A 124,994-nucleotide genomic window follows, 5' to 3' on the forward strand; every position below is an offset into this window, starting at 1 on the left:
ACACTTTTTGGCAAGCCCCTTCAGCCCCCTCGGACCCTACATTGAAAACCACTGAGATAAAGTACATCATCATGCCCATCATGGAACTTTATTTGGAAAGCAAAGACCAGAAGTCATACTTTCTTTGTTTCTACTAACTTGATGCTGCTCATTTATTGGGCACTGCAGGCGGCTCTAGGACCTCGCGGAGCGTTTCATTGAAGCACATGGTCCCCACTCATAAGACAACACTTCTCTCCAGTAATTGCCCTGGAATTGATGTCATTCCAGTGGGCGACCAAGACAGCAGCAGCTTGTGTATTTGTCAATGTATTCATCGCTCTCTCTTCGTTTCCCTGTGTATTTCTCACTTTTTACGCAAAGGCAGCTTTCGACTTGGACATCTCTGAATGGAGGGAGTGCGCGGAGTTGAATCAGCTGTCCTCGGGATTTCCTAAAGCTCCGCTCATATACTTGATCATATTTCAGGAAGTCGTTTTATTTTTTGGGGTGTGTGTGTGTGGGGGGGTGGGGGGCCCCTTGCACATCAGCTGTTGTCGGACTGTGATTGTATGATGTTTGAGCTGCAGTGAAACAGTTGGCTAGTGCGTCCACGCTTCAGCCGGGCATCATGAACCCAGGGAGCCGGAGTCTGAAGTTTGTTATTTTGACAGCACTTCAGGCTTTATCTGTGTCCATATCCCTGTGTGACAATGTGCTCTCCACATCTGTTGAAGGTAAGAGGTGAACACGAGGTCAATATGTCAAATGGCTTATAGCGTTTCCTCTAATGTTAAGGATGCATGTGCACAAGATAGACTGGATAGATGACAAACGTAAGATAATGAATTCCTTTTTACGTGGAAACAAAGAAAAAGCTTGTCATTTTAATGTAACCTGTATGCATCTGTCATTATGCATTGTGCTCTGTGTCTATTCTATTTTATTCTGTTCCTCACATTAATCTGGCTGTTTTTTGGGACATGATGTTTGATGAAAGCTTTTGTCAGTTACACCAGAATTAAACATCTGTAACAAGTGTTTGGGCTCAATGAAACAACTCTAGTGTAAACAGGCTTCTTCATTATAGTAATGCCTTTTGCACATTATCTCCAATAGATCTGTGTGAATAGCAGAACATCAAATTTCAGCTTGCAGTCCAGCCAGTATGTACCTCAGAGGAGGGAGACTCTGTATAATTGATGATGTTGAAACTCTCTTTGGTAATCAGTGGTAGCACTTGAGGCATTTCGCTGTGCTTTAAGCAGACTTACTTTACAGTTTTTTTTAAGGCACTTCAGACATACTTCCAGTTTTTCTATAATGGATGAATCCCAGGGTTACTTTAGTGGCAAACATCAAACAAAAGTCACATTGTTAGTTTGAACTTCAGCAGTCAAATGGGTTTTTTTTTAAACCTGCATATTGTTCTGCGTTTATTATGTTAATAACATCCCAGCTAGAAAAATGAAAAAGAGCTGCTTCTCAGCTCTGGGGAAATGTTCAAATATAATTTCAGAATGTGTTTATTTCTATATTTGTGTATGTGTTTGTGTGTTTGTGTGTGTGTGTGTGTGTGTGTGTGTGTGTGCTGAGATTGCAACCCTTTGGGCTATGGCTCATGACATTTCAGTCACCAGTGCTCCACGCCCTAGGTGAGATTAAACAAGAATACAGTGCACAGTATTCGAAACTGTGGTGAGTGGAGAAGCTGTGTTGGCGTCTATACAGAAAACTTTTACATCTAAACACCCTGCCAGTCATGACACTCGCTGTGGAATCCTGGGAATTAATTACCAGCAAGGGCAAATGTGTAAAACTGGGATTGAAGCACAAGGAAGTTGTTCATTTATTCATCAACAGTTCAAGTTGGCCTTGATGCATCTTTCCCATGGGTTCAACTTCAGACTCTTCAGAAGTCATCACCAGTTCAATTTTGTGTGTGGCTGTGAAAGCTTGAACATATATTTACCTGCTTAAGGGTGATTTGGACTGTGTGAACTACATAAATGGAGGGAGCAGTGTTAATAAGTGCTTGTTAACAGCCACAAGAGACACGGTTGAATTTAGTTGGCAAAAATGAATAAATGCTGTGAAATGCAGTGTTGTGCCTGAATTTGTTTTGAAATCATTCATTGACAGAAAGTTTGTATCCGTCTGCTCAAATGTGACAGTTTTTCTTTGTTTTATATAATTTCTAATTGAATATTTGAACATTTCATGTTATATGGACTGTTAAAATGGACAGCCTTGGGCTATCAGAGCTTGTGAGTGGCATTGTTCACATTTTTTGGACCATTTATAGACAAAATGATTGTTCTATTAATGAAAATAATTAGTTGCAGCCTTACTTCATGTTAGGAGAATAATGAGTGGTAGTCATTAGTGCTCCCTTTTATGAGCCTCTACTCTCTCTCCAGACTGTGCACTTTTGTGACTGCTGTCATTGATCCAAGGCTGCTAAGAAAAGATGGAGCAGTTCAGCTTCATGCAGCGTCATGTTTGCATACATATTTCATGACACTGTCCCTTGACCTTTCTTGACCATTTTCCTGTCCCTGTTTAACTTATGCATATATCTGTCCTATCCGGGAATCATTTGTGACTTATTTCTTCCAATGGTCACAAGTTGTGGCAGCCACAGTGTTTACTAGTGTGCTGTACCGCTTCAGCCAACATGACTCTATCTGCCTTGAGCGCTGCATGCAGCTTGGATTCTGCACGATTCAGACAAATGAAAGTTGAGCTGAGAATATATTTTTGGACTGTAGTAAAACATTCCTTTAGCAAACAGTGTCCTCCCCCAGAGCAATATTATCACCATGATGTGACCCATCTCAAGTCAGAGGCATTTAGTATCTTTTCAGTAAGGATAGATTCAGATCTTCCAGATGAGTTGTTCAGGATATTTGAGACCCAGGAGGCTGGTAAGAAGAGCTGGCTGATGTGTGGTTGTGCATCAAGACAGATTGATCAACCAGTTGCTTTTCCACTGTGGGGATATTAATAGAGGAGGGGGAAAATAGCTGGACTGTGCTCAAGCGGCCTGACCCTACATGTGTTGCATTAGTTTCTTCGAAGCTGCTTTGGACTCATTTGACCCCCCCCCCCCAACAAAAGTTTAACGCACCAGCGGAAACTCGATGCTGGCTCTGGACTTTCTCATTGGACTTTCACACCCAGACAGGTCAGAGTTGAGCTCAGCACGCCTCTCCCTGTGCGTCTTCTCGCACGTCTGTTCAGAGGGCCCAGTTGGCTTAGATATCTCTAGTCAGTGTCAAATGTATCTGGGTAAGTTGTTCCACCCCATCAGTGTTTCACAAAAAAAATCATGGGCAGGTTCCAAGCTTTTTGCAGTGCTTTTAAGTGAATCATAATGTAAGTTTTTATTGTATTTTTTTCCTGCTACATTGAAACAATCACTTTACACTTAAAAAATAAAAGTGTTATACCATGACATTTAGTTAGATTTTAAAAATGTCAGTCCTTTCTTGGTCATTCAGGTGAAGAAGACCCCCACAACAAGATGAAAAGCACAGTCATAATTATCACATTTTAAAGTTATAATGGCTAAAATCTTAGTAAACAATTACCTTTGTACAAATTTAGCAGACACTGCAATATTAGCCTTCATTTGGAATTCCTTTTCTGGCCACCTGACAAAGTCCAATATTTATTCTCTTTGTGACTCCTTTCAGTCTTGTAAGCAGCCTACATTTGACTTTGCTCAAAGGTAACTAAATTTTGTCTGTCTGCCATTTGGTTCTGGGAAAGTTGAATGCAGCAGGTTCATCAGAGTGTCTTTGCTGAAAACAGCTGCAATGGTTACTGGAAATGGGGTTGATGAGAGCTGTGAGACTGAACCATACAGTTAATGTGGCATAAAATCCAAAGAATGAACTAACAGTGAGTAAAAAGCTCTGTAGAGCGCAAGAGAACTGCAGAGTTGGGTAATAGTTCTGTGTAACACTTTCTATATAATATGCGAAACGTAATATATTGATTTACTTTGTCAGGAGAATTAGAATAAGTCAACTTCAGTCAACGTCATTTCTGTGTGTCCACTTGATGAATGTAAGTCTTCTTCTACCACTGGTGTGATCTCCACCAACTCACAAGGGATATTTTTGGCTCTTTAGTCTCTAAGTGTCCAACTTTGTCCGCTTTATTAGCTTTTGTCTGAAACCTGTTGCTGAAAACAATGCTGATTAGAGTGGTGGGACAGACCACCAAGAAGTACGGTTGCTGTAAAGCCAAAACAATGAGCTAAAGGATGCTAAAACACTTCATAGAGCATAGGGGAACTGCACAGTTAGGTGGTACTGTAACCATAGGGTTATGGGTTCATGCAGTGAAATGCAGTAATTCACATTAACATGAAGTCAAGTTAATTTTATTTATACAGTGCCAAATCACAACAAATGTTCTCTCATGACACTTTTCTTAGAGAGCAGATCAACACCCTACTCTGTAATTTACAGAGACCTAACATTTCCCATGAGCCAGGCTCTAGGTGGGCGGCCATCTGCCTTGACCGGGTGGGTTAAAAGAGAAAAGAAGGGTGGGAGGCGAGAGAGAAAGAAAGCTAAAGAGAGAGAGAGAGATAGAGATACAACAACTCACTTATCCAGACAATTATATGTTGGTGTGTAGTTTCAGGTAACACACTTGTGGCACAGTGACAGTGATTATTGGATTAGGTTCCCACTTTCTCTCAAAGGCTTTACAGATACACTCAATACACTCTTACACTGAGTAAACAATTTCCATTTACAAAGAGAATGTGTCAATGATTCATCTGCCTCTATATATCTATTGCAGAGACGCTGGACTATCGATGTACGTGTAATTTTATTTGCTTCCAGATTTAACGGGTATATTCTCAATGACTACTCTATTATTGTAACATAATTTGCATGTTTTGGTGGGGCTGTTAAGAAGAGCAAGAAGAAAGGTCTTATTACAGAGAATCTACTCTAATGATAGCCAATCTGGGCAGTCACTTGAGTCATTGACTAGGCCCCTTTTCCACCACATTATAATGTTTATAAAGTGAGCTGCCCAATAGTAAGCTTTGAAGTGTGGCAAGCTGAGACCTCCCTCGTCTTTTGGCTTAATTAGGTGGGGGTTTTTTTGGTGATTTGTACAGTTTTGAGGCTCCATAGGAAGGGCAAAAGATAAAGTCTAGCTGTGTAGAATGAGAAAGAGGGATGAAAGATAGGATGACATGGAAAAGGTAGAGAAATTATGGAAAAACTAAAGTAACCATGTAGACTTTTTGAAAGGAGTAGTCTGCGGGAATTGTTACGTCCAAGAACGTCTTTGATTGAGACCCAGTTTGATACATTTATAAAATATCTTTGCAGGTATCATGTTGTGTCACAAATCTGTTGCAATAGTCACATCATCAGTGTTACTTTATTATTCTTGTTTGCAACTGGAATATCACATCAGCATCCTTTATATCATGCTGCCACAGATATATTTCTGCAGCTTTCGGTAGACAGACAGTTATAACAGTAAAGTGTATGTGGCGTTTTTAGACTTTAAATTCATGAGATAAAGTGTAGTTACAAAGGGAAACTTTCCTCAAGTTTAGATTTTAGATTCCACATGAAGGTGCAGTCAGACTTCCACTGAGATTTAAACCACTGAATAATATGTCTTAGTGCTGCATAATCCATCTTCCACTGTGGCATACAGTGTCCGCCCAGATTTCACCACTGCTTTCTATAACAAGAAGGGATGAGCTGCAGGATGTTTCGTCACAGACAGATGTGTTAACAGGAAAAAGACAGGTCACCTCCTACCTGGGTGAGTTTCTAACAAATTGGTGCAAACTAAGTTGTTCTGCTGCTGCCATGTTTCACTGGCAGACTTTTGATGTATTTTTAAATACAAGCAGCACATGAAATATCTAGATAGACCAAAGTTTGAGATAGAACTTTGAACAATCCAAGAGTGTTAAAAGCTAGGACTAGTTGTTTTCAGGCTTTCAAATACAATATTCAGAAAACCCCAAACAGATATATTTAATTTACAATGATAGAAAGAAAAAGAACTCCTCACATTTGCAAAACTACAGAAAGCAAATGATGAATGACTTAAATGTCTGATATCAAAATGTCCAAATAATTTTTCCATCATTGTCAGACTTACTGTATGAGAGCTATTTCAGTTTCGTCAATTAATGCAAGTTTTTGTTGTTCTAAATCCATGAGCTGTGTGACCTTTCAAGACACTGCCTCCACTGAGGTAATGACATGGTTGCCACGGCATACTGTACGATAACTTGTGGATCCATGATGATGTAGCCACCCCCTTTTCTCTGTCTGTCTTCTGCTGTGGCTTGAGGTTTTGTTTTTTTCTTTTTTGTGTGTGCTTTGAATGTCTGCCAGACATGTGCTTCCCATGACAGAGAGGGGTACCAGGGCGCTGTAAATGAAATCCATCATAGGGACCATATTAAAAGGCTTTCACACAGCACTGCTCCAGAAGCTCTCTGACTTTGACCTTTGATGCTAAGGCACACAGTCTCCATACCAGACAGCAAGCACTGTGCTCTCAGCAAGGGGGCCTAACAGTGTCACCCGCCAGGGGCGTAATAGCACCGGTTTCTCGGACAACATTAACCGCCTGCTGAGCCAAGGGGAATTTTTGCTGCAGGACCATCTATTTCCCATAGAGTAATTATGTGCTGACATCCAGCTAGTGTGACAGTAAATGAGTTCAGTATACAAGGTGGGGGTAGAGAGACAGACAGAATGAGAGGGAGAGAGGGAACACAAAGAGCTATTTACCAGTAGAGGGAGCCCAGTGTTAAACGGCTCGATTATGACCTTAAATATACTCTTAAAAAAAAGTCATCCAGCTATAAATCCAGCCATTAACAACTCTCATTGCTGTGACTTTTGACACACTGCTACTTTATTAGATTTGATTTAAGGAGACCTTCTTTCCATTTTGTGTGCACTCCTATTACCATGATGTCACCTACAGGTTTTCTATGTTTCCTAGTGCAACCCTGAGGGTGTTGACATAATGTCCCCCAACTGGGTCAGATGTTTAGTATGGAGTCAAGCCAAGATTACCAGGCACTTTTCACCTTTGCTCTGTAATCCCCATGAACCCTGCATTGTGGTTTAGGTAACAGATTAAAGGGAGCATGATGAAGATTTATCGATTAGGTGATCGACCAAAACATTAGGTTGTGCTTCTCAGATAACTTATTGCCTTTTCTGGTTTGTATCATGTAAAGTTGCAAGTAACAATGTCGGGGAATAGTGATGAACGCTTGTCATAAGTTTCCACAGCCTAAGGTTGTGTCTTTAAATTGCTTGTCCAAGGAAGAAAAAAGAGAAGTAGTAGAAAATTCTCACATTTCTGACGATTGAACCAGCAAGTGTTTAGCATTTTTTCGCAACAAATAATTACAAGATTAGCAAAAGAGTTGATGACTAATTGACTAACTGCTTTGCCATTAATATTGTGAATTTAATAGGTTCCTGAATTTGGTCAAACCAGGATTTTGAATACATCACATGGGGCTCTCTTAACTTGAGATCAGCATTTTTCACATTTTTTTTTAATAGAATGAAGGATTAATCAATTAATTAACAAAATGATTGATAGATCAGTCAATGATGACAATAAGGATTCATCATAATCGTAGAGAGAATAATGAAGGAGAGAAAGAGATAAGGGAAGTCGCTGAAGTTCATCGCTTTTGTCTCCAAGGTCATTGATGAAAGAGTGTCTTTCTCACAGCGTATCATTCATCATTCTGTTCCCAATCACCATTCTGTTTAAATTATCATAATCTACTCACCCTGATTGGGGATGAATTGAGTTCGTGATATGCCTGTCAATCACCCATTATTAAATGAACAATAGCCATGAACATTAACCAAGTTTTCCACTGATGTCAGAACCAACTTTTGGCTCAGAAACTTTGCTGGATTGAGTTCCCAATCCAGTCAGCAGTCTGATTAAAGGCATCCACTAAATATGGATTTAAAAAAACATAATACACGCCCTTGATGCAGAAAAAGTGATGTGTTGTGATCATTTTATTAGATTTGCTCTATCAACAACACAGTTCCATATGGGACTTTGGAAAAACGAACTTTTTTTTATACTTGTTTCTGTCTTTGTTGTCTCAGCTTTGAAACAGGCCAATTTAAACTCATCACTATGCTCTAATTAATTCCACATGCTCTCATTTTAAGCCCGTTTCCTTCTTGAGGTTTGAGTAGTAACTAAACATTGTCCACCCTTGTCAAACAATGCTGGAATCATCTCAAGTTTGTCCCCCTCTGCATTTATTGTTGTACCATTCAGGGGATTTTGAATGTCAAAAAATCTCCTTCAAGCTGCCAAAGGCGATGTTTTTCATTTTCAATCTGGTGTATTTTCAAGATTGCAGAGAATTACTGTCAAAGTGACTTTGGAGTGTGTCCTTGTGTGCCTTTCCACCAGTCATCAGACAGCGGTGACTGTGATTAGGAGTGCTCTTTAGTGATGTGTGCATGTACTGTATGTGTAGTCTATATCCCATCTCAGTGAGGACCTGTGCACATGTGGGGGGGCATGGCCTCATCAAGAGAGCAGATGAAAAGAACAGCATGCCATTTGTGTTGGAAAAGCAAAGATTGTTATGAATACATTATTGCATGGATGCCTGTCAAGGGGTGTGTTGCGGTTGGTTGCAAGAAAGCAGGCTCTGGGGTTTAATAAAGCCGAACAGTTGTTGATTTGTTTTGGTGGAACAGAGAGGGGGGGGGGGGTCTGTAGCTGTAAAAGGACATTAAGAAAGGATATCCTGAGAGCCCAGAAGCATTTGGGAAGGTCATATTTTCTCTGGGACCAGCAGCTCATAGGTTGGTGGAATGAATTAATCTGAGAGTGCTGATAAAACCAGCAAAATGATTTTCTGGAAAATACCATGAGGAACTCTAAATTGCCCCAATACACACTGATTTAGTGAGTTGCAGGTAAAAACTGGGCTAAATTTGGTTAATACTATGCTTCATTCACTAAATCACATGTTGGCCACTTTTAACCTCAATATCGAGCTATCTTTTGACCGTGACTTTCAATAAGATTTTTTATCATGCAGTGTGCCACAGACATTCATGCTCCCTTCTTGGATGATTGTAATCACTTTGATCATCCTCTTCATCGTCTTGCTCATCAGGTCAAAGTTTCAGTCCATCCAATAGTTTTAGTTTTGATTACTTGCTATTTACATTCCCACCAACATCTCTACATTATGCTTTGTGCTAATCGCCAAATGTTAGCATGCTAACAAACTAAACTAACACAGTAAACATTATGCCTTCTTAGCATCAACATATGAACACTGTGTGCAAGTTAGCCTTTAGCTCAAAGCACTGCTGTGCCTCAGGACAGTCTCAGAGAGCCTCAAGCATGACTCTAGACTCTCATACATACATCTAGCCTAAAATATTCAGGTAAAACAGTCAAAAATGAGTGTTTTTTGACCTGCTCATTGTCCACACACATATAAAACATATGATAAAGGCCAACAAGTAGACTTTATTTTAAGGGGTCACAAGCCAAAAAGGCAGCCACCGACCTAGACCACTAACCTTTCATCTTATGACCCTTTATGACCAACCAACCCCGGTTAATCATCACAAGATGCATATATCTGTTAGCTGTGAAGAGTTCAGCCAAATATGTTCCTTTTTCAGCAATCAGTTAAAGTCCTGAATATGTCAAACTTTCCAAAATTTACTAAGAAGAAAGCAAATATTTTAAGAAAGGCAGAAAAACTAAACATCAGTGTGTTTTTTCATGCTCTTTCCTATCTTGTAAGTTACCTCAACAGTTCAGATTTATCTTGTGATCCCTTGGGAAGACCCAGTACCCAGACAGGGAACCATTGACCTAGTTCTAACAAATAGTTTCAATCAAATTAAGTCCAGTTTAGATTACTAAATGCCATTCACCTGGTAAATCACCTCTTTAATACTTTGCGTGACCATGCTGTGCCACTATTCATATACAACCAACAAGTGTGTAAAACAGCACAACAGTGATTGTAGAGTACATACCGGTAATCAATTTTCATTTTTTCTTAACAAGGCTGCTAAGGAAAGCCAAATTTATTACTATTCACTGATAGTTCTATAACACATTTCACTCACCCGCAAACGAACAAACACACATGGTCACATTTCCACATACACAGACATACAATCCCCCCACCTAACATTTACTTTATTGAGGCAATATAAATGGCACAAGCTCCCCTTGTGTACACTGGAGCATAAAGGGAGCTGATCATGGCCAGAACTCAGCTTTATTAAGACCTCTGTTTACACTCTCCTTTATTGAACATATAAATAAGGCTTTGGGTTCTGGTGCCACTTTTACCGCTCCCTTAATGCTTCTGGTGGCTCTTATAACATTCTGGCTAACAAAAGCCACTTACACGCTCCAACTTTACCAAATGTCTCGCTCCCAAGCACGTGGAAAAGAAATGAGCCTGCAGACTATTTCCACTAATATAATGCCATTTATAAGCAGGAATTAAACCTCATAGCACACCACATTAACAAAATGGTTATTCACTTTGAGACTTTGATGTCAGGGAACCAAAAGCTGTATGGTTGTGAACCTTCAAAGTTGATGTGGAGCCAGTGGAGAAAAGGCAATGGCCGTTCCATCTGTGTGTGTTAGCCTCATAAATTGGCTAACCACAATGTGGACTTGACCTTTTTCTGTCAAAACTTCTCTCTGTTTTCCCCCTGATCTGTTGTGTTCATCCATCTGTACTTTTCTCAGAGGTTGTCATGTGTTCCCTTACTCAGCATGCCCACCTCCCCCAGACGGTGTGGTTTTGTGGGACTAATGAGGGTAGGATGCTTCTCCCGCTGTTGTGTGTGTGATGCCGTCACGTCCTTGCCGGAGCCTGCTTCTCATCATCAGCCTGGAGCTGGATGAGGACTGCTGAGCTGGTCACCTTTGGCTTTCTGCTATCAGCTGGAGCGGCTCAGTGATGAACTCCAGAATGGTAGTTTCCTCAGAGGAGAACCAGAACAAAGCTCAGCTGGGGAGCTCTGTGCTTGACCTGGGTTATTAATGCAGGATAATAAGCAGACTCAGCAATTTAGCTGGGTGAGTCATGCGTACAGAGACAGAAGGGATGTGAACCATGCAGGAAGAACCTTGAATCTGCTGTTAATAATAATCCATGACGAGTGTGTCCTAGTGCAGTGTGTTTTGTGTTTTGGAAGTGTTTGAAATGTGGTTCAAAATTAAGAAGGAACAAAGTTTCAAGTTGAAAACGAACCATAAATTATGCTAACAACTTCTGACATCATGCTCAAACTAAATCTGTTTCCCTGCTGTTTAGAAACATTCAATGGAGCATCAGTGGAAGGAAAAAAAAACAAAAACAAAACAAAAACAAGCAAACATTTCATTTCGGATGTTTGCACAGAAACAAATGGTGCTAACAACCCCCGCTGTTTTAGTAAGAGACCGGAGCTCCAAACAGCTTCCCCACTGTGGGAAGCTGATTACTGTAGGAGCCCTGTTAGCAAGGTCCTTCGGTGGCAGAGCGTTCTGACTCCCTGTCTATTCACAATGTACTTTTTTAGAGAGATTTCAGTTTCTGTCTCAGTTATAAGTGGAAGTTTTGCTTGGGACAGTGGCTGTTTTTTTCCGCCACTTCATCTCCTGGCGGTATGCTTGGGGATGTCAGTATTGGATTTGGGGATGAATATATTCTTAAATGACTGGCAACACAGCAGAGCTCCGAGAATTGTAGCCATTGGGAGGCTCAGTTAACACCATGTCAGAACAGTGAAGAGAAGATAAAAGCATGCTGGGAACAATACCCCAAAGCTACGTCTAATCCCTGCACTGCATCCTGGACACTAGCCCTATGTTTGGAGTTATCACAGCGGCAGCAGCAGCACCAAGCCCAGCTCCTCTTTGCTCAAAACTCTCAGTTCCTGAAGAAGTGTGGAGGTTTATGCAGCTTGAGTGGCAGAGGGGGTGGTTACAGTTTCGCCACAGGCTAACAGTTCTCATTGCTTGATGTCTGAGCGTGCTGTTTAGTGCTTTTGTATTCATGTCTTTATGGCAGGACACATGCTCTACCCTACTGACAGCCTATAAAAGAGAGGTGAGCATATGTTTAGGAATGGGCGAAGATGTATTGGAGACAGCATTTTTGACAGCCCATATTGTTACAGTAATTGTTAGTTATTATAAACCAAACATTCAGAGAGTGTTATTTGTCTGCTGTGACACAGTAAAGCTGTCAAATATAAATACTGTGATTTTTGTTTAAATGATACTTTATATTACAAGGCAGATGTACTGACAGGTCATGCTCTGATGTTGTTAATAAGCATCAGGCTCAGGTGTCTAATAGCAGGGAGGAATTCATTATCAGTGTTTGCTTGTATAAAATTGGTTTCGAAAATGTTCTCATTGTTTGTGTCCACAAAGATGGACATTGTCTTGTTTTGCAGATGCTGAGTGAATTTAGAATAAAGGAGAAACACTTTGAAGTTTTCTCTGTATTCTCACATGGCATTTATGCTTTCTTTCAAAGGGAATCTTTTCAGCACCACTGTTCAACACAGACCAAGAGCAAAACAGAAACACTATGGGACTACAGTACCTCTTCAGCTCGTCGGACAAGACTGGAAACCAATCGGCCAACTCAAATCCCAGGTGAAGAATTATATTTGATAAAAAGTACATATTTTTGCCTCTTCTACTGGCGTGACCTTAAGATGGCAATGTCAGATGGTCTGGTCACCCAGTCATTCTTTCCATTCTGTTTGTTACTGCTGGCAAGTTTGCCATTCATTTTGATTTTGACATTCATGGTCCCCTGAACGTAATTTCATACTATATTTGTGAGCCCGTATGTTTTAGTGCCACTACAATGCTTGCTTTATATTTTAGTTTCATGTGCTGGCCTCTGGCACCACCACAACTTTTTAAAATGACTACTTGTTCAAATGAAATAGCAAAATCTAGTGGGCAGGTACTGTTAATATCGGACACACCATTCTGCTCTCCAGAGGATAGACACTTTTTCATCTCATAATCTCACAGGTCAAACATTGCAATTTTAGCCATAACAAAAGCAAAATGGCCTGTTTCATTTTGTGTTGGGTGATGAATATTGCAGCCTGTAAGTTTGATCTTTGGTTTGGCCAGTAGATCTTAATTCTTCTAAAATCAGTGTTTAAGTGTTAAATCTAAATATTTTAATTTGGATGAAATCTAGACTACATTAAACAGTTTAAACTGAGATCAAGTCTGTTCACTAGCAAGAAATACAGCTGTGTGAATTGCAGCTGATTGTAGATTCTGAATTTTGGTGACTTTACCAGTCTACAGAGTGTATTCTCATATCCCACAATTACTTTAGGTTATTAAGTAACATTAATAATGTATTATATTAGAGTTCTAAATTGGAATTTAAATCTAATACAGTTGGTGGTAGAAATCTTGGATCACCAAATGACCTCCAATCTGGATTAAATTACATTTTTGCAGCACTAGCAGCTGAGTGTTAATGTATTCATTAATGCATTAATGTAATAAATCCTGGTCACATGCCAGAACCAAGAGTCAGCTAAGTTAAAGTATGCAGGACCACACAGAGAGAGGCATGAACAGCAGTCATTGCCTCTTTGTGTTTGGTTCAGTACATTTCAAGCACAGACAGCTGTACAATATCTGCATTTTAGAAAGGAAGCAAACATTACATGGCCCGCTGGAATATTAATGAAATGTTTGAAATCTGGGATCCTTGGCTTGGTTTGGTGTTATGATCCCAGACTTTATAAAAACATATATACATGGCTTCCAGGCAGACTTAAAAACACAGCTTTCAGGTTGTGCTGTTGAGGTAATTCATGTGTGAATTAATTTGTTCGGGCTTAACCAAACAGACAAGGTGCCACAAGGTTCCTTTTTGATGTTTTTAGCCATAAAACAAAAGAAAGTCTTAGATCAGCAATTTTAAAAAATGCTCAAAATGAAGGTAAAAGTAAATGCTAATTTGAATGTATTTCACTACGGTGGCCGAGACCCGCCATAGCTGCAAATAAAAGTAAAGCTGCAAACAAAAACAAACGCTGCTGCAAATAAAAAGAAACACTGCTGCATATAAAAGAAACGCTGCAAATAAAAAGACACACCGCAGCAAACAAAAAAAACGCTGCAAATGAAAACAAACGCCGCTGCAAATAAAAGAAACACCGCAGCAAACAAAAAAACGGAAGTGGATTACCGGGGACTGTTTTTGCCGAAACACCGGAAGAAGAAACAACAACAGGAGTACGAATTGGAAAACGAACTAGAAAGTAAGTGAAAATGGTAGTGTTTGAGGGTGACTTGTCTGTTTCAGCCAACATGGGGATGAGGATCGGAACTGCAGACACTTAAAACACGCTGTTCCGCCTACGGGACGGGTCGTAGGTTGGGAGGTAGCCACAAGTCCTTCTGAATGTTTTAAACACCAACCCTTAAACATATTTATTCATGCCGTACATTGTTAGAAAGCATAGGTTGCCCTGATTCATTCAAGACCACTCACGAATTATATTGGTTGCTCACAGCCGTAATAGTATTAGCGATTGGCTCGGCTAGCCACTCAGCTAAAGTAAAAACAGCTATAATCTCTACATACCTTCAAAGTCTTCCCTTTATCCACAACGATCATCTTGTGACTCAGGACTTTCTGTACAGCTCGCCAAGTATCCATTCTTGTGAAATATGAAATCCGTTTCCATAACATCGAAATACTTTCCTCAATATGTCCATGTATTTAGTCCAACACGTAACGTAATAACACAAATAACAAACCATATACGGTCCCTTTTACGTCTTTTCCTGACCTACACGTACAAGCAACAACAACAACGACAGTAATAAGCTGCCGGAACTATGTAGCCGTCAGTTGTTTCCACTCTCGTTAGTGGTCTCCCCGTGTTAGCCGAAGCTAACAATACAACAAGTTCGTTTTCCAATTCGTAGTCCTGTTGTTGTTGTTTCTTCTTCCGGTGTTTCGGAAAAAACAGTCCCCGGTAATCCACTTCCGTTGTGTCTTTTTTTATTTGCATCGTTTTTTTATTATATGCTGCGGTGTTTTTTTTTTGTTTGCTGTGGTGTTTCTTTTATTTGCAGCGGCGTTTGTTTTTATTTGCAGCGTTTTTTTTGTTTGCTGCGGTGTGTCTTTTTATTTGCAGCGTTTCTTTTATATGCAGCAGTGTTTCTTTTTATTTGCAGCAGCGTTTGTTTTTGTTTGCAGCGTTACTTTTATTTGCAGCTATGGCGGGTCTCGGCCACCGTATTTCTCCCTTATATTTTCCCCCAAAAATGCACTGTATATCTATATTTCCCTGAAGTTATAATGACAGTTAGCATAAACATTATGCAGTGTGAGGGAGCTCAAAGCTGAGAAAGCTGTAGAGAAAGTAAGAGGAAGTTCAGTCCCACATGGCTTGTGCAATGATACAGCCTAAAACCTTAAGTGTTCTGCTTCCATATCCTCTTATGATCCACTAGACATTTTTCTCTACAGGGGTGATGGATGACTTAACCCAGAGCCGCGCTCTTTGCCACAGTTGACCCACATTGAACTACGCGTGTAAAATATGTGTGTGTGTGTGTGTGTGTGTGTGTGTGTGGCTACCCCGTGATATGGAGACACATTGTGAGACACAGGATTTTGTTATGTTTATGCGCCTGAGTGAGAGCCCAGCACACGAGAAGGAAAGAGGTTATGTGTTGACATGTGGATGAGTGCGTGTAGGTTTGTGCAAACATGCAGCCACGTTTGTCGCGCAGCACGACCGGCAGAAGTGATGTACGACTCAGTGCCAGTTCATCTGACTCTAACAGAGACACACAGTCTCTCTCAGTGTTGTAACTCAGGGGTGCAAAGATTCATGGCTTTCTGCAGGATTGATGTCAAATGGAATAGAAACATAAAGCTAATCCTCTGAGCTCTTGTTCTAAGATACAAAGTAGCTTCATACGGATTTCCGACTGCTCTCATCAATTGAAAACAGTCGTCTCATGTTTTCTCACAGCTCTGGGTGGCTCAGTCAAAATGTCTTCAGGATTGAAATAAAGGTTTTTAAGAGCTGTTTGCTGTTTTTCATTTTATTGCCACATACAGCATCAACTTGATTTATTTTCTGAAATTTAAACCTTACTAACAAATGCTACAACACTCTGAGCCATCTTTCCTCAATCAAAATCCTGTCCTCCACACTCCAGAACTAATCTTCACATGTCATCTAATCTCTTCTCCTGTCTGTTGTCTCCTCAGAGTCACCCTGCATCACTGAAGCTCCTGATTGAAGCGGAAGGTGAGCAGCTGCTCTTGGCTCTGGAGAAAAATGAGTAAGTGCTCACTCCATTCATATTTGGCCTTAGATCGGAACTGAGTGCTTTCTCAGTACAAATGGGTGACATATGCGATGCCCAGGGGCTACAACTGGGGCTTTAGCCAAGTTGTGTGTCACACATAACAGCCAGGGACAGGGAGGGAGGAAGGGAAGTCTATCTGTCTTGCTCTGCTAGCGCGGGCATGGCAGTGCTCTCTTTGCTTTGGTCTTTTTCGAGTGCTGAAACAAAGACTTGAAAGACAGAAATTCCTGAATACATCAGCCAGACATTGATGAAAACCGACATCTTCCTCCTTCTTCTCCCCCTATCTTTTCATTTGATCTGTTGGCATAACACAGGGGAGAAAGAGGATTTGTTTGAACGCAGCACTCACCCTGCGCTCCGTGTATTAAGATACTGTCAACACAGTGTCAGTCAGGGGACTGTCAAGGAGGGGTAACATCATTTGAAAGAGATCACGGTATCGGAATGGGTACGGTTTGACAGAGACGTAGCTCTGGATCTTTCAGAGGAATATTTGTCATCTTTGCATTTTTACACAAGGGCTGACTGAATGTGGCCTCGGTCTCAGACAGCCTCCAAGTTGTGTGTGTGTGTCGCTGAGAAGAATGGGACGTGATTGATGGAGCAATATGTTTTCCATCCACCTCTTCTGCCACACATGAGCAACCAGGAACAAGCAGAGCTGTCTGTGTAATAGAGAGAATGAGATAGAGGGAAGCAAAGGGAGAGAGAGAGCGGATGGGTTTTTATGCCAGAGACAGCCATGAATCTCACTTGTTTTCCAGACTTAATATATGTAAATTCCACCTGCAGACTGTGGGACAAAGCTTTCAACACCAGCGACCGCAATTTTATGGCTTACCTACTTTGAAAATATTTTGATGGGAAATCACACTCAGTCTCTCTGTTGAATAACATTCCTGCTTTGCACAGGTGGGGATTTTGCAAAGCTGACTTGCAGATTGTCAAATTTTCACCGGCCCCTTTTATAGCAGGGAATTACATTCTCTTACAGTAAAAACATTTCATTTCAAAATGGGAACTTAAGTTTTCCCCCGTGATCAGCTGCAGTGGAAAAACACCTTACATTCCCATGCACCAACCACATGATTCTCATCCAGCATGGCTGTCATCGTTGTCCAATAGCATTAAATGTAAAGTCCACAGTTGAGCTCAAACCCAGAGCCAAGAGGAACAAACAGAATAGATGGAGAGGTGCAATCTAGATCTTTCTAATGAGCTTGAGCATGATGGAAAGACTTTACTCAAACAAACCTCTGTGTGCTACAAATACCAATCTGTCAGAATTTACTCTCAACATTTGAGGCAGGTCTGGAGAACAAGACCTAGTTACCGGAAAGGGGTGAATTTTCATCTCGTGTAGATTCTCACACAGTTCTGTGCTAAGTCGAAATATGATTTCAGAAATTCAGAATAAATGCCACGCATGTTTGACAAGACAAATCACAAATAGGATATGAATGTGAAGAGGCTGTGTATTGTTGAGTGAGTGCAGATCATTGTACCCAGAGCCAGACCTGAACCTGCTGTGCTGACATTAACTGAAGGTTCTTGTGTGAGGTTGCTGGCAGACTGACTGTGCAACGCTGATGAAGTCCAGTTGTTCAAACAAAACCGGCATCTGTAGTGGAAGAAAAAATATGGACCAGAGTGAAATGATTTGAATTAAACCCTCGGATTTATTTTGTTTTCTCAAACCTCTGTTAATAAATATCCCTGGCAACAAAACACAAGTGACATGTTCCTTCTTGGGAGGGGGCTGGATGGGTAGATGGCCAAATAATTGGGGTTGGGTGGATGTCTGGATAGTTAAAAGTGGACTTTGCTGCAGGGTAGCACTGTTCCCCAACTTCTTCCAATTGTGACTCAGGACAGTTTCTTGTCATGGTGTTTACTGTTGCCATGTTGATGTTTCAAGTGATCATTTTAACCCAAACCACGATCTTTACCTAAATATGATGAAGTGTTTTTAACCTAATTTTGCAACAGATTGATCTACATTTGATCTAGTTGAAAGCCCAGTCCCTCACTATACAGACACCAAAGGGTGCCTTGTGAGTCTGCATGAGGCGCCAGTGAAGCATTACAAAGTATTTGATGACCTGGTTTGCACATGATGCCCTAAGTCTAATAAGCAGTAGAGGCATCACAAAATTTCCACATCACAATATAGCTTATTTATAACAGCTTGAAATTATTGCATTTTTATACCTCAGTGCCAACAACAGCAATGGCATTATGTTAACATTATGTTAACAGCTTTCCAGCTGTTAACATAATGTTAACATAATGTTTTTGGTTTGTCCTTCTGTCTATCCATCTGTACCATTTTCATGAACGCAATATCTCAGGAATGCCCTGAGTGAATTTCTTTGAATTTCCATAAATTCAGCACGAATGTCCACTCAAGGATGAATGGATTACATTTTGATGGTCAAATGTTATGGTCACTGCAACCCCAGGTCCATCCCATTCTTCCATGAATGTGATATCTTATTAACACCTGGAGGAAATATCTTCAAATGTGGCACAAACTTCCACTTGAACTCTAGGATTAACTGATTAGATTTTGGTGGTCAAAGGTCAATGTCACTGTGACCTCATGTCTGTCCCATTCTTGTGGAAACAATATCTCAGGAACGCCTGGAAGGAATTTGGCACAAACATCCACTTGGCAACAGTTTTATGACTTATTCTGGCCACTTTTGTATTACTATTTGGCCCAACCCCTCATTTATTCCTAAGAGGCTTTTCACATCAATCAACCTATCAGTTTTGCAGTTTTTGCCCTGGTGCCAGGAGTGGAGGAACAGCATCCTAATCTGTTCTGAAACTGACACAGTATATAGATGTGCTAGCTGGGCTCTGTCAGTCTGTTGTGCTTGTTAGTTTGTTATGGAGGGCATATAAAGGGGTTTGCCATTTCCAGACAGAGACTTTCAAATTGGGTTGTTGATACCACATCATAAACATACAGCCTCAGGGGCCTCTGTGAGTCTCAGTATTCTGGGCTGCCTTGAAGGATACTGACATCTGTGCCACAGCGAATTCTTCCTGTACATTTGCCTGCTTATACAGAGTTAATGTGGCCAGGCCGCACCTCACCCTTTGGTGTCTGTGGCCTTGTCTGCTTTTTTGGTCTGCAACTGAGGCATAGTGAGTACAGATTCCTCATGACCTTATTGGCATGGGTCATCCAGGTATTACATACTGTTTCTGGTGATCAGGAAGAAGGAATTAGAACAACAGCTACAAATCTAACTAAGTTTCTATGAATTCTGGATGACCGCCAGAGTTCATTGTCATTTCTGTAGGACACGACTGCTGGGTGCCAGGCCCCTTTATCAAGTTGCTTGTGCCCAAGTCACGTGACTTTGCTGGTATTATGTCCTAAACTCCTGTGCATGCATACGAAGCATATCCAGGTATTACATACTGTCTTTGGCAGTCATGCAGAAGTTACAGAACTTAAGTTACATTTGTAACTCAAGTCTATTGTATTCCTCTATGGCATCCTCTCAGTAACAGTTAAACAGAAAAACAATATCTGAAAAGATGTATGCAGTTTTGGGTGTCAGAAAACTGCTGCTATAACATGTTTGCTACTCTGATGGTGAACTGTGTGGTGACGGTGGCACGGGTGACATTTGGAAAGCCGGTAACACAGCAGAAGCTCTCCTTGATGTTCAATGTCAGTGTTTGGTGTGTCTCCTCCTTGGCATGAAGGAATGTGGAAGCAGGAGACAGAGGCTTCAAATACTCCTAAGGGCACACTTGAAGCAGTCTGGTTGTCAGGATGGAAAGGGTGGAGGCTGCCTGGAGCACCATGTCAATCATGTGAACAGATGCTCCAAGTTATGGTTCAAAGATGGTTGCCTGAAAGATCAAGACCATCTTTATGTGGAAATGCTGCCATTTTTATGAACCCACGTATTACTGCCTCTCCATATTTCAAAATTGCTAGTAAAAAGTCTGCTTAGTTCTGGACTATTATCCAATGGCTTTAGATTACAATTTTTAGAGTATGAAATCAGATCATAATTTTTGTGTGACCCATCAATTAAATGTATTTGTAAAAAAATATTATCTTTTTGTGTGGATAAAGACAAGCATCTACAGGTAATCATGCAGGACATATCTGTTGTTGTTATCATCATCAATCAGTTGGGGAAAAGAACATGTGCTATAGACAGTGCCTTGCCTTTAGCTGCCAATAATTTTGTAAGCAATGTATTTTTAATCATTAGCAACTGTAATCCTCTGTGGTTAGAGCTGGAGAAGCATTTATGAAGGAAAACCAACAATGGAGAAACCCCTGAAGTGCATGATGATATTACAACACTTCTTTAATGAGTAGTCTGATTACAATGCTCAAAGCCAAAAATAGAAACCTTCCGTGTCAGGAGGTGTTGTCAAGGATTACAAAATCTGAGCAAAATGAAGTCTGTTCCAGTTCTATACTTTCTCTCAACATACCATAAACATTTGTCATATGAAACTGCCTGATTAAACCATATGTCATGTAATACATTCTCCTGACATAGTAAATTCAAGATTTTACCCAGGAAACTGATTAACAGAGGTAGCAAATGTTCCCTTAGAAATAAAATTACCTACAGTACAGATTAAATAGAAGTTTGCCCATCAGTGCAGTGTGTGTTCTACAACATGTGCACAATGTTCTTGATGTGATGTTGCAAAATGTTGTTATTAATTACTGGAAGGAAAATGTAGAGCACGGTCTTCTGCTGCGCTTGTCTGAGATCCCTGGTGGCATCTCATTTTCTGTGATCAATTTAGTGACTAGATGTGAGTCTAAACAGTGGCTCATTTGCTTTGTGAAAAAGCACCTCTGTCCCTTGTTACCTGAAGGTTAAGGTCCTTTATTATCATGTTGATGTTAGACGATGAACCCAATTGCTCCAAATGAGCAGACTGTGTGTGTGTGTGTGTGTGTGTGTGTGTGTGTGTGTGTATATGTATGGGTGAATGAGAGGCTTTGTAAAAGGCTTTGTCCTTTTCAGGTTGAAAATTCCTGTATAAATACAATCCATTTGCATTTTTAAAAGCATATTGTTTTTGGCATCTTTTTGATGTTAGTGGAGGTATTTTTATCAGTTTCCTGCTCACAATGGAGGAGGAAAAAACCTTAATGCTTGTGCACATCAAGACAATAGGGACATTTATTGAGCTTTGACCATTCGGTATTGAACCACTAGTGGCCAAACAGTTCTAGCAACTCTTGCTGCTTTGTAGCTCAGAATGTGAGGCCTCAAGATGAGTCCCAAGCTGAGCAGGCAGCATGCTCTCCATCCGTGTTTTCCTTTCTTATAGACTGCAGTATCACTGAAGGGAGGCCTGGAGCTCGTCAACTGGGTGGAGGTCGTTCTTGGTTGCCTGCTCTTGGGGTTTCTCTCTGCTCATCATGTTGTTTAATCATAAGTATAAGGGGCCTCAAGGATTGGCCATTGATCTTTCAATGTGTTTTGTACTGTAAGAAAAACAGACACAAAGGAGAGCACATAGACAGACTTTAATCTGGTTTATTCCCTGGACAGAGGGCAGGAAGAAGATATGTTTCCTAAGTGACAGGCCTGGCTGCAAACTTCTTCTATCTCTCTGGTGTTTGGTGGAACGATAAAATTCAACTTGGACCGGATCCAGACACAATTTGTCCCAGTTTGTGTATTGGGTTTTAGGGATGTTATTTTACTCCATATCTCAGGCTGGACTGCTGCCGGCCTGTGACCTGTTGCTTCTCTCAGTGAAGACGTCCTCGTGTCTCATTGAAAACATGAGCAGGAAGCAGCCTCTCCTGGGAAACTGAGCAAACAGAAGTCTAAAGACGCAAATAACCACTCCTTTCTGGAAAAAGAGACATCTCTGTGACCTCCTTTGTAGAGTTATTGTCCTCGGATGCTGAGCCACACACAGATTGTTTAAGTAACGTCAAAACCTAGACATCCATGTGTGTGTGTGTCAAATCCTTCCTTTTAACATGAAACTAGGAGTGAGGGATGTATCAAATCTTCCCTCTAGTCATTAAGTCAGAAATCAAACAAGATGAGAAGTCTGTTTTCTCATTATGACTTCTGTGCTTGCTGAAGCTGAGCAGTTTAAAATGTGTTTATCACAGATTGTAATGTCTGTAATAACCACTTTGTACTTTTCACATCATGCAGAGATTTAACACAATCTTTCCTCGACTTTTTTCGAATGAACAGTTTGGATGTTTGACCAATTGAAATCACATTTAGATGGCGAGTTGCAATTTTCCATTTCAGATATTTCTTAGGTTAAAACCAAAATCTAATACATAACATGCCAACCATATAAAGTACTGACCTATACAGACTTTTAAATCTTAATGTCAAACTTTCAACACTTTTATATAAATTGTGAAAGTAGTTTTATCACATAATTGAAACCTGATAACTGCTATTCCTCCAGTCTAGACTCCAATTCTCTAATCATTAAATTGATAAAAAATAAAGCTTCCACTTCATTAAATACTCGGTTCCCATAGCTACCTGCTAACCCATCATACCTACATCTTCACATTGTAGAGCTGGAGAAGAAGGATGTGGATAAAGATGATCCCAGAATTACAAGGGACGGAGGATAGGAAGAAGTTTAAAAATGTTAAGGAAGGGAAGGAGAATGAAAGATAAATGTAATAATTTGAGGTGTCCATCCACTTGAGACATGTATGTGCTCTTCCTGCCATGCCTCTGTGTAATCACTGTGGAGATGAAATCTAATTACAGCCTTGCTCCTGATTATCTTATCTGCAGCTGACTGGTCACATCTGTATCCCCTGTCAGTACATAATCAGCTTGTCCTCTGACCTATTAGCCAAGTATTCCCAGAGAAAGAGACAGACAGGTAGATAGTGGGTGAATCAGTACAGTATACGGTACCCTATAGCGAAAATTGTAATTGTGCTGGAGGTAGAATCAGCTCAGTCCAGACAGTGAACAGATACAGTACACTTGCATGAACACACAGAATATGTGGATATGCGGATCTGTTCTTGCACCGATGCTCATTTATCCTCTGCAGACAAACACATACACATAAACCTTCTTTCATCAGCAAAATTCAAACACACCTACACACACACACACACACACACACACACACACACACACACACACACACACACACACACATTACGCACCATGTTCTAAAATTCATTCAGAACCACCAAACCTTATTTCCCAGTGAAGGATGCACTGAGGTTAACTCTAGCCTTTGTACCTTTCTTGTTACCCTCGCGGCTGCAAGGCCATGATATACTGTGATTCATTAGTTTCAAAGACAAGCTTGTCTCTGTCCAGACCCTGCGCCTTTTAAGTACTTCCTTCAAAAGAGAATTTTTTGGAAGGAGCTTCCCTCTTTTGAATTACCTTCTCAGAAGCTCCAATTATTTTCAAGCTTAGAGCAGTAATTAATAAGGTGAACTCGCCCCTCCATATTCCTAATTAATCAGAAGGCACCTGGTAACACTGGGAACCTCTTAGAATGCTGTGTACTCTCTGTCAGGATTGAGTGCTCAGGCGTGGTGTCCTTTTTAAAGTTGTGTTTTGTGTCTTATACATGTTTTTTTTTTTTTTTTACTGATCTTGAGACCTTCCATCCCAAGTTTACTTCAAAGGCCAGAGTCCAAAAAAGAGCTCAACCAGTTCACTTCATGTCACTTGTCTCTCATCTCTCTCTCTCTCTCTCTCTCTCTCTCTCTCTCTCTCTCTCTCTCTCACACTTCCCGTTCTTCTCATTCAGCATTTTCAAATCAATAATAACAAATTACATTTAATTAATAGTTTAATTTAGCGTTCATTCTTATGTCATGAACGAAGTGGCATTTTATGACGCGAGAGGTCGTTTTGCGCAATGTCGTCAATTCGCCTGGTGTGTCACAAACCGCAAAGGAAACCTTGGTGGTGTAATGTACAAAAATTATGAAAATGAAGACTGACTATAAGTTTAGAGGGACATTTTGTGCAGCGATAGTGCCCCCCCCCCCACCTCCTCTCTGAGCCTTTTTCCAGACAGACTGCAGGGGTCTCAGGACTCCAGCTGGTAGATCTATTCCTCAGCTTCCCTCCCTAAACCACAAAGTACACAGCCAACTGAAACCTACTGTAAGCAGCAGTTTCTCTCTGGGGGATGAGCCATCACTCACCTTCACCAGTGAGCTTATGGTCCTGCTGATAAAGATGCCCTATTTCTTTGATAGAGTTTCTTACTTTAGCTGCATCAACTTCACGTTTTTTTTTTCACACGCAACACAATTAAACAGTTAAAATTGAAAGTGTAAAATTTAAAACCTGTTTCACACGTTTTCTATTCAGGCAGCTGGGGGTCAGTCCCTTGCTCCCAGACACCTTGATAGCTGATGAGGAAGCAGAAATGTGTTTTATTTCCACACTTAGAATTCAAACCTGCTTGTTTAACCATTAGGCAGCCATTGGCCCATCAGAGGACATATAAGATGAGATTTACTGGGTGCTATTTTTGTGTCTTGGGAGACATGATAGCCAGACAGCCGTCGTCCTGTTGTGAGTCATCTTTTAAGAGCCATTTCTTGCATTATTATGAACCTGGTGTTGCGTTAATGTAACAATTCAAAGCCTGAACAATAACCTATTTTTTGTCCCTGTAAATGCCAGTCTGCCATTTTAGGATAATATTGCATTAAAAGTTATGAACGGATTCTGAAAGAAGACGAGGCCACGTTGTTTCATTTTCAGACCTTTACGTAACTTCTGTCGAATGTTTAATGGAGTATAATGTTAGGCTTTATCTGCAAGAACATTTATTGTGAGAAATTTTCAACATATTCCAGACAGCTGATAAAGTGTAAGCACGTATTATTTCTTTTATTTCCAACTCTCCATCCATCTTCTGAATGTATTTAGAAAGATTATTTTCCTTGAATATGAGAATGACCTCATTTTTTTTTTATCCATGCAAGTCTGCTCTCGACTCAACCGTAGCTCAATCAGATATATAAGCAGTATTCTGATTATATTCCCATTGCTGAAAATCATACAAAGTTAACGCTGAAATGACTTCAAAAAAATACTATTATGAATACAACAGTACAGAGAGAACAATGGAAAGCACCTCTCGTCCTCTGTTGGTTTGTTGCAATAACATTAAATTGTGTGAACACTGCATAGTCTCTTGAACATTTAAGGACTGGTCTCTTTTAATTTCACTGGTATGCTTCTTCATATTAACTGCTTTCCTTTCATAGTATTTAGGTTTTGAAATGAAACAGATAACTCAACTGTGCTGACTTCCCCTATATCCCCAAAATGCACGCAGTAATGTCATAGTCCTTCTATATGGACATGGGGGAAATAAGCAAAGAAAATAAAACCACCTCCAGGGCATCATGCTGAAATGCAGCTATAAGAGCAAAAATATTCACCATGTCTTATACTAGATATTTTTCGCCTATAAGGAATGACACATTTTATACTTAAACAGAAGTTTAAGAGAGAATAATTTGAATATGAATTGCCAGAAATGCCTCATTACAACCATTACCACACAGCAATTTGGCTTTATCTGAGATTTGTGATGATTATGGAGCATAAAAGTGAGTTTTGTCAGTTGAGGCCCTCTATCTCTATCTTATATTGTGTGCTCTTTCCCTCAGATTGTCAGTCTTTCCATCTGTTTCTCTGGCTCACGTTTTCTCCCTTTCACCCATTTAAGCAAACACTGTCAATAAATTCAAGAGAAATCTCATTTTCTCAAGGCTTTGGGGTGCCAAAGGGAATAAACAAAAGCAGCCAAAGTTTTTGACCTCTGTGGCTGCTGACCATAAAGATAATCAGCCTAGTCTCACAGTCCTGGCTTCTATCCACTCCTCCTCTGACAGACAGACAAATAGAGTTGCCAGAGATAGTGTGAGTTAATGTCAGCTAGGAGGGAATGCTTGCTCTACTTGTCCTCCATCCTGTTCTCTGTGTTCTCACAGTCCACTGACCTTCCTATGACCAGCACTCCCTGCGTGTGGGGTCACTGACTGAGCAAAGAAGCCACGCGTGGTCATCAGTCAGACGGTCAGATTTGGACTGATGGAAGCCCGTCTCTTTCAGCTGATCTAGGAGGTTTTTTTTCTCCTCCTTCTGTCGCCCTCACACAGAGCAGTGTCCTTGTGAAAAATGAATGCTGGATGGAAAGCAAAAACAGCATCCGCTCCAATTGACTAGCACAGCAAAAAAACCTCCAGCAGCAGTTTCCCCTTCTTGCCCTAAAAGGTAGCATCACTGCTGATGATGCTCTCCAATGGTGAATTCATCCCCTATTTTTCCTTTTGTTTTCCTGCTTTCGACTCCTTTAAAACTTCAAATCCACACGAGACTCAATGGGAAACCTGTGTAGGAGTTAGAGTTCAGATGCCTCTTTCATCGCTAAATTTAGCTTAGTGATAAAAGGAAATGGTGCAGAGAAAGTCAGAGACCTGGAGCACAGAGTCTTCCCGTGTCTCCATGTCATGCAGAAAGCAGATGCGTTTGGTTTCCCATCCTACTCATCATTGAGGTTATGAGTCTGAGGCCCTGCAGTGCTGAGAGATGGACACATAGGGAGTAGACGGAGGCAAGGGAAGTATGTGTGATGACTGGAGTTGAGGTTTCTGGTGTTTTTGCTTTGTCAGATGAGGTGTGAAAGCAGTCCCCCTCCTCTTGTGTCTACCTGCCTCCACGTCTCTCCCTCCTCACTTATTTTCTTGCCGTCAGCAACTTCTAATAACTCCCTATCGGGGTATGGAACATGGCAGGGTCTCCTTTGGTTGGCCTCCGTACTCCTCTCACTCACTCTCACCTAATCCCTCTAACGCTGGGGACAGGAGTGAGCTGCCAACAACAATAGGAGCTGCCAGGGTTTGATAAAGAGGCTGTGGAGTGCTTCAGGGTGCAGGCACCCCATGGAATTGAGGCCTGAGTCCATGACACACTTTGCTTTAAAATTTGGTGACACATGAGCTGAGAGAAAAACAACAAAGCATATTTATTCTAAATTAGCAGACCCAGTTGCCTGATGGCCTAACACAGTCATCACTGAGGACAATGAGGACATATCCTCTGTATTTTTCAGAAAAAGTGGGGGTTTTAGCAATCTGGAGGGATTTGATGTTTAGGGAAATATTCTTATCCACATTCTTGCCAAGAATAGATGAAAAGATTGATACGACTCTCATGTGTCAGTTCAATATGGAGCTAGAGCCAGCAGTCTGCAGTTGTGTCATTAACGTCATGGTTGCCAGGCAAACAGAAGAGACCACTGTGGAAATCAGTGTGGCCAGCCAAGAAATGATTCTGCACATAACACCATGTAAAACCACAACATATAATTTTTACACTTTACACTTCAAACAAAAAAGATATAACATGTTAATTAACTAGCCTTTTTACATGCTGGCAGGCTGATTTTGTTATGTTCAGAGAGAGTCAGGCTACATGTTTCAATTCTGTTTGCTAAGCTAAGCTAATTAGCAACTGCTGGCTCGAGCTTTATATTAAACCGATAGATATGAAAGTGTTATCAGTCTTGTAATTTAATCATTGATGAAAAACAAATAAGCATATTAACAATTCCTTTACCAGTCCAGTAATGTGTCATGATACGCATTTGATACTGAAGGCTGATTTCTGTTTGTATTAATGGAATTAAATATTTAATCCGAATAAAAACTGCACAGCAAACACTTACATTTTGGTAAATAACATTCACTGAAAATAGTTGAAAGGAAAATATGAAGAAACCGAAAATGAAAACATTTTAGAGGGTTTTTGTTTTGGTGTCTGGTCAAGGGGTAAAGGGGATTTGTGAGGTTGTGCATTTAGACAGAATTCTACAATCCTGGCTATAGCCCTTGCCTGGCTATTGGTTTTGTTCGAAATAGAGATGAAAATGAATGCATTGATGGTGTACATTGGTGCGATTTGACCATGCTCACCTTGTTGTAATGCTTGATAGGTCAGTGATGCAGTAAAATGAATGGGCTCCAGCTGCGTGCTCCATCTGCATGCTCTGATGTATGATGTGATGGTTACAAACAATCTCTTAAAGAAAGCCAATAATGTTCCTCTTCCTGGGTGCATCAGCTGAACATGAGGACCGATATTCCAGGGATCAATGGACCACGGATGATCGATGAGTAACCAGCGCGCTATTGGGAAATCAGTTACTAACCTTAGATGCTATGATGTCAGGAGCTGATTCAAAGAAACGTGATATAACACAGTCTTTAGTCAGCATTTACTGCAGAAATCAGTTCTAGTGAATGCTGGTAGTGATTTGAGAATGCTCGGTTTGTTGCTGAATAAATTGGACTTTGAATTCCTTGTCGTAGCACAGAAAACACCTGCTACAAACGTATGTGCATTCTAACCTTGCATGTTTCACTAAAGGTTAATTTCTGTTTAAATAATTGAGTTGTTTTTGTTCCGTCTCCTCCAACTCTGGTCTTGTAGCCCTCCTCTCTGAGTGTTTTCTGCACATTCTCAGCTGTCAATCATCTCCTGGGTCACAGTGTCACGGTGCAAAACCAAACCCACCTAATACATCAAAATCAGACTTTTGCTAGGAAGAGGGATGATATCTTCCTCAGTGATACAATCAGAGGAGTGAAAGACATTAAGGGAGGGAGAGTAAATTTGTATTCAGTTCTTAATTGTTTGATTTCCCTGGAGGCATGCAAGGCGGGGGAGAAGGGCAGGGCAAAAAGAGGGGGGAGAGCGAATAAGTACAGACAGGTTTAATTAATTGAAATGCTGCTTTTTTGTGTGCACGTTTACCTTGTGAAAAGAATGATAGGCTTGATTGTTTGAAGTTCCCAAGTCGCTCATTAGTTCAAGCACTAGGTTGCAATGAATATAGATGCATGAGCTTTGGGCCTTGGGCCAGTTCTTTGCAAAGCATTTGAATTAATGGGAAAGCTCAAAGCTGTTGCATTAGCATGACCCGTTCTGAAAATGACTTTGCATTCACCCCTTCTTCAGTCCCTCCTCCCATTCTCAGCCTTAACCCACATAATGATTAAAAAAAGATGTAGAAAAACAGACAGAGAACTTGTGATGCAATTAATTGTTTTGAAGCTGCACGTAAAGATTATTATTTCCTCTTGGAATTTATCCACAGAAGGGAATATAAATCTAGTCAATTTCCATCTGTGGGCTTTTAATATTCCCTGATTTTGCTACAGGCTTGTTGCATGAATATCAAAATGTGTCTAAAAGGGTTGGTTTTCTCATTTGCCTCTATCTTGCCATGCAGATAGTTTTATTTGCTCAGGGTTTGAGGTATCCATCTTTTGGCCCCAACTTTAGTGAAATGGAGGTAAGTTAGACTTTTTTTTTTGTGGTTCCCACAGTATTGTAATAATGTATTTAAATGTGGCATCTCTTTCCTGACACAGTATCCTTGTTACTCTGGATAACCCACAGACCTCACTGTCAGCAGATTTTATGACTGTGTTTGGTAGAAACTGGAACTGCTGCAAATCTGGTAAACCAACACTTTATATTTTGTTTTGGAGATTGCTAAATACTCCAGGATATAATGCCTTCTTGACTTTCCTGCACTGAGGGGTCGAATAAGTCTGAGTGGAAATAAGGCAGGGAGTGTTGTGATTTGCTGATGGTGTTGAAAGAAAAGAATGTGTTGCATGATATACTATAAGCTGTGAGCTCCTGTGTGTGGAACACAAACACAAACAGCACAGGCAGCTATTCCTACATATGTACAAGCACACACACACGCGTGTACATGCACACACACACACACAGACACTCATAAATCATGCTGAGCTACCAGCACATGTAGTCATTCCTACACACAAGCAGGGGCACACTCTCTACTTCTATTACTCCCACACCCCTTCACATAGACGTACAACCAGGGCTTGTCCTCAGGGAGATGAAGAGGCAGAGCAGAGGCACGCTCTCTGCCACAGAGGAACAGAAGCCCCCAAGGCAGATAGGAGTAGAAAGCAGGATGAAGGATCTCCCCTCCAGTGATCCACAGCAACAAAGGCGATTTGAGAAACTGCTGCTTTGGCACTCGGAATAATTAGTTTCAGATAACAATGTCACTGGGCCATGCCATGAAAAAAGAAAGGGAAAAAAACCTAGCCACCTCGGACAAACTGCCAAGATTTGTCTGTTTTATATGTTTTCCTTCAATTTAATTATGATCACTTGCTTAATTACAAGCATAAGGAATGCTTAAGCTTCATATTCCACTTGACCTGAAGTGAAGCATTTTAGAGCTCCCACTGTGCTGATCAACTGTCTTTGATTAGTCACATGTGATTACTTCTCCCCGGCCCTTGGGGATCGGTGATATCATGAGCAATAAAATGACTATAAATGTCTTTTTAGAAGAAGTAAGAGCGACTTGCCCTGCTGTAACCCATGATTGAATGAGTGATTATGGTTTGTAGGGCGATGGTTGTCATAGACACCATTTGTCCCACTTGGTGTGTACATGCATGCCTGGGTGACAGACTCTATGGTGTAAGCGAAACACACGAGAGCCAGATGTGATGTTACATGTCGACAAATGACAACAGGCGACGAGACAAAGGAGGGAGCTGACAATTATTTGTAAAAGGCGGCAGTCTACTTTCTGAGTCAAAGTTTTTCTTTTAGTTATCCTGTGTTGAAACAGTTTGAAGTTATGCTTTTGTGATTCTTACAAAAGAAGCCATGCCTAGAAATGAGTTGTAAAATCAGCCCAACCAATAAAACGTCAAACAAACATGACTTTTTATCATTTTAATAAGGTTTCATTGTGCTTGTCAGACTGGAATGATTGGAGTATGTGTCACTCCACACTGAATTGTGGTGCAGTTAGAGACAAAGTATTCCCATAATGTGGTGAGGCAGCAGCACATGTGCCAAATGTGACACAGGATGCAAAACAAGTCCTTATACCTAACTGTAAATTTATATGCGCCTTGCAAAAACCCAAGTGACCTATGAGCGGTTCCTGATCTGCTCGCTTTGTGACTAAGTTTTGGGTAATGTCATGGCAACTGAAACTGCTTTATTAAGATTAGAGAAAGATCATGCTCATGCAACATTCATTCCAACCTCCTGCCTATGAGCCTTTGCAGTGGTATCAGTATCACACCACTTTCACCTTTTTATCCTTAGGGAAAAGTCATTACTCTCTCAACCATTAGAGCTTGCTTGATGGGGGTCTTTTTGAGCACTTGAACAAAATGACCAACACACTAACAGCACCTCTGAGTTTTTTTTCTATTTTTTGGTCCACTGATCATGTTGTCTTGTTTGATGTGCAAACTCAGTCTTTTTAGCTGCAGTGTTGTGGAAGTGAACATGACTTGCTTCTTCAATGAGATGTGTTTTCTTATTTCTAAATAGTTTTGGTTATTGGACCATCTTCTCTGTTTTTTGCACTCTAAACAAAATGAGAACATTTAAGAAACAAAATCTATTTTTTAATAGTTATTGAAAGACTTGTGTCTAACTCACTTTAGTCTGCATCATTATTTTTACACTTTATCAAAGATTAGTGTTGCATTTCGGCCCTAATTTCAATTATCTTATCCATTGTTGGGGTGGTATTCATCATCCCGTCTCTATAATTGGGATCCTGTGGATTCATCCATCACGCAGACATTGCACAGAGATGACACTTTATTGATTTCACGGGGCATGCCTGGGCTTAACCGCATCAATCTCGAGGTGACTGTCACTGCAAAAATTGCGTGCCGCTGCTGCAAATGGCTACTCTGTTTGACCATCTCACTGACCAATTAACCACTGTCAGATCACACAGGTGTAAAGAATCATAATGAGGCTGATACGATGGGTTGAATGTGGGATAAAGGCTGATTTGCTTTCTATGTGTAAAATAAACTTGAGATGCTTTCATTTTTGCACTTTCAATACAACTGGCTGTCTTGATACAAGCTATAAAAACATTTTTTTGTGTTTTTGCCTTGATGTCTTTGCTGCTGGACTGAGTATCGGTCCTTGAGCCAGGGGCGCCACTGAGCTACATGTTAGCTCCCAACTGAACATGGCAGCTTATTTAAATGAAGTCAAAACCATCTGCCTTGACTTTTTTTTCTGCTCTTTTTTTCCCCCCTTCCTCCCTCCTCCTTGAGCTGAAATCATTGGCTGGCATGCTCTAGCGGCTCTGTTCATGACATGCTTCGTGAAAGACTGGGAGTTGCATTGAGATCAGGGTAAGCAGGGGGAATTCTGCTTCTCTGCTCTACTTGGCACTGGCCTGCAACACTACCTGATGTCAGACAGATCACAGCCAGGAAGACTGGCCCTCTTCCCTCGCTGCTGGAAAAAATGTTTCTAAGACAGAGACAAGGTTTTTTTGGCCTGGGGGGGTTTGCACTATTGCAGGGTTGTCAGGCACATGATCCCACTTTCTCCCCGCTTTTTCCAAGTGAAGCTGGGTTCTTGCCACTTGCCACATAAAAGCAGGGGGACATTATTACTACCACATTGCCTCACAAGTCTCTCCATTGAAATGTAATGTACTAATTGGAGCTCCTAGATTAGGTTTTACAAGAAACTTATTTCTTTGATGATGATTTCATCTGCGCTAAATGTTTATATTTACATCTGTTCTGAATAACTTTCCATTATGGAACAGGGCTTACAAGCACTAGAGAGCTACTTGCTCTCCAGAGCCCTCATGCCTAGCTTCTCATTTATCATAGTTAACTCTAGAAATTGTCCAGAAGTCCCTGATTAGGTTGTCTGAGTTTAATGAGACATATCGGAGTCTCTGACTGGGAAATCACTGCACATTGATCCAACTTGTTTTCCAACAATGGTAATGAAGACAATGCTGTCAATGTACTGGTCATAGCAAGTCAATTAAGATTGTGTTCTCCAAAAAAGGAAGTTAATCTTCTCTTTAAAGTTCTCCTATTACTGTCACAGAATGTGCAAGGTCTTAATTTTTTTTTCTCGATTATACTTACAGCCTGGTTCAACACCTAATCAAGAGAGGAGGGAGATTCACACAGAGCTTGAAGTTGAAAACCCATTTCTGACCACTGACTTAAACACAGTCTACTTTATATTCTATGATGCCCACTAGCTCTACTATCCTGTAGTGTTCCCCATTGCTCCAACTCCATCTTTAAGCCACCTGACAACAGTTTTGCAGGGATTCATTTTCTTTCTCACAATAAGATTTCCGTTTCTCTTTTTGGCCTGCAGTCACATAATCAATTCAGTGCTTTGTGTTTCCTCCAAGAATTGATCAAAAGTGTCCCAAGCAGTTTGAACTCTCCTCTCTCCCATTGAGAATGTGTTTTTATGACCTATGCGTGACTTCGGCTTAGCTCGCCTTATGTCTGTATGCGCTGACGTCTGGTTATTGCCATAATCACATCACAATCTGTGGTGACATGCACAATCCTGTACCATAATCAATAGAAAACCGATGTTGGTTTGCATATAAAAAGCTGAGAAATATTTTCTGCAGCATGATTGCCATGAAGGATGTTTGACATTGTGGGATTTCCTTTCAAGGTCATGTCAGCCCTCACCTTCAAATCTTCTGCTGTTGATTTACTGGACACTAACACCAGTTCATCAAGCCTTTTACAATTAATATATCTCACACACCTCTCCATTTACTCGTCTCACATACATACAGAATAAACACTAACAATTGAGACCACATGTAAAAGAACAATGGAATTTAGTGATTTGATGAAGACATTAACTTTCCAAGTTAAGCAGGGCTGTATTTTCTCAATAAGACCATTGATGACAGAGAATATGTTTGAATGGTTAGCTGTGACATTTATTTATTTATAGCATGAGTCCCTCTGTTATTTCCTGTACAAAGGCAGAAAGAGAGCCCGATGATGTTGAACAGAGATATAACAGAAAAAATATGATAATTTAATGCAAAATGAACACAAGTGGCATTTAGTCTTTGGCATTCAGGATTAGCTTGAAGTGACTTCATTGTCTTTCTGTCTTCCTTGTCAAATCTACTGACAGGAAAATCTAGCTCTTTCCATCACATAATACATTTTCTTTCAAAAAGCTATTTTGTCTCAGACAGCATGACAAGATGTAAACAGAACAGTAATTGTTGGTATTGTACCTGTCTAATTGAGAAGTTATCAAATGTTTTTTCCATCAGAGTTTCTTAGAAAGAGTTCATGCAGCAGTAGCACAAATTTCAGCAATATCGCTTCGTCGTTGTCTCACACTTGCAGTTATTCTTGCTGTCAGGCTGCTTACTCTTGGGATAGGTTCTGGGGCATTAACAGCCGGAACGTGGCATCTTCTTGGTGACTCATGATGCATCTCCCCGATGCAGACAGTCAGACAGAGCTCTGCTGGAGGCCCGTCTCGTGGGTAATGCATTTTAAATGGGGGGCGTGAACCCCTGTCCCCTCTCTTTCCCCATGCCTCATTAACTTTCCACTGATTGATAAACAGTGGCCATGTGGGGTGGTTAGCTTGTGGAATTAGGCACACATTATATTTAGCTCATAGTTCATCACACAGCAAGAGGAGATGCACCCTTAAGTTTTATAAAAGATTAATAAACAATGTTTTATCAGCTGAGTGACTTGCAGTGAGAGCTTTTCTGTGCATATGTGTATCTACACTATGTTGCAAATGGTGATTCTCTGTACATGTTTATTGTGTGTGTGTGTGTGTGTGTGTGTATGTGTGTGCATGTATGGTGCACTTTGCATTATGCAAGCTCATATCTGGTGGTTTATGGATTTCCTTCCTTCCAGGCAGTCAGTAGTTTTATTCAATTCAGTGAACTTAATCTCAGTCCATTTCCACTCCGGGTTTGTTTGTTTGAGTTCAAGCCTGAGTTTGTACTTGAGTCCCCCCCAACTCTGTAGTGACCATTTGCATAATGCTTTACTCAAAGTGTTAGCCACCATCTTGGCAGGCATTATGAAGTACTGTATGCTATGAAGCTCCTAACTAGTTACCTATTCTGCAGGTTTAAATTGAACACATTTATATCTATATCTATGGAGTGTTGACTTTTATGTTGTAGAAACACACCCCAATATCTCTGACTAAATTGAACCTTAGCTTACTTGTGCTAATGTTAGCTAGCGAAATTGTTTTAATGGGGCATGTAATGTAATAAAACAACACTAAATTCAAGGATGCTCTGACACTTGAGGGAGTCGACTGAAATGAATAGAAACTGAGTGCTACCTTGAAAGTAGGAAATGTGTCTGGTGGCATACTAATGTCTTGTTGTAATGCAACAAGCTTTGATCAGATACCCTGCAGGGACTGAATGTACACCAGTTTAATTCCTGCAACAACTCTTAAGCTAGACACTAAACCCCAGTGCTCAGCCATTGAAAGTCACACAAAAAAAACTAAATGTAACATGTGCATGACACATGGGTGTATGCAACATTTTCTTTCATACCCACACACTCCAGAGCAGACACATATACACACACACTCACTCAGCACTCTCAACTGTCTGTTGTGGGCAGATGTTGAGGTTGTGTGTCCGACTGAGAGCACAGACCTAATTAAGACTGAAGAAACACATCATTTTATTTGGCTCTCTCTAGTCTTTGGCCTTGCTTTGATCCAATGATTATTACCAGCTCTTTGGCTCTGTAGAGGAGTAGAGGGCGGGGAAGCATTGTGTCTCACGCTGACAGCTCCCAAACAAAATAAGCCCCATCCCCGGGTTGTTACAGCTGACACTCCCAGCTGGGTTGTCAGCGGTGAGGTCAGTAAGAGAATCCAGCTGCCTGCTGAGGTTTGTTCCTCTGCTGTGGATTAGCACCAACCAACCATCTGCTGGTGTCCTGTTGTGTTCATTAGTATCGCTTTACAGTATGTACATAGACACATAAGCCACAGACACTCTCATCCTCACAAAACATGTACATAAATACACATGCTCATGTTGTCATAATCAACCCAGGAGGGGGTCCGCATTGCTTTTTTTGGATTTCAGCTCATTTGGTGATCTCTCTCTGCTTCTCATCCTCCAGCTGAGTGTCCTTCCCTTTGCCAGAGAGAGGATGGATCCTCAATAACCTTTGCGGGTGACAAGAGGGGCAGCCAGCGTTGTAGTGGGGCTGTGACAGTATCGTTTGCAGCGGCGGAGTGAGGCCTTGAAATCCACCGGGAATTTTTTATGTCCCAATTGGTTTCCAATTTAACTGGTTTCCTTACCGAACAGCTCCAGCTGTGTTGCGCTTCCATCAGCAGATTCGTCACAAATTCACAAATATACACAGCATATTACTGGAGATTTTTAAGTTGCAGTTATATAGCGCTCACTTCCAGAAAAATATTCGCTGCAGTAGACGTGAACTGCAACTTGGAAATCGGCAGAAAAAAAATTTGCCATTGCAAACTGTTCATTCATTTTCCCAGCAGGCCGTGCTCCACATTATAAGAACAAACAAAGAAAATAATATATTGCAGTTATAATTTTTGAATATGCTACCATGGAAGTTGTAGAATACTGAAATAGAAATTGATTTAAGTTGCAAAATTGGAAGTGATAAGAAAGAACTGGACCACAACAATGACCATGACTGAGAAATGCACAGCAAGAAAGCGTTATAAATACACCATGGATTATACTTGCCTGAAATGTAAATTGTGTAGTTTTCTCAGTCTCTCATGTCAATGGTGTCACTGGAGCGGTATCTGCGTACATTGCATGACTGAATATTGACCAGCTCATGACAGTGACAGCCAGAGTTCATAGTGTCGCCATCTGGCCTACCGGGAACTGTCCCATCTCTCCCGATGATCGTTTGTGTTTGTAACCATAGTGATTGGAGAGCATAGCTCAGTGATTGTGTGATTTAGAGTACAGTACTCAATCAGAAATCACTTAATCACCAGGAAAGGCTACAGGAGGCTCTAAAAGGTTTGTAGTTAGTTAGTAACAGTGGACACAATCACAGCACAAAAGGAAATGCATCTAAAGGTCCATTGAAACTTTTCAAACTACTCCTCCTTCTGCTGTTCAACTGTGTGTTTAGCATTTTCCAAACTTTTCTGAACACATTCCAAACCAGTAGTGTTTTGAAATATCTTCCTCACAGCTTTGAAGGGCCCTGGAAGAAGTGAATTTAGTGTTTTTAGTGTAAGTTTGTCATTGAGAAAGTTGAAAATACATGTCCTTCAGCACCCACAAACAACTGTCATCAGATTATTTGATATGGCTACAAGGCTAATTGTTTTCCATAAAATGGAAACAGCACACTATTGCTTTAATTGGTGACACATTAGTAGCTCATTGTTGCTGTTTCTTGATCCTTTATCATTTTTCTCTACGGTGTTTAAAAATTTGCTCAAAAAAACACATTTTTACACACCATGAAGTTAGCACAATAAACTGTACATAAAGATAGATTAAAAGAAGCTGCCTTACTGGGCATTCTTGGGTCATTGTTAGCTAGTAGCTACTTTAGCTAAACTGTGCTAATATTGCAGGTATCATAAATAAATAACATTAAACTTACCAAAATGTTGCAACTTTAGGCACTTTTTGAATTGGAGTCAATTGGAGCCAGCATCTAGTGATCCTCCGTGGTATTGCACTTGAAAGTACTGTTGCGCTAGCTTCAGTTTTAAGCTGTGGTTGTTGTTGCTTGGTTAGCACCCACTGGCTAATATCACGTTGACGGATAGTACAGGAGGCCACTGCTTCATTGTAAAAGCCTTACAGCGGTTGAAAAAGCTTTGATTGCAAAGCAGTAATGACAAAACAGTGTTTGCTGTGATGGAGATAAGTGATTATTTGGTCAAGATAAGGTTTAGGTGCCTTATTACCAAGGTATTGTGGTAATCTTCACAGTCTCACATGGTATCGACCCCTGAATGTATTCTGTACTTTCACCAGTTCTTACAGAAGGAGGAAAAAAGCCTGCAGCAAAGATTTGCCGTGTTGATTTATTGTGCTCTCTAGACATACACTGTAAATGGATCACTCGGTAACCTCAGAGAGTCATTTTATAGAGTTATCGATTCCCATCTGTAACTTAAAATGATTTCTTCATAGTTTTCCTGTCAACACAATCTCACTATTGCCATTTTTATCAGATTATATTATCATGTCCATCTGCTTATTATTTTCTACAAGCTAATTACTGTTCTACTATATCACAGGGAAATGAGAATGGATTGATATTGAATTCTTGTTCATGTCTGTATGTGGTGTGAAAGCAGTTTAATTGATTACGTAACAGCAGCCCCTTTTTTTAAATCTATTTTCTTTCTTGATGCCTACAGCTGTTCAGTTCAATTTATGCTCTCCTAAAGCAGGGTTAAGTTTTAAATCACATCAAGCTGTTTATGGTCCGTGCAGGTCTGGCAGTGGTGGAACAGCTTAAGACACTGTGATTGATTTTTTTTTGGATGGAGCCCCTTAGGGTCACTTCTGAGTGTTTGTTGTCTTTGTTTATCCTTTCTAGGGGGCTGTTTGCAAGTAACTATACAGAAACCCATTACCTGGAAGACGGCAGCGCGGTCACAGGCTCTCACAACTTCACGGTAGGTTTTTTTTTAACAACTTTGTCTTTTTGTTTATTATCATTAAAGCGGACTCAATAAATCTCAATGATCTCTATTATCATCTACCCAGCAGCTCTTTTGATTGTTTTATATATATAATTAAAAAAATTCAAACATTTACATGGGGTGGTTTATTTTAGTCACTATTATACTGACAATGTAGAAATGTACGGAGAGGTGGAGTATTACATACAACAAAGGTCTTCTGCCAGATTCAAAGCATGAACGTTGCAGGTATGCATCTTAAGCATTAGGCCACCAGGGCGCCCAGTTGCTGGCCTTTTTCAACACCAACCTCTTTGTCTCATCAGGTTCTGCTCCTACTAAGGTTAGTGATGACGTAAATAAAAATGATGCCGTAATTAGACGCACTTTTAAAACCACCTGGAATTGAGCAGTCTTGCGTATAAAAAAGCGTGCGTAGGTGAGTGGGCCTATTTTCGTTCTCTACTCCGTGCGCTAACAGATTCATATTTGATGAAACAAAAGGTGGACAGAGGTCAGTCAATAGACTTAGTTTTATGGAACGGCTCAAGTCTTTTATAATTGATAAGCTTAAAAACATCCCCAAAAAATTTGTTAAGCAGGTCTACAACTAACAAAAACTAAGTGCACCTTAGAACTCACACTGACTGAAATATTCAACACCTAAAGACGTTAGCTCAAGCATTAGTTCAATGCCACTTTGACTATACTGCCACCTCTTGGCTTAATAATACACTACAGTGCATCAAAAATAAACTCCACACTGCCCAAAACCACTAACCCTAACCTTAACCCTAATCCTAACCCTAACCCGAACACATCTTATTTCAGCGTATTTTCAACAATTTAATTGGCTTCCAGTTGACAAAACAGCCATACAAATCAATTTGGGACTTTTCCATATTGAGGTGTCCGAATGTCTGTCTGATTATTTTAATTGCTTCAGAGACAATTACAGCTATGCAACAAGAGGCAGCATGACAGATTTTATTCATTTTAGACCCAAGATTTCAATCAGCAAAAATATCTTTTTTATACACATTAAATGTAATTGTGAATGGAATTTAAGCCAGCAATGAAAGAATGGCTAGCAAATTGTATATCGTAATAGGGACTGTAATGTTATTAAATAAATATTGTATTTGCACCTGTCAGTCTTGCAGGCTAAGTAGGCATTGATATTTTATACTTCATACTCTCTAAATATATCATTTCTTTGTGGTTTGTGAGTCAATTATGTCATGAGTTTTATTTACTGAATTGTATTTTTTCTGGGTCTGAGTTTCATTTTCCAGTTTCCTTAATTTCTCATGTTCATTAAGCTCAGCTCAGTTTGGTTTTCCCCAGGAAAACATTGTTCTGCTTTAAAATAGGGTAATTTTGAGAATTTCTTAAATGATTCCATAAATATCCAATTGTAAAAGGATATTTATTCTTATGTTCAGAAATAGCATGACTGTGATGAATTTGTATGATGTAGCCGGCCCACTTAGAACAGTTTCAATGCCTCGAGAGCTTCCACCTGTTTGCCTGATTTATGGGATTTGATCATCCATCATTTAGAAAGCAATTACTCATGTAATTTCTGTGCAGATAACCAGAAAGCATAATAATAGACAGCTTGTGAGGTCGGTGTAGAAAACGCCTGGCCTACTTATAGCTAAAATTCACAAAAGGGGAGATTAATGTAATTCAATAATGTTCAACCCACACAGTAAGATGAACAATGTTTTCCATTTGAGACGGCTGTGAGAGTATAGCTGGACCATCACTGTCTGGCCTCAGCCAACATATCAAAATTGCTGCAATTCCAGAGCATGAAGACAATGAAGGAGTTGTATGGGTCAGCTCAGGGTGGGCTCTGAAGCAGTGAGAGTCCACAGCTTAGCTAGCTAGGTATGGCATGAATGGATGGATAAATTAGTGAAGGTCAGCAAATTGTGATTTTTAAAAATTACTGATTAATCTGTCAATGTTTGAGAATAAGAAAAAATCGTCCAAAATATTCAATAAATGTTTGCGATTTTTACAATGTGTTTCTTTCAAAAGACTTTTGATTTTTTTTTTCTTTCTTTCTGTCAATTATTAAAGCTTTTCAGCACTAGATGGATGAACCAGTGATGGGCATATGTGTGATTTTACTGACAGTAACCCACTGTACCTGCATAGAGTCTTACCAACTTGAGAACAGGACACCCTTCATAATCTGTCCCTGCTCTCATTCCTCTCCCATGACTACAGCCAGTTGCTTCATGGGAGGGTCTTTTTACTGGAAACAACCAGATCTTGTGAGACTGATCCGTAGTTAATTTATTTGTCCTGCCGGCAGGGAGGAGACTGATATAGTGATCTGGGCAAGGGATAGAGGGTTCAGTTGTGTGTCAAAGGCAAGGTACTGCTGTGAGCGACTTTAGCGTGAGTCAGCCCTCCTTCAGTTCCCTCTGCCTGTTTTATGTCCTCTCCCTTTTTCACTAAATCCAATCCCAGTCCACATATAATAAAACAAAAAGCACCATGTGCTGTAACAAAAGCCCTCTATTGGGAATATGAATCACTAGCATGGATATTAAAGAGTTAACTTGGGATAATAAATGCATAGTTATGATATACAATGTAATGTTCACACCCGAGGTTGCCTCCCACAATAATCTGGGTATTAGTTATTAATCTTCCTGATTTCAGATATGAATGCATAAGCACTTTCCTTCCTCATTTCATTCTGCAGAATACTTAGAAACAAAAAATCTATTCATATCCCTTATATCAATGCATCACAGTCATGATCTCATCAAAGAAACATGAGGTGATAGCATTAACTCAGTGCACTAAATCCAGCCCTGCTCCTCCCCACTACACTGAAATTTCATATTTCATCTAATGGGTTGTCCTGTCTTTGCACTTTTTTACTTTGCTATAATGGATTGTTCGCTTTCAGACACCTAAAGGTAGAGATATGGAAAGTGGCCAAATAGGTGGAGGCTTTCAAGGCTTTGGGTTCACACATCCAAATGTCCTCTGAATAAGATATTGTGTTGTGGGGGATAAGGTTAGGGACAGATAACCATTTCAACCCTGTCTCCCAGAAATTACGTTTTTGTAAATGCTTAACCGAATACATTTTGGAGTAGTATATAAAACTATTTTGGAGGAGACGTAGTTGCTATTATAGATCTGGTTCCAAGTTGGTGATGTAGCACTGACTTCCAGTAAAATACCCGAATCTCTTATCAAATATTTTATTTACTCTTATTAGCAAGCAGCAAAGAACAGATCACTTAAGTAGTTATTTAGCTGAATAGCATATATGCAAACTCTCTGGTGAAACTAATGTTGACGTTCTTTGAATATTTACTTTTTTGTTTTTTTCCTCATAACGGTCTTAATTTATTTATATTTATTCATCTAAGGACAGCAGAACAACCTATAAACACAATACTGTCATATTATCATCATAAAACGTGCTAGCAAACAACTAATTAGACATTCAGCAGACAAGCAGGAACAACATTAGCATTCATGTGGATCCATTTTATTTATTCACTCTTTTTTTTATTGTGATTTGTTCTTCAGCAGCTAATTGCTAGCCGTTTGTCTTTTAACCAATTGGTACTGGGTAGGTAGTGTACTGTTTGCTGACAACAGCTGCCTTCTGGGGCTGGAAACTATGCTGATGAGAGCATGAGACTGAATCTAACAGTAAAGTTGCAGGCTATAAAACCAAATCAATGAGCTGAAAGATGCTAAAATGCTCTAGGAAGGGAACTTTTGTTGGTTGATAATGCTCTGTGGGTTTGTCACCACGAGAAACACCACTCACATTACAAGTAAACATTTGATCAATTTTTAATATAGAAATATTGACAAATGCAGCTTTAGATATTAACTTATTTATAACTTGCCTTTCAGAATTGTTGAAGGCTACTAGATTCAGATATTAAGATGCCGTTTGAAATAGCTCATCAGTAGTGAGAAATTGTTAATTGGATTATCATATTTTTATAGCAGAATTACTGTATGACATGCTGTGATGCAAGACTAAGTAAGGATCCCTATAAATACCAGTAACCAACTGAACATCGCAAAATCAGCAAGCATTGGACGTTAGACACCTTGAGGGACATTTCAATTTACTTCCTGCGCTTTATATTAAGCGTCAGTGAAAGTGGACTGGAAAACTCACATTTCCTTGTTTTCCAGAACAGGGTGGCAGAGGGGCCGTCGGTCAGACCTCACCTGAGCAAGTCAGTGCAATTGTAGCAGAGAGACTGTTTTCACAATAAACCAGACACTTCCTCCCCACCCTCTTGCTGCCAGGCCTGGTTCAATAAACATGGTTTAATTCACTTTCTGTACTTGCTGCTGCAGCTTGACAGGTGGTCCATGAAACCGGGTACCTGGGAACACAGCGGCAAGCAAAGATTGTGCAGGGAAATGTGAAACTGCACACATTTCAGCCATCATTAGCCTTTGGTGATGAGTGGGAATGTCTTCTGCTAACCCTGCAAAAGACTATTCCCCCTGAGTTAATTTGCTTAAATTTCAAAGTTATCCGCTAGGACTGGTGTTGTTGAACTGTGGTTAAACCTGACATGTTTTTTTTAATACTGGTTCCACTCTTCCTGTCTTGTATTTTAAATCTCTTTGTCTGTGCTCCCTCAGGCAAACTGCTACTACCACGGTGTGGTGGAGGGTCATGCCAACTCAGATGTCAGCCTCAGTACCTGTGCTGGGATTAAGTAAGTGTGTTAGAATGTGTTTCATTTTTATCTCAACAATGCCTCTGGTCTAATGTCTTAGTGATATACTACAGAAACAGCTAGGTAGCCTATAGCCCAAAGGCTATGGGTTGTTTATCAAACAACTCTCCCCACATTCATGGTTTAGGAGACTGACTGAGCTGTTTTTAAGTTTCTTGGAAGTTAAAGTAAAATCTTGTGTCTACCAAGTTTCTAGTCAGGTCTCAAGCCCTTAAGTCCAGTTTTAAACCAACGTTTGAACATCTTCAAAGCTGCGTTGATAGAGTTTTATTTATATATATCTATATATAGATATATATTCATATGTGTGTATGTAGGAACTGACACAAATTCTTTCAAGGCCTATAGGCCTAATGATTACATATTCACTGTGTGTGGCCATGGTCCAGGATTTTAACAAGTGAGCATGAGACTTCAAGGTTGTTGCTCTTAGGTCTCAAATGAGTCAAATTTCACAGCAGTGAAGTCCAATTCATTTTGCCTCATTGTCTGCATTGCTGAAAAGAAGTCTCATAGGGCAAGAAACAGGAGCAGTCTGACAATCGCAAAGGTTTCAAACAAGCCCAAGCAACAAATTATTTGGCAGAGAGAATTAAGGTAGACAGTAAAAATCCTGACTAGACTATCTATTATAAACATCCAAAACACTTTGCAGTCCAATTTCTAGTTAAAGTTTCACCACTCAGAGTATCTAGCACAAATTAATTGCTTTAGATAATCTTGGCTAAACTGTTGCCTTTTTTACCTCCCAAATCAATTACTTTGTTGGCACAATGTTATCTAAATCATTGAAATGACTGACAAAACAACACAAATCATGCAGGTTATGCTAAACTGTAATTAACCTTTAAAGGGAAACCTAAGACCCAGACCCTTTTTCAACCTAGACCCTTTTTTCCCATAATTTCATATTTAGGTGACTAACTGGGACAACAATATTTGAAACTGGTTCAGTATTGACTGAGAGCGCTTCAGCCAGCAGTAGAGAAACAGTCTGCAAAATGTTGAAATCAGCAAAATATTCAGTCATGAGTCATGATAGAGATGTAGAGAGGCATGACAGGAGGAGTTTTTTGTGTTGGACTACAGAAAACGTTGCTCATCTAAAAGAGTCATTACTAAAGATTTAGCTCAACAAACTGAGCCCATCAGTGGCAAAAACAAGGACTTTTAGTGTGCTATTGCCCCGAAAGATTACATTGTAGCCTGTTTTGCCACTGGCTGTAGTGCTCTCGCTCAATATTGGACCCATTTTTAAAATTGTTGTTCCAATTAGTCACCTTAACGCTATATGATGGGAAAATGGGGTCCTGGTTGAAAAGTACTGAAGTTTCCCTTTAAGTCTGACTTGAGTCCAAGTCATAAGTCTCAGGCCTGAGGAATGGTGTGTCAACTGAACTCAGTAAATAATACATTTCACTTTACCAGTAAACTGAGTTGACACTCTGTATATACTGTTGAAATACAGTAAAGTTGACATATTATGAGGCTTTAGACAAGTGAGGAGTTTCAGTATTGGAAACGCTCTGTTTGCAAATGTCAAACAGGAGTAATGATTGCAGTAATATCACTGGACGCCGTCAGGAATGTTTTCTAAAACCAGCCAAACGTCTACACCCTATGTGGAATGATCCGCCTGATTGTGAAGCCCTTGCTATTGACCTTGGTCTTTATATTTATTTATTTATTTATTTATTTCAGTTTTTCTGCAACCTGTCTGCTTAAAGACAGATGTAGAGACATTTTTTGACAGGGAGATACACACTGCTTGGCCTGTTCACCGAGACAAATTGTCTCGGTTTGGGTTGGCAGTGCTCAGGCTTTTGGGGGATTTAGTATGAGTTCATGTGGTTGTGAATATTGTGCAAGGTTTGTGAGAATCTCACAGTTTATCTAGACTCAATGCATTAGGATGTCATTTTAAATCACAGAATAAAAAATGAGAAAAGTGAAGAAAGGGGAAACACAGACCACATCAGTGGAAACATTGAGAGGCACTATTACTAAGCATTGCAAATTCAAGTGGTAGCCATAATTGTTACACAGCATGATGATAACTGATAAGTGCACTCACCACTAATGATATAATCTTCTCTGGTAATATTAGGTTGTTGCACATAATTCAGGACCACTTTCATTTCAGCCAAATCAGAAGTTACGATACGATACGAAACAATACGATACGATACGATACGATACGATACGATACGATACGATACGATACGATACGATACGATACGATAGAAAGGCCAAGTAGGGAAATTTGTCTTAGACTCAAATACTGTGCAATTAAATATCTCCACAGTTAGAGTAAATAAATGACATATAAACAAAACAGCACCAGCTGTTTCAATCACAACAATAAATTGCACACAACAAAATATTGCACTCATCCCATGGTAAAAACACAGTGCACATTGCATGCAACACATATTGCACACACCCAATATTAAAACACCATGAGACCATTGCACAATCCCTTATAGCCTCAAACCTCATTGTTTAAAAGTTTGATAGAGATGGGTGCAAATGAGTTTTTAAAACAGTTTGAGTTTACAGTGGGGGGCTCTGTATCGTCAGCCAGAGGGCAAGAGCTCATATTCTGTGTGGAGGATATGTGATGGGTCGGTCATTATCCTGTGAGCTTGCCTAATATTACAATGTCTTTATTTGCTGTATATCGAATTATTTTCAGTGCAGCTCCAGTATAAAAAATAAATAAATAAATAAAAATAAAAATTTGATGTGGCATCTTGTCCCACCTTTCAACAATATTTCCATGCATCTCTTCCTCTTTCTGCAGGGGTCTCATATCTCTTGAAGGCAGATCATATGTACTGGAACCATCTGCTGATCTCACCGGAGGGACTCACTGGATCTACACAACTGAACACCTCAGTCTTGCTTCTGGCACCTGTGGCCATGATTTCAACATATCGTTTCCCACTGAACCAGCAAACAGCAGCCCATTCAGGGCTTTCGGCACAAGGGTAAGGATTACCAGAGCATCCGCTGTCTTTCTTTTTGTTTAATAAATCACCAAAGTTTTCCACTCTGAAGAAATGTTCTTCTGGCACTCTTAGGTAGAACAAAGAGAAGGGGTATTTCATTTTTTATATCTTGATCTTGATGATGAATGATGACCACTTTCAACCTCACTAGGTCTTCAACAGGTCAAATTAAACCTGGGTTTACTATATAAACTATCCACAGAAGCAAATCTGTACAATCTTTAGAAATTATCATCAATGAACTCTTTTTATAAACATTGTTCATGACTTTATTCACTGATGGAGTTGCCTTTCTATTGCATGGTCTGCTTTGTTTCGTCATTGTTTTGAGCCATTCTAGCGGTATAGCTCTAGGAATTGGAAACTGACATTCTGTCTGTCAGTCGGTCAGTCCACCAAGTTGGTCCAAACTGAAATATTTCTATTATATACCCAACTATTAGATGGATTGCCATGGAATGATGTGCAGAAATGTGTGGTCTCCAGTGGATTAATCCTTCTCTTACTCTAGCATAACCAAGAGGCTGTCATTTTTGTTTTTTGGTGCGATGTTCAAACAATTGGCAGGATTGCTATGAAATCTGAAAAAGACATTAATGCTCCACTCCAGTGTAGTCACTTTGGTGATCTTAAAGGTTCTCCATTTATGATTTTGTTTTATGACTAAATACATACAAAACATATGACATTCCCATCAGGTTCAGCTGTATTTTGTGTTTATGCTAATTAGGAAATACTATCTTTTTGCTAACTCACCAAACTAAGAGCCTAATGGACAGTGTAAACATTATACTTGCTAGATAACGGCCTGTTCACATTTTCATGGTGCGCATGTTAGCATGCTGATGTTAGCATTCAGTTTTAGCACCACTGTGCCTGAGAACAGCCTTACAGAGTTATTTTAGTCACTGATGTCATTGTGAAATGTTATGGAGTGACAGATTGCTACAGTGGCTAATACCCGTAACAGGTTTTAATTGATAGGCTGGCCAGCTGGAGCTTTTTTGTGTGGGGATGTCATATTAATACTCCACAGGTTTTCTCTAGGAGTCCATAGACATGCAGTTTGGGTGAATTGGGGGTGTCCTAATTTCCTATAGGTATGAAGGTGAGAGTGGTACCACGGCTATGTGACAGACTAGCTACAGCAGAGAATAAGCAGGTGTAGATATTGAGTGGATGGATAGTGATATATAGTCATGTCTATTTGTGATCGCTCCATTATGTGATGCAATGGTGATCTTCCATAGGATTGTCTATATAGTGAACCAGCTTTAATCAATATGTTTTATTTCTGACTTTCCGTGAGGTTTGTTTTTTTTTGTTTTTTTTTACATTTAATTACCATGCCTGACTGAGTGAAGGCTATTAGCATGCCTTTTACATCTATTCTGTTTACCCAAACTATTTTGCCTGAAGAATGTTTCTTTTTAGGTAGGTATTTCAGACTCAATAACACCTTAAAGTCCCCTGGATGTATTGTATTTGAAAATCAATCAAACATTTGCGCAGGAATTCTAATCATACTGCGCTCTGAAAAAGTGTGAAGACAGAAAATCTTGTATCAACCAGCCAAGGTGAAACTTTTACCTCTTTGTTGATATGTGATATATCTTTTGACACCCTGTATTTGGATTCCTATAGGCTAACAGTACAGAACATAAACCTTAACCCTCTCTATATAGGGATAATTTGCAATGTAGATATTGGTAAGTGGCCTGTTTTAGGGGCTACTACTTGTTGAATTATTCACTTATTCCTTCCATCTGGCTTAACAGTGTCCATTAGTGATATGGAGCGTATAGAGTAGAGAGCGGGGGTTGATAAACGCCTGTGCAAAGTACATTGGGTGTTTTAGTGGCAACATTTACTGAGAAGTGAGTTCAGACTGCAGGCTCATGCAGTACATCATGCCTTCAGCAGGGCCTGTCCATCCAGAATTAAACAGATTGCTTTTTAGAGACCCCATCCCATACCATCCCATGTCCCTTGCTTCCCCACTGAGCATAAAGATAAATCACAAGGGGTATGATCTCGGGGAGTCTCTTTCCTCAGAGGGAATAGGGCTTTAAAGATGATCAGCACTGATAAGTGGGAAACACAGACTCTAGTGATCTTAATCTGACTGGTGAAGAATGGCAGGAGTGGATGAACATGGCTATTTATCAGGTCAGCAGAGAGACACATAGGTTGGATGGTGTAAGATATGAATGTGATGGTCAAGGACTCAAAAGGAGGGTAAGCAGGCCAAGCATTTTAAAATTGTGATGCAACATAAATTTGAGGGACTTTCCATTTTACGAAAAGATTTTTATTTTTATTGTTTAATCATTAAGGTTATAATGAGTGTGTTTTAGGGAAGAAGGCCAAACATATGGCTGTGCTGGCTAAGACATTGACCATCCTGTCCTTTCACATTACAATTTTCCATTTATTCATGCAGTAATATGGCTTCTCTGATGTTTTACTGAACTGTTTGATTCCTGTTGATGATTATAACTCTGGCTTAGATAGCAACCCTTGCCTTCACTGTTAAGAGTTCTGCAGTGATTCAGCACAAGCTGACAAATCCTGACAGCAGAACAATGCACATGTATTTGCCTGACAGTAACAGAGGGGGAATAAAATAACAAAGAAAATGGCTTATATGGATGATTTATGCCAGCATTAAAAATGGTTTAATTCTCCCACAGTTTTTTCAGTGTATTTTAATATGTTTTATCTGATCAAAATGTAATTTGCATTTGTGTAATATACTAAGTCCCCTCCTAAGACAGCAAGAGATGTCAGAGCTAGAAGGGAAAACATCTCTACTAAGTAAAGGCAGATGCAGTGTACAAGGGAGGTAGTTTGAGTATGGTAATCCCTCAGGAGAAGTGATATCACATAGAAGGATGACTTCAAAATTTGTCACTTGCAACAGGAATGGCAAGAGGTCTTGTCAGTAGCAAAAATTATGTACCTCCATAAATGAGAATAAAAAAGTCAGACTTTCTGGACTTCGTGGCATGCAAGCAAGCTCATTTCAGCATGTTACACGGGGGCACCGAGGTGTGCTGCTGCTGCTTTGATAAGCTGTGATGTGCCCTGCATGAGGGTCTTAAGATAAAGAGGCATGCTGGCGCAGTACCCCTGGATGATGAGAGTCAGATGGGGAAGAGAAAGGTAGAAAGATAAGATAGCCTGCTGACAGGGACAGCACGTCAACAGCTTGGGTTCCCGCTTATCTCCATTGTCACAAGACAAAAATATGGCTGTCCAAGATGTTAGACTTGAACACATGCACATACACACAACATGCAGTGGCATTTTGGAGAATGTCTTGACTTCCATGACTGAAACTGAATTTTGGGGCAGATCATTTCTGAAGTGGGCTATAGCGAATATGGATTTAAAGAACTCAGAAAGAGCATGCTTTCTAAACTAAATTGTGGAGTTTGTTTGAGGATGCAGGTTCATTCTTGATCCTTTGAAACAGTACTTAATGCTAGTCATACTGTGAATGAATAGAATATAATTCATCTTCCTCCACACCTCAGCAAGCTCTATTCCCAGACTGACTGTGAGATATGTCTGAAAACTGTGAGGCTAGTAGATCTTATTCCCTACATTTTCTTCACCATATAAACTATAGAAGTAGTAAATCCACATGAATAACGCTGCCTCATTTGCTTCTATTCATGAACAGGGATGCATCTTACTAAGTTCACTGAACATAGTATTTGCATGTCTGTCTCCTCTCCAGTGGCCTCCCTAGATACTTGGTAATCACCATAGGGTGCATTTAGAGCACACTTGCCCATTCTGGCTTATCTATGGAGAGGCAGATAAGAGCAGAGAGGATCTAGGCTGCCAAGCCAGCAAGGATAAAGAGGCTCAGGTTGAAAGACGGCCATGGTGTGAAGTCAGAACACTTAGCCAGCAGGATAGTATAGGATGTTCGTGTGCGTCAGTGAATGGAGTGAGCTTTTGTGTGTGTGTGTGTGTGTGTGTGTGTGTGTGTGTGTGTGTGTGTGTGTGTGTGTGTGTGTGTGTGTGTGTGTGTGTGTGTGTGTGTGTGTGTGTGTGTGTAGTAGTTTCAAACCTGAGTTGGTGCCCACACACACAACACGAGAGCAGCTTTCCCAGAGCTGCTCCATACCCAGGTGATATCTTTGTCACACATTTGGAAGTACCCTGAATAGTCAATCTCCATACTTGTTCTTTTCTTTTTTAAATATATAGTTTCCTCAATTTGTTTTTTTGCTGATCCTCTGACTTTTTAAATATATAATCTGCATGAACATTTTCTTCAAAATCTGCTCTAAGTGCCCTATTTGAAAGTCTGAGTATGATTTGTCATAATTAACTGCACTTGACTCTTCCAACCTGTTTCCAAAAGGTTGAATCATGACAATGTTTGACGCTGCCTGCTAAAAGAGATACATATACAACACATTATTATTTTAAAAGATTTTAAAACTCTGAATTTTTTGTGCAAACCAGTTTCCTTCTATTAGGACATCTTCATACCCTGATCCACCCATCCCCCCTCTGTCTGAGTGTGTTAAAGAGATTGTGAAGTTGTCACATAAATCACTGCTTACCATTTCACATTCTCTTTGTTTTTGGAAGGAACAGCTGGTGGTGCAAATATTTCATTCTGTGTACTGCTAACAGTGCAGGAAGCATTGTCCAAAAACAGTGATTTATAAGTTAATAAGCTGGTTCCTGTGGAGTGTTATCAGAGGTCCGTGTGACCTTAGCAGTTCTTATTGGGTCAGACGTGAAGTGCAGCTGATTGCTTTGTGCTGATTCTCATTTCTGCCACCTTTAGTGTGGAGTGTAGTTCAGGTGAAAAGCCATATGGATTGGCCACCTGCTTTCCAGAAAGCTGTGGATAAGTGCATCATCCTAATGTACTCTTTCTTTTCTCCCTCATCTCTCTTCTTGGTTTATCACTTTTACTCCCTCTATTTCATTTCTAATTCACTGCTCTTTCTTGCATTCTTGTCTCTTTCACCCCACCTTTTCTCTATATTTTTTCTCCTCTACACCCACCTATTCCCTGTCTGCTTCCTTTTCTTCTGCAGCATAAACGCCACGTCCAGACTACAACCAAGTATGTGGAGCTGATTATTGTGGCTGACAACAGAGAGGTAAGCTGAGGTCACAAAGTCTTGACCTCTTCACCCTCTTCTGCCGAATCCCACAGGAAAGAGTCTCAGAGGTCACATGCTTAGCTTCCCTTCCATCCCCTTGAGACACAGATAAGATGGCTCCACCAGTGCCTTGTTGTCGTGTCTGATGTGTTCACTTGCACATCCTTTTTGCCCCCTTGGCTCCAGATACATCCCTCTGTATACTGCATTTGATCATTTGACTTACAAATGAGACCATTCCTTTATGTGGACTCTGAATTTTGTTCAAATCACTGACTTAAGATCTTAAAGAAGAAAGTGAGAAGAAAGTGAGATGAGACATATAGGTCAATGTCACATGCTTTAGCCATTCCTGTAGAGCCATAGAGACAGAATAAATGTTGGGTATAAGACAAGGTGGTTGAGGTTATCTCTTTAGCCTAAGCTCCACTGAGGAGCTCTTTGATGATAGCAGCTGCTGTAGAAGCGGCAGCGGAATTAATATGAAAATGATTGTTGCATAACTCCAGGACACCCTGCAAAGAAATTTCTAGAGCTGACACAATGTTAATATGTCCCAAATAAAGTCATTGGTGATAATAAACATTCAAGAGCATGGATCACTTCTTTCTCCCCTTGCTTTATTCTTCCTGGTTGTGTTGTTCAGTTTCAGAAGCAAGGCAAGGACATGGAGAAGGTCAAACAGCGGCTGGCAGAGATCGCCAATTACGTGGACAAGGTAACAATCGAATCAACAGAGGGAATGTGGTGTTGGAATGTGATTTATTAGAGGTCACATCAAGCCTGGTGAGAATTAACCGACCTGCGAGCAGAGGCTGATTGGATTATGAATGGATGATCAATTCCATAACTCGGCATAGAAATGTTGTGAAAAGGTAGATGTTATAAAACGTGCTGTGGGTGGCGGTTTAATAAAACAGAGGGGAAAGATGATTTATTCAGTCATACAATGATTAATGTTGAAGAATTTGTTCAGAGCCACATTCTCAAGTGATTGCTTTATAACATTTGTCTTTTAATAGGTAATTTACAGTGGAAAAAAATGGTAGAAGAAAATTTAGGGGAGAAAGGTAAGTCATTAACCTGAAACCACATATTTCCCTCCCTCCCCCTCCTTCCTTCTCCTCTCCACTATCAGTTCTATAGGGCTCTGAATATTCGTGTGGCTCTGGTGGGCCTGGAGGTGTGGAGTGATGTAGACAAGTGCCCCATCACACAGGACCCCTTCACTACCTTGCATGAGTTCCTTGATTGGAGGAAGGTCAAGCTGCTGCCTCAGAAGCCTCATGACAATGCTCAGCTTATCAGGTAGATATGATATTGTAGCAGGCACATAGTTGTATTCCAAAAGGATATACTCACTTTTTTGAAAGTCTGATTTTATTCCAAAATTATTGAGAGCACAATATTAGAAAATTATATGATAGTTATTGGAGCAGTCTTTGGGTTGTATTATTCCAGGTAAACATTTAATATGATGTTTTGTAGTATGACTGTCATTTCCTGTTATTTTGAGCTACCCTGCAGTGTGGATTTTTAATAACAAACAGACAGGTTTGTTTCATCAAAAATAAATTCAATTTCCTACCTTGTAAGATGTTTGCAAAACATTTTGTAAATCATAGTCATAGCCACTGGCATGCTGCAAAAGCCTCATGAGGTGCTAAAAAAAATACTGACCGCTGACACAATAATGCTCACAAATTACAGTATACATCATTTCAATGCTAGATAAGGCAATGAGATGTTTTTGGTCCTAAAATCCTAAAAACATTAGCCCCTTGTGTTGCTCTATAGCACTACCAGTGGTTAAAAATTCTCCAGGGTGCCTTAAATGACTGTTTAAGTGTGAACACATGCTTTATGTTAATGATGTGATGACCTCTGTTTTCTCCCCTTTAGTGGGGTGTATTTCCAGGGCACCACCATTGGTATGGCACCCATTATGAGTATGTGCACAGCAGAGCAGTCAGGAGGAATCGTCATGGTACGTTGTGCTGAAGAATGTACACATACTGAAATATCCATAATCCATCCCGAAGCAAAGGACAAAGAACTTCTTCCTCCCCTCAGCTCTTTTCCTTCGTCTCCACCTCCCTCCTGTCTGACATAATACTCTCACATTTCTCCTCTTGAGTCTCTTGTGTAAGGGTTGATTTAAGGATTCCAGCATAGATATTAACTTGTACTAACTTCAGGGCAGACACATCATTGAGTCTTTTTTTTCCAGCAGGGCCAATCAACCTATGCTTAGTACCTTCCACTTGCTGATAAATCAGAGCGTGTATCGATTACATGTGTGGAACCAATGCTTCTTAATGAGGCGCAACTAATGGGTGAATTCAAGGGTATACATACAACGTATTGGAGCCTGAATGAAAATGCAGGGGCACATCGTAAATGTTCACCCATTACCAAACTGCAACCCTAGACTATGTGCACAAGTCATGTTGTATTAGTGCAAGTCATGCCATTATTTTATACTTTCTGTCTCTGAGTGGCTGTTTGTCTTAGGACCTGGCTGGCTGGTGGTAAGGTTTACAGCTAGTCCCCAGATGGTTCTTTGCTCTTGTCCTCCCAGATGGCAAAAATGGGGACTTGGTTATTATGATAGAGCTCTTTATACACGCATACATCAGGTAACAGACATTAAAAAATTGTGTTCAGTCGACTCTTCTGCTAGGCAAATCACAATCCTGTTGTCTCAGTTGCTTCCCCTTATTTACAGAGTACCTTTGAACTCATTAGCCGATATTCCCTATGGGTCTCATTGTTATTTTTCTAGGCAGTTAAATCCTAAACCTCCATTCTTAACCCATCTGGAATTTTAATTTACCAGCTCTGAATGTTACATTAATTTTATTGCTGTGGTGAAACAGAACAGTGGCATGCAGTGCCCTCTTGAGCTTTTCAGTCTCATCAGTCAGAGAAGGTGTCTGGGTTTTTCCAGTAAACAGAATCAGGTTTTTTACTTTTTTAGCATGAATCCAGGGTTGGGTTCGCAGTTGGAGCACAGCATGTGCTGTCAGCTGATGACCATTACTCTCAAAAGCCCCCAGTAGGGCACTTCATCAGTCTGAGTTTGGGTTGCACAGAAATACTGAATAATACACAATGACGGAAGCCTCCAGAGGCAAGGTGCCCTGACGCACAGCGATGCACAGCTCTGCTTCCATGAAGAGCTGATAGCTGCTGCAGCTTCATTATTTATCCAGCCTCTTCATGTGTTCTTGTTTTACACACCTTGCAGGAAATCTTTGGTACCTCAGCCAACAGCAGCTTTCACTCTGTTTATCACTGTAGCTTAATCCTCACAGTGTATCCTATAATAATGTCAGTTTTTAATTTCTGTTGTGTTTGGCTGATTGACCATGTGTTTTTCTTTAAACCTTTTTGAGAGTTTTGCTCAGAAGAGGTTCATATTTGTGAGAATAGAGCAGCACATCTGGCTCAGTTAAACTTTGCAGAGCAAGCTGAAGGTGACAGCCTGCATTCTGCTGTTTCATTACTCATTTCAGTTCAACGACAAGCAGTGGAAATGCTCTGATAAGCACACATCCAACAGCATTGTTTGTTTAATCTTGCCAATATGCAATTACACTCACTTGTTTTGAGTAATGTTTCTCCAGTGGGTCCTGTGGGGCGCAACAATTTGGCTAGCATTACATATTTTATTATTTGTTATTTTCCTCAGAGTATGTGATCAGAAACAGCTGTTTTTAATTAGCAATTGTTTGCCGCAACAGAGCTGTAAACTGAACTCATTTTATTGTAGGACGTTGCATTTAGCATCATATTTGGTCTAGAAATATACTGGATAAACCAGGCTGATGTAGAGAATTCTTGGATTTAATATCAATCTCTGTATGATTTATCTTTTCTTTAGGACCATTCAGACAACCCCCTGGGTGCTGCGGTCACCCTGGCCCATGAGCTTGGACACAACTTCGGAATGAACCATGACACCCCAGAAAGGGGGTGTGGCTGCAGGGTGACAGTGGATCGTGGAGGCTGCATCATGACTCCCTCCACTGGGTGAGTTACAGTATCTCTCTAACTGACTCCTTACTTCATATCACAATATCTGACACTGTGGGAGTTATTTGGCTTTCATAAGCCTCAGGATATGCACTATAATTCGCTGCTTCAGTGCACTCCAGTGAGGCCCCTTTTGGTTCATCTTTACAAATAACTCCAAAACCATCCAAAATGCATTATCATGATATCAAGCCATCATAAACTTTGCATTAATTTAGTCACATGTTTAACACAATGAGTGTTGCCCAAAAAAACACAGATTGTGATCATATGTAAATATTATTCCACATGCTCACCATTTGTAATTTAATGTCTGTGGAGCAGTAAGCAAATGTTGCAGACGAACTGTTGGGCCATTGGGTTTATAGCCGATTCGACAGCTGTGCTGATGCCCTGCAGCAATATGACTCATTCTGAATGGAAAGCCAATGGTTCAGTCACAGTGCATGGCCAAACCAGTACAGTTTACACTTATTCCCTATCCAATGTAGTTGTTCTCTAAAAGACAAAATCGTTTTTTGCAGAAAGCATACATATGTGGGACCAAAAACTTGCTGTAGCCTGAGTGTGTGAATATGGTACTGCATGCATGTCACATTTGAATGTATTATACTAAGAAAAACTAAGTCTATACATCTTATTGCCTTCAGTAAGGAATCAAGATAGGGAAGAAGTCATTAAATAATTGCTCAATATGCATTGCAATGCCTAAACGTGGCTAGAATAATGGGACTGGGATGTTCTGGGTGGAAACATTGGGTATCACTTCTAGCCGAGTTCTAGTGGTCGGTGGGAGCCCCAGACTGGTGTTTATGCTGGAAACATCCCTCCGTATTTGGTTTGGATCAGACCCATAAAAAACAGGGTAACGCTATTCTTGATGATAGAGTCATAAAACAACACAGCAGAAAGATGTAGATTTATATTTAGCCCTGACTGAGGGTATCCCTGGTCAAGGACTTGTCCAAAAATGGCAACACAATGAACATATAAAAAAGAACCAAGAAATGTGTGGTGAAGTAGAAATAAAATGGTTTTGTCTCTCCATGTTTCTCCTTCACTGGTTCTTTCTGGCTCTCTCCTTCTTCCTCCACCTTCACAGCAAGTTAGAGTGATGCTATTCTTTGACATATATGCAATTTTAATGTTGGGAAATCTCTCTGCAGCTTCAAATAAATAGTTAACTACCTCCGAAAACTATTACACAGTTTTTATGTTGCGAGAACTTATCACCTTTCCCTAAAATATCTAACTCTAAGGTTATTCATACATAGCAGTGACGAACCTCTCTAAATATGTAGTATGTTTGTGCCAAACATAGAATAGTGCGAAAAAAATCAGACATGAATATTTTCTTTTTTTTTTTGTTCTGCCTCCCACAGAGACTCTGTTGTTTTATTCTATCTGACGAAAGAAATGATCTAGTCCTTGGTTTCAATATAATCCTCTCTATACCTCCTTATTGCTCCATATTACTACTCTGTTGTTTAATCCTGGATTACGGAAGCAATGTATTTAAATAAGGATGTTCAGGAACTTTATCTTACTGCAGTCTGCTTCCTCAGTTACTTCCAGGTCAGCACCATATACTCAGCCTCAGGCAGTGCTCCCATGGGTCCAGCTCAAGCCCTTTGACTGCTGAAGCAGTTCCATGCTTTAAAATGCTATGTGGCCACACACATTAGTTCTTTTGCAATCACCTGAATGTTTTCACCACCCGGCAGCTCCAGTTATTTATTTACAGCATTGACTACCATGTTTTTCTAGGCAGGCAGCAGCTCTTTTCAAAGCGCAATGTGATTATACAAAATGCCTCTTCACAGGACCAGGACTTGAATGAATTGATACCAAAGCCCCTCTGATTGCCAGCCCCTGCATTCAATAATTGCAAGTACTGGCAAAACCCATCCACTCTCAGTCAGTTAGGAGTTCTGTTGTTTTGTTTCTGTTGTTTGATTCATGATTTGTTCATTTTAATCAAATAGAGTACAGAAATGTCTTCTTATATGTACAGACAGATGTCCATCATGCTTTCCTGGCCTTGCTGTAAGACCGGGAATAGAGTGGAGGAGATAATGAGATCCAGTTCATCATTATTATGTGGGATGGAAGAGTTTGGGGTTGATGGCAGGGGGGCAGTAAAACTGCAAGCTGTCCCAGTGCCAGTTTCACATCTGCACAGAGCACCGCATGTTTCCTGCTCACGCTGGTCACGGCCAATTGTCGCGTCCCCCTCTCCATCCATCTCTCTATCCCCCCATTAACTCTAAATGAGAACAGCATGGTGTCTCCCATCCTCTGAGATTATATCTCCTTAAAACACACAAACTGGAACACACAGAATGACTGAGTGGCTGATGACTACTCCCTAGATACAGGAACACGTGTATGTGCACAAACATATATATGATAAAGCCATCTTTTTCTGGGACTCTAAGGTCCTTTGCTTGGTCACCTTTTCTGCATTTTCATTGTGTTGTTTTTTGTTTTTTTTGTTTTGGTTTGATGGTCAGCTTTAAGACTTTATTTACTATATTTGCAAAGTCCACTTGCACAGTTCTTTCATCAACCAAATGTGGCTGTCGACCACCAATGCCTGTGCCTGTGTTATGTGGGCCCAACTACCAAGTCAAGTAAAAAAAAAAAAAACACTGCCTCCTCCTCCTCTCCTGATTTACACACAAATGGTCTTCCTGTCAGGGTAATTGCATTCTAACTGATCCATAATTTATATATCTACTATATGCTCCTTTAAAAATAAATATAAATAAATATAGTCACTGGCCATCTAAATCACTCACACAAGCTGAGATGGTGATTGACAGCCATACTCAAGGGTGTCTTATTCAGCAGGTTTCATTCACCCGTGGGTCAGACTCTGAGTAAGATGATGACTGGAGCATGGGATTACCGTCAGACCAAGATTGATCTATCTCCCCTGTCATAAAATAATCAGGAATCACAGAAAGTGAGTCAAACTCCAAGACAAGCTATGGAAATGTGACCCGTGCCCTGCTGAAGAACAGGAACTTTCCAATATGCCTTTTTTAATTGGGTCCATTGGGAAATCAATGTGAAAATGCTCTTCAGTATCTACAACATAGGCCAGACTGCCAGGCACCAAAGGCCACAACAGATCATATCACCTAATGTCATCACCCAAAGCTCAGTTTCTATATGCATAAAGGAAGCCGTAAAATTGTTATTAAATGTGTAGTGAAGTGACGGTGGTTTTGGATTACTTTAGCAAGTTTTAAATATTTGTCACAGTGACATAAACCGGCTGTTGACCCGGTTTTCCTCTGTGATCTGAACCACAGGGACAGACAGACTAGGAGGAGAGAGCCCTGCCTAGATGATTTGGGTTAAAGGGCTCTATGTATTTTAATTTGAGAATGAGCTTTAAGAGTGATCTCAGATATGATCTTCCAAGGCAATATAATATTTTAACAAGAAATGTGTAAATGTGTTCATCACTGAAGGCAAAATGCGCTGAGAGCTCCCAATAATTTTAATAGCGCATCCTTTTGATCTGAGTTTTGTGATCCTGCATATGTAAGGGTTTTGGATGTACACGAGCTGAGTGAAATGCAGGAAGTAAAAAAATCAGCAAAAAATAGTAATTTCGGACAACAGAAGGGTAGAGATAGATGAAAAGCAACAGACCTAATAGTAATGTATTCAACTTAGTGTTTGAATTCTCAAGGATTCAATTTAATCAAGTGTTATTGTTTTTACTGATCATTCCTTTCCTACATCACCACAAAAATATGGGTTACTTGCCACAGTTCATCTTGGCTTTGCGATGTCTGAAAGCCTTCCACGCTATAGTGATATCACAGTGTATGACCTTAGGGGCCTGTAATAGATCTGGGAATGATTCCTTATCTGCAGACCTCCTACAGATCCATTAAAGCCTTGTTTGGTCATTGCTACAGCTTAGTTGCAATGATTGCTTTGCACACTCTATCAACCATCAACTGCAGTACCTCTGAAGCTTAGGAGCCAACTGTCAAACACTGTGTCAAGTGTAGGTTAGAAATGTACAAAAGAGCAGAGAACAGTGAAGAATTAACTGGAGCACAACTAAGTGGAAAACAGTGTAGCAGCACAGAACAGGTAGAGACCAGGTAGAGCTTAACACAGCTCATGCTTTGTAAAGCCAGTACAGGACAAGTGCAGGCTCAAAGGTCAGAGTCACTGAGTCTTTTCTTTTGAGGTGGTGGCCCAGACTCCCATGGGATGAAGGATTGCCTAAAGTGTCCTGAGTCTGCCACAAGCCCCAGATGAGCCCACCACAACTAGCCCTGGCACTGCTTCACTAGCCCTGGGGACTGCAGCTGCTAAATGCTATCCACTGTAATTCATCTGTGCGCCTGCCTTTTCACAGCCATTATTCCTCTTCCCAACCCCAGACCGTTGCAGGGTAGACCAATTATTTCTGTTTTGCCTCTCATAAAGAACAGCTGGATCCTGAGCTGCTCATGTATCTCAGGGTTACAGAAAAAACAGGGATGTGAGTGTTTGTCATGCATTGCATGGGCTGGAAACTGAATAGCAGGGCTGAGTTCATGGAAATTGAATGAATGCACCAGAAGGGGGGTTGCATCTTGGCAATTTTGGCTCAGGCTTTGGGGGCAAAGAGGAAATCAACAACAGCAGTTGCTAAGGAAGTAGCCTGTCTGTTGAACAGTAATCTTGACAGCTGTTCATCATAGCAGGATCCCCAGAGGTGCTTTGAGAGGAGGAGTGGAAAAAAGAGGTGCAATTATGACTGTTATTACAGCTTTCCTTGTTGCTCTTTCCTTTCACCATTTCATTACAAATCCACTCTGATCTTCTGCTATTGTCCAGAATATCTAGAGATCAGCTTCGAGGTACCCCCACTTTCACCTAACACAACCTCTGGATATTGACGTTAGAGAGCAGCAGGCTGTGTGTTTGGGGGAGGGAGGGTCAGCAGCAGGAGCTGAAGTAAGCCGCCTCCACACATGACAGAAATCAAAGGCAAGTCGAGAATGAGGTCATGTCAAAACATTCACAGTGTCATGACATATTTAGAGCTGTATTTAATGTGAAACCCAATCAGACAAAAACACAGTTTGAAAGAGTTGTCGACATTGAGCTACACAGAAATGCCTTGTTCTTAGAAATGAGAAAACTCTTAGGAAAAAGTGATTATTTTATATTAGTTTATATCTCAGTACAGCCAATGGATCTGATTTCAAGGCTCAGCCTTCATCTCCATCTCATTTAAACTCATGTACTGCTCATATAAACACCTCTGTGAGCAGCATTTATCAGACTGTCAAGGACCATTATAAGACTTTGTTACCCCTTGATGCCACAGTAGCTCAGGCCTTGAACTTAATTGGCCCTTATACACATGCTCCTCTTTTCATTATTAAGGCTTAGAATAAGCTTTTTGAACGATTTGTAGATCTTGCCAGCTGTGCCACAGACATGACATGTTTGCTGTCCTATCAACACTGTCACTTTCCTGAACAGAAACACTTCACAAGCTAACTAACCAATTTCCCATGCTGTCATTTTTAAAAATGCATTATACACTGGCTATATGAAATATATTTGATCAGCTCTACAGACAGTTTGCTTATTTGGACTTTTCTTGCTGTCGAATTTTAAATGGGTGTAAAATGGACCCATTTTCAAATCATTAACAAATCGTCAACATTCTTGAGTCAACTGGGCATGCAGTCTGACTACATCTACATTTCTTGACGTCCAGCTGTTGGGTGGGTTGTAGCTGCTGTGCATATTTGGTTTGTTTATTCTCCCCACTTCATCAGAGTTAGGACTTTCACTGCTGTGACAGGAAAAGTCTAACTGACGCAAAGGAAAGAAAATCAGCCATTTGAGTCGAGAGGCCCAAACAGGAGAGTGGGTGGTAGAGGCAGCAGAGGTTTAAAAGGCACATTTTAGATGGTACACTTCACAATGTACATTTCAAAAAGTCAAGAGCCTCTTGAAAGAACCTTTTGGGCATCTAAGCTGACCTGGATCCACTTATTTTTTCACACACACACTCATCCTTATGCACAAAGACAAGTGTGAATGTTATGCACCTAAGGGTAACAAAGTCACCCATTGTGGCCTTGTTGTGCAGAATTTATTGTGTGGGTGGAGGTATTAAAAACCTCATAAGGTGCTTCTTTATCAAGAGCCTCAGAGAGAACGAGATACAATCTGCACATATTCATACACACTTCACACATACACTGTCATCTAAGGCACTATATTATCACAGAAAAGCTCAATAAAGCTGCATGAGGTCTGTAACAAAGCTTTTGGCAGACAGAGCCCTGGGCTGTGTGCTTTCCCCATGGAACAGACCACCCCCTCTGTCTGCTCCAAAAACAATATTAAAAACACACCATCCCCTGTTTCTCCCAAATTTATGGGTGTTGCAAGTCTTGCGAAGGAAGCACTTTTTGGTTTGAGTTTTTATGATCCCCTGTCTCATAAAATATATCTTATCAGATCTCCCTCTCTCTCCATGAAGGGAGAAGTCACCGGGGCTCTGTGCTCTTTGCATGCTGATAGAGCTTTGGAAAGGTTGCTGAGCTCTAGTGGTTAATTGATTTTGTGATTAGTAGCAATTAGCGCTGATTACATCAGACTGAAGAGGACCCTTGTGGGGGATCTCAATTGTCTCTCTCTTCTCTTCTCTGTTTGCAGGTATCCATTTCCCACAGTGTTCAGCAGCTGTAGCAAGAAAGACCTGACTGCCAGCTTTGAAAAAGGTGTGGGGATGTGTCTGTTCAACATGCCTGAGGTCAAGGTGCTCTATGGTGGGCAGAAATGTGGCAACGGCTATGTGGAGGAGGGAGAGGAGTGTGACTGTGGAGAACTGGAGGTGAGAGTGCCAAAGGTCATGTTAAACAAAGTGTTTTTATCTCCAGACCTCCTACAATTTTTCAGCATTCTTGTGCTGCACCCCTACTGCCAAAATTGAAATGTCTTTCCAAACTGCTACCCATAAATCATTGTTAATTATGTTGCCCACATTTGAGAAATGAAATATACATAAGTGCTAGAGAGGGTTTCTGCAGCTGTCCTGACAGAAACATGGCACAAACCAACATTTCCCAAAGTGAACACAAACTGTTCGTCTCTGTTACGAGTCTTCAGAAAATGAGCTTAGAGATATGTGTGTGAATTCATTCATTTGATCCACTGAAGAGGTGTTTGAGAGCAGAGCTTTCTGATCGTGATACAATTCACTGAGAGGAAACATCACTGACGGCTTCACCTTGTCAACTTGTGAATGATTTAAATGGATCTGCATCCACATGCACATACACAATGGTGGCACACGTTGCTAACTGCTCCGACTACAGGATGATAAACCAGTTAATCATGACAATCAGTAGAGGCAGGCTGACAAGAACAGAATTGTGAAATATGAAGGAGACATCTATTATGATTTGGAAGGATGTTATGGATTATATAATAGCCTACATGAAAGAATGCCTTGTTGTCTTTTGTTTACGTCTTCTTACCCAGCGAGTCTTTTTTTGTCAGCTAGGGTCAGACCGAAAAGTGGCCTTGTCCTTTAAACAAAGAACTGACATACTGTAAGCCCTGTAGGCATGAGCCAGCAGCGATAATAAAGCTCTCCACAGAGTTGAGCGGCGTCATGCCAACCCAAGCCAGATCAGAGTGCTCAAACAGCACCTCTCTCCACCATTAAAAGGCCTCATTAAAAAGCCTGGGTCCTATTCCTCACAATCACAGGCTACTTCTTTTCAGTGCGACTCTTCCGCCTTCTTTGGCCCCGGGGACCCTGGGAAAGGCCCTTAATGGTTTTCAGGCTGAAAGAAGTTCTGGAAGGCCCATCATGTCAGCCGTGTCCCCTGCCAGCTCCATCCATCTACTTCTTCCCGACTCTTACTGGACTCGGTTGTACAGTATTTTCAGACTGTGGCTTAATGGGAAGAGGGAGAGAGCTGAACCTCTAGGTTGCAGTCAGTCGTGAGATCATATATACACAAGCAGAAAGACACACACATGCAAGCATCCTATACGCTGAGCTTTGGGAGTACTTCCTTCCATCGGCATCAGAAGGCTGATTGGTGCAGTGAATGGCTCATGATAAAGCTTAACATGAAACAGATGGGTCTCCACAGTGAACTTGGAAATATTACAGGGATGGAATTGTAGAGATACTGCCTGTCTCTCTGTGCACTTCAAAAGGGCTGTCCAAGAATTTTTTCCTCATATCTTGTTTTAAGATGATGAAATCTTCTCTTGTTGTTTTTAGCTTTGCTTAGTTAAGGAATCAGATCCATTTTAAATCAAAGTATAAAAAAAAGCATGACACTGCAAACATCTTTTCTTTTAACTGTGGTTGGTTTAACTCACATATAAAGTTGAATTTGAGGAAGAGTGCTACAATAGTATCAAGAAAAGTGACGCTTGTTTTTAGGAAATTCTTAAGATGAGTTCAGTGATCTTTATTTTATGATGCCATGACAGGTATGGGTTCAATTCTTGGCTGCCGTCACTGCACTGATTATTCATTCCTGTCCATACAGTGGTTGTTCTCAGACGGCATAGATATGTGTGAATCATTGTGTGTGTGATCATTTTTTTATGCTCCTCACCGTCATGTAAACAAGCAGAAAGGTACCAGATACCTCTTGGCACATGCCTACGCCACAGGCAGATTTTTTTTTTATACGAAGCAATACTTTGTTTGTAGTACCAGAGATGTGTTTGTTTGTGTCATTTTTCTCTTCCCCTCATTTTTCTATTCCTTCCACCTTCCAGCTCATGGCTGCGGGCATCCAAATGAGCTTGTAGGGTCTGTCAGATGGAAACATTATTGTTTCTAGAGAACTAGAAAATGCTGTTTCCTCTTCTATGCCAGTTTTTTTTAGTTTAGTTGGTATGAAACACAGTTCTGCTTGGGCTGCATCCCCTCTGATAACAAAGTCTGAGTATTTGCTCTGAGGTGAAATATGATCTCTTTGTGCTGAGTTCATTTTTCTTTACTTTTGTTCCACTTCACTCATTGTACATTCCATCTCTCTGCTTGCCTTTTCTCTTTTTGTTTCAATTTTAAGGAGTGTAACAATCCCTGCTGCAATGCTACTACCTGCACTCTGAAGGGGGATGCTGTTTGTGCCCACGGACAATGTTGCCAGGACTGTCAGGTATGATGCAGGACATTTTGACGGACCAGTCACAAAATTTAAAATAGTAATGACATTTGGTATATCTCTATCTAGAGTTCTTTTTGTCTAACCATATATTTATCTATATTTCACTACGTCTTTGTCTTTATGTGTGTTGCTTGCTATATCTGAGTGTAGCTGAAGCCAGCAGGCACTCCATGCCGTGAATCCAGTAACTCTTGTGATCTGCCAGAGTTCTGCACTGGTACAAGTCCTCACTGCCCCTCCAATGTCTACCTGCACGACGGACACGCCTGCCACAATGTGGACGGTTACTGTTATAACGGCATCTGCCAAACACACGAGCAGCAGTGTATCACACTTTGGGGCCAAGGTATGTGGAAAGTCCCTTTTGCTGCTGGTTCCTACTGCCCATGAATGGCTCAATAACGGTCGCCAGCTTTTCAATGTGTTCCATTGTGTGTTGTGTAGGAGCCAAGCCAGCTCCGGGCATCTGCTTTGAAAGGGTCAACTCAGCAGGAGACCCCTATGGCAACTGTGGCAAGGATTCTAAAGGCTCCTTTGCCAAATGTGAAGCACGGTAAGACCTTGTGTTCCCATAGAAACCAATCAATGCATTTAATTGTTTTTTCAATGGAATGGAGACTGGTGTAGATGTGATTGACTGAAACATTAAAATTAACCAATAACTGATGGTCAGAAAATCAGTTAGAGCAACAATTTTGATAATTTATGAATTGTTTAAGTCATTTTTCAAGCAAAAATTGCCTGATCTTTTCTTGTTTTACATAATAGTCTACTGCTACTTGGAAAATCAAGACACTAATGAGTTACTAGAAAAAATTATCGTAAGATTAATCGATAGTGAAAATAATCTAAAATAATCAAACAAGATATTTTAGGTTGCATCCTGGGCTTTTGGAAACGATGGTCAATAATTTTCATCTTTATCACGTCAGAAGAAGAAGAAACACTCTTTGGTTCCACTTTCTTAAATGTCAGACTTTGCTGCAGTCCTCTTCATATTTATTGTAAATTTTAGGCTCTGGCTTCAAGGGCTTTTTTCATCATTTCATGATATTTTATAGACTAAACTGTTGGTGAGTAAAATAACTGACATATTAAAAAATGAAAATAATAATTTATTTGCGGTCCTAACTGAAGGTTTGGTATTGGTATAATGCAGCAAGTTACAAAATCTCTAAGGTTGTGTTCTGAAACAAGCACAAACAAGCCGCCTGTTCTGCAGTTCCTCTAATTGGAAAGCAAGAGTGAGAGAAAAAATAATTGCATATATACACATTTGGGAAAACAGTGACATGTTATTCAATTATCACATCGTTGCTCTGCCTCTTGTTTGTTCTGTTTTCAGAGATGCTAAATGTGGCAAAATCCAGTGTCAAGGAGGAGCTAACCGCCCAGTAATTGGCACCAATGCTGTTTCCATAGAAACAAATATCCCCCTCCAGGAAGGGGGAAGGATACTGTGCCGAGGTACACATGTCTACTTGGGTGATGACATGCCCGACCCTGGCCTGGTCCTGACGGGGACCAAGTGTGGAAATGACATGGTGAGAGTTTGGGCCTGTGATGGTTGAATACAGCCAGTATAGATACAAATGCAACACACATGTCAATGCAGTGTTCAGCTAACTCATTAGCAGCATTGGGAAATAACTATGTGCATTTAGGTTTTGGAGTAGCTGTACATTTTTCCACTTTATGTGACTTTGTACTGTACCTCTTTTACTTAAGTACAAGTTTGAATGCAGAACATTCAGAGTATTTTCTCTTTGTTGTATTACTACTTTAACTTAATAATTTGAATACACATCAGAACTAAACTGTAAGACTGTGAAAATGCAATATGACCCAAAAGCTGGGAAAAAGGAACGGAAAAAGTGACGAGGAGTGAAATGCCATGACTAAGACATTTTTAAGAGTTTCTTCAGGGTGTGCCCTCTTGTCATTTCAGTCCTGGTCAGCCTGAGAGAGGCATATTAGTCGTTCCTCAGACCAGACACTTGACTAATTCTCCATGGTTCAGTCTATTTGGCATCTTCCACTGTTCATCATATTAGCCATTGATCTCTTCAATGATACAGTTACTCCTACTTTATTTCTCTGTAAGCCTCCACCCTTAAGGAGGATCCATCTCCGAAGTTCATCTGTCAAGAGTTCTGGCCTTATTTTCTTTGTGCCCAATGCTGCCAAGCTCATCTTCACTTCCAGCTTGCATATTTTTGGGTGGGGCAACTTGAAGGAGCCCACAGTCCACACTTTTAAAAAGCATCTTTAATATATTCTTAAAAAAGCCCAGTGTTAACATAATTACTTTTCATGCTATGATGTTTTATAGCTGAAGTGGTTTGTTAGTGGCAAATTAAAAGAAATGGCAAGCTGGATCTATTGGTTTTATCCCTTAAAAGATTAAAGGCTTTGGATATTACTGAAATGCTCTTTGAGCTCACACTGTCAATTTTTAATGTCTTTGTCTGCTTCAGATGTGTCTGAATCGTCGGTGTCAGAACGTCAGTGTCTTTGGTGTGCACGAGTGCTCATCCAAGTGCAGCGGTCGAGGGGTGAGTGCAGCAGCTTTCATCCTATTTCAGTGTTTTGAAGTGCCAATGTGAAAATTTCTATCTCAAGAGCATTCCCCACCTATTTTAGTTGTTTATTTATAGTACTTTACAGGTAATATACTCACAATAGCCGCTATAAAGCAGGTAGGGAGCCATTACAATGCATTGCAATCGATCATTCTGGATGCTGAAAGGTTGAGTCAATTAGATATAATGGCTTCATTTATGTTCAGCTTTTAGTGCCATTCATCATACTTTCAGATGGTTGTCCTTGTCCCAAAAACTGTGTTGAAATCTGAAGTTCAGTCTCTATTTGCCAAATCCAAGGAGTAGCGACACACCGTTTGACTTTGAGCCTACAGCGTGGATAATGGATTTTACTTAAATGCCACCCATCAAACGTCAATGGGTGGTCCTGTTTGATATGAAATATATGGCTTTGTGGTATTACCCTGAAATTCTCTGGTAGGTGCCTGAAGCTTTGGCTTTGGCTGTTAAAATCGTTCCTTCATCTAAGCAGCAGAGGAAACAGTTTTTATTGTCTCTTAAAATGAAACATCTCCAGTTGTTATACAGCCATATTGTTTGTCTTCAATTAAGACATATCTATAAAGACTGTTTGATTCACAAAAACAAGAGGATGTTGCTCCTCGAGGAAAGAGGGTACTCCGGCATGCACAGATTAGATCAAGATGTTGCCTTGGAAAGAGGCCCTCACCTGCTCCATATTATCTTGCTAGGGAATCCTCATTCATCTACTCTGCATGACAGGAAGACGAAAGAGAGAGATTATAAAAATGTGGTATAAAGCAAAGTCTGCTTTGGTTTTTATATCAGACATCTTTGCCATGTGGACATTAGCAGTGGTGTCTTGTAGTCTGCTTCTTTTCTCTGTTTAATATCATCAACTGAACATCCAGAGGTCATAGGCTGTTCCTGGGAATTGTGATTGTGACATTTATTGCAATTTTTGGGGGGGTCAATTATTTGATTATTAATTATGAATCACAAATGGAAATAATCAGTTCCTTCCTGGTGCTTTCACTCAGGTACATCCAATTTCATAAACACAGCTGCATATTAAAGAGGTGGAGTATTAGGCAAATCCTCAAATGTAGCATGAAAAAGATGATGATGATGCATTTCTGGATCATCTAACAGTTAATTGTCCTTTTAATATGCTGCAGGTATGCAACAACAACAAGAACTGTCATTGTGAGGCTCATTGGGCTCCTCCCTTCTGTGACAAGGCAGGTTTTGGAGGGAGCGTGGACAGTGGCCCCATCAGATTATCAGGTAACTCAACAGTGCATAAAATGGTTAAATTATTGTAGTTTAGGTCATGTTAACTTACAGATCTAAGGCATGGAATGATTAAGCATTTCAACACTAATATACTAATGGTGCAAACTGAATCTGAGGAGTTTTTCCTATGCACAGGAATGGTAGGAAGTTTGTAGATTATTTCAGACAGCAAAATGTTAAAAACAGAATGACAAGTGTGCTGGAATGTTGACAGATAGGAGCTAGGCTGGAGCTATGTCAGGATCAGTGCTAGAGGAGACTTATTATTATCTTTATGTTTCTGAGCAGGCAGCGGGAACCTGACAGTTGGCATCCTGGTGGCTCTCCTTACTGTCCTGGGAGCTGGTTTGATCATCTGCATCAAGAGAAAAACTCTACTGGGCCTGCTCTTGACAAGTAAAAAGAATCCAATCGAGAAGCTCAGGTGCTTTTTCCTAATAATTAAGTGCTTTTGTGAAAAATCACAACACAGATGCTCGGTGGGAATATTTTTACAATTGGTCACGCTGTGAAGCCAATTACTGCGTATAATTTGTTTTGATATACAATTTGGAATGTATTACCTTTGCAACTGATGTTTGATTAATATAATAAAGTGTATAATTAGAGGTATGTAATTTCTTTGTGTTCCAGATCAGTAAGCGCTGCAATCAGCGGACCATCCACTCCTAACCAGCCTCAGCCAGTGAGCACAGCATCTCCATCTCGGCCAGCACCACCTCTACCGCACAGTACCACTATCTTCAAGGTTACTATATCATTCAGGGAGCATTATAAACATACAGACAGAAGCGTTTTACAGCTAGGCAAGACTTTTTGTACAATACCCGATCACCAACAGTTGATCCATTTTGCCACATCCTTCCTGGAATACTGCAGCTGCTGCGATAGCACAAATCATTCTCAGCGGGATTGACGTGTTGTTTTCACACAAATGGGAGCTCATTCAAATCCAATTAAATCATCCTTCTCTATGTGGACATGTGGAGGAGGTTCTGATAATGGAGTCTGTGGTGAGCAATGTGTGCGAGACACTTGAATACATTTTTTGTCATTAACATCTGCCTGTTAACTGTTAAAAGAAAAATATATTTATCTGCGTGTTGCTCACATGAAGAATGTCAATGTGAGCACTTACTTGAGATATAAAGTCATCCTGTTAGTGATAATTGCAAGACAGAGAAGGAGTTTCAGTCTAATGACTTGTGTGGCCACATATCTGTATGTCTTAACTACCCCATTACTGCCTTGACATGCTTTGTAATGGGAAGTGACCCATGATCGATTGAGTTAGGAGCACAGAAATAGGAGAAGCTGTGTCAGAATTGACATTTGTGCTGCAGGGTGGCACCCGAATGAGGCAAGCTGTTGTGCATTACTATGAAAGTGGTGTTTTCAGTTAGTAGCATGTGGTTTTCATTGGGGCTCAATGGTAAGAAGAGAAAGGATGTAAGGCTGTTTGATGTAAGCACAGTGCAGGTGAGGTCATTTTCCAGTTGTTGGGAGCTGTGTTAAACTGCCGCATGAGTGCATATGTGCGTGCCTTTGTATGTGTTACATTGTGTGTTTGAGCTGTGCACATCTGGCCAGGTCTAAATACCAGACAGACTCATATTTTGGCCCTATTCTAGGTCTGATCTGTCTCGGTGGGAGTGTGTGTGGGCTCTGTATTCACCTTTTGAATGAGGCCAGACGGGGGCTTGTAGCACAAACTGGTCTTTCTCTTTGACAGGTTACTTTGAAAGGTCTTTGGGAATAGTGACCAGGTCAGTGGGAGTGTTTGATTTATACATCTTTGACAGCATCAGGAAGATCAGCAGAGGAGGAGGAGGTTAACATGACTGTTTCTGATAAGAAGCAGACGGTTTCTCTTCTGACTTACTCTTCAGACTTTGTCTTTCATCTCTCTACAGCCTCCGAACCGGGGGCCAGAGGCGACGCTCCCACCGGCCCCCTACCCCTCCCACAGCCTGCGCAGACTGCCCCAGTGCCCTCCAGTTCACCTCAGCCACCCTGTCCCTCTGTCTCTCACCCTGTCCCTCTCATCTGGCCCTGGGCAACCGAGACCCCCGATGCCTCCACCTCACCGAGCTCCTCCACCTCACATCCACGTTGCACCCAGGGGGGCTTCATTTCGCAGTGCGTCACGTCATAACTCCTGCAGGATGGTCATGGTGAGAGTGTTCTCTGTTCCCTTTTATTTGATGATGTTCCTCACTGTAATTTCTCCGCTGGACCTAGGGAGCTTTACTCACTGCAATAGCCTTTTATACCCAACATGGGAAATGATGTTGTCACTGCACCTTTAGTCTCATGTTGTGATGTTAACCGTTTTCATGGTTCTTTTGTGTCCTATAAAAGTATATGCATGTTGACAGTTATGCACAGTCTCATAAAATAACGAGGTTAACCCGGGAGCTAGCGTCATCCAAGCGAGACTTCAATTCTACAATACAAACCACCACATAAATAATAAAAATGGAGCCAGTCTCGAAGAGGAGGGGAGATGAAACAGCTGCTAGAGTGAGCGAGTATGTCCAAATATCACAGGGTGGTAAACTTGCTGCCACTAGTATTCCGTGGAGTTTAGTTATGGCGTTGCAGGCTGTCAGACTTGGAGGAAGAGAAAGCCAGAGGTTCCTTGGGTTAAATCCCTCTCACTCAGTGATTCTCAAAGGCTCTTATTTGCCTTTAATCCGGTATGACTTGAGCCCTGTGGGCAAGTGAGGGAAAGAAAAAAGAGACCCAAAGAGAGTAAGAAATTAGGAAAATAGAAAAAGACAGAGACAGAGAGAAGCTAGAGATAATGAGTCAAAGAGTTGATTAATTGAACAGAATTGATTTTTTTTTAATGCAGAAACAGAAAGCATCCACTGACTCAATTGTGAACTGAATACATTTTTGTTTTGGACTGTTGGTCGCATTATTTAAGCAATTTGAAGAACAAACAAATAAATAGCAGGGACAAAACAGCAGAATCAAATACACACAACTCACACAGATGCTTTGCATTACACGCTGAAAATCAACAATCACCTCAAACCTGAAACTATGACTTAATTTATTTATCATTGTGGTGATATAAAAATGTCACATTATTTGAACTGTGTGGGAAGCTTAGCAAATTCAAACAAAACATACAGACAATATTAAGGAGCAGAGAGCAGAATACAGCATGAATGGAAAATAGGTTCCAAAAAAAGTTAAAGTGCTTTGCTTTAGAGAATTATTTTTAGAGCCATTTAAAAAACAGCTCCATTTAGTTTCACAAACCTTCATGGTTTCATACACATGTACAACAGGTGAAATGCGCTCTTGGCGTTGTTTTGACTCGAGGAAGTAGATCTTCCCTCTCAGCTGCTCCTATTTAATGTCAAAGTGTGAAACTGATTGTGATTCCTGTTGGCAGCAGACTTCATCGCCAGTATCTTTAGCAGCTGCTTGGCAGCTCGTAGACATTGACAGAGCTCTTTGCTGGGGGCATGGAAGCATTGTCCTATGGGAGGGCTTCACCTGATGGAGCCAGTAGGTTTTTAAACACACTTGTGAGATTTTGGTTCAATTCAAGTTAACCCTAAAATAAACTTTTTGCCTATTAATGACCTTATCAGACAAGCTATTTTCGTCATTATGCATTACTACTATACTATACTAGTGTTCTGATATTTTTGGATGGAGCTCGAGCTGACACATTGCTTGACAGTACTGGGTGTCAATATGATGAAGTAGTAGCGGTGCTTTAGTCATGATGTCATGATGATATTTTTATGGATGCAAACAAGAGACATATCCTGCAATAAAGACTTGATTGACAGCATAAAGAATCATAGTTTTCAGTGAAAACATTAGATTATTAGTCCATCAACTTTGACAAAGGAGTGATGTTTGGAATCGTTAGACCCAATTCCATGGGTAAAGTCTGAGGTTCAGCTGTTTGGCCCCCTCCTCTCTGTGATGTTTGAGGAGGCTTCTCTCCAACTAAGGAGACGAGGAGGAAGTGAATGGAGACCAGATGGGGAGTAGGTAGCAGGCCTTTACCATGACCTCAGTCTTCTCAAGAAGATTAAAACCACATGACAGCTCGTCTCTTTGCAAGTTGCACGGGGGATGCCTGAACAGAGGACACAACTAGCGTGCCTGAGCTATAATTGACACTGAGTGTGAGTGCCACCTGGTGGATATTCACAGTTATTATATTCATGTATCTGTCCTTTGTCAGGAGTTGGAGAAGCCTAGTCCTCCTCAGAAGCCCCTTCCTGCTGATCCAAGGAGTTCTCGTCTGGGGCGGAGTCCCTCTGTGTTGCAGGGCCACACTGTAGTCCAAGGGTCATCTGTTGTTGGTCTCCCTGCACCAATACCTGGTGTACCCAGACCTGTGCATCCTGTTCGACACCCCAATAGGTGAATTCTAGCACTCACCAGATTAATTTTAAAACAAATTCAACTCTAGTATCATTCACTAAGACATTATTTTTGCTTTTCTTCCTCTTTCAGACCCAGTCCCAAGCAACCTCCAACACTACCAAAGCCTTGCATAATTGCCAATGTCAAGTACAGCAGCTGAGACTTTAGCCTGAGGGGACATTGTTGTGATAAGACTCTAAAAAATTTGCACTATGGAAACTCTGAAAACCTTAAAAAGATGGTGGCTTCTCTGAGTTTTTGAATCAGGAGATCTGCCGTGTCCCTTTGGTGCTCTGTCTCTGAATGGTGCTACGAGTCTGAGCTCAGGTACATGTAAAGTATTTATATCTGTATTTATTGCCACGCAGTGCACTGTGCCAGACACTTTTTCTACACGGTAGCAACTTAGAATTTTTAATTAGTTGTTTTTCATCAATTTCAAATTTTTTTTGTCATATCAGTTGATCTTTGTCAAGTAGAGTGACGGGAGATTTTTTTTTCTTTTAAAGTCAATCTGTGAAATTGTGATTTGCAAAAATGTTGAAATGAAATGAATTGTGTTTTAATGAAGGGAACCCATTACATTATGGATTTGTTCTGTATACTTAAGGAGGAGTTGAAAAAGAGTATTGTGCAATGACAAATGAGAACAGAGAAAACCTCCAAGAACATTTGTAGTCTTTTTTTAAGGGTAATGCTCACTGTAGCAGCTTTGAGCCTGCCTGACAAGGCAGAAAAAGAACACTAACACTCTGCCATGATATTACTGCAACAGGATTGTCAACATGATTACACAACTGAAACATTGTGTGGATATTTGGGGAAGAGGGGCTGTTTTTTTCCCAGACAGCTGAATTGTTTCTTCTTCGTTTATATTTCGGGAAGGCAACTGGTTAAATTGTGAAATGTCACTGATTTGCCATTTCCTTTTCATTAACAAGACCCAAGAAACACACTGGAGGGATCCAACCAAGTACTGAGGTTTGAACTCAACATAGATCTAAAATGAGCCAAGATCAAGGAAGCATTCATCCCTCAGAGAGAATAAACTCTGAAAGATTGCTCTGGTAAAGGTCATGTGTATTTTTGAGTATTTCTCTCTATGCCTTTCTGCACCAAGGACTCTGTGTGAAACTCTGTTATTAAATCATGGCATCACTAAGGACATTCTTACAAGCAGTGACTGTAAAGGCTTTCATGGAGGCACTGCGTGGTGTACTTGAATCAACAAGTATGTTTTTTTTGAGAGGGAAAAGGACAAATTTACTTTTCAAGGACACATTTCTAGATTTTCTTTCAGCCACTGAAATGTAGTTTAGTGGTTACTCAGTATATGCTGGGCCACCCATCATCCAAAATGGTGTAGTTATGTGCAGTAGTTATTCATTTTCTATTTTTTGTACCTTTTTACTTTGGCTATTAAGATTAGTATTTTAAAAAACAATCTACAAAAACCTACAAAAATCAGATGTGGTAATTGAACAGTGTTTATTATGTTTTGCAGGAGTTTTACTTGATTGCAATGCAGCATATGTACATTCACACTGAGCAACATTTCCTTTAAGCACAGTTCTCGTTCACAAATATGTAGGCTTCAAACTGACATGGACTGAACTTTTGTTACTTTTGATACTGTTCTCTTTTTAATAATGCACTAGTTTTACATTCAATTGCTTAGTTTCCTTTGCTTTCTCAACGCTGTATGTCCATGTAGTAATAGACAGTATTTGTGTTCGGCCACCTGACTGTATGTTATGTCCATATGTTCCTTGTATGTTGTGTTACAGGTGAACACATCTTCATGGAGAATGCTTTTTTATGATGAATGTTTGATACATCATATGTAAAGTAAACACTCAAAATGTCAGTGTCTGGTCATGGTATTTTGAACACTCAAGCAGTGTTAGTAAAACTGTTTTCAAACACTGAAAATTATTTTTGTTATTGATTTTGGTGGACCGTACTCATGTTTGTACTGTACATCAGCAAGACTGGCATCATGTAAAAAGATTATTATGTGAGAGAAGCCTCATTTAATATTTGTAGAAGCTCTTTTTCATGTTAAAACTGAAAACACAGATTTCATACAATATAACATTTTAAAACCACAATTTTTGAGCATCTAAAAGTAAAAATGCCAAATTTCTTTCATGTTTGAGCCAAAAAGCAACTAGAAGGACAAGTATGTAATTTTAAAAAGATGCTTAAAAAAACCTGTGTGAAAACTGCTAATAACTAATTAAAGCAAGTCCACAAAAAATGGTACACAGTTTCACTGATAAGATCTAATTAAAGAATTACAACTCCGGAAGTTTCAGACCAGAGGCAAACACAGCTGGGGTTTCTGTGTGAGTCAAGGTTTTATGTTTTACAAATGAAGCCTGCAAAAATATGTTATGCTTACATTAAGCAATGTAGGGAGGCTAGTATCTGTCTGAAGTGCTCAATATTTGAATTATACTTGTCTGTGATTAAAATCATTTACATGTCATTTTTTCTCAGTATTGGGGACAATTTCTACAGACAGTAGAGCTTAGACATTGTCTGATGTGATGGTCAAGAGTATAGCTTCACTGACCTTTTAGAAAAGTGAAGATAAATGAATCCAGGTTGAATGGCCAAATAGCTCCCCTGTGGAGAAACTGCAGCCTTGTAAAAGTAAATCAATTTGATGTGTGTGTGAAAGGTGAGTTGAAGTAATCCCATCATGTGTTTCACATCCAACAAAAAAGTTAACAATTAAAACTGCACTTACCATTACTTATGGAGGCGCACTGTAGCCATGAAAAGAATGCCACCACCAGTATTTTCTCATAATAACATACCTGACAACACTCCCTAATTTCAACCCTTTTGTCCCGCTGTGTTCCCGATTGGTAATTTTTCCCATTAAATTCATAATTTCATAATTATAACCAGAGGCAGAGGTGAGCATGTGCAAATGACCCATATGATGTGTGTCACGCACCACTGCGCTGAAAATGAGAGGATGGGCTTGTTTGTCTAAATTTACAAGAATTTGCCTGAGTTTAAAATACTGGCAAAATCAGATAAACAGGCAGTGGATGGGACACCGTGGGCAAAGCAGTTGAAAACACTGTCTTTCTGCATGTTTAAGGAATGATAACATTAGCCTCCATAATATAATATACTATCTATATCCATAATTATGAGAATAACCCTCATAATTACAGGATCTTAATTATTATTATTTGTAGGCCTACATATAATGAGAGCAAACATAGCTGGTGCTTTTTTTTTTTTTTTTTGTGGCAGAAGTGGGCTTCCATACAAACTGCATCTACTGGCTACTACTGAGACACTGCATCACATGCTGAATCTGAAAAACTGCCAACAAACCTAAAAAAGAGAACATTACATGAAAAAAGAGACTATATTTAAGGATGTTAGCATTGGTTGTAACACCCAGAGCTTGTGTGTTGTCACTACTTTGCCATCCCTTAGATAATCAAGCGATTATAACAACCTCGTGTTCAGTGTGGTGAATGGGAAAGCTCTATGCAAATCAAAACACGTGTGAAGCCATGCTGGAGAGAAATTACGCACCGGTGCGCACTGCGCGTCAGCCAGCCCCAAACAGAACAACTTCAAACTTTGAACAGCTTAATAAATATAGTTTTAGCAATTACGAGGCTGAGCAGGGAGCTTCTGTTTTTTTCTAATCTTCTCCGTCCAAGGGCGCAAATGTATGATGTTGTATAAACTGGATGGACACGCATGCTTAATCGATTTTTGAATATTTCCGATTAAAAAACTGAATGGACCAGTAGCTGGTGGAACAGAAACCCCTTGCGTTCTCATTCTGATTAACAAATATACATGTCATGTCGCAGGAGAATAATTCAGCGGAGCCAGACATTTACCCTGAAAATGAAGAATGTCCCGGGGAAGATCCACTTGGCTTTGGAGATGAGCTGGAATTAAATCAGTTCGATGGATTGCCCTTTTCCTCGCGTTACTATAAATTACTAAAAGAGAGGAAGACTCTGCCAGTGTGGAAGGTCAGGTGCGAATTTGAAGATTCCCTGGTTAACAACCAACTGGTTGTTGTGTCTGGGACAGCAAAGACTGGAAGGAGCACACAGGTGAGCCTGCACTTTCAAAAATATTAATGTTTGACTGGGAAATCTTTCAGGCAGATTTAATTAAAGGATATCCCACATTCAACTTGAACTTCTGTTGGTGAATTCAGTTGGATTGCCCTACATGCTTCTGTTAGGAGCTAAATAATAGTGCATATCCCTATACTTTTGGATCAAAATACCAAAGCATAACCCAATTTGCATGACCTGCTGCAGCTGGAATTGCAATGTTGCCATGTGCTCAGTCCAGTCTGTTCAGTCAATAGAAAATTGAGAAGTCCCCTTGATTTGATTTATATATGACATAAGTTCTCTGAGTTGTGTTGCCATGTCCAACAATACAGCCTTTCTCTTGAATATTTTTATTTTGACATGTATGGAATTAGAAGTTTATGCAGTCAGTATTCACCATTATGTGAACTAGCTGTCCAGCTCAGCAGATGCTGTTGTGTCCAAGCTTCAGCCTGCCAGCCTGACAGTTAGGCTGCACAAAAGCTCTAGCAGGGTTGGGGACCTCCTGCTGCTAAGCCCTGATCCGCTGGAGCCGCCACATGCTGTCCAAGCAATTTTGCATTATGAGCGATAATACCATAGGATATCTCCTGTCACTGTTTGTTTTGCTGTGTGCTTAAACAAAAGCTGTTTATACAATCCTGAAAGGATGTTCAGCCATTTAAAACTAAGTTGGTGTGAAAAGAAGATGCTCTGTTGTTTAATGTTTTATGGAGGATTGGTACTCTGAAGCATGTTTTACTGTCAAGACATATAACAACAGTTGAACAACATTCAGTGATTCTTCCCTTTCAGATCCCTCAATGGTGTGCAGAGTTCTGCCTATCTGCCCAGTACCAGCATGGCATGGTTGTGTGCACACAGACTAACAGGCAGCAGGCTGTAGATCTGGCTTTGCGTGTGGCTGATGAAATGGACGTCAACATAGGCCATGAAGTGGGTTACACCATCACTCTGGAGACGTGCTGCTCCTCTGACACTGTTCTGAGGTCTGTTGACGAGATCTCAATCTGTCTATTTCACAGCCGGCGGCAGCACACTTGAATGACACTTAAATATCATCCACAAGCCTGTCACTATCACTGTCACTCTTAATCTTTTCTTTGTCTGTGTTTCTAACTCATCCATAGAGGCATATTGTAAATCATACACAAACTGCCTTCAAGTATTCTGCCTAATGATAAAACTGGCGACTTTTAAATCATAGGCAATTATGCTTATTGCCCAATATCAAAAAACTGAAATCTACACTTATATCACCATTTAGGATTAAATGTGAATTCCTAAATAATAAAGAGAGGGTTGTTGTTGCACATCCTTTATCCTGTAACTTTATAGCTCTTAGTCCTCTATGGTGTATTGCATGCATTTTCATTATTATATCATTTATCCATACTCATGGTGTCATGATATGTTATCCTATATGTACTGCATTTTCCCACCATGGACTTGACTTAAGCAAGCCTGCATAATTTTTGAAAGAAGAAACACGAACATAATCATCTTCTTATACAATGTGGCTACAGCCTTACTTGGTCTGGTATGATTAGTAGTTTGTTGGTAAACTTTACATAGATTTTGCTGTGTAACAGGTATTACCGAATCAGTTTGCTGACTTTGACACTTTGATAGAAAATTAGGTTTTATCCTGTAGGTGCCCCTTTTGGCCACTATTCAGAAGAAAATCTTGCTTTATCATACCTCTGCTATTAACCTCCCTGATGGCTTTTTATCACTTAGGTACTGCACTGACGACATGCTGCTGAGAGAGATGATGTCGGACCCTTTTCTGGAACACTACGGGGTCATTATTATCGACCAGGCCCACGAGAGGACAGTTAGTACTGATATACTGCTGGGTCTCCTGAAGGACATCCTGCTGCAGAGGCCTGACCTCAGAGTGGTAGTCCTCGCTGTTCCACCCATGACTGACAAGCTGCTGAGCCACTATGTTGGGGTCCCGCTCATCAGTCTGGAGGACTCTTGTTCTGCTGAAGTGGTCCACAGCAACAGTGGTAACAAGGACTACTTCTACTCAGCGCTGAGACTGGTGCTGGAGATCCATCGTACCAAAGAGGATGGAGATATCGTTGTGTTCTTTGCCTCAGCTGGGGTGAGAGATTTATTGCATCTTTTATGAGTAGTTTCATCCAACCACATCTTGCAACTTTACATCTAATGCCTTAGACTGGTTTAACAAACTTGTCTTACTTTGCTTGTAATCTCTTCCGCAGGAGGTTCATTGTGCCCATAGCATCCTCCAGAGAGAGCGTACCAGGCTAGGAGTGGAGCTTGGCCAGATGGTGCCTGTGGTCCTATGCCCAAGCCAGAGAGGGCTGTTGCCTAGCTTGACTGAACAACCTGACTCCAGGGGGTCAAGAAAGGTTTTCCTCTCTACCCAACAGGGGGAGGATATGTGGTGGGCGGCAGAGTCTGTTAACTTTGTCATCGACACAGGAGTCCAGAAAAAAATGGTGATTTTCTTATTTCCAAAAAGACATGTCTTCCTTAAATGAGTAATATTCTGATTTCAAATGGCATGTGTTTGGACTTTGTAGGTGTACAATCCAAGAATAAGAGCTAACTCAGAGGTGCTTCAAACCATTAGTCAGTTCCAGGCAGATGTACGCAAGCGGCTCTCTGGACCAACAGGTATGTCTGACAGTCTAAAAAAGGGTCTCAGTTGAAAAGGGTTCTTTTCTGATGTTTTCAAAGTCAATGGTAAAGTCACACAAAAAAACCTCTTGATTATAATTATACAAGAGGGAAAAACCTTCCAACATCAGTTAATTAAATCACTTCATGCACAACCACAATTAAGTGAATCAGCTTTTTGCTTTCCTGATTATGGCTCACTTTATTTCTCAGGTAAATGTTTTTGCCTATATCCAGAGGACAGCCAGCTTCCTGCAGAGAGATCCCCACAGATCTTGGAGTCTAACATTACATCAACAGTCCTTTTCCTAAAAAGGATGGAGATAGGCGGCCTCGGACAGTGTGATTTTATTGACAGACCAGGTGAAGTAGCCTGCTGGCAGAACTTTGGAAAATTACTTTTGCAACATGGTTACAAGCATTTATTTTTGGGTCAGTGGTTCCTACAGACAGCATCACTCTCACACACTAAAACACAGTCAGAGAGGTGTATGTTGAAGGATTTTTTTTTTTTTTTTTGGCAAGAGTTAGTACAGATGAATATTTGCTCTGTGTAGCTGTTTGGACCCAGTCAGCCATGATTTAGCTGAGCTGACAGGACCGTGCTACTAACCATTGTCTGAGCTTTAACGCACCCTAATATGGAGAGAACAGAACAGGCTAAAAGAGGCCAGCTCATTAATGATTACACAACATGTCGTTAGGGCAGCATCAGACTGGTACAATGAAGAGGAAGTAAAAACCATAAGTGCTGAAATATCTATATTCTTGCAGAAGTTATGTGGGATATGAATACCCACTAAGTATAGGATGTTTAATGTCATTAAAGCATTGTTCAAATTATGGTGATAGCATACTTTTTTCTTTGTATAAATGAGACAATTGTAGTTAAAGTCAGTCATGCCACTTCATCCTGCCACTGAAGTCAGGGAGGGCTGGTTCATTAAATAAATGTTAGTGTAATGTAGTCAGACTATACAGATTCTTGTTTGATTTGTTGAATGTATGAATCTCATACAATTGAATGTTGGTTCATTCCTTGGTGCAGATCCAGAGGGTCTCATGCAGGCCTTGGAGGAGCTGGATTACCTCGCAGCTTTAGATGACGATGGCAATTTGTCTGAGATTGGGATCATAATGTCTGAAATCCCTCTGGACCCTCAGATGGCCAAATCTCTGCTAGCATCCTGCGAGTTCGACTGTGTGAGTGAGATGTTGACGATTGCAGCGATGCTATCAGGTACGTTTGCGCCTTGTGTTCATTTTCAGTTTGTAATTCATTACTGTTACTCTTAATGTCTATATTTGTGATCTGAGTGCAGATACTTGGATTCACCATATGGACTGCTCATCTGTAGAAAGCCAGTTTCTCTCAGACACTGAACCAGATGGTCTTTGGTGAGAGTGGCTTGTCTCAGTGACGTTGACCTCATTGGTTCTTGTCTTTTAGCGCCAAGCTGCTTCCTGGAGCCACCTGCTGGCATGACACATGAGGCAGTCCAGTGTCACAGAAAGTTCCAGCACCCCGAGGGCGATCACTTCACCCTCATTAACATCTACAATGCCTTCAAACAGAGTCAGAGAGAACAATGTAAGGCGCATGTCAGTGACCATCTACAGCCACAGAGAGAGAACATCTTTAAATATGCTGCAGTATAATGTGACACGCAGACCCTGATACGTCTATACCACAGTTTCTCAATCTATTCTAGGGTTTTGTTACAGAGCCTAGAATCATCATACCAAGGTATTCATAGAACACAGTACACACACAGAGGCAAAATGCTTTAAAGATTTAAAAAACAGAAGAATCACAGGCAAGATTCACTGAGAGATTATGTTAAAATTTAAGTACAAGTGTTACACATTGTCACTTTAACTAAAAATATGTATGTACTATAGGTTTATATAGATATACAAGAAGGAAACCTGATAAGAAGAACAAAAATGATTGAAACGAATATTCTGGACAAGACTATGCAGCAGGAGCACTTGACACAATCTTACATATTCATGAAGTCTTCTGATTTTCATAAGCAGTTCTTGTGATGAAGAGGGTATCTTGGCTTGACATTGAAGGTTAAAAACCAATAATTTTGCAGAATGCGATGCTTCCATCTAGTCATTTAGTGTTTTTCATTCAGTAAAAAAACCCCATCAAAGCATTCTTGAGTTTGACAAAGCTTTATTGTATGCAATGTGGTATTTTCCACAGACTTCAGTGCTGAAAAGTGGTGCCAGGACTACTACCTAGATCATTCTGCCCTGAAGACAGCTGAGGCCATTAGATCAGAGTTGACTGACACCCTGAATAGGATTGAACTTCCCATCTCTGAACCGTCCTTTGGAACCAAGACCAATACCCACAACATCAAAAGAACTCTCCTGGCTGGGTTCTTCATGCAGGTATGTACAACCTGAAAGATATTTGAAACAATTTCCTGGTTTTACTCCCATTTCCCAGCATCTCTTTTTTATAAAAACATTCCACTGTGTTGTCTCACTGCTGCATTTTCCTGTTTTGTAGATTGCTCGAGATGTGGATGGATCAGGAAATTACTTCATTCTGACACACAAGCACATGGCCCAGGTGCACCCGCTCTCCAGCTATGGGGCCCAGTCCCACAAACTGGGACTGCCAGAGTGGGTTATTTTCCATGAGTACACGCTGTCAGAGAACAACTGCATGAGAACAGTCTCAGAAATTTCCCCTCAAGTGTAAGTAATCATTTTTTCATTTTTCTTTTTACATCACTGTCAGATAAGCCATGTTTACAAATAGATTATATTGGAGTTCTTGGGACTTATGTTGTTTTTTACAATATTGATGAGAAAAACATGTTTGGTTTTGTTATTACAGTAAGACTGAGTAATGTTGGGGATATTTGTATTTCTATCTTTTTAATCCTCTTGAAATCACTAATGAGGCATAATGTGGAGTTTATGTAAAGTTACTTATAAAATATTAATCATACTATCACTTGTTTGTTTTTGTTCTTTTCTTTCCAATTCTGTTGTCATTTTAGGTTCATTCAAATGGCACCACTGTACTTCTTCTACAATCTGCCCCCTAGTGAAAGCAAAAACATACTGCAAGACATGCTGGATCCAGATGGATCAAGAAATTGTAAAGAACAAAGAGCTGCACCTGACAGCAGTGACACTGACGATGGCTGTGCAGCGGTGCCGCAGACTTATGACAGATGTGTAATTCAATGAACCAAAACTATAAATGTGAAAATCTGCACTGTAATCTGTCGCCACATTGATATGCTTGTAAAATGTGTAGTCAATGAACACCAGACTGTAATATTAACTTGTTACATTGCTTAAAAGCTGATTGATGGGCATGATGATGTACATGAGCAAAGTGGGTTGACTCCATCATATCTATCCTCTACGAAATGAGGATGTTGTCTAATGTGTTGACATGTTGCACAATGTAAAAACAACTTTATGATTTGTGGTCAAATAGAGCAGGCATATAGCCTCCTTGTACAGACACACTAAAAAGTTTTCCCCTTCACTGAAAGACAAGTTTGTGTGAAAATTGCTAGCACACTGACAGCTGGTTAGGTTTTTAAACTGCAATGAGCAGCAGAGGGGATGTCGTGTTTTGCTTTAGGTGAAAGGGAGGGAAGGAAAAAATCTGTTGTGTAAAAAAACAAAGATTCAGAGATGGTTTAGCCTGTTGATACATAAAGTAAACATGCTGCTAAGGAAGTCATTTGTCATGTTTTCTTCTTGTTTGTTATGCAAAGCTGTCCTTTTCAGAGGTCTTGGTGTTGTTCGTCAGGTTGATACGGTATGTAAGGATCTAGCTTTGAGACTCAAATCAACAGATTCAGAAAGCACATTTTTGTCAAAGCATGTAAATGTATAATGCATTTATTGATCACCAGTACCAAGAGATGTACATATTAATTAAAATGCAACAGTATAACAGTGCTTTAGCAGAAATATCCACCATTCAATTAACTGCTTTTATTTAAAAAATTGTATGGTCCTTTTTTATAAATATCTACAATCCAGATTAAATTTGAAAATGAACTATGTAGCCACAGTGACAGAATGAAAATATAGACTGGCAGGTTAGTAATTCTAATATGCATGTTGCTAAACAGCTTTACTATTTAGTCATTTGATACAACAGGAGATGACACACTCATCCCTTCACCATCTGTGGAGGCTGGATAACAAGCCCAGCCAATCAGCTTTTGCCATTAATACAAAAGTAAGTGTAATCTTAACTTGTCTTGGTTCATAATCTTGTTATACACAAGTCTTTGTAGACAACATGACTAAGTGTTGTATTTCTAATTATATGCACAAGATATAACCGTAATATATAATGTTTCCCAGAAATTTGTAAAAACTACATCTTTAAAGTTGCTTAAAGGAAACTGTCCCTAGGCAACAAGTACAAAATGTCAGGTTTACAATACTTGCACTACTGTAATTGACAGAGCCATATATTGAACCATATCCATGAGCTTGAAGGTCTTCAGTATGTGTATAGGGTCTTAGTTTATTATGGAGGTTCACACAGTTAGGTATTCTTTCAGTTTGTCCATAATGGCAGGCATTCTGTCTGCTGGGATCAGCATCACTGTCCTGAAAGGCTTCATGGGTACATCATCGAACGACCACCTTCCACTCAAACAGGAGTCTGCATCCTCCTGGACCGAGTAGTGGAACTTCATGATGGCTTGCTGTAAGGAGAACACAGGAGATTAAAATTTATACTGCACAAGTTTTTTGTACATCAATACAAATGTCCAAATATGTACTACGAATTATTACGGAACACATCATTAACATAATTTGACTTTACCTCATAGAAGAATTCCTCCTCTGCATTGACAAACATGTATTCCTCTTTGGGGGGTCCTCTGGCTGGGATAGTCTTGGTTGCCTCTTTGCAGGTCTTGCTGATCATCAGACAGTAGTGGCACCTCCCGCTAGGCTTATTCGTCCTCTGAGCTTCAGTGATTTCTCCCCTGAAGAAAAGAATGCCATTTATTTTTCTGCACACTACATTCGCAAAAGATTTATTCAGACCATGAACAAGGATGCATTTCATTTTTATACTCAAACCACAGAGACACTACAAATAGTTTGTGTATTCCTATACGAAACCCTATTAGGTCACGTACTGCTTCAACAACAATGAGCAGTTCATACAAAGGATAGAGGGTCAACGAGTTCATTCACTCCCACCATACAATACTGTGATAACAACATATAGTATAGTTTTGCCCCCTAGTGGCAACACACCGTTGCTCTTAAATAACACACTGACAATATCCTCTCACTACAACAAAAAAAGGAAAAATAAAAATGCAGTGTGGCTGATGCTGCCCCCACAAACAAGCAATAAATAATCCTGGAATTTTCTTCCAGGATACTATGGCTCAGGTGTACTGAAATGAAACTGATAAGAACTGCTTATTTAATTCAGAGTTACAACATGCATTTTGATTACAAATCTGAACTTCACTGAGAATTCATAAAAACATGATAAAGCTAGATAGTACACATGTAGCTGTAATCACATGTGTAAAACTGCAATAAAGTGCTGCAGTGGTAAGTAAGCACCTTGCTATGAATCAGGAGTTTAAAAATATACTGTTCGCTAAATTAGAGACACGATTAGAGAGATGAAGTGGCACATTTCTTGACTCCTTTGTTCCCTTCAAAGCAACCCTGGCTGATAATGTGATTAACAATATACTTCTCCTTAAAGAGTAACTATTGAAGAGGGCATTAGAAGGCAGGCTAAACTCACTGTAGCTGTGTGTGCAGTGGAAGGGCAATCTGTGGAGGTACATTGATGAAGCGCTCACTCAGCAGTAACCCAACAGGCTTGCTGGTGTCATTAAGGATCTGCTCCAGCTGTTCCATTGTGCTGTGATTGGAGCTCTTCTCACACTGATCCACAAGCAGCTCCTTCACCTCCTCCACACACTGCACACCCTGCAAACAGCAACAGACACACAAACACACTCAATGAAACATTAACCTATCTGCTGTCATGTGTATAAATGTACTTATATATTACAAGTGAGTGTATAGGTTGATATTCAGTGTGCGTCAGTGGTTTCACCTTTCTTTCTGTCAGATTGAGCATAGTGATGAAGCCAAACACTTCATCTGGATCATCATCATCACTGTCCTCTGGTACCTCAGCTTGCTGGAGCAAAAGAAGAATTGAAGCTGCTGAAAAATTCTCTTTAAAATATATGATGAGTGGATTAGCCTTTTCAGTAACTCACCCTGATGACGCTTCCGATGTGATTCTGCTGAATGATGAGATCTGTCAACTCTGATGTATTTACATGAGCCTTCAGAAACAGCTGCACACAAACAAACCAGAAGTGGCATCAGCATGAAGCACAGCTGCCACTTAGCAAATAACTTGAGGATCAGTTAATGCAATAAATATGAATGCTGTCCCCAAACCTGTTGTAAGAGTTTCTTGACGCCATTGAAGTCGTTGACAGAAATGTTGTGGGCTTCGAAGTCCACCATTACTTCCTGAATGTTAAACAATAAACAGTTAACAGCTGAAACCTGCAGTACTTTATTACTTTAATCAATTAGCCTATATCATGTACTTTTTGAGTGAATCGGTCATTCAGGTTGTGCATTGAAAAACTGCTGAACAAACAGCCAAGTTATCATGGAAAGGACTATTCTTATACTTCTTGTATTCTGGGCCAATTATTTAACGTTATTTTTTTTATCCTGTTTATGTGGCTTCCAATTATCTGCTATTACTTTTTAGTCGACAGCTGGGTTAGCTGGCTAACTAGCAAGCTAAAGAGGCCATGCACACTATCAAAGACTAGTCTGTTGTTTTACCTCATTTATCTCCTCTTCCGATGCTTCGCTGTCCTCTTCCCCGGAATCGTCATCATCCTCCGGGTTTTCATCGGAGCTGTTTTCACTTTCCTCTGGATTTTCACCCAAACCAACAGCTCTCCTCTTAGCGGATGAAGCCATGCTTGCAAACATGCAACACGCGTGTCAACTTAAGTGGGCGGGGGAAAAAAGGTTAAAGTCGAGGCAAGGTGAGGAAACTGGACCACTGTAGCCGCCATTACGGCTCAAAATGTACAAGACATTCCGCTTATCGTAGCAACCATCGGAGCCGCAATGACGGCTAGTTAACCGTTAGGGAAGTGGAATAAACCAATTTGGAAAAAGGGGAGGTTATTTACTTAAATTGTGCCTACGCTAAAATTTTGCCATTATGTGTTGGTAGTTGAACTATAAAGGAATATTTTTGAGGTTGAAGTTAATCAGTTATGTATGTCTCGTTACATATAACTCAATTTTTCGGGACTTTGGTCAAATGTACAGCATTATTACTCCCCTTCTTAACCGTATCTGAAGTCGTCATGCACTCAGCTGTAGGAAACACTGAAGGTACACACATTTATTGCAATATTTTGTAATAATTTACTGTTTTCTGGCCATATTTTGTAGCTCATATCATTGTACATGACGAGCGATACAAATAAATCGCTTACTGTCATCGGGGTTTATGGACCAATGCTACAAATCCAGCTAATTTGGGCTGCCACTTCACAGTGTGGCTTGCTAATGTAAACAATAACACACAAGTTGTAGATACTGGCTTTCAATTGTAAAAGTATTATTTTGTTATGCTTGTTTTGTATTTGCTCCTCTAATACAGTCCAATAATCATGACTGTACATATTGTTATCAGCAGGCTGCACATGACATTTTTAGGGTGTAGCTTTAGCTTGCTGTGCATTCACACCCTCCGTCCTCACTGTTTTTTGTAATATTACACGCTGACTTCATTTCGACAACGGCATTCATATTAATATTTGATCAATTTTATTTATCCAGTGTTTTGAGGTCTTTATCAAGATGCAAGTGCTGCTTCTCAAAGAGCCAAGGGATGGAAATGCTGGACCAGATCCTTACATTAAGGTAAAGGCGATTTCCCCCATTAACTTGTATCCAATAGTGCTCAGTTCACACATATGTGTAGTCAGAGTTTAATGCTTTCTATTTGACTCCTAATTTTAAATTACTTCTGTTTCCCAGGAGCTGGCATCACATGGTCACAAAGCAACCTTAATTCCTGTGTTGTCTTTTAAGTTTGTCTCATTAAACACCTTGTCAGATAAGGTAAAATCACTCGTTATAGTATTAGATTAATATATTTATTTCATTTATGTCATGTTTCATGTTGTCAATTTATTTCTATGACTCTCTATGTCAGCTTTTCCAGCCAGAAAAACATGGAGGGCTCATATTTACCAGTCCAAGGGCAGTGGAAGCCGTGAAGATGTGCTTAGAAGCAGATGAGAGAAGGGAAGGTCAGAAAATACAAAGAATATATTTCACAAATTTTATAATGGTTGCAAATGTTAAGGCTAAATATCTAATACGTCTGTGTACTGGATATCATAACCATTAACTAAGATTTTAAATAAATTTCATCTAGCTTGATTAAGTGTTAAATATTTTTCCTACATTATTTATTCAGAGTGGAATAACTCAGTGAAAGACAAATGGAATACCAAATCCATCTATGTTGTTGGGAAGGCAACTGCTGCATTAGGTATGTTATTCACACATGAAAACACAAAAAACTACACCTTTGTGCATTGTGCTTATTATAAACATTTCTTATATTAATGCTAAGTGCAGGAAAGTGTGGCAGGCACCTGGTGCTGACATAAATGTGTGAAGTGATGTTAGTACCCTCGGTCATGAGGAAATAGGTTGTACACAAGTGACAGTTTGCTGTGAAACAGAGCGACTGTATTTGATCTTTAGAAAACTAGCAGGTGCTGCACCTTTTTGACGTGTGTTTTACCCTCTTTCTTCATGGAAAACATCAACAGTTGGATGTCTTTGTAGCTAGTTTTTATCATGTACTTATTTTGTTATTGAAGAAGTTAAAATGACTCAAAATTATTTTCACTGCCATGATATGATATCAGCATTGCTTATCATATTAATCCCCATGTTTTCTTATGTTTTAATCCTGCACAGTACGAAATCTTGGTCTGAACCCTTTGGGCGAGGACACTGGGACAGCAGAGGTGCTATCACGTGTTATTATTGAAAGTATGATATCATTTTATAGTCTCGCAATCTTCACTGTTTAATTCAATTTTTTTAATGATCTGTTCTGATAACAAATATGACCTTACACCTGATTCTCATCGCAGGAGAGGACACAAATATTCCACCACTTTTTTTCCCCTGTGGCTCAATCAAAAGAGAAGTCTTGCCCACGGCTTTAAGGGAAAGTGGTAAGCATTCCCCCATGTTGTGCTTCTCGATTAAAACTCAAGGTGACAAAACTCCCACTGGGGTTACACTAATTATAAAATAGTAATTGAACTACCTTTGTCACTGCGGGGATCTGTTTCTTTGTTTCCAGGAGTTCCCCTTGAGACACTGACTGTCTATCAAACAGCTGAACATCCAGATCTAGCGAAAAATCTTAAGAACTACTACACAGAGCAGGTGAATCCCACTCCTACTACATTTTAAAGAGAACATTTGTATTTTTTATGTGTTAACTGCATCTCTGTTTGCATTCACAGGGCGCTCCAGCCAGTATAGCTTTCTTCAGTCCATCAGGAGTGAAGTTTTGCCTTGATGTGGTGCGCAGACTGTCAGGTGAACAGCTGACTCAAATCAAGGTATGGCTCCCATGTTTGAACAGATGTTGACAAGATCAACGGATTTATACATTAGACATAATAGGAAATGTAGGTATGGACATCAATAAGCAACTGTGTGAGATGATATGTAAGAATGTACTTGCCAAAATTAAAAATACATTAAAAAAAGGTATAGCTCCCACATGCAAAATTCATCAGTCTAATTTATCAGATTTTTGTTGTCTCTGAGAGTCATTTAAACCTTTTTTTGTTTCCAGTTTGCAGCCATAGGGCCCACTACACAAGACGCTATGACAGCAGAGGGCCTGTGTGTCAGCTGTACTGCAGAGAAGCCAACAGCTGAACACCTGGCAGCATCAATAGCCAAAGCTTTACAGTAGCTACGCACCAACCTCAAATGTTAAACCGATCCACATTATCATCTCTCTGTATATTCTGTATTTCTATTTTTATGTTTTGTTATTTGTCTGTGTGCTGCTCTTCTTGCCAGTTTGGAAAGTTTTTTTGCACTGAGAAAAAGTGGCTGTCGTGCCATAAAAGCCATGAAAGACTAAGTGAATATATTATAATTGTATTTATTGTTAAGCTTGCTCAAGAAAGTCAATGTAGAGTTTGTTTATGAAAATAAATTTAAGTCAGTGTGAAAAGTTTGGTTCATTTCAAAACACTTTATTTGTCTGTGTGTTCAAAGCAGGTGTCAGAGAGCAGAGGTCATGACTGCCCTAAACCACTGTTATTGTCCACATGAAAGTGAAGGTTTTCACTTCTTTGCACAGGTCAACAACAGTCCATTTAAAACCAGTGAAGTGTGTGTAAAACATCTATACAATTCAGTCAAATTCAAGAGTTGTAGGCAGTAAAGACAGGTTTACTTTTTACACAAAGCTGAGAAAAGTGGGATACCTCTGGAGAATCACACCTTTAGATAAGGTTAGGGTGGAGAAACTCAGTATTAGCCTATAAAGCAGTGTGGTTTCTTACTTGCCTTCATTTCACTTGTATATAGTCTCAGGAGTAAACCAACACCACGATGCTGACTTTTATCCAGCTGATCATTTTGCTTTTCTGGACAAGCATTAGCTCAGCTGATGCAGAGAAACTTTTCCATAATCGGGATCATTCTGATATGCAGATTCTTAATTCCCACCAAGCGGAGCTCATAACAGACAAGTACAATGCAGAGGTAAAAATCTCACATATTTTTTTCCCAATTGCTAACTGTGTTTTTGTATTTCAGCATATTTGGAACTTTGAAAATGTCTTGTTTAGTTGTTTCTCTCTAGATATGGATTCATTAAACCAGTCAACTGGGAGGAGAGTCAATTTGAAGATTCAGACGCTTCTTTTGATGATGACTTCCTAGATGATCTTCAAGCCATGGTCCAGGAGGGGACCTCACTCCCTCATTCAAGGGATGCTCCTCCAGATGGTGATCAATATGACCGCAACAGTAAAACTAAAACCCAAGCATTTATTTCAGCACTTGAGGAGTTTCAGAAGGTATCAGGCTTGCCTGTCACCGGTGTGTTTGATGAGGCCACCAAATTGGCTATGAACAAACCAAGGTGTGGAGTCCCTGACAAGAAGCTTGACCTAAACATACCTGATGCATCTGAAAACAGTAGTGCCTCAGATATTGAAATCAGTCCTAGTAACTCTTTTAATGAGACTGACAGTAACAACACAGCAAGTGATATAATCAGTGACACTTCTTTTAGTTCTGTTAACTCCTCTGAGGATGACTTATTCAATTTTAATGACACAGAAAGTGTTCTCACAGGCATGTCCAATGATACTGTAGATCACACAAAAGACTTTACCAAAGACGACACTTTAAAAAATAGTTCACATGTTAACAACATGGACAGTCAAATTGTAAATGTCAGTGTGAACACGCATCAGAGCGAAACAGTCCTGCGGAAACATCATCTTGCCACTCTTATATCCAAGAGTAGGCGCAGGAGAGATTTGAGTCAAACAGGTTACATGGCCTTTTCTAAGAAAGTTTTGAAATGGAGGTTGATTGGAGAAGGCTACAGCAATCAGTTGTCTATCGAGGATCAGAGGTACATCTTCAGGCTGGCCTTCAGGATGTGGAGTGAAGTGTCTCCGCTGGAGTTTGTAGAGGACACACGTTCCCCACTGGAAGATATTGATATCAGGCTTGGCTTTGGCACAGGTAGGTCTAAGGAGCTCATGGAACTCATTACTATCATTCTTGGTTTGGATATAACATTTTTCTGTGAAGGTTCATTATTACAAGAAAAAGAAAGACAAGAAAATATGTCACATATCATTAAGCTCTATAGTAATACATTAAAATGAATATAACACCTGTTAAAGTACAGTATTGATTATTATTCATTCAGATATTCTGACAGATAATGAACAAAACATTTTTTTAATTCATACTTGACATTTGACAATATAATTCAATAGTAAAATGAAATCATTTGGCCACTCTAGAATAGATTAGCTTTAATATCAACAACCAACATTGCAGCAGTAATACCTGTTAACAGTGTTCATAAGAGCTAGGATATTTTGGTTTTGTTTAATAATGTTTTTTTCTTTCTCTCTTATCTTATCTGGATTTAACTTTTCACTAAATCTAAGATTTGTGTGAAATAAAACATGCATTGACCCATATGTAGAGGTTGTGTTGCCCAAATTGATTGAAAAAAGATGGTTGCTTTGATAAATCTCTGCCACTCAGGTAGACATCTGGGATGTAATCAGAGGTTTGACGGGACTGGTCAGGAATTTGCCCACGCCTGGTTCCTGGGTGATATACACTTTGATGATGATGAACATTTCACTCATCCTAATGCCGGCAGTGGCATCAGCCTTCTTAAAGTAAGCAACAGCCTAATTAAAACAATTCAAGTGATATTGCAGCCTGTAAGCAGGTCAATCTGAGCACTGAAACAATATAATGAAAAAAATAGATTCCGTTAAAACTGATTAATTTTAATTCTCCATGTATTAGGTCACAGTTCATGAGATTGGTCATGTTTTGGGTCTGCCTCACATCTACAGACCTGGATCTATAATGCAGCCCAGCTATCTGCCCCATGAGTCTGGCTTTGAGATGGACTGGATGGACAGGAAAGCCATACAGCACCTCTACGGTATATGATTTCAGCACCATCTAGTGGACACTTCTAAACATAGCCCCAGAATGATATTCTGATAAATTGACACAAAACCATATATTTTTTCATCCAGGAGGCTGTAGGGGTCAATTCAGCACTGTATTTGATTGGATCAGAAAGGAAAAGACACCTTATGGGGAGGTAGTTGTCCGCTTTAACACCTATTTTGTCAGAGATGGATGGTACTGGCTATATGAAAACAGAAATAACAGAACACGCTTTGGAGACCCAGTTGCACTGCAGATTGGCTGGCGTGGAATTCCTGTTGATGGAGTTGATGCACATGTGCATGTGTGGTCCAGAAAAAGAGATGCAGTTTACTTCTTCAAAGGTAGAGGTGTATATATATATATATAGTGCATATTATACAAAAAGAGTAAGTGGCCAGTAGCTTTTCATAATATGTTTGGTTGTTTTCACATACAGGTACTCGGTTCTGGAGATATGACAGTAATAATGACCAGGTGTTCATAAAGGACGCAGAAGGTCACCGCTATCCAAGGATAATCTCTGAGGGTTTCCCAGGGGTCTCGGGTCCCATTGACACAGCGATATATGACAGGAGAGACTCCCACATCTATTTCTTCAAAAGCATGCTTGTAAGAATCCTTATCTTCTCTTTAACACATGTGAAATGGGGAGATACAAAGGACAGGAAAGTGCATAGGGATTGTTAGATTAGGCCTCTGAAAAACAACAGTAGATTTGAGCATTATCTGAGATGACACCAATGGCGGGACAATTTAGGGGTTAAATCAAGGCAGGATTATCAACTGGGCAAAGTGGGTAACTGCTACTGCATTCCACCAGGTGCCACAAAAGCCACTGTCAAGTTTTGGTATTTCCATTGATTGTAGATTTGCTGGAGAATATCAACTAATTAACATCTGAATAAATCTAGTCTTATAATTTCACAATACAATTGTTTTCATCAAATTATTATAAACTGACATATGGAAAACCTGGGTCCAAAGTACATATACAATTTATTACAAATCAGTATAGTACTACTGGTTGGTTTCTGTTAGTAATAAAATTCTTAAGAGGGAAAACAATTGTCTGTTCAAACAGGTGTATGCATTCAATGTGGAGACCAATGGCTTGGCAAGAGGCTTCCCCAAAAACATCCGAGATGTTTTCCCTCCAGTGGTGAGTGGAGATCATCCAGATGGCAACATTGACGCTGCCTACTTCTCCTACACCCACAATGCCATCTTTCTTCTCAAGGGCACACGCTTCTGGCAGGTGGTGAACAGCCGTGATCGTTGGCGCCGGCCCTCTCTGCCACGAAATGGCCTGCTGCCACACAAAGAGGTGGATCAGTACTGGTTCGACATCTGCAATGTTCATCCCACTGCACTCAAACTAACCCGCTGAGGGTGCTCAAGCAGAGATTCATTAAACCCTACTGATGTTTAATGATGTGTTTACATACATACTGTTTGTGTTACATACATTATCTATGTTTTTACTCATATTACTGTACTCTCTAAGTACTGTACTCTCAAAAACTACAATTTACGTATTTTGATGGCTAATTTTCAATTAAGTGTTTTATTTATATCTAACTGCTCTATCTTTCATTGTCTCTCACTTAGAGCTGCCAAATGCATTCTGGCATGGAAAAATCCTAAAGGATGTCTTATGATTAAGATATTTAGAGCATAAGTGATAATATACTTATTTATCAAATGTTTATTGTTCTTTATACAGACACCTATTGATATACATATAATATTGCTTATACCTGTCTGTGTTGTGCTGAGGGTTGCTCTATGTAAATCTTAATCTGTATAAGGAAGGAATTGCTTTCAAAGGGCACACTTACAAAGAAAATTAATGTTTATTCTAATAAAAAACACAGCTCACAATATATGTATCATGAAGTGTAAAGTGACTTCTCATGTAAAATACATTAGACCTTTACCTATATGAAATATGTAAAAATAACTAAAATGCATGTATAAAAATGGAAATTTATTCAGAAGACTGAGAGTGGTTGGAGATGGAAAACATCTGGTCTTTTGACATAATGGTATAGAAAAAGACATCTTACATAATGATGTTCACAGTACATCCACAGAAATATTGCACACAGTGGCTTAAAAATAGGGATTCATTCGCATTCCTCAAATATGATTTTTGTTCCTCCTTTATTTGCACAATATGTTGCTGAGAGGAATACAAAATTATTGCCAGATCCATTTGTTGTCCCATTGCTTAGTCCCATTGTTTCTCGTTGGCTTGACTATCTGAGATCACATCTGCACTGAATGTATGAAAACTATCACTTCCCTCTGAATTACCTTGCAGAAGCACAAATCCACAGCTGCCGCAGGCAGGAAAGAAAGTCATGTGACCAGAAAACCATGATTCTCCCAATACGAAATTCCCTTCAGTGTTCTGTTGTGATTCATCTCTTGCAGTGCAACAAGCTTTTTGGGCTGATTTGGAAGGGAAAAAAAGTATAAGCTTTGTCAATAAAATCATGGAGGTGGTGGAAAACATCTATTTAGCAACCTGCGTCTTTGAATTCCTTCTTGTTATGAATAGTTTTGTTGAAGATTTACACGCTATCAATCAAAAAAACAAGCCAATTGAAATTTAGATTGTAGCAAAATGATTGAAAAAGCTCCTCGTCTTATTACTTAATGCGGTTCCATTTTATCCTAATCATTTGAGCATGGTGCAAAGAAACAGACATCGATTCCGTAATCAATATGTTACTTGAACACTCTTATTAATTCAGCTCATTTTAGAAGATTAAGCTCCTGGTGGGCCCAAGATAACTAGCGTTGTGCTCCAGGCGCTCCATAGGCTATATTAATAAATTGAAGTAGAAATCAATTACAAGCAAAGGAACAAAATGTCAGGGTAAGAGGAGTTACAGAGACGGATTTCATAAGATGATGAGTCTGCTCTCACATTTACAGAAAGAGCTTCGCTTCCTGAGGAAGCACTGACAGCATACAAATAAACACCCTTGTTCATCTTTCTCTGCTGAAGATGTCTGCTTGTTTTCTTGAGATAAAATTCAGAGATGCTTTATAATTTCCATGTTATGTCTGGAATTTCAGTGAATGAATAGCAGGCATCATTCATGGCTCCTTGGTTCAGCAAAAGTCCACTTAAAATGTAGCAGTTGAAGATAATTATAATATTTACTGGGCTATTTTATCACCAAGAGAGCTAATAGACATTCTGTAAGTCATAATGAGCTCATGTATCTAATATGCCATATGTTTGTTGCTGCAGTATGTTGCTGTGTGGTTGACATCTCAGCAGGAATTATTGATAGACTAATATTGAATCCAAGTACATAAGATGATGCAGTATAGTGGAGGCTTGTGATCTGTTTGTTTATCCCATTATGAAGCACCATACATCTCTTGCACCCTGGAGTTCCTCATATAGAGGAATCCTAAATGCAAACTGTTATTCACACATGCGACTCCGTGGCTGCCATACTGCACAGCTCGTTGATCTGTGCTTTTGCACTAACAGTGCTGCTATCGAAGCTCCCTTTCCTACACCATGGGCCTCTATGGATGCGACGAGGATAAATGAGATCAGTCATGCTGATGGATCCCGAGCTGCAGCAGCTCCAGAGGGACACAAAAACCTGTCATGGCACAGCAATCCACATGGGAGGAACTTCAGAAACAGGAGATTGGGACTCCTTCTGAACATTCATACAATAAAAATCCCCTAAACTCTGTTAAGAAATGAAAATAACTTGCAGTACTACTGCCTCAAGTGTGTCTCAGAGCTGTGTGGATGGAACATTTAGGAATAAATCATGTCTAGTATCTTTTAAACTGAATGTAATACAATAGTGTGTCTTTGTGTGCACGCCAAGGGATAAACCGCTGCATGTAGATAACGTGTTGCATTATGATTCTTGTCTGTGAGATCTAGTATTTTCATGTTGTCACGTCTCTAGGGTTGAATTAATAGTCAGCTCAAAGATGATATCACTTTCAATATGTTCACAGAAAGACAACATTTACACAGTAAACAATTCATCTATCTCCCTTGTGATAGAGAGGATGGCATTTTTTCTGTGAGTCACAGAACAAGGGAAAGATGTCGCGAATAGTTTCAATTTATTAAACACTTGTGTTGAAGATGTTGAATATCTTTTACTTTACTCTTTGTACATGCTTTCATACAGCACTATGAAAATCTGTCATGCTTTGTCTGTCCACTGTCTGCCCTTGGAGAAATAGAGCATGTGAAGTGGTAACCTCATAGGAAAAGGAATAAACAATTCCATTACTTCAAGGGTATTGATCAGCTGCCATGGAGAGGACTCATGAGGATGGAGCAGCTTCCTGCATCCCATTCCTCCATTTCACTGTATCTAGATATTGCCTCACCCCCCACCTTATTATGACACACCGACTGAATTCATTTTTCCAGTGTCTTGCATTTTGACCCTTTTGAACACAAGTTGTGTCACTTCTTTAATTAATTGTAGGAAGATCATATCTGACACAAAAGCAACAACACAATGGGCAAAATAATTGACATATAACCTCAAAGTCAGTACCTTTTATTAATGAACACGTGTTTGGCCAGTCATTGATTGAGTTAAGGGGTACTCGAGCAGTTTAACCACTTAACACACGCCCCTGTTTTTTATGCTGTTAGCCTAAACGACATGCCCAAGTTGTGAGCAGCACAGATCCCACATAGTTTGAGACTCAGAGATGTGTCTGGTATCATTGGAAAGGAAACACTCTCAGGATTCTTGTAAAAGTGTCTGTGTGATTCTGTGACTTACTGACAAAGAGTGGCAGAGGTTACAATGATGGGGTTGTTTACTCGCCCATAGGTTTGCCTTTACAATGACATGTGTACAGACATTCAGGGACCTCTCAGCAGGATATAGACACAATGAGGCCACAGGCACAGGTCTTGGCTTCATGCAGTCCAAATTTGGAGTCAAAAGACCAAAAGATGAATTTCTCAGAATTATTTTTGAACAGGTATGTCCATGCGTTTTCCTCAGGTCCTTTTTGGAGACTCCAAATGGACACTTGGTTACCAAAGCTGTATAACCGCAATCAAACACCTATAACTTCACATCCCCTTTGCCTACAAAACAGTCAATCAAAGCCATGTCGTCATTGTTATCGGTCACATGTCCTCATTGGCTTTGGAGACATGTACTGCCTAATCCTAAACACCGATTGGCTTGTGTGTGGTGTCGTCAGAAGTAGAAGAGGCTCACGGTCGTAAACATCTAGTCACGTGTACTCTGAGATGGACGTGCAGGTCAGGAAATGACGTAAACGGACCGTATATGGTTTGTTATTTGTGTTATTACGTTACGTGTTGGACTAAATACATGGACATATTGAGGAAAGTATTTCGGTTTTATGGAAACGGATTTCATATTTCACAAGAATGGATATTTGGCGAGCTGTACAGAAAGTCCTGAGTCATAAGATGATCGTTGTGGATAAAGGGAAGACTTTGAAGGTATGTAGGCATTATAGCTTTTCTTACTTAGCTCAGGGGCTAGCCGAGCTAATCGCTAATACTATTACGGCTGTGAGCAACCATATAAGTCGTGAGTGGTCTTGAATGAATCAGGACAATCTAAGCTTTCCAACGATGTACGGCATGAATATATATGTTTAAGGGTTGGTGTTTAAAACATCCAGAAGAACTTGTGGCTACCTCCTAACATCCGTCCCGTTCCGTAGACGGAACAGCGTGCGTTAAGAGGTTAATATTACACTATATTATTATATAAAGCTAGGGGAATTGGAAGAGCAGATTTAAGCAGAAAAGACTGAGATATCCCAACTTATAGCCCCTAATAAGAGGTCCATGAAAACAAAGACACTCATCTCCCATTACACAATTTTGTTAGGAACCCCCAAGCCCACATTTACAAACTCCGTAACTGGTTTTTATTGTAGACTTTCTTTCTTTTTTTAAATCCTGAGTGTCCAAGCCCAAGCCAAGGTAACCTTGATGGTATCACCAGAGTTATTTTCTCAAAATTTAGAAACATATTACACAACTGTTTGCACTGCCTATGAGGAATTCCCCATGAGAGGTCAACTGAACTTTTATGTATGTAAAGGGTCCAGAGCCTCCTCTTTTCTTTTCTTTTTTGTACATCTAATAGCTAACAGGAAAATAAGAATAACACTTATGCAGTTTTGCATTAAAACATTATCCTTTCGACAATATAAAAGATAATATCCTGTGTGAAAATATTCATTTCATGTTCAGTCCATGTATTTTGAGCTCTTCATGTTTTTATACTTCCATATGAACCCTTCTAAGTTTCACATCCATACACACACACCAGCAGTTTATCTTCATCAAACTACCTTTGACAGGCCATAGATTAGCATCTACACCTATACCGTGATATCTGCTATAATAAAATGTAAATGTAGAGCATTATATTATGCCTTCAAGCAGTTAAACTCGAAGTCAAAGTACTCCTGCAGGCCAGTAGAGGGCAACCTCAACACATAGAAGTAGTCCCCTGCATGGCTATGTCGACTAATAATAGGTCAGTTCCTGTGTTCTCTGTCCCTCAGTGATATCCATTTCTTGCCAGTTAATGATCCAGTCTTCACAGTAGCATCTAAAGTGTTCAAATGATTATGAGCAGCTGTCAGTTAAATCAGAAATATTTAGTCACATATTCATTGTCATTATACACCCATGATGATCAATTTAAACAGCACTGGATTCGGCATTAGCTTTTATTTACTTTCATTGCTTTAAAAATTGGGCAGATGAAGCATATTTTGGACAAATGCAATGGTATGTGAATGTTAATGTGTATTTTTGTGCTATTGTTGCTGGATCTTCGCCATGGGTGACTCATTGTGTTGCATTTCTGTGCATTCTTGAATGTGTCAGGAGTATTTTAAGGGCAGAATAAGAACAGGGAGGATTCTTTCCGCATACTTTAAATGTCCCCTGTTGTCAGAGACCTTTGGGGAAAGGCTGACGTGTGTGTGTTTGTTTGTTTTCTGAAATGACAGGTTATGGAAATACATTTACCTGGGTATACACATGCTACGTGTTATGTTTCAGTATGTTTGAAAGGGAATTTGTCGGAGCTGCCAGAGATTCCGCTGCCATAACAAGGTAGTGTGCGGCTCAGCATTTATTCCATAGTAATAAGCGTGGAATTTAGACTTTCCTGGAAAGCAGATTGTGAGCTGAAAGTTGTTTTGCACATTAACTCTGAGTGGCATAGTTAACAAGGCCCTGGCTTGTTTACAGTGGTTCAAAAATTAAGCAGTCTCTCAGCTCATTCAGCAAGAGTCACACATAGTTACACACATACTCACAAACATGCAACCACATTTGTAAATGCATACACATGTTCATCGTGATAAGAATCACACACACACACACACAGATGTTCCCTCACATGTGTTTCTCTCTCTCTCCCTCCCTTTCAGCTCCTCTTCTTTCCCCCTGATAAAGAAGTTCAGATTAAAAGAGAAAAACACTGACTGATGCCTCCACGACATTCAAATCAATATTTCAAAAGCTTTATCATCAAATAGTTTCGAGCAAAGTGCTCCTCACTAAGGATCTTTAATGTTGAGGAGAGGTAAATAGGATTTGGAATTCACAAACCCGAGCTTTCATGCAGTCATTATACCGTGGCGAAGAAGAAACTCTCTTTGTGTGACGGAGAACTGTGTAAGTCTGCAGTAAAAGCAGTTTTTTAGATGACAGAACAAGTATCTCTGATTTTTTATCCCTCCTTGGTTACACATGTAAGCAGGAGTCTCTATGCCAAAATGGAAATAGTACAGTAATTACATGTCTTCTCTTGAGAATAGTCCATGTATCAAACAGACTAATTTGAATGAGGAATCCAAATCTTGCAAGTGTAATTAAATATTGTGTAGCCTCATGCATTATGCAGCATTTAGGTATTGACTAAATACCTGATAAACAAATAGTGTGGGTGTGGAAGAGGATATGTTTGTCATACCACAAGCAATCCACTCAATAAATGCATACAGCCCACTTATTTGCCTCCATATTTGGCAAAGGAATCTCTCCCACCCGCAACAAACTGAACCTTGACCTTTGGTTAAGGAAGAGTTTTGGAGACAAAACAAGGGGCTTTCTGGTGATGTCAGTCTGAGTGGCAGCTGCAGGTCACGGGGGGAGGGACAAGGCTGTCCCACGCATGGCCACACAGAAGTGACTGCCCAGCCGCCACCTCCACTCTGAGCCTGGGAAAGGGACAGGAACAGTACATGCCATGGCAGTCTTTGTCAAAGAGGAGCAAAAATGAAAAGAAGTCTGTACATGGGGCTGGTGGCTACGACAGATAAAAAAAGATCTAACACTCAGGCGATCTTCAAATTGTATTCCTCTGTTTTGTTGACTTGGCTTGCATTTCAGTTCAACCAGATTTAAAAAACTTTTTTACTTTTAGTGGTGTCTAGCCATGCTCAACAAATTTCTGTTAACAAAGCAGATGAAATTCTATTCATCTCAATTGTATTGCGGTGGAGGCAGAAATCTCAGATGTCTCAGAACCTTAGTAAAACAAAACAAAAACTAAGCTACCTGCATGGTTAGATACAACTAGAGAAATGTATGTTTTTTGTAATTTGGGTGAACCAACTCTTTGATATTAGTCTGTGAGAAGTCATGGACTACTGCTGTCACGTAGAGTCTTTTGATTAATTTGTACATCAGCAACAGCAGCTGCAGCCAGCAACAGCGTCTTTTCATTTACTTTCAAGTGTCTCTTTTTGCACTGATCACAAGTCCCAACTTCATGCACTCACACAAAATATGGCATGATGCTGTCACCACCTGTCAACAAAATTAGCTGGATGAGCAGCGCTTTCATTCACTTCTGAGCCCATAGAAGCACACCTGGTGCTCCAAAGGAATAATGTCAAGTGGTCAAGCTTTTGGGTTTGTCTTTCCTCCTCTGTTCCTCCTCTCACTCACCATTACAACTATCATCAGCTGTCCTTCTCCTCTCCCTCCATCTCTCTCCTGTGGCTGCTTCCAGATCCCACCCTGATTCTCTCACCTCAGCACCACCCCCCACCCCACCCCCCACCCCCATCTTCTCCTTCCTCCCTCTCTCCTCTCATTTCTACCAGAGTAACAGATGGGTTGAACTCGGACGGGAGGGGGTGGTGGTCTTGGTTGGATATGAACGGTCCTTTAGTTAACAGGGGGGAAGGGTGTCACACTTTGTATTACATGCCAGTCTATGTTTGTGTGCTCAGGTTTCACTGTCAACTAAATTTGGAGGAGATATTTATGCATATCATTTGTAAAAAAAAAAAAAAAAAAAAAAACCCGAAAAAAAGGAATCAAAGGATAAATATTTAGTCCAAGTAATTATCTGAAGAATGTGTTGGGGTTTTTTATCGTTCTGAGATTTAGAAAAGTTCTCCATCTTTTCCAGACTTAATTACTATCAGATTGCCTGAGTGAGTGGTAAAGATCACTGACATCTTAACTCATACAGAATGCTCCAAATCAGAGAGAAGGACCATTAATTTAATCTTCACTTTCGCCTCTTTGCAATAGCTTCCACAACTGATTTTAAGATTTTATTTGTTGCTTCCCATGCACATGGATGCCTTAGCTTAGATCATGCAGTAAAACTCACCTGGTTTAGACTGAAAGCATAATTTAGGTTTATTTCAACCTAAGTCTTATTTTAATAGTATTATAGTAATGCTATGTGGTAAGATCTGGGGCCAGGAAAACCGCAAACTTTTAGATTAGCAACATGTATTTGGAAGAGAAGACTATCGGTGAAATTATCATAGACCCTTTGAAAACTAACAACAGTTTAGAGACTTCCTGGTTCAGCTTGGACAAACCATAATTACTGTAGTTTTTGCATGCACACAGTTTTCCTGTTCAGTGAAAGGCATTATCAGCAATGTGTCTTAGATAAACTGTTAGCGAGGGCTTCAGCTTCCTATGAAATGCCGACAGGAGCTCTCCCCAGGCATGCCACCCTTAACAAGGCCCCCCAGCCCACCAGAGAATAGGATAACCTTTCACATTGACAGCGGACACAGTGAATTACTGCCACTTTTCTCCCATAGATTCTATTCTCAGGGCGCCTTACAAAATTTTGACACATTTGCTCTGCGATAAAAATATCATGTACAACATTTCCATCCTGGGATATATGATGAAATCGTGCTGCAATGTGTGGTATCATTCCTTTATTTGTCAATAAGAATCTTGCCAAATCATAATCTAAGAATCTTCTCCTTCCTACCTTCCTTCCTTCATTCATTCATTCCTTCCTTCCTTCTTTCCTTCCCTCCTTTCTTCATGTAGTGTTTATGTGTTTTTCATAAAACACACATGTTACAGTATCCTGTGTTCATGAAAGATGCATTTCAAGACATCTCTCCACTCAACACAAACAGCAGGATAGTTGTTTTGCAGCACCGCAGCTGAAGCCTATTTGAAAATAGACCCCAGACTTCTCCAAACAGCTGCTATTATTCATGAATGCCAGCTAAGGAATGTATTTCATATGTCAGTGTCAGAGAGATTATATTATGTTACAACCTCTGGCTGGTGTTGGTAGCGGTTTTTTTTCATGTACCAAACAGTGCATCAGTAAAATAAATACTGCATGCCTTTCACCTTGAAGGATGTGGTATGTATTATAACCTGTGCTCCAAGAAGCTTTGTATATCAGCCATGAGAGAATTATGCCTTTGGAGGAGAAGCTCTCACCTCCGTAATGTTCTTACATTACATTTTGAAATACTTAGTAGGCAGGAATCTTGCTGGGAGCTGGGGTTTGGGCTTTGACTCCCTCCCATGTAGGTCACACCTTATTATGGTAAATTTAAAAGTTCTTGCCATGACTCTCTGTTTAGAAAATGAGGAGGTCCCCTGTGTGCATGTGTGTCACGGATTTAAATGGTACCGTTTCACCTCCTTTCTGGAGTGTTTTGTTTGATCTAAATGAGAATTCGGAGAAAGTGGAACAGCTCGTGAAGGAGCAGTGAGAAATCGAGACTGACGTTGCCACCTCATAGCCCTGAAATTGTGCGGAGTAGTTGTGCCAGTCTCTTTGTTTGGAGATTAATGTTGCGTCAGTCACATTCTTTGTATGAGGGACACTAGCCAAACTGCATGGTGAAATCTAGCTACATCAAAAACACCCATTCTGATGCAGGAGAAAATAGAAGAGCAGAATTTGGAGAGAATCATAAATTTATCTGACATGCATGGGCTCCTGCTGTTATGAGCTATTGATATTCTGCCAGTCAAAGCTTGCCATTTGTGGCATCATCAACCACTGTGTTTTAACTTTGTGTGTATGTCTTTGTATGTGGGTGGACCATAGCTGGGTTGTGTTACGCGGCTGTACACACATAGCACTGAATTAGGAGGCCCCTCTTTCTCTTTTTTTTTCCTGCAGGCTTTGCTCTGGGGCATGACACATTTCTGAGGGGCTTTGGATCCCCTGGCCTGATAATTCCTTCAATTATTCAGTGGTTGGCTGGCAGATGAAGTGAGGCCATGAATAAAGCAAATCTGTGGGCATACGAGCACTGACAATACAAACACACTATTAGCACTCATTTCCTCTGCTCGTCCTTGAAGATACACCACAGTATCCTCTGAAAATGGAGCGGAGATGCTGAAGGCAGAAGTTAATGATTATAAAGGTTTGCCTGGGCAGAGCTCTCAGGCACACTACCTGTTCAAACAACAAAGTTAGGAGGGGGTCCAAGGGCCACGATAAATCCCAGCCAAACTCTTGTAGGAGTGAGATTATTGCTGCTTGTCAAGTCAGCTCTTGGGGTCTTTCTTTCACTTTCTCCGTAGGTCTTTGTGAAGTCAGGCGAGTGCTTTTTGGGTGCTTGCACATCGTGACTTGCTAGAACTAACATGCATCAGATTATAGCTCTTTTCTTGTGGCAAGGCACCAGTCCACTGACAGCACTGTGGCTCTTAATAAAAGGCTGATCTTCACAGACACCCCGTCCTCCTCTAACTTAGTGCAGTCAAGTGTAGGACAAAAGCAAAAGAAGGGGTGCTGTGCTCCGCCCTAATGAAGTTGTAGGTCTTGTTCCTCGCTGCGCTCTGTTGGAGAAACAAAGCTAATCATAGTGAGAGCAGCCCCAGACTGCTACACCGAGGGACCAGGTGCTTGTTCTTTTTTTCCCCGTCTTCTTCTTTTCTTTTTTTTTCACAGAGCACCTGCCTTTAACCATCTGCACCTGCTGTCTGTAATAAGACAAGGGTGCAGCTCACAGCACTCCCTGGATGTATGATGGGATAGCGCGGTAGATTGTGATGATGCCTCAAAGACATACAGTGCACACACATATATCTTATATCCTCCTGGGTCTCCATAAATCCTCCAAGGGAGGAAGAAACAAGACGAGGACAAAATCTATGGCTGGACTGTGTATGGTCAGTGCATGAAATTGTGGCCAGTTTATTACAGGTACAGTCAGTGGTAGTGTCTATAATGAGAATTATTGGATATTAAATGTTAATCTGCCATTTTCTGTAATGATATCAGTAGTATTTGTTGTTAAAGTGAACTGAAGTAGCATAACATGACTTGGTTGCAACATTTGAGTTTAAAAAAAAAAGATTAAAAATGCAGTTGCAATTACAATAGCCTATTTTTCACTCACATCTTGGGATGTCTTATTTGAAAGGGAACTTAATTATATTCTAATTATCTGTTAACTTCCCCTGCTCTTTCATCTGTTTTTGTCTGTAAACATATGGTATCATCCATATGTTTATGTAGGATTAGCATGCTAGGCTAACAGTCTGTCAGCTGTGTGACTTTATAACTGTGCCTTGATGTCTTTCAGAACACACAAACACCATAACACACCTGTCACCTGCCCAGCTTGATGCTGTTAAACCAGGCAGACATCGGGCATTACAGCTCGGTCTTATCCATTACCGGTAAAGCCAAAAATAATCTGACTCTACCACAGATGTATAAGAGCTGGATAGGGTGCTACAACTAAGCCTAGCAATCAATTTATCCCAGTGGTCAGTCATAGTATTGCAGCAAAAAGAAAATCCTCCTGTGGCCAAAAGAGCATTTTCCCAAAAAAGCACCATTGTAAATTAACTGCAAACAAGGTCAATTATGACTACATAACTATGGAGGTGATATATTTATAAAACTTTCCTCGAGCCAAGAAAAGCGATTTAAAAATTTGGAACATCATCACAATGTAAAGTCTATGGGCTAAGAAGGAGAAACACTAATGCATATTCATTGGGCCACACAAAGTGTAACCGAACCTGGAAGCTAGAAACTTTTTTTTTTTGCCGTATGTACCAGGCAAGCAATTCTTACTGGACTGAATGGGTCCAGCTCTTATAATACATTCATGGGCTCAACACTGACCCTCTTTGTTGCCCTGACAGGAAACTGAACAAGGAAATGAGTCAGAGCAGGGGCATAGATTCTGCCTCTCACATGTATGGTAAGATTAAACTACCACTGTGTGCAGACAAAACTGTCAAACAGCTTTAGATTGGTGCTGCATGTATTTAGGAAACCCCGGCCCTTTTCACTCCTGCAGTGTCCCATTGTTGCATGATTTTAATCTCCTCAGCAACAGACTCCTGATGTATTTGGTTCACAGGAAGGTCAAGGACGAGCCAAATGCCCCACCCTCTTCCTGCAACAAAGCTTGTGAGCAGGACAAAAAAGACTGCCAATAACTCTGAGCTGCCACACCTACTCATCACGAGGGTCAAGTCTGATATATTGCTTTGCCATGGTGACTTTGTGTATCTTGTGCCTACAACAAGTGAATAACTCAAATTTTCTGGTCATAAGTGAAGAAAAATAAATTGTATCCAGGATTTCTTGGATGTTTTTACAATGATTAATACCAGAATGTTTAGCCTTAGGCTGGTGTTGCAATCAAACTTCACTTGGTTGAATTTTGTTTTTGGACAAAAGTTTGGCCTTCAAAATCTAATTACTTCACCTGTGAATTAAAGTCCAAATGAATAATACAGAAAATTCTTTTGAATACAGGATACAAGTGAAGATGAAAATATGCGCCACCCTGCACTTCAGTCTCTCACTTTGGTGATGCCTCTTTGATGTGTGAGGTAGAAAAAGCTGTGCACCTGTGGGGAGCGTAAGAGCATGATGGTGGTAGAGGGGACATTGTGTATGTGTGTGTGTGTGTGTGTGTGTAGGGGGTGGGGACGGGGGGGGGGCGCTGCAGGGTTGTGAGCGCCCGCCAACTAACTTGAGTGTCTATCCACCTTAGCCTGCTGCTGTTGCTGTTGCTGCCAGCATTGCCGCGCCAGACTCTGCTCGTCTAGATAAACAAATGCTAGACAAATTTCTCTTTGTTAAACCTGTGTCGACTGCTGCATAATAATGAAGGCTGGTGCTGCCAGAGCATGTGTCCAGCCAGTAATGATCCTCCTGTCTGAGAGGACAATGAGGAAAGAATGTATTCATACAGACGGACCCTCTGCTGCTCTGCTGTACATTCTTCCTTCCTGGACTGTCTTGGCTTCTGCGTTAATTCGCCTTTGTAAACACAGTAGGCCAGTCACTCCGCACAATTATCCTTGAATGTATTCATAGCAGATCTGGGATGCAGCCCAGGGCATCATTCTTACCATTCTTTTTTATTTTGGCCATGACTTATCATTCAACCAACTCTGATATCACAACACTCAACCTTTCAGTCGGCCTGCTTGTACCCAAAGGGAGACTAAATGCTAAAATGAAATTGCAACAGAGTTAGAAAAAGTCTCAGCACTGCTTGATAAAATGCCAAATCTGGGTGATCTTATGACAGAGATCAGTTGTACCTTTCTTAGCGCCTTGCTCCAGCAGTGCCCACTTCTCAAAGAAACATAATCATAAGCAATGCTGCTTTAAAATCCTCATCTTAGTTTTTAAAAAAAAAGCAAACATCTCAGCTATTCTCGGTGGGTTCTACCTAATTATGCATGGAAGATGTCTGAGGGCTGTGGGGGAAGGAGGTGAGAAAGGCTTGCTAGTGGTGGACTTTGTGTGGCTTGAGTGCACTGCTGAAGGCAGCCAAAGACTACTTTGATACCTGGCAGCTGGATCTCCCTGGTGCAGATTAAAATTACTTTCAGAATATCATGCATCATTATGGCTGAAAAATTTGCCAGATCACAAGGTTACTGTGATAATGAGGAGATGACGACAAGGTAAACTGCTGCAGTGAGACGTGGATTCAAATGTGACGCATATTTACCTTAGGGGGCTGGAAGGGGAGGGGGGTATCTCATTTTCTGCAGGGCGACCCGTTCCAGAGGTCATATCCAATTAAACAAACAAGATGAATGTAGGATTCTCCTCCTTGTGTTAAATGCAAAAAGCTGGTCCCCAGTCTGGTGTGAACGCAAAGACTGCCCTGGAGGATTTGATCATTTGAAATTCTCATTTTTACCCCATCCACTCACGTATGTAATATCCTCTTTGTCAAATATGTATGTAATGGGACTGTGAAGAGAGCTAACACACACACTGCGCCCTGAGAAAAAGCACATCCTTAGCTGTTGCATAGTAGCTGTGTATTTGATGTACGTTCAACACTGTATTACTGAGAGTAATGTGATCCGGACTAATAGATTTATTATGTGTGTTTGTTCACGGAGTGTACAGTTAATCCCACAATGCTTATACATAAAACTAATGTTTCAGCAATTAATTTTATTCAAAGCACCTTCTTACCATATTGTATATACTGACAATGGGTTAAATGATGTGAATGGACTTGCTTGTGGAGGCAATCCCACTGAGAAGGGAGCACTTCCCCATAGCTCTACAGAGTATTTCCGGATATATTAGGTCACTGTTTTAATCTAAAGGCCCTCAGATGTTTTGGTTCAGTGTTGCTGCTCTCATGAACCCTGTCTTTCAGCAGCACCAGGCAGCTGTTTTCACCAGACAACCTCTGATGAAAACACCATTATCTACTTCTCCAGCATCAAACAGCTGTATTTTATTCAGTGCTATTTGATTATTATTACTGGCAAATTAATGTGTAAACAGCATTTTAATGTCGTAGTTTGAAAAGTGGAGCTAACTACTTTGTATATTGTCAGCAGTGCAGCAGAAAATCCGAATCTGCAAAGTAACTAATAGGACTACCCTCTAGATAAACATATAGTGGCATAAAAAGTACAATATTTCCTTCTGAAATGTGGTGGAGTGAATATATAAAGGAACTTAGAATTGAGTATGGTAAGAGTACCACAAAGTAGTATTCAAGCATAGTACTTACATAATGGCACTTGTTTGCTTTCCATTAGAATTGAACTGTGTTACAGTAGAATTACTACTGTAATATATACTCTATTGAATGTGTGTGTGATTGATAATTATGTTGAGACATTAAGACCCCTGACATCTCATCAGCAGCTGACCAGGCATATGTTTAATTCTGCTCAATGACCAAAGTCTGTGATGCAGACCTGCTGCTGCCGCTGCTGCCGCTGCTGCCGCTACTGCTGCTGCTCCTTCAAATGACAGACGCTCTGATTTAGTTTTTATTGCTGAATCTTACTCCGGTAATGAAGTTGGGACTGTTATGTTTCTCTCATTACCTTTTCATTAAAGATATGACTAGAAAATGGGGTTGCCATGGCGATGGCTCCATGAAGTCTCCAAGCTATATGCAGAGCTGCATTGTTTACTCTTTTGCCAAGACTGCTGTCTTCAATGGGAAACGAATACTTTTTTTTTTCTCTCCTGTGCCTTCATCTTTTTGCTTCCTTTTACAGATCAAACAATGACCTAATGCAAATACAACATTCTTCTGAGGTCCTATTTGTTAATGCTTAGAGGTTTCATTAGCTTGCTCATTGCTTCCAAAATGATAGCTGTTGCTACTCTGTTGGGCGAGTGAAGAAAAAAAAATTGATTCACAGGCTCTAAGCAGTAATTTACACTGAAGAGATTAAAGAAAATGGTATGGAGCCATTTTGTCTGAATGACATGTCGGGCTTAATGTCTGCAAAAAGCAACTGCCAATTTTCTTTAGTATTACCTGGTAAAGGGAGGAAAGTCTTTCATTGGTCATGATTAATATAAGCATAAGTAAAATTAACTGACAATCATAAAGATAAGTAAACCCCATCTTCCCATTCATCTCCTTCCATCCATGCTATCCAAATGAAAACTTTATTACCAGGAGCAACTCATCACGGTGCCTACAAGCAAGGTAAATAACAGAGGGTAAAGACATAGTCACAACCTTTTTTCCTCATTCATCAGCAGCATTTTCCAAGCCATTAGCTCTGTCATTGCTTCCTATACTTTTCATGTCTACTGGCTGGCTTCACCCTCAGTACTGTGATTAGTTCAAGCAGGATGCCGCTCATCGATTTTGCTCCACTGGGTGTTAGTTAACCCTCTGCCAGCTTTTAATTGCTTCTCCTGACTGTTAAGGCAGTACATGGCTCCTGCAGAATAAAGGCTTGGATCTTTTTTGAATGCTCTTATGTTGCTTCGAAAACATGCACTACGGTACCTTTCAAAACATTGAAATGCACAAAAATTCTATCTAGCGCTATCAAGAAATAAACATGTTTTGCTTGTATCCAAGAATAAGGTGTTTAATTGAATGTGTTACCTGCTGGCAGCAATTACCTTCATGCCGATAGGTATGGATGGAGACAGAAAACAGATGAAAGCAGGGAAATGTTTAGTTTCTCTCTCTCTCTCTCTCTCTCTCTCTCTCTCTCCGTCTCTCTGTCACTGACTTTGTCTCTCTTCCCACCATATTGTGTTTTCAGAAAGTAACATGGCTCCAGCATGATTGACAGAGACATGATAGCTGTGGTAAACAAAAGGTGCTGCATGTACACAGAGAGATGAGCATGGAATGGGTTTCTGAAAACAATAAATCACAACTGCTGGCTGCCCTGAACCTCATTTGAATTGGATTACCATTGGATGCAATGTGTATTTTCCTCTCAAAAACAACCATCTTTAAGGGAGAAAAGCAATTTAGACATACATTATAAGGTTACTAAAGTATCTGTTCTGCCTGTAACTGTTTGATGCTGTTCACTGAGCATGCTTTATCATTTCTAATGAACTCCGTGGTCATATTTGTTCTGGATTTTTAATGATATATCAACATTACAACCTCAAACCTATTATCTTAACACTGCAAAGCTAATATTTAAAGGTGATAACTTTTTAGATTGCAAACACAGTGAGCAAATGTGAAGATTAGACTTGTGATCATACCATAAAACTGATACATCTTCTTCACAGTTTGATGCTGATATCCATCTGTATATCTACATGTGAAAAACACTTTGCTAATGCCAGAGAGGAAATCAAAAGGAGAAGTTGGCAGATGCACTGTCATATAGAGAAACACCATAATGAAAGATGATATACATGGTTTCTTATTGTCTCTGGAATGAACACTATAGGACATCATTTGACCAATGAAAGTATCATCTTGTGAGTAAATGTGAGAAAATCATCTGCTGTAGGAGCGGTTGATGTGTACTGATGGATTAAATTTAGCAACTCGTGGCACAAACAATTATTTCAAATGAGTCAATATTTGCTTGGAAACAACACCTTCTCTCATATGACAACATTTGTAAATGAGTCTAATACATTTTATCAACATGTTGACAGAAGTCCTAGAATATGGTTATGAGGGCCTCATAAAGGCAGCCAAGCAAAACTTCAATACTTCTCTAAACGCCCCTTGGTTTTCTACTCCCTATCATTATTTGAATGCTTTTTGAAGGTCTTTAATTTGCATCCTAATGCTGTGCCCTTGTTCAATTTAATTTACAATGCAGATGCAGAAGCGATACGTATGACGGAGGTTCATCCTCAAGAAAGGCACAGGAGAAAAATAATAAAAATAAACAAAATAATTTAACTTTTATATGTCTCTCATATGAACTGAGCTGATCAAACATTCATATTATACAAAAAAACATTCAGCTTCAGCGACTATATTATTAAAGCATACATGTGGTGCCATAAAATAATCATTTCTAAGGCTGCTCAAAGATAAGGACATTTCAAATGCATCTACTGTATGACTTAGCTTCCTGTCCCTTGTTTCATGATTTGGTTATCTGTTTTTTCGCTTCATGTCTACATATTTAGTTAGCAGTAATTTATGTATTCACAGTCAACATTAGTACATGAAGATAAACAGTGCAGAGCAGCACATTTAGGGAAGTGGCAGAGCTGTTCTCAGAGTTGCCATGGAATGAAAATGACAATGGTGTCACAAGAAACAGATTGGATTTGGGCTCAGGACACCTTTTTTTTCCAGGGAGGGGTGTAAAAAGTAGGTTGCAATGCTGGGGGTGTATGTGCCCAGCCCCCAGGGCGATGACAAAAAATATGGGGCACTCTCACACACACGCACACACACTTTCTTTCTGTCTCTCTCTCTCTCTCTCTCCATCTCTCTCTTGTCTCTCTCCCTCATTATATCTTCAATTATCAAGTCAGGAGAGAAACTCATTATTTTTGGAAGTCAATGCCCATGCCGGTGTTCTTTTTGACACAGCACAAGAGGGGAACAAAGTCCATTTGTTGAGATTTGAATCTCTTAATGCCATTAGTTAATTGTGAGAATAATCATCTTCAAATAACACTGAGAAAAATATGATTTATATATTTTCACTTTTCAGCTCCAAGAATTAACTAACTAACTGATCCTTTTTATGATTGTGTATCATTAAAGAGCAGGCTAATCACTGTTGGGTTATTTCACTATTTATTGTGGTTTTTTAATTGACAGCCAGGCATTTCATGCAAACCATGACCAGGCTGAGCAGCACGTGACCCACCACAGGGACTGTATCTGATTTCATTATTAGCCCCAGTTTGACTGGCTTAGCCCTCATATGTACCATGAACACCTTTACCCTTGGGTGGCTCGAGTTAATTACTTCAGCCCATAATGCCTGAGATACCACCTAATAAGCATGGAGTGTTACAAATTATGATGCTCGGATTAGCTGCTGCTTACTCCCAGAATGAAAGCCTGAATCATTTCAGTGTTTTTTGAAATGAATGGCTTGTGGTCCTCATTTTTGTCAAGGTACTTTTTTTCATTTGTCAGGCTTCTGGATTGATTAAATGTCCAGGTCACTCAAATTAAATATATCATGTACTCCCAATGCTGTCTATCCACACAGATATGTTTGGTTTTTAGTTCTGATATGTCCATTTCTGAGATTTCTGCCTCCATGCCAATATAATCAATACTACTCTGCTAATGAAGAAATAGTCTTTTTGAAAAGTGTTGACAGCATGTTCTGTAGATTGTCCAGACATGATTTCTGAAAGGACACACTGCTGTTGAGTTTCTCTAATGTAATTTAAGTAGCACAAATGAAATCCTTCCAGATCTCTTGCATTGGGTTATGTGCAAACATCTCAGAGGCAGATGTCTAAAAAACTAAAAACCAAAACAATCTTTTTGCCAGACACCACACAGGTTGAAGTAAAATACAGTATTTGTCTGAACTAACATGTAAAATCAAGTTCCCCAATTATCACTGAGAAATTAGTACTGTCTCACAAAATCTGGAACTACGAAACCCTGCCGTTATTTAGACTGCTCACATACAAGTCAAAGTGGCTAAAATGGCAGGAATCATTGGGAATATGTCAATGCCTTGTGCTCTTAAAATGCCTTTTGAAGTGCTTTAGTTTGAACCCTCTTGCACTTAGCAAGGTTCACATTGTTTTACTGTCTTCATGTGCAAAATTACATAGTTTATCGACATGCAGGGGGGAGGGAGGCCATTTCATGGTGATTAGGTGTATCTAGGGTGGTAGGTTTGTGACTACACGTGTGGGTTGGCAGTTGGGGGAAAACTTGAGACAATGCTCCACTTCATGAGCACACACTGTACAGCAGCCCTCCCACACAGCCTTTGTTAAGCCTTCTCTCTTGAGCTGGCACTTCAGCCTCCCTGAGCCCATTGACTCCCACTGGATGCTCTCCACTGTGTTTCCTGGGTGAAATATATGGGGGCCTCTTTAATACTGTAACATCCGTATCCATTCCTTTCACACATGCCCCCCTCTCAGAAAACTGCAGCCAATACAATTTAATCCCATTTGGTAGGCAACTTAAATTCATCCAATTTCACAGATTAGGAGTTGTGGTATCCTTGCAAAATGTAGCTTGGTTATACTCCTGATATTTATTTTGCTTTTATTCTGATGCACTAACATATAAGGAAAGTAAATACATTAAATAAATAATATAGACTGTATGTATTGTTTGGTTTTGTTTTTTTCAAATCTAATCTATGTCCTAATTTTCAGGAAGGTTATTGGTTATATTTTCTATAAGCTAGGCTTATTTCTTTCTTGAGAGCTTATTAAAGCAAGTGTAGTTTCTATAACAACCATAGATCATAATGAAGCTGGAGATTCTACATAATTAAATTGCACGTATGAGCATACTGAGCTAATGGGATGTAGGCCTTATGTGGCATTTACTTTTAATTATAACGTTAAAACTTTTTTAAAAGGTTCTTTGATCAAGTCAAGTATACTAATGAGTATGCGGAAATGATTGGCAAGATTAACTGTCTTAAGGCTTTTGTTTTCCACCTCATTGTAATTCTTGACATATATTTGTAGCGGATTGTTTGCACGATGCTAATTAATTTTTAAAACTAAGTATTTTTTATGTGCTTTGTGAGAATAATTTCAACATCTGTAGAGAAAAGTTCCTGCAGTTTAAAGTCAGTGAAGTGAAGGAGAATGTGAGAAATAATAAATGTAAAAAAAACAAGAAGACCAACCTCTGACAACAGGTCTGTCTTATGAAAATGAACACCGATGGTTTTAATTTACTGACTGCATTAGCCGGCTCCTCTCCAACCAAGCTTGGTGTTGTCTGGTTGGCAGCAGCAAAAGTTATTAATGGTGCAATAACAGGAGGCAAGCCTGGGCACAGAATATTCTATTCTCTCTCAGATTGTGTAATGATTTTCCAGAGAGGGGACGGCTGGCTGCTATTTCTCATTGCAGATTTTTTTTTTTTTTCACATGGTGTGACGGGGGGAGGAGGTGGCAAAAACAGTGCCCTATGGGTTAATTGACTTATATCCTTCACAGTCGACATTCCATGTAAGCATGGAAAAAATGGCTTTACTCTCCAAAGAGGAGCCAACCAACATTCACCTGGTTTACATGGCAATCAGATTTTGGCATTAATTATATATAATGGTGTAAATGTGTAATCAAGAATGTCATGGTTGTATGAGAAATAAGCACAAAGGGCAGCTTTATCATATGTTTCTGTAAAGAAGGAGATACTGATGAGATAAATCATATTGAAAATGTAAATACAACCTTAAGAATCCCTTCTACATATTAATTCTCTTGTCTGGAAGGGTATTTACGACCAAACATTTTAGCAGATGAATGCAAGAAGTCAAGGGGTGCATTATTTAATTCAAACCGGAGCAGGAGATTTAGTTGATGACCTCCTGCCTGTAAAGTTGTTGGTGGTAGTTCTACCAGATTTTATAAGGCCAGCTCTGCAGGTTATGCTTTTAATCACCGTCCAAATCCATTCCGTGATTTATGTGTTTTAAAAAGGACTGAGAAGATAAAGCCACCAGGTAAATGAGTGGATAGCAGTATTCTAACACTTTAAAGAATGCCATTTCCTCTTTTTTCTCTTTGGTAGTGTATATTGGCATCCACCTCAGTAAAATAACCATAAAACGTATCTAAAAGCACACACAAACAAAGGTAAATGCTTAAGAGTTCTATACTTTCATGCTACTGAGTTCAGATAAGTACAAGTTCAACCTCCCTTTCTCCTCCTTTTTTGCCACAGGCCCTCATATTGATTCCATGCACGAACCTGCAGAGTTATCACAAAACAAATTGCACAGACTTGAATTTGACAATCCCTTTATGAGGAGCACTTCATTGATTTCTGGAGGGTGGCTCTGTTTGGCTCCTTTACAGAGGAGTTGGGAGGTTGGTGATTGGAGAGACACACAGAACAGCTTATTCTAATTGCCTTATTGCCTTACTGTATTCTGGTGACAGCTTATGTCAGGGAGTAAAAAGTTAGTGACTGTTGCTCAAACGTACATTAAGTGTGTTCCCCCTGTTATCCCCCCATCCAAGTCTGAACCCTGCTGGGTATACTGTAGCATTGTGTTGTGACTTTCCAGAGGATATGATGTGTCAGCGAAATCTGTCCTGCAGTGTGAGGCTTGACACTGCAGTGACAGCGCAGCAATATTTCCCCTCTTGTTTCAGAACAAATTAGCACCAGCATGACATCAGGGGGGCTCATTGTGCACACAGACCCACTCCTCACACACACAGCTAACCCCCCCCTCCAGTCAGCTCTCCGGGTGTAAAGGCAATCATTGTTATATACTGTATCACTGTATCAAGGTTTTTTTTTCCTCTGACAAATGCGGAACAAGTTTCAAAAAGGTGTGAAGATAGAGTGTGTGGTTACATTTGACACATTTACATGTACTCTGATTTAGTGTTGCAAATAAAAATTATATTCATTAATGACTTGTCAATTATTTCTCAATTTATCAATCAGTTGTTTAGTCATAAAATGGTGAATTGTTGACTTTTCCTGAAGCTCAAGACACAACCTGAAATGTATTTCTGTCCTGACCAACAGTCAACAACCCAAATATATTCAGTTTACTATCACAGAGGATTAAAGGATCATTTTGGCATTTTTATCTTAAAAAAAAAAAAGATTCAAAATGATTTATTAATTGTCAAAATAGTTAGTGATTAACTTTCTGTCGATCCACTAATCAATCAATACTTGTTGCAGCAATAAACATAGCTCACCATTATCAAAGTGTATATTCACCTTATCATTGTATACTTTCATCAGTTTATTTTAATCATATTTGAAGAATACCAGGGAACATGAAACTGTTGCAAATGGAGGTCTCAGTAGGGTTTCTTATGTATTTACAAATGTTTATCCCAAAGCGCTTTCCATTACCGCCTTGACAGGAAGGTGAGCAGCAGATACGCCAACCACGGGTGAAATAATATCAAAAGGCTCACAGAAGTGCAGTGTCTAATATTGTGCGACATTATATGTGTGTGCAAGGCCACCAGAAGTACGTAAGTCACCTGCAGGGTTAAGGGTTTATCCAGAGCTCTAAAGTACATATGCCTTTTTTGTTTACTTTCCAGCATGCATCACATTGGCACTAAGTTGGAAGGCCACTGCAAACCACTTTTCTACCTCTGCAAAAAGTGCCATTCATCTCTATGCCTTCTTTTCTTTTCCACAAGGTTTTGAGGTGCTTTGTGAAAACGGGAGGGAAAGTGGGAGGGGGGGAGTTGGTGTGTGGGGGACAACTATGCCTGATCTGCTTTCTTTCCCCCCTCGCGTGGAATAAAGCTGCATTTTGAGTGGAGTGCTGTCATGCATCACACACCAGGAAGAGCAGGGAAACAAACAGGGCCAGATTCATCAAACAGAGGGAGTTGCTTGGCAGGATGGGGAGCGCTGGGTATTAATCAAAGTTGAACGGCTAAACTGGAGAGAGAGAAGGGTTGAAGGGGGGAAATAGAGCAGACCGCATCTTAAGTCTCGCGCACAAAACAGTGAATGTATAATCTTTATCAGCTGACAAAATACTGTATGATGAGATATTTCATTATAACGGTGTAAAGATATGAATAATTGGATAATTGCAGCAAAATATGTATATATATCTTGTAAGTTGCAAGAATTCATTATGCATGTGGAGCTGATCCTGTGTACTCAGTTTTGCATATTTTCGGCTTGCTTTAAATATTCTGTGCCACCCAGTCACTCTGGCTTATTTGTTTTTAAGTCTTGCAGACTTTGATGTGACCTGTAATTTTGTCCAGTCTATTAGGATATTCAGACTCAAGCAGAGCACAAATTAGTAGGGAAGCTCTCGTCCAACTTGTTTTTTTGGAATATTCTACTGCTCCTAATTGGATGAATGGATTTATTTTGTTTTTGGAACAACCATGGTGAGGCTTCTGTTTAATCTCCACGGGGCCCTCATCCTGCTTCCCCACCCACTCACCAGATTGATTGTATCTAATACCAGACAATGGCATCAATGAATTCAAGTAGTTTTTTTCCCCAGTCTCTGGTAGACAAGAAAGAAAATCATTTGCATGCAGGTGACATGTTCAAACGGGGTAAAGCGAGATGAATCAAAATGCAACTCAACAGTTTCCTAATGCTTTGACCTAATTATTCACCCATTTTCTGCCTTCTTTTTTTTTTTTTTTTTTTTTTTTACAGGGGCTAGTCATGTCCCATCCAAACATATTCAGATTGGATTTGATGAAAAGGTCTCTGCTGATTCACTAGTTCTCTGCAGATTTGCTGACATAAATTAAATTTAGTGGAAGAAACAGTTTGTATTAAAAAAGTCTACGAGTGAAAATGCTTAACCATGAGTTTGGCACAGGCGAGATGAACCTCTTTTATCGATCAGCCATATTAGTGAGTACTTCATCTCCAGGATGCTCTTAAGGTTGGACATATCGTCTTACATCCTCCCCCTGACCACGGTAACCATAACATACAAACCCTGTGGGTAGGAGACTACACTCATGTAGGCCAAATGAGCATCAAAGAGCACAAGATTCATGATAGTGAAGTATTGATCCCTGAGGAAATTTAAATCATGTTTATAGGAAATTACTTGGATCACCCCACAGACGCTGTAGATGTCCATGTGCAAAGATATGGCAGAGAGTGAGAAAACATTAATGCATAAGAAATATTGAGTCTGGTCTATAAATTGCAGGTGACAGGTTACTGAAGGAGTCACTGATTCATTATTTGTGCTTGTAGTGTGAGGATAACAAAGCATCTATTTTTCCAGACCTTTGACACATTAAGAGGGAATGTAGCAGAATAACTGGTGGCTTTGTCATTTATTTACTTTAAGATCCTTGTATGAAAGGCAGGAAAATAAATCTGCTTTCATAACCCCTTTCACAAGAAAGATGTATGACATACAGTCTGTGCATGTCATACGTCTTTTTACGACTAGGCTTCATCATAATCGTGATCATCCTGTATCCCGTTCTGTCTGCTTTGTGGAGCATTTTTAGCATATGACAGTCTTATCACTTTGGTCCAAGAGTGTTGTAACACACCACTGGAAAAAAATATTCATACCATGTCACGTTATTCTAAATGAGAAGAGTGGGAGAAAAGAAATAAAATAAAATGTTCCAGTCATTGCCACCACCCTGCTCCACTGTCTGGGCTGACATTAACACTGAAATGAGAATGACCTCATCAAACGTTCAGCCAAATCATCATAAATGACATGATATTAACTCTGCCAGACAGCTTTATTTTTTTTTCTTGGGCAGTTCTCCATTTTGCTTTAGTTTGTGGTTCTGTGCCCTTGTTATCTGGCCCTCCAGACTCTACTCTCACTGTGAGGCAGAGGAGCAGAAAGATGGCAGTAATTCATTTTGTGCCATGCCACAGGCAAAGCTTTTTTTTCCCTCCTGCCCATTACCTCCAGACCAGACTCGGCGTCTCAGCAGGACACTGCTTCCTTCCGCTCTCTGGCCCAGACTCACCATACTCCAGGGGGCTGAGGTTAGTGGACGACCCACTTCAGATTCTGTCAGCGCCACCCGCAAGCATCCTAAGCACTCCAGTCCACCTCCAGGAAAACTTCAAAAAACATGGCAACCTCAGAGTCTGTCAGACTGGGGAAGCGCTGGCTGGTTTCTTTAGTCTTATAAAAAATAAATTCACACAACCTCAAACATACATTTGACTGAATGTGGGAACTGTAGTGTTTTTAGAATGTTAGTTTGAATTAGACTTTAGAGCTTTAGCTATTTGCACAAGTTAAAATCAAACATAAAAACGACATGGAAAATAATGTGCTGGGAGATGAAAAGAAGCCCAAGAAAGGCTCATTCTTCTGTGTTCCCTTCTTATTTATATCACCCCTACCTAAATGACTTAAGACAAATTTTACAAAGTCAGAAATATGTGGCTGTGTGTAATAAAGAAAATATGAGCAATATGAAAATATTAACACAATTTCAAAACAGAGAGAACATATTTAGGATTTCAGAAGAAGAAGGAAAAACAAATATATAGACAAACAGAAAAAACAGTGACCAGTTTACTTTGCAAAATTCTGCATCACAAAGGCAAAAACACCAAAACACTGCCTATCCAACTTGCTCAATCAACAGAGCAACAGTCCTTAAAGGCTGCACACAACACTATAGACAAAAAGCCTGAATCCAGCCTAAAGGCAGAGAAGGTTCTAACTTAGACAGAAATCACATATGTGCATTTATTATAGCATACACTGTTGCTGCTTCAGTACCTTCAGCTCAACAATAACTAACTCTAGACATTTTACAGAAAATCATTACACTTAATTCCAACTAAGATAACTATTCATACCATTTTGATGAGAAGCACCTTGATTTCCCATTCTTGTCTGTGCAGGGAAATACATGCAAATGTTGTGAAGGTGGTTCATCAATTCCACATAAATCAGTGGATGAGCCTGCATCAGGATGACCATATGATGCATGTCAGAACCAGTCAATAATAAAACAAGTTTACATTCATTTATCTCCATCAATATTTTATTGTTACAGAATGTATGGATCAAATTTGTCTGAGTGGCCCACTACTGGCTATGCGCCTGCTTTAAAGAAGATGCCATCTTAACCAAATTGAGAGAGAGGCTTCTACAAATTGGGACCGTCATATTTTAAACTGACCTCAGTAAGATGTTTGGGATGAAGAAAATAAGCTATATATAATGTATTTTGTGTAGCTGTTTATTGTTTATTTGTTGTATAATCTATTGGCAATATCCAAAAATAGCTTTGTTTATCATATTGGTTAGTCATTCCATCAGAATGCTTCAGTGTGTTTCTAATGTAAAATATTCTGGATTGAAAAAGCATATGTTTCAGTTACAGCCGTGTTTTTAAATGCGAAGATGCATCAAATCCAAGATGCTCAGATGTGTATGAGTTTAGAGTGGATTGATGGAAAAGCTCTTTTTATGCAATATTGCCACAAGACCTAATTTGCTCCCCTGGCAAGCATTTGGTTTTGGTTTTTATCTGTATTTTGACATGTTGTTGTTCATGAGGAGAGCAAAAGAAACATCCCATTAACAGGCTCTCTCGTATTTCCTAACATAAATCGCTGACATGTAAATGAAACAGTTCTGACAGAAAGGAAGATGATAGAGGAATACAAATGCAAATATTACACACATTCATCCTGTTCCCCTTCCTCTCCCAAGTTTCACATAAAGGCACTTCAGCAATTGGAACAACTTCTGAATAAACAATTAGGAATGCAACACAGTCTGAAGTGATTTAAAAGACAAAATGCTGCCTGAGAAGACTCTGAGTTTTGTTTTCATGGGATGGCAGCTCCAACTCATCAATGAGGACCAAGTCTTTGATTCTTTGTTAAAGTATGACAAAGCCACAGATTTCTGATTACCTTGGAAACAACACCTATGATCAATCTTATTACCCATAGTCTTAAAACATAGTGTGCCTGCTTCTGTTGTCAGCTGTCCTGTATAATTGTAATACAGGAAACCTCAAAGTAGTAAAATAAAGATATGGTGTTGGAATATTTTTTGCCACTTTAAAGATCCCTCCACACTTGTATAAGACATGTAAATATACCCTGTATGGAACAATAATGTCAGTCTCATATGTATAATTACCACATTAAAATCCTTAAAATGGCATCTCACTTTCCACTTTTGAGTATGAAGTGGGACTTTAATTAATTAATTGTTGTTGCCAAGGAGAAGAAGCCAGTCAGAGCCACAAATTAGAGCTCTAACAAATTTACAACTTGTAAAGGTGTTTACAAAACATAATCATTAGCTCCATCTCACTGTTAGCGGCATGCACAGCAGAATCATAATCTCAGTAATACAAAATTTACTCACCAAAATGATTTGTGGGCGTTGTAGTTTCCTTCTCTTCTCACATTGTACCTTTGACTTTTCAAATTTTTTATCCAAGAACCAAATATTTTCTAACACAGTTGCTCATCTTTTCATACAACAAAAGGAATCTCATGTTCTTGGAAGACTTGGAACCGCTCCAGCTGTCAGTCAGCAGTGTTATCGGTGTAGAAAATAAATGGGCCTTTTAGTTCTGTAACCCTGGTCTCTAAACATAACTCCTCCCACTTTATAACTCAATATGAAGCTGCAAGTAACCATAGCAACAGTACTCGCTAATAGTTAAGGGTTAAACTGACTCGTCTCACAGGTCAGTCTCTCGATGCTTCGCTCATAGAGGCTGAGGACAGACTTCTATGTTGCATTGTTAAAACTGGGTGAAAACAATTAGAGTAAAAAAAACCTACAGAACCAATCCAAGTCTTAAAGGTGACCCTTCCGACTACAGAGGAGAAAGGAGGGAAAGCATCATTTCTGGTAAGGCGTGCCCTTGACAAAATGTAAGTGGTGTAGGTTCATTAGTGGCAGTTACTGTACTTTTAGAAATTCTCAGACTTCGGTAGGTGGATATGTCTGATTGTCTGGTATCATGAGACTATAAACTGACAAGCAACTGAGTATTTGAACACAGATTCGTTTTTTTGCCTGTAAGTGGCCACAATATGAAGCGTGATAATACACTCAGAGGTACCCTGATGCAGGAAATAACACACTTGGCAAAGAAAACGTTCATCATTTGAACTTCATACGTCGTTTTTGTATTTCATTACACCTCTTAGTGAGTTATTGCTTTCATCTCCAATTTCTTTCAATGCATTTTCCTCATATATCACTATGAAAATGCTAAATATGCTCAGCAACAACTGTGAACCTTGTATCGCTCACCTAGAAGCATGTAATCATTTGTCTTTGCCCCCTTTGTTCAAGATTAACTCGCAGATTGAACCGATACTTTGACATGAGAGTGTGCAGCTCAAACCACAGTCCATTATTCCACATACCTCCCTGAGGCGCAGCCGACATTCACTTAAATCCATCACATACTCTCTCTGTACGTCTCTGTCACTGCCTCTCTCATTTTTTTTGGGAGAACATTTGTTTCCAAATGTGACCCAATCTCAGAGGTGCTCCAGTTTAATGATGAACTCAAAGAGGTCCCAGCTGCAAAAACAGCCCAATGATGAAGCCTACAGAGCCCACGATGAGTTGAAATCCTTTCGAGAGACAGAAAATAAGACTTTGCTGTGGTCTGACGTGCACGTACCCCTGCACCAGGCAAACCTGGATATAAACAAAGCACTTAATTGAGATAAGTAGCTGCATTTACCTAATCTTGGCTGCTTTTGGTCATGTCCCAGTAATTATAATATCACTCCACAATGTGCAGGTATACTTGAAGTAAATGCTGGGTGTGGAGAAAGCCTTGATGAAGTGGATGAAGTGCATTGCTGATAGCACCAGTGATTGGCTAGAATACAAGTCTCTTTGATCTCTCTTAAAGGTTAAGATTAGTGCATGTAATTTATGTTTTATTCATTTTCCGAATTTTTCCTCAGCGGAAATTCTTTTTGGAGATGCTTTTCATCTGACAGAAAAAAATAATCTTTTTTTTTTTTTGGGTCTGCAAATGAGAAAAATACAAAGATGACCACCAACCAGCAGCAGGAAAAGTACAACAAAGCAACTGTGTAACTAAGTAATGTTCTAGCTGTGGAAGAGAGCAGAGCTCCACAACATGGTATTCACCAGCAAATGCAGAGGATTAAGTAAGTTTCCCTTTGAGAAATTAACTTCAACACAAAGTGGAGATAAAAGAGGAGACAGAATAACGAGGCCTGTTTGCCTATTCAGAGGGTTTAGCCATGTATTAAAAATCATAGCATTAAGCTTCCTGACAGATGCTAATGAAGTGATGTTTACATTTTTGATTCGCTGCCTAAACAAAGATAAGACATGCTCTCGGAAAACAGCAAGCCCTGCAATCCAAACACTTCCATTGAGCCTGTCACCAAAGACATGACAGCTTTCTTCCTAACTAACAACAATGAGCGACTCATTTCCATATTAATGAGAGAAAAGAAAGGAAAGTGGTTGGGAGGAGGGGTATGGGTGGTGGGGGGGGGACTGTTGAGCACGGAGGGGGCGATGTTGCTTCTTGTTGTCTTGGCACCTATTGACAAAGTCTTCAAATACGTAGTTAATGACCAGCCTAAAACACAGGGAGCAGCCTGTGGAGTAATCATATCAACACGTTGCGTATGCATATCATGCTGCGTACTGCCGCCATGCCTCCTATGTGATTGCTCTTGCGTAAATGTTTGCCATTGTTGCCACACACCAGACAGATTTGCACATATTCATGCAGGGACACGTGTGTGCACATGTACGCCCGCTCACCCATAAACACGTGCACACACACAGCACTTAACATCTTGTACAATAAGGGACATTCTCATCCCACAGGAAGCAGGCTTCAGTACACCCATAGGGTAAATACAAAATTAGCAGCTCAAGAGAACTCAGGGCCAAATCTAGTGGGGATAAAACATCTGTTAGATCCCACAGCATTTATTCATCATAACCTCTAAAACAAATGTCTGTTACCGTAACATGCTACAGTAGCAACATTTCTTTTATACAAATATGGTAGACTTGTGGTTTGGACCTGAGACAGGCTTTAGGGGACACTGGACCCATTTTACATGTCAGTGAGTTCACTAGTCCCGGGGACAATTTCTCTGTGACTGTTGTATAATATCTTCAGTGGCACTTGAGGATCACAGAGGGAACTTTGTCATGTAAAAAGTAAAAGAAAGTAACCCGAGTGAAGCTTGGGGATCAGATTTTTTTTAAAGTTTCGTTGTACGACAAGTTTTACAATATACATTTTTGGAACTTGACTCATATGAAAGTCAACATATGCTACATCAATTTTGAGCATTCTCTGTTAAGTTGTCTTTCAAAAATCTCTT

General features: G+C 40.0%; 5 protein-coding genes across 5 annotated transcripts; 4 read left to right on the plus strand and 1 right to left on the minus strand.

Moving 5' to 3' along the window:
• Positions 1 to 610: 610 nt before the first annotated feature.
• On the plus strand, positions 611 to 73,546 carry LOC128381094 (disintegrin and metalloproteinase domain-containing protein 12-like). Its single transcript, XM_053341046.1, has 23 exons — positions 611 to 716; positions 12,575 to 12,696; positions 16,319 to 16,392; positions 38,903 to 38,981; positions 43,647 to 43,723; positions 46,548 to 46,734; positions 51,828 to 51,893; positions 52,543 to 52,614; positions 53,035 to 53,204; positions 53,799 to 53,883; positions 55,783 to 55,931; positions 62,634 to 62,811; positions 65,024 to 65,113; positions 65,273 to 65,468; positions 65,567 to 65,675; positions 66,468 to 66,666; positions 67,600 to 67,677; positions 68,865 to 68,973; positions 69,271 to 69,406; positions 69,616 to 69,730; positions 70,896 to 71,156; positions 73,202 to 73,383; positions 73,477 to 73,546. The coding sequence occupies exons 1-23, from the start codon at positions 611 to 613 to the stop codon at positions 73,544 to 73,546; spliced, it is 2,910 nt and encodes a 969-aa protein (XP_053197021.1).
• A 3,685-nt stretch (positions 73,547 to 77,231) lies between these two features.
• Positions 77,232 to 83,375, plus strand: dhx32a (DEAH (Asp-Glu-Ala-His) box polypeptide 32a). The gene is made up of 11 exons (XM_053340807.1): positions 77,232 to 77,492; positions 78,297 to 78,490; positions 79,242 to 79,614; positions 79,736 to 79,975; positions 80,060 to 80,153; positions 80,370 to 80,519; positions 81,205 to 81,396; positions 81,607 to 81,747; positions 82,372 to 82,562; positions 82,684 to 82,874; positions 83,183 to 83,375. Exons 1-11 carry the CDS (start codon positions 77,232 to 77,234, stop codon positions 83,373 to 83,375), a joined length of 2,220 nt encoding a protein of 739 aa, XP_053196782.1.
• Positions 83,376 to 84,017: 642 nt separating this feature from the next.
• Positions 84,018 to 87,190, minus strand: bccip (BRCA2 and CDKN1A interacting protein). Its single transcript, XM_053341186.1, has 7 exons — positions 87,021 to 87,190; positions 86,619 to 86,693; positions 86,432 to 86,512; positions 86,263 to 86,349; positions 85,945 to 86,132; positions 84,991 to 85,156; positions 84,018 to 84,868 (listed from the first exon to the last, which is right to left on the minus strand). The coding sequence occupies exons 1-7, from the start codon at positions 87,171 to 87,173 to the stop codon at positions 84,698 to 84,700; spliced, it is 921 nt and encodes a 306-aa protein (XP_053197161.1). The 5' UTR covers positions 87,174 to 87,190; the 3' UTR covers positions 84,018 to 84,697.
• A 159-nt stretch (positions 87,191 to 87,349) lies between these two features.
• On the plus strand, positions 87,350 to 90,486 carry uros (uroporphyrinogen III synthase). The gene is made up of 10 exons (XM_053341276.1): positions 87,350 to 87,587; positions 88,038 to 88,121; positions 88,239 to 88,322; positions 88,417 to 88,513; positions 88,684 to 88,758; positions 89,196 to 89,270; positions 89,375 to 89,458; positions 89,590 to 89,675; positions 89,756 to 89,854; positions 90,094 to 90,486. Exons 2-10 carry the CDS (start codon positions 88,059 to 88,061, stop codon positions 90,214 to 90,216), a joined length of 786 nt encoding a protein of 261 aa, XP_053197251.1. The 5' UTR covers positions 87,350 to 87,587; positions 88,038 to 88,058; the 3' UTR covers positions 90,217 to 90,486.
• Positions 90,487 to 90,866: 380 nt separating this feature from the next.
• On the plus strand, positions 90,867 to 94,368 carry mmp21 (matrix metallopeptidase 21). The gene is made up of 8 exons (XM_053341275.1): positions 90,867 to 91,019; positions 91,106 to 91,526; positions 91,749 to 92,015; positions 92,553 to 92,692; positions 92,826 to 92,967; positions 93,065 to 93,322; positions 93,418 to 93,590; positions 94,063 to 94,368. Exons 1-8 carry the CDS (start codon positions 90,867 to 90,869, stop codon positions 94,366 to 94,368), a joined length of 1,860 nt encoding a protein of 619 aa, XP_053197250.1.
• The last annotated feature ends 30,626 nt before the right edge of the window (positions 94,369 to 124,994 follow it).

The sequence above is a fragment of the Scomber japonicus genome, chromosome 20, assembly GCF_027409825.1.
Source record: "Scomber japonicus isolate fScoJap1 chromosome 20, fScoJap1.pri, whole genome shotgun sequence".
Taxonomy (NCBI): Eukaryota; Metazoa; Chordata; class Actinopteri; order Scombriformes; family Scombridae; genus Scomber; species Scomber japonicus.

Bases quoted from the DNA above. Each gene is read 5' to 3' on its own strand.
- LOC128381094 (XM_053341046.1), top strand. From the start codon at position 611: ATGAACCCAGGGAGCCGGAGTCTGAAGTTTGTTATTTTGACAGCACTT. The intron at 717-12,574 runs GTAAGAGGTGAA...TTTCTTTCAAAG, and splicing joins GCTCTCCACATCTGTTGAAG to GGAATCTTTTCAGCACCACT. The intron at 53,884-55,782 runs GTACGTTGTGCT...TCTTTTCTTTAG, and splicing joins AGTCAGGAGGAATCGTCATG to GACCATTCAGACAACCCCCT.
- dhx32a (XM_053340807.1), top strand. From the start codon at position 77,232: ATGTCGCAGGAGAATAATTCAGCGGAGCCAGACATTTACCCTGAAAAT. The intron at 79,976-80,059 runs GTGATTTTCTTA...TGGACTTTGTAG, and splicing joins CAGGAGTCCAGAAAAAAATG to GTGTACAATCCAAGAATAAG. The intron at 80,154-80,369 runs GTATGTCTGACA...TTTATTTCTCAG, and splicing joins GCGGCTCTCTGGACCAACAG to GTAAATGTTTTTGCCTATAT.
- bccip (XM_053341186.1), bottom strand. From the start codon at position 87,173: ATGTTTGCAAGCATGGCTTCATCCGCTAAGAGGAGAGCTGTTGGTTTG. The intron at 86,694-87,020 runs GTAAAACAACAG...TTTAACATTCAG, and splicing joins CGGAAGAGGAGATAAATGAG to GAAGTAATGGTGGACTTCGA. The intron at 86,513-86,618 runs GTTTGGGGACAG...GTTTGTGTGCAG, and splicing joins TCAAGAAACTCTTACAACAG to CTGTTTCTGAAGGCTCATGT.
- uros (XM_053341276.1), top strand. From the start codon at position 88,059: ATGCAAGTGCTGCTTCTCAAAGAGCCAAGGGATGGAAATGCTGGACCA. The intron at 88,122-88,238 runs GTAAAGGCGATT...TCTGTTTCCCAG, and splicing joins GACCAGATCCTTACATTAAG to GAGCTGGCATCACATGGTCA. The intron at 88,323-88,416 runs GTAAAATCACTC...TCTCTATGTCAG, and splicing joins TAAACACCTTGTCAGATAAG to CTTTTCCAGCCAGAAAAACA.
- mmp21 (XM_053341275.1), top strand. From the start codon at position 90,867: ATGCTGACTTTTATCCAGCTGATCATTTTGCTTTTCTGGACAAGCATT. The intron at 91,020-91,105 runs GTAAAAATCTCA...TGTCTTGTTTAG, and splicing joins CAGACAAGTACAATGCAGAG to TTGTTTCTCTCTAGATATGG. The intron at 92,016-92,552 runs GTAGGTCTAAGG...TCTGCCACTCAG, and splicing joins CAGGCTTGGCTTTGGCACAG to GTAGACATCTGGGATGTAAT.